The sequence below is a fragment of the Podarcis pityusensis genome (assembly GCF_964106645.2).
Source record: "Podarcis pityusensis genome assembly, chromosome: 10".
Lineage (NCBI taxonomy): Eukaryota > Metazoa > Chordata > Lepidosauria > Squamata > Lacertidae > Podarcis > Podarcis pityusensis.
In genome coordinates, this window is record NC_138035.1 from 36,215,658 (window position 1) to 36,349,004 (window position 133,347).

Consider the following 133,347-nt stretch of genomic DNA (forward strand, 5'->3'; position numbering starts at 1 on the left):
GATATCAGAATTTGAGAAATAATACACTGGCAAGGGCTTCAAGGTCATAACTGTTTAATTTGAAAGTGAACAACATTTAAATATAGATATTGTTTATTGACTTGACTTTTAAATTTCTCTCTGCAGGTGCTCTGCTGGAAAAGCTGTATTTCTGTAGAATTAATGACACATCATCATTATAACAACTTCTTTTCAAATCTCTTGAGTGCCTATAATTAACAAGTTAGGCTGTACTTCAAATGATATAAAGCATCATTATATGCATGATAAATCATTGAGAATTGCTGGATTATTTGTTACTAAAATTGCTCAGGTAATTTCCTCAGCTTTGTTAATAACAGATTTCATGTACTTCTCTTTATACTGGAGATGCCTAACCTCAGGGGCTTTGGTGTCTTAACAGTCCTGTGCTACAAACTCAAATTTGCAATGCTAATGCTATTACCTTTAAAAACAGAACTTACATGCAATATTGGACTAGCATCCCTACCATGCATATCAGCTTGCTTTATTTAAGGTTACCACATATTTGCAAACCTTGTTTAAGATGCCTCCAATTATGTGCTCCTTCTCCCCTCTTCTCCATCCATTGTCCCCTAATATGTATACTGGAAATCCCAGTACTTCAACTGACAGCTCTGACACCAGCCTTTACATTATCCACAGAAACACAGATGAACTTACGGCTCCAAAAAGAAAAACACCACACTGATCCAGAATTGTTTTATGTCTGCTTTGACTTTGAATTTTTATTCTCTGAGCATTATTTGGTTTCTTTTAGATTTCAGTTCTCATCTAGCTCCACTAGCTAATCCTTCTCTCTGCATTGGTTTACTCGCCTCCAGGCCAGATGAATTTTGGGTTTTCTTCATTTTCCATTTTCCTAATCTTAAAATCAGTACTTCTCAGTTCCACATCAGATTGCATTTAAAAGATAAGGGGGGGGTAGGTCTGCATGAAATCCATACATATTTCCATGTGTATTTCACGTATGTTCACCTAACACTTTTTAATGGCAAGGCATTTCCCCGACTATAACACACTTTTGTACATTTTTTTCACTACTATAAGCATTTTTGAGTGCACTTTTCTCTAACAACTTTCATTGTTGCTGTGGTGGTCCTATCACAAAAATAGGGTAAGTGTGAACATTGAAGGCCAGCTGCTTGTGCATTGGTCCAAGATGTGTGTTTTAATAGCTCACTATAGTCTGCTTCCCCCTCTGTACATTTTAGCATCTTGTGCCCTACCACCACTTGACCCGATTCTGTGATCATTCAATATCCCTTTGTTTCTACCTTGAGCAATTTAACTTCATTCTCCTTTCATGCTACCTTGAAACACTCCACCACCTCTCCAGGTTACTCCCATGGCTGGGCACTACCACCCAGATTTACTGCACCTGTGTGAATTTTAAATATTTACGTACTTCGCCTGGTTCAGAAGCTACAGCTAAGTGCAAAATGTAGCCTCTGGAATGCTTTATGGGTTGACCAGCATTACAGACATTGTGTTGGTATTGAAGTATTATCACTGGAAGCCTATTAGCTACTGTGTCAAATTCACGGTTTTGTTGTTGACGTTTCAATTCCTAAACACCTTGAATCCAGGATACACAGTAAACTTCATTCCCTGGTACAAACAGAGCCAATCAATCTTTAAGATATTCCAAGGAGACTTCTACCTCCTTCCATTTCTTATGACAAGGTGGGAAATTGTATGAGGTAAATGCCTAGCAAATGCTCTGATTTTCCCATAGCTCTTCACTCCACTCCTTCACTTGCCAGAAATATTTGCTTCAGCCAGCAGGAAAAGGGGGGAGGAGAAGTATGTTTGCATCTATTTAGGAGATGAAGTAAGTGAAACAGAGACAAAGAACGCAGACAGGGAGAATTAGGTAGGCCCCATTATATCTGCCAACCCTTTTCTTTCTCTGTGTTGTCCATCTCTGAAACGTCTGTGGCAAATGGAGAGGGAAAATGGGGAACCTGGCTTGGAAACTGTCAGGAACTTGCCTGCTCTGAATTTACTGCTTTGATTACCTCCTTCTGCTTTATTGGTACCACACACCTACACACAAAAAGGTTCAGCAGAGCCGTAAACAGCAAGAGGAGATGGCTGCTTGCCCTAACACCATTTCCTTTCCTTAATGCTTCTGAGGCGATCTGTTCCTGCACTACACAGCTGCAGTCTGTTTGTGTATCTCATAAGGACCACACAGTGGAACAGGTTGCACATTGAGGTCTCATCTACCTCTTGCAAGTTTTTAATAGGCCAGGCCTTTGCAGTCATATTTAGAGCCCACACTCTCTGCCGCAGCTGCTTCTCATTACCTGATGTTGAATATATTCTGGTGACGCATTGTTGTCAAGATGGTGAAAACCAATGACCTCCAAACCCAGCTGGCAGCATCTCGGCTGTGCCCATTAAGTTGTCTACATAAATACTTAGCATTAAGTCATCCACTTCTCTCACTGACAACAGTGGACAACATAAAATTGAAGCTAAAGATTGTCATTAGGCCCCTGGATATTGCAGGCACACACACGGACATCCACTCAGGCATTCATTTGCTTAGAAAATGCCAGCAGTCAAGTGTTAAGAACATTCCTAGTGACAAGTTTTCATACAGCTCAATTCTTCCACCAGCACTAAGTGATGCAAATATGAAAGGCTTGCCTTTCGAAGGTAATCTCCTCCGTACCTCTTGCTGTAACAACAGGAAATTGCATTTTAGCCAATGTGACAGTAAATGGGGGTGGGGCAGCATTTGCAGACAATGTAACATTGCAAATAAGTGTGTGAAGCAAATCCCACATTTGCTCATGGAATCCGAAAGCTCTGCTTGTAGAAGCAGCTCAACCAATCCTGGAGAGAGCAAAAAAACGGGGAGGAGGAAGCCTTTCAAAGTGATTTCAAAGATCTGCCAAACTGTCAAATCATCCATTTAATCAATCAGAAAATTAAAGAATGCGGTAGATCTCAGAGCAGCAAGAGGTTAAAACATTGCCAAAAAATTCAACTAAAGCAGGAAGCTTGTGTCACAATAGCAATTACTTAATGATTCATTTTCTGTCTAAGTGTTGATGTAAAAATGCAATTTAGTTTTCAAATTATTTGCAGCTGTGATTTCATCTAGAAACAAACTATGGAAACTTTTGCACAGTTGCTTCAACCACTGTTCCAAAATATATTCTCTATATGCACCCATGCTAATGCGGTGCAAAAACAAAAACAAAATCCTCTTCTATTCCATAGGCCCACTCACAGGTCACAAAAGAGGGGGGGGGGTATTTTTTTCTGCCATTTTCAGAAAAGTGGAGAGCTTCACCTGTAGTTTTCTTCTTTTATTTTTTGCCACTGTGGCAGCAGTAGAGCTCTTGCAAAGAGCCCCGTAGCTATGACTTCTCTACAATGCCTTCAGTGTATCATCATTCAAGGTGAAATGTAGGGAAACATAGAAGCCTCTCTTGCCCATCATTCCCACCCCCAACATTGCACCTGAAACTGCACTGCACCATTGTGTTATGTCATTGCATGCTGTGCCATTCAAGAAGACATTGTGGAAAAGCTACAGCCACCACAGTGGCAAAGAACTGGGGTGGGGGGGATACAAAGAAAAGTTCATTCTTCCATCCCCAAGTCCCTGAATATATATTACATCTCCCCCTCCTATGACCCTCAAAGTTGCACACAAAAAATTAACAGCCAAACTGCAGACCCAAATACACAACTTCCAGAAACAGAAAGTAACTCTTAAGATATCAAATGGTTCCTCTGTAAAAGTTATTTCAGTATTCATAGTATTCAGTAATACTATGCAGTATTGACCTAACACCTCAGCAACTGCAGAGTTTTCATTCCATATGGCAATCTTATTTTGCATCCATTTTTGCAGAGGGAGATCTGTGGAGATTTCCAGTAAAGAAGCCAAAAATGCAAGAGAATGAACCCAAATATATCACAACATATGATAGAGGCAGCAGCCCTTTGCAGGAAAAGCTGGTTTCTCAGTACGTTTACTTGCTTATTGAAACTGAAGACTGAAAACAAATATACCAAGACACAATTCTGTGAAAGAGTTTATAGCATCTGGCTATCACTTTGAGAATTTGTTAAAGTCACATTGATTTCAGTAGGGTATGCAAATTTAAAAAACGCAGAAGTCTGTCTCAATGACCTTAGTGAGACTTCAATAGTGCTTGACTTTGGTTGGAATGGAACAGCACCAATTCTATGTAGAACAAAAGACTTCAGACTTATGTCTCCTTGATGAGCCACACCAGAGGAAACTTGGCATCATGTACACCACCTTGAGCTTCATCATGAAGGAAAGGTGAGGTAAGATTGCAATGAGATAGAATTAATGATACATAATGTTCACAGGGCAAAAGATCTCCTCAGCTGATGCCCTTACAACATGCAGCATATGACTAATTCAGTCTTTTGTAGTTAACTATACCAAGCCATGGTATAAAGCCATGGTTTTCCCAGTAGTGATGTATGGAAGTGAGAGCTGGACCATCAAGAAGGCTGACCGCCGAAGAATTGATGCTTTTGAATTATGGTGCTGGAGGAGACTCTTGAGAGTCCCATGGACTGCAAGAAGATCAAACGCATCCATTCTTAAGGAAATTAGCCCTGAGTGCTCACTTGAAGGACAGATCGTGAAGCTGAGGCTCCAATACTTTGGCCACCTCATGAGAAGAGAAGACTCCCTGGAAAAGACCCTGATGTTGGGAAAGAGGGAGGGCACAAGGAGAAGGGGACGACAGAGGACGAGATGGTTGGACAGTGTTCTCGAAGCTACAAACATGAGTCTGACCAAACTGCGGGAGGCAGTAGAAGGCAGGAGTGCCTGGCGTGCTCTGGTCCATGGGGTCACGAAGAGTCGGACACGACTAAACGACTAAACAACAACATACCACAGTTTTCCAGAGAGCATCTGGCAAAGGTGGCAGTCACTACTACAGATGTATACACATTTATGCCAGGTGTACATAATATGCATGTGCCCATATGCGCTAGTGTGAACCTGCGCTAGGGTGGCAAATTCACAGCCACTGTATATGTGTATGGCTGTATGAACTGTTGATTTTAGAGTAACCCATAGGTATCTATGAAGTTGTCTTCCAAACCACAGGAAGGGTAGTGCAAGTTGTCTATCCAGACTTTATTGTTGAGAACTAGTGTTTCATAGCATTTTGTGTATGGCTGTTTCCTACCTCATCTCCAGAGGGCATATCATTCAGCAACTTGCTTTCAGCAGCAGGAATGATTTCCCTGAACAAATAAAATCAGAGTGTATTCTGTGAAAAATGAGATCAAGTCAATACGGATAAAGACAAACATGGACACAACACTTGTTATGCACATGTTTGATGTGATATGGGCAGCTGCCTACCTCTCCATACTTTAGAAAGGGCTCTTAAGTAGACCTGGGCAGAAATGATGCCTTGTTCTTGGGCTCCTTGCCATGAAAGTACACTGTAACCTCAGAATAATGCCTTCCTTTTACTTTATTGTATAACTTCTCCACTGACTGCCTCCTTCTCTCCAGCAGTACTTAAGCACTTTCACAACCATTTCATCCTCTCTCCCCTGTGTTCTTCTTGCTCTCTGTTTCTGTTGCTTTTAAATTAATTTGTTTTCTCCTTGTCTTAGTTTTGCTCTGTTACCCAGGTTGCCATCCTGCTTTCGTGCTGCTCGGAGCTGTAGGCACCATCCATTAGCTAAACTGAAAAAGACTAGAGGTAGAAGGCATATGCTGTGCATCACGCGAGTTTCATCTGCGGAGACGCTTTGCCTCAGAGCAGAGTCGGCTGTCACTGTGGTGGGGTTGATCAGAGAGCCATAATTAGGCTTCAGAAGCACATTTGTCAGGCAGGAGGTGGTGCTGACCCATTCCATTACTCTCTGTCTCTCCCCACACTAGGGCTCAAATGCTTATTCATTCCACAACCGAAGCAGACTAAACTGGGGCCCATGTAGTAAACTGGCTAGGCTTGTTGAAAGAATGTGACAGGAGGTAAGGGACCTGGGTTATCGCACAACTCAGAATGCCAAAGGCAGACCAAAAATATAGGATGCTTCATACATGTTATTTATTATGTATGCATTCGATATGTACTTACATATGCAGGTGTAGCATAGTGGTCAAGATATCTGATCTGTGAACCAGGAAGCCTCTGCCATGAACTTGTTAGACAAACCATCCTTCTATTAGCTTCCAAGGGTAGCAACTTAGGCATCACCAGGTGTGCCAACTTTAGGGAACTGAGGTGTCTTCAGCACCTTTGATATTTGTGGAAAGGGGGTCCGGGCCCCTTAATGTTGAGGGGACCTGGCACATGGTGCATGTGACGTGCATGGCATGTCGCAGGTCCAGCACCTGGCTCCTCCAAGGTGAGTGGCCTCCTCCAGACAAGACAACATCACACACTTGACATCTGTGTGATGTCACACACATGCAACGCATGCTGGTCCCCCTCAATCTTGGGGACAACCTGACACCTCTGGGTGCAAACTTAGTAATAATTAAGACCCTAAACCCAATACATCTCACCATGGTGGGAAAGACTTAAGAGTAGGTTACTGTGTTCCTGTCCAGTCTGCTATCCAGGTGAAATACCTCTTGATGTGAAATAGCTTGACCACTGTTGTCCAGGTATTCATGACCTGACAGCTGGATTACTGCAATGCGCACTATTTGTGGGGCTGCCATTGTGGGTTTGTTTGGAGGTTGAAGCTAGTGTACAATGCAGAAGATTCCTTGCCAGGGCAAGCTACCACCAGCACATAACCCCCCTGCTTGCAGGATGTGCACTGACTGTGAATCTGCTACCAGGTCAAGTTCAAAGTGTTGGTACTAGCATATAAGGCCCTACACAGCTCAGGAGCAGGTTATTTGAGAGACCATCCTATCCTGTATACAGCCAGTAGATTGCTTTGGTCTGTGTGGGGTGGGGGTGGGGGTGTCCCCTGCAAATTCCAAATATCTCAGTAGCCTAAGATCTGCTCTGCAGAATCTCAGAGCAGGGCTTCAGGGTGCCTGCTCTTGTTTTGTGGAACATCATTCCTGTCAAGGTATGACAGGTGCCCACTAAACTGCACTTTCTGGAAACAATTTTTGTTCTGACAGGTTTTCCCAGCTGAATAAATGGGTCTATTTGTTGAGGTTTTAGCCTTGTTTTAAATATATTTGTTGTTTTTGTGTTTTTAACTCCCTCATATGTCAATTGCCTTGAGATGATTGTTTAGAAAGTGATTAATAAAACAACAATAATCATTTGTGTTGTTTATTGTACAAGCTGAGTATTCATTATGAGAACTTTTCTTAATATCTGAACCTCTCCCAGGAACTGGAAAAAGGATGCAGTTGCACATACTCAGAATTTACATAATTAGGCCACTTCCTGGCTTTGATAGCAGTTGAATGTAGCCCATTTCCTCAACCAATTTTCTTCTGTCGTGCAGAATCTCCAGGAAAAGGAGTAGCAGTAATGAGAGGCAATATGTTACCTGTGGAGACAATCTCTGTGTAGTTTCTACTGACTTTATCTCTTTACCATCTGCTGAGCTCTGATCCCTTTACACCACTCCTTCAAGCCTTCCTACAGTTACAGAAGCAACCCTGAAACTGAAGTATTCATGGTGGAATAGAGGAAGCAAAGTGTGAGGTTATAAACATCCATCCAGGTCACTTCCCAAACCGAATGGGTGTGATTTATTTATACATTGGAAAGGTTTATGTCCACCATCTTTCAATCAAAAATCTCCAAAGCGGCTTTTGATTATAGGCGCTGTGGTTATGTCAATGCTTTATTGGGTGCCAGAGAAAAGTTCTTAAATCCAAACATAAACTGTGGGCATAGTGTAATTTCTCAGCACATTCCTTTTCCTCCTGGGGCTGTGAGCAGCTCAGACATATTTCGCTTTTCCTCAGTATTAAGCCCGAGATGAAATTACTCACAGGTTTTCACACACTTTCAGCAGTGTCTTAAAAAATACCTTCCCTTTTCTGGATCTTTCACACGCAGATTTATTTATTTTTTGGTACACAAACTGGATGAAATTTTGATGAGAAATGCCCTCTCAGGGATATTTCAGCCCCATGTCCCTGAATGCTCAGCTTTCATTTTGAAAAGTAAGCCTCTAGAAGGGACATTGTAAGCTATTCTGACAGGGGCGCTTACAAAAGTGAGAACACCTGTTAGAATGCTCGCAAGCAGGATCAAGATGAATAGAGCCCTTGATCCCATAGACTAAGGACCATGTACCATTTGCAGACCTTGATTTCCACTGAAACCACTGCCTCCCATCCTGGTGGGCTTTTAAAAGTATTCATTAGCAACATATTGATGAGTAGAAGCTGGCGTGGATTTGTCAAGAATAAATGCTCCCAGAGAAATTGTATCTCTCTTTCTCTCTCTCTTACTGGATTAACTGTTTTAGTGGATTGTGGGGATGCTGTGGACTTGATGGCATGCAAGCCCCCTTCCACTCTGCTTCTGTCATTTGGTTATTATAATGGTGTTGCTGCAGAAAGAAAAAAGTGGAACAAGACCTACAATTTAAGGGAGGTCTGAGCAAAGAACACTACAGAGAATAAAGTTGTGGTGGCCATCAGCTTGGATGGCTTCCAAAGAAGGTAAGAAAAATGGAAAGAGGAGAAGGTTATGAGTGAATCCTAGCCATGATGACGGTGTTCTACCTCCACTAATTGCTGGGAATCTTTCAAGGGACGCGAGTGGCGCTGTGGGTTAAACCACAGAGCCTAGGACTTTCCGATCAGAAGGTCGGCGGTTCGAATCCCCATGACGGGGTGAGCTCTCATTGCTCGGTCCCTGCTCCTGCCAACCTAGCAGTTCAAAAGCACGTCAAAGTACAAGTAGATAAATAGGTACCACTCCGGCGGGAAGGTAAACGGCGTTTCCATGCACTGCTCTGGTTCGCCAGAAGCGGCTAAGTCATGCTGGCCACATGACCTGGAAGCTGTACGCCGACTCCCTCAGCCAATAAAGCGAGATGAGCGCCACAACCCCAGAGTCGGCCACGACTGGACCTTTACCTTTTTACTGGGAATCTTAAGTGGGGAGAGTGATGTTGCACAACACTCAGGTCCTGCTTGAAAGCCTCCCATAAGCACCTCCTTGGCCACAGGATGCTGGACTAGATGGGCATTTAGTGCACTTGCATATTGCATACAAATCTCCATCCAGGAGGAAAAAAATGGGCACGCCGAAGCTCATTTTAAAACAGTGGGATATAGTTAATCATCATTAACTTCAGTCTGAATGATTTCCGTGAGATTTAAGGGCAATTAATTTTCTCCGGATTAAGGCCAGTGTGTTGAAAGGGCAAGGGAAGTGTTTCTGTTTGTGCTTCCTGGGAAATATTTAAATGGAGAAGGATGCAAGCTCCTCTTTCATTTGAAACTTCTGTACCTCCCTGCGGGGAAAATGAGTTGTCCTCACTTCAGACAGAGCATAGGATAGAGTAGAAAAGTGCATGCTGCTGTAATGGTACACCAGGAATTCAGACCAGGTGGAGGAATGTGTTATCCCTCAAATGACACTGTTAGGTAGTATCAATACCCTCCAACACTGAACTTGATGAGACTTGCATGTGTTTTGTTCTAAGTTATGCATTTCCTTTGCATGAATTTATTGCTCTAATTTTCAGCGAAGAGCCATGCAACAGGGGAAAAGCAGGAAAGGCATGGCAAATGTGGACCATAGTCACTGAACAAAAGATTCAAGATCCTGTAGCATTCAGAGTCAGTCACTATTTATATGTGCTGTTAAAAAAGCATAGCTGTACATGCTAGTGAAATTGGACCACCTGTAGAGAAGCATGTGGTATTCCTCACACCACCTCTGGACTGATCCTAATGTAATTGTAGTGTGCAGCATCACTTCCTAAGGTGTTCCCAGACCAAGGGTTCTCCAAGTGTCAAGAGCACTCGTTCATATAGCAGTCTCAGCTAGAGTATGATCAGTGTAATGAGCACCGTTCAAAAGAGTGATCTTTCTAGCAAAGTCCTAGGCTATTGCTCTTCTATTTGTTATAGTACTACCACTGTTAAACAGGCATGGAAGAAGCTGTGCTCTAGATACAACCTTATAGAACTTGATAGTAAAATTACAATGGAATGGATCTGTTATTTGACAAGTTTATGCTTTGACCATCTGAAATCACAAGTTCTGTCCCTGTCTCATACTAGAATGATTAAAGAGTCGTTTTCATACAAAAAGTGTACCTTATGGTTTTTGTTTTTGTTTTAAAAAAGTGCACATTTTATAAAACAATGGTGCACAAAATACAATTAAATGTGGACTTTTGTGCACACACACACACACACAAAAATCCATTAAAACAGGATGGAATGAAGCTATGATTGAACAGTACTGAAGCTGAAATGCATTTAATTAGGCTAAGACTATCCATACTTAGTGTTCAAGCTCAAAAGCCTTGCAGAAGGCCCTCAGAGTCAAGTTAACAGCTAAGTATTTCAGTACCTGGTGTAAAAGTCACAAATCTGAGGGTATGACTTTATAGTCCTGTGACTCCCCTCAACCTCAACCACCACCACCACCACCACAGATAAAGAGTTCTGTTTAAGGGGTCATGCCAGATGTTTTTCAACATTATCTGGTTTCAACATACAAAGAATACATTCATCTTGAGGAATTTTTTACAAATTAATAGGTAGACCTATTTAAGATACCGTGGATTTCTGTATATTTACTCATTCATTTAAATAATTAAGAACCATCTGATTTTTAGAAGGGTAAGAAATGTTTTACTAGAAAACTAAGCAATCATATTTAAAATAGAATCCGACTTTGCTAGGATTCCTGAACTTCACTTTCTGACTGGTGATGAGCAGATGTTTTATGGATGTAATCAGTTTAAACAACAAAAACAAAAACACACAACTCTATTATGTAGTGAACAGGCAAAATTTATTAGACGAGATAAGCAAGGTAATTTTCAGCAGCTTCTGTCATGGTGAGAATTTTTGTGTGCTTTGGGGGTATATGTAAAATTGTTTTTCTTGAAATTTACAGCACTTCACAAAGTTTTGCTACATCATCCTGCTTGTCAATATAAACCCAATGATTTATTATTATACAGGATTCATTTTCCAAAACTTTTTTTTTTAATGCAGCTATTCCATAACATTTGCAAAAAAGTTACTTTCAGGTATGAGTAAGACCAAGTCCAGTGGCATAAATGTTTGTCATTCTCCAAGATGTTGAGTTGATATTATGTGAAACAAACATTTTTTACGTCATGACATGGGAAACAGTGCTACTGATTCAACGAGTATGCATTGCCATGCTATTTCTGGTTTTGGTGTTTTTATACATATGCATATGTTGCGCTTGTAGCAGAGTGTTGAAAGTTGAGCCTCTTTCAATAATATTTCATCCAAAGATATGCTAAGTCCTAAGAACATAATATCAAACCAAAGACCTATCTAGTCCAGCATCTACTTTCCCACAGTGAACTAGATTACGGGAAACCCACAAGAAAGACATGAATACAGCAGCATTTGTGCTCCCCAGGACCTGGTATTCAGCAGCATACTGCCATATACAGGACATAGTCTATAGCCATCATGACTACTAGCCATAGATAGATAAGCTTATTGTCCATGAATTTACCCCCTTTAAGTTTGTGCCCATCACTCCATGATGTGGAAATGAATTCCACTGTAACGTTGTACTACTGTGAAGTTGTGCACTGCATCTCCCACCATTCAGCTTAATCTCCCCAATAAAGTATCAAAGCAGAAAAAACTGTTCCACAGCTAATAGAGTCAGAATTCAACCTTACCAGCTTGATAGATCCTTTTTAGTAATGAGATGGGATGTGAGGAGATGTGTGGAGTATTGTGTTGTTATGGTATGTATTTTTGTGGTTTTATGTTGTAAACCATGCTGTGAGCTTTGGATGAAAGGTGGCATAGAAATTTTTAATAATAATAATAATCGGAAGAATACATTAGTGTATGTGATTTCTCACATTTCCCCATCCTTACCTCCCCTTCCCCACCTGCACACTGGTCAGTCCACCTAGTGTATTCATGCCCATTATTTAACACAATAAAAATGCCATGTACTCGTTAAGGGACAGGTGTTGTTACATGGAGATTTTCTGCCACAAAGTCCAGGTGCAAATTAGTTGCTGTACTAGTTGCAAAGGACCATTATGTTTTAGTTGTTATGGACATAGGCTACTTCACAGAAGAGCAGCAAAATGTTTGAGTAGATGAGACTCTTGACCTCATCCTTGGGTACTGCGTTTGTGGTAGATCATCCATTCATCTGCAAATAAAACCCAATCCACTGAACAGGAGCAGTTCTTCTCAGCTTTAGACCCAGTAGCCCTAAATTAAGAAAGAAACAGCTTGAGAATCTCCACATTCAACTTTCACAAAGGTAAGTAGAAAGGGATGAAATCTTCTAATCCACTCTTATGGAAATATCTTCATTCCTCCAAAACTTTCCACAGCTCTGGGTCCCTCTGCAGTTGCAGACATGGAAAAGATAGTCATTGTTTAACATTCACCATTGTGGGATGGGAGTGGAAAAACTGACTGCAGGAGGAGCTTCTGTCTCTAAGTAGAAACAGACAGTGCCTCCTCAGGCATGGGGAATATGACACATGAAGAATCTCAAATGCCACTGCATTTTATAGGACTCAAATCAACCCTGCAACTCTAAAGGACTCATGATCATACTCCTAAGACAATTTTATGGCTATTGCAACCATGGCTCCCCCAGAGTACTTTGCTATCATCAAATCTCATCCAATAAATGTGTGAAACATGGTGTTGTTCATACAGTGATCAACCTCAAACTGTGGTTCAGTTTACTTTTAAACTTGTAAATTGTCTTATTCAAACAAGTGATACTTTAAAATTAATCTAAGGGACAAACCTTAGGCAACACGTGACTGAAGTTATAGGAAGCCCTTATCTGAGTTGAGACTGTGATGTTATTTCCTCCCATGTCATTGTCCTGATTCATAGCTTCCCCACCCCCCAAAAGAAGGGAGCTGTTATTTATGTCCTTGGCAGTTTCTCTCCCATGCCCCAGTTCTGATGCAGATTAGGACCTCTCCATGACATGCAATCGTAATCATGCATTCAGCATGTCATTTAACTTCGTCCTAAATTGTGTGTGCCATGCAGTGGAAAACCCTTATTTCTCTTGTTGGGGCTGCATCATCAGAACAGTCAACTAGGGAAAGAAATGTGGAGATAAAAGAGAAAGTCAGATTTGTTGTTTTTGAGAGGAACAGAAAACGGTAAAAGTGAGTTTTATTAAATTTAACTTTGTGGGGAGGAAAGACAGATAAATAATAGATGCAAAAATAAAATAAAATAAATGATAGCACTGTAACACCGTTGCTTAATAGTCCCCCAAATACATCGTGATCAGAATAACCAACAAAAAAAGAAAATGATATACACAAGGCTGATGATGCTGAGTAAATAGAGTGTATCCAGACAGACTCTTAGCAGTGTAGAAGCCCCAGTGGCATGGCTGAGGTACCATATCACTGCAATCATGTTTGTAAAGGAGGATCATGTATACCAGCACAGGAATGTGGTTGTCATCTGCTTCCCATGGCACTGCTCCCCTGTCCCACAACTATACTAGTCCACAGTGGTGACCCATGCACACTGGGTCTAACAGAGCAGAAGGCAGGGAGGTCAACAGTAGGTGGAATCTGAGCCTATTATGGACAGAGTTCTACAAGGGGAACACTGAGATTAAGGGGAAGGAATCTGACAGCCAGTGGCAACCTCTGGATTGCAGGTGAGGGATGGTTATGGGCAGACTGAGGTTGGTTGGGCAGTTCCCCATCTGCCCTAATGGATCAGCCTGCAAGCTTCCCAGAATTCATGTCAGGAAAGGGAAAGGAACAGCACACGCTTTGAGGAAAAAAGATGCCAGCGCACAATATTGAGACTAAAGCTTATCTTCTGGTTTAGAGGATCATTTCCTGAGTATGGGAGTAAAGAAACCTGGACCTCCTCATAAAACAATAGAATTTAATTTGTTTTGTTTATTTTATAGCTCACATAATTCAGTGTTTCATGCACAGTGTTGTATTTAATAACAAAAAATTAAAAAATGTATTAAAAGATAAGACTTGGATGCTGGCTCAAAAGATGAATTATCTTGTGAGAAACTAGCTCCCTTATCCTTCAAACTCTAAGGGTGAGGCAATGAAGAAACAGTGCAAGCGTGGAAGTCAACAACACAACATACTACATCATTTTCGAATAATCGTTAGCAGCTCTGCTACTACAATTCTATTCTGATGGCTCATCTTAGTTGATGATTTTTCACAATGTATTTCATGGCTTCCATCCCTACATGAGACTTTATTACTATCACATAGGAATAAAAAGCCATAAAACACTAAAGTGAATTTATCTTGATCAGAAGCAATACTGATTTTCTTCACATGATTTCACAACCATTTCCAAACTAACTGAGAATTTCATGCTACATTGCTCAACATTTTAGAACTGCATTTCAATGATTAAAAACACACACCACAATGGTTACATCACAAATTAACAGCAATTTAGACTTCAGAGAGGTTGCTAGCTAAACAGATTGGGGGGGACAGTCACAACACACAGCCATTGAATCCACTGAATAGACAGGACACCACAGAAAATAGCACTGGAACAGACATCTTTGAACACGTACAAAAGACAAGGGAACTATGAACATTGCCTTGGAAACTTTTAAGAATCCTTTCAGCCTTCCCCACTGTATTTTCCTGATGTTGCCATTTGCTTTCAGGGTTGGGGTGAGAACAGACAACATCACTATAGGCACAGTAAAGCATCTCAGATTAACAGGGAGCTGGTAATATGGTGATGTCAGTACCAGTGCTGCAAAACTCAAGGCCACAAACTGAAAGGCAAACCTTTCTCTGGATCTAAATATATCCCAAACCAGACTTAATCTACCACCTACCACAGTCACATTTCTATCAGCCAGTGAAGAAATGATCGTGTACTGTTATTTCCAAATCGAGCTAGGAATCCATAGGACCTGGGACTAATGCAGTACAGAATTACATAGATGATATTACTAGTCTTCATATTCTCACTAATTGGCCAAATTGAAACACAAGTCTCTAGGGTCATTGAATTGTCAATAAGAGAACCTATCACAAATTCAAAGCCTTTTGAAAATAAATTTGCTTCCACATTTGTTTATAAACTAAAGAATATCTGATATGCCACACAAGGCTAAAATCAATATGATAAAAGAAAATAGCTAATGTGAACCTTAGCAAAATAACCCCCAAAACCTGATGTTAGGATTAATTTTAATTTGCAGCTAATGATTACCACTGAAAGCCTCCTCTATTTTATTTACCTATTACTATTCTCTGGCTGCCTATCAAACCTATTCTTGTCTAGCACCCTATGCTTAGCATAAGTGAAACCTATAAATGAAAGGAGGTGCATAAATAAATTAAATTATCATGCATAAAACATGCAAATGATTTTAAAACTGTATATGAAACTCTAGTTTATATTCATTAATCTCAGGTTGCACTTTTGAGGGACAAAAAGACGCTAATTGGGTCCAGATTAATGCACTCCCAAACCTTCCAGTGTGTTTTAGGTGAGTTTTAAATAACATATATTAAAATGTAAATAGCTACTCATTTCCCTTTTTATCTCTCAGGTTCTGGGGGCAATGGCAACAAATACAGTATCATATTGGGATAAAAATATACTATAATACTAATATCAATACAAAACAAGCATGTTCAATTATGTTATATGCCGCTTCATGTATGTTGGCATACACAACTCAAGCAGCCTTAATCATCTCTCCCTTTCGTAGCTGACTCAATCCAACAGGAAATAAGCCTCCTTGTGCTCACTCTATGAGGATTGCAGTGCCCACCTGGCTATACATCTGCGCCTTTATTGTGATGTTCATCTGTAACCCAGTCAATTGGTTGGATGTGTCTTTTTTTATGATACGCAACTGCCTTATGCCCAGTAGTTGTTGCACATGGCTAGTTCTGTGAGACTACAGATGATAGGAGTTCCTGTGCTTTAAAAAAAAATTCTTGCCTATCTTCTTTTGACAACCAGTCTTTCGAAAATAAGAGGAAAAATGGGCCAAATCCAGTCCAAGTTAAGTACTTCTAAACCCTTTGATATAAACAGGAGAAACAGAAGCACATAATTAACTTTTTCATCGAAATCAGCAGGACATGGTTAAAGTTTGGCCTAATTATGCCCACTGTTCCTAATTCAGCTTTGAATTTCAGGGCGTTGCAAGTTAAGCTGCAGCCTTGTTTCTTTTGAAACAGTCATTTTGGGGAAGATTAATGCTAGGTTGGCATGGTGATATCACATGATTCCGATATGTGGGAAACAGAGTCATGAAACTTTTTCTTTTTTCTTTTTTGGCAAGGTAGGAAGGAGAGGAGTAGAGAGGGTTTTTCCTCCCCCCCCCCCATTATTGTGCTGTTGCTTAGCCAAACAAAATGCACATAACAAAATTGGCTTGGGGCCAGATCAACCCTTTCATTCTTGGGAGTCTTCTTAAGAAACACAGCCTTGGGTTGAAAGTTTTCTTTCAGTGCTTTTTGCATTGCATGGCAGCCTTTATTTGTGGAAGAAGGAAATTGTTTGTCTCAGCTGCACTCCCTTGTTGGCTGACAGCCTGAAATGAAAAGGAAGAAGCAAAGAGCTACAGGACGTTCAGCAGGGAGGAAGCCCAGACTCCAATTTTTCCATTTTTTAAAAGGGAAGGCTGCATGTCTGATAAAAAGAAAAAAAGAAAATGAATAGCACTGACAAAAAGGTTTGGGGTTAGATATTTCAGAAAACTCGTTTGGATTATGTGTTTATGGGGCAAAATAAAGCAAAAGTGGCTACGACCCAATGACAGATTGATTCTCAAGCTTAGTTTGCACTGAAAACTAATTATTCATTTGTTGGAGGGGCCAAGACAGTAATGCTTAACATATCACCATGTATGCCAGTTGTGTCGTCTTAAGCATACATGTATTGGAAATTAAAGTTTAGTTACAGAACCCAAGTTAAATATGTTCATATATTTAACTTGTTTTGGGAAGAATTGAAACCACAATGTGCATCTCTAAGCATCTCCCTTTGAAAAATGTAAGCTACGAAGGATGACAAAATTGCCACAAGGAAGCAAGGAGACAAACAAAGACACGGACACACATTCACATAGATGCTTCAGACACACACATTTATTACGTCTCCCACTCTGGGAGCCTTTTGACGGCTATTTGTGCCTATTTACATATATTAAACTAGTTGTCATAAATAACAGCAATAAGGATAGCTGGACTGTCAACGGACTCAACACAAATGACAAATGTTCAGAGGGCCATTTAGCGTGGAGATGCGCTTGTGCTGAAATCCGCTTTCATTCATGGCTCCTAAAAGAGAAAATGATTGCATGGTTACAAAACCGTAAGTAAGAACTAAGGATATTCACCTCATGAAGTCATTTTTCAACTAGTCTCTTGGCCCTTGCTGGAATTATTTGCAGCAGGCCTGCCACTGGTTCATTTTCTGCTGACTCCATGTGGGCAATTTTTTATCTCATTATTAAAAGTGAACCTGGCAATTCTTTCAAAGCTTTCCTTTAGGTGTGGCTGAGTCCGTAGTGCATCTTTTGTCTCAGAAATACATTGCTGAAAGCTCACTGTCACACGGAAAGAAAAAAACCTGAAAGCGATAAAAGTAAATTTTACAGATATCTATATAAACATATTTTAGACCAATATATACAGCCGACAGATGAAATGGACTGTTTACCTTGGAAAGAATAGCCTTTTCTTCTCTAAATCATCATTCAGACCTGAATGTCATCCAAAAGCGATTCTGCCTTCTTCAACTTAGCCATCATCTGGGACTGTGAGATAACCCCCATGGCACTGGCCTCCTTTACTGACTCCTTCATTATTAGTCTCCTGGTGGGTGAGATAGAATACAATGAATGTAATAACCATACTTCACACAACAGGCCCTCTCTCGCTTTTAAATTGAAAATCCCCTTATTACAAAACAAGGGGTGTTCTTTTTCTTCTACCTTTAAGTAGGACTGCCACATTCATTGGTTTTTACAAAAACGCAGCTGCTTTTTAAGCTACAGATAAATAGAATCTGCTAGGCGGTAATTCTCCTCAGCCTGAATTGCATTATTTTCTAAGAAGCTGGTGAGGGACACACACACACACACACACACACACACACACACTCCCCCCCAAACACACAAAGTATATGAAAAAGGAAAGTTATTTTCCTTTCTAATTATAATTCTTCTGTTTTTCCACTATTAATTTGCAATGCCAAGCAAATCTCCTAAGGTTTTGTTGTTGTCTGTTTGCCAATGCAAACATAATTTTCTTTTTGTTCGATAAAACAGTATTTTCAATAAAAAAATAAAGAAATATTTTCTTTTTGCTGTAGGAAAATAGATGACTGATTATGATGATTGGATGGACTAATCTTCAGAAACAGCACCAGACAATAGAGATGCAGCTATAAAAACAAATAAATATCCTGAATATGGATAGCTAGGTTTGGATTTACATTAACAGCTCAGACTATCATGAGTAGTTGGTTATGATGTCATCATAATCTTTTCATCCGAAAATATAGCTCTATTGTTATTATAAATTTTCTAGGATAATATATATATATTCTAGAATTTCTTAGTAGTAAGTTTTTTAGCATTATCTGTTGGTAATAATTGCCTCTGATTTCTCTCTAGATCCTTGTATGCAAGTAAATATATACTTAGAACAAATGGAATACTATAATACAGCAAAGAAGGAGAAAAAAATACCAGTTATTGGACCTATTATCATAATTATTTATTGAATTTATATACCGCCCTATGCCCACAAGTCTCACTTACTATTTCCTATAATACATTATTAAACACTGAAGCTGAGTTAATTGGTTAAACAATGCAATTAAAGTACTAATTCCTTAAACTGCTGAGCACTTCAATGTAGTTTTAATCCAGGATGCCTTGACGAAAGGATGTTACGATCATTTCATGAATGTAAACTTTCTATGCTCATGTTCATTTAAGGATTCTGCTGCGCAGAATTTTCAGACAAAGCCAACTTACATCATTTAGTCAAAACAGCTCTTCCATTAAGGGTCTCCAAAACTCTGAGGACTGAGATGCTGTGTTACAGAGGTGCCAACTTGAATAAAATATGGAAGGTAAGCCCTGCTCCACATAATTGATAACAAAATGCAGCTCTCACACACCATTTGAATGGCAATGCACATCAACTTTGGGGGGACAGCCCCCTCGAGTAATTTATTGATTACTGATTTATTGATTTTAACAATTGATTACAATACAGCTTAAAATTAGAATCAGGATAAAATTAAATGACTGTCCATGAAATTACAACCATAGGGGTCGGGAACCTCAAATATATATCAGGGCCAGTTATCCATGTTGGTCCCATATGAGCCGATAAAAGGCCCAAAGAGGTAACGTACAGAGTCCCATAGAAGGGGGTCAAACTGGGTCCAGACCGAAGGCCAGGCAGAACAGCTCCATCTTGCAGGCCCTGTGGAAGGATATCAACTCCCGCAGGGCCCTGGTCTCCTACAATAGAGCGTTCTACCAGGCTGGGGCCAAAGCCGAAAAGACCCTGGCCCTGGTTGAGGCCAGTTTAACCTCCTTGAGGCCTGGGACCTCCAATATATTATTATTTGGGGACCGTAAGGTCCTCCGCGGGGCATACCAGGAGAGGCGGTCCCGTAAGTACATTTTAAAATGTAAAAATCCGCCTGGGGGGGCACATTGGCTCCCCAAAAGAGGACATGTCCACGTTTCCCCAGACATATGGCAATCCTACTTAATGACACATATAAATGACTGCAAAATTAAATTCTAGTAGTGCAAAAGTGGTTTTGGATACTTCACTTTACTACACACAAAGGATATCACTGTAACAACAGTGGAATTATACATTTTGTTATAAAATACTAAGACTTTAATGCAAAATATTAGTATCAATGGATCATATATTTAGACTTCCCCACATGCATTGCAGTATGAAAGGCAATGTTCAAACTGAGATGTCAGAAATTGCAGGAATGAATGAAAGTGCAATCCCTCCTATAATTTCAAGTTGAGTTTTAATGCCTTCAGTGCTTTAAAAAAAGTAAGAGTGGAGGGAAAGTTGAAATTATTAAGGCAGTTCTTACCTGATGCATTATTATTTAAATGTAATTCTGAATATTAAAATGTGTAGTTAAAAAAACACACAGCTCTAGTAGTGTGGCACAGTCCAGAAATCTTGTCTGAATTCAAAATTATAACATTACTTTGGATTTATTGCTTGCAGAATTACAAATGAGCCATCTATTATAAGTGATGCTGTCTGCATTTTCTCCCAAAGCACATCCTTGTAAAAAGATACATAAATGCAGCTAACAGTGGTGACATTACAATGACATTCAAACGTGCTGCTGCAAAGAGGCCTTTTTATTCTTAGGTTATGGGTAGAAAACAGTGGGTGTCTGTAAGTTTTTATTAAATGGGCAAGCCAATCTCATGGGGCAGAGTCCTAAGATGAGTCCTAAATTGTTCCACATAAAGAGCAGTAGAAGATGTATATCTGGCAGCCCAAATATCTGCACAATGTGTATTTGCTGGCACCACAAGGGTGCTGTTGTGAGGTTTGTAGGTGTAATAGTAGTTTTTGGAAATTCCAAGTCATTATCTACTGGTGCAGGAAGACTATAGCAGACAGGGGCTGCGGCTGGGGAAATGCAGCCAGGTGGGTGGGGTATAATTATTATTATTATTATTATTATTATTATTATTATTATTATTATGTGACACAGAAAGATGATGCCCTTGCAGCAATCTCCCCAATCACAAGGCAGATGGTGGGAGGGATCAGCAAAGGTGGTGGATTTCACTTGGTTGATAACTGTTCAGGCAACAAGGCAAGCACTGATTACCTAAGGCTAAGTAAGACCATTGGTTCAAGGGTCCTCAAACCTCCCCAAAAGAGTCCTGCAGCCCCTTAACACAGGAGTGGGGAAGCTAAGACCCAGGGGTCAAATACAGCCTCCCACTTTTGCCTCTAGCCCCACCCACCAGTGACATGTGCCCCACGCCAAAGGTGGACCATAGGAAAATGCAATCTGTGGGCTGAAGGCAGTTCTCCATACCTGCCTTATTATGGCATCTGCTCTTTATTCACCACAGCATCTGAAGTAGTTTTAAAATCTATTTTTGATTTCACTGTGGATTATACCGTACTTTTAGCAAATTAATTGTTGTAAACCACCTTGGAATCAAATTTAATGAAGGGTTGTATAAAACTATTATACAGTAAGCCGGCAACGTACTCACATTTAACTTGTTGCCATTCAGCTTTACACGTGTGTAAATAAATATTAAAAAAATTAAAAGGGGACAGAAAGTGGGTGGAGTTCTGGGGGAAATTACTTTGGCAATCCCGGCTGTCAATGAACCCAATGGGTTCTCACTATACACGATTTTGGCTTTAGGTGTGATTCCCGGAACATAACCCCCATGTAAGTGGCGAGCTTACTATAAATAAACTCATGCAGAAATCATGCAGATGTCTTTCCTGGCCCTGAGATTCTTCAACTGAGCTCTGAATCTGGGAGCATATACATGCAAAGTATGTACCACTGAGCAGTGGTCCACTCCTCTAATACGGTCACACAAAGCTACCCTATACTAAGCCCAACCATTGGTGCTGGGTCCTGGGCCAGTTGTACCAGTACTGTTCCTATAATCATTTTATATGGAGGTGATGGGGACTGAACTTGCGGCCACTTGAATGCAAGCCATGCACCTCTGGGGAAGGGCTATAGCTGAGTGGCAGAGCAACTGCTTTGCATGCAGAAGGGCCTGGGTTTTTGAAATATACTCGGAGTCCTGTAGTGATTTCATGCTCTTTATTGCAGCTTGTAAAACAGTGATTGAATTACCCCCCAAGCCTCAGGCTTTTATATGCATTATTTACACAATGAGTCCCATTGTGATTGGCTGATTCTGCTTCTCTCCTGGAGCCTGATTGGTCTTTTCCTGCAGGCCAGTCAGTTGTTGCATTCTACGATCCTACCAGCTTAATAGGCTAATTAACTTCTTCCTGGACCCTGATTGGTCTTCTCCTGCAAGCCAATCAGTTGTTGCATTCTAGGATCCTACTTGCCTATTGTTCTAGGATCCAAGGTTAGTACATAACAGTTTTCAATCCCCAAATCCCCAGCATCTCCAGGTAGGGATGAGAGAGATCCCTGTCTGAAATCCTGGAGACTTGCTTCCATTTAGTTTACATAACCCTGAGTTGGACTGACCAGTGGCCTGACTCAGTATAAGGCAGCTTCCTATATAGACCCTTACATTCCACTACACTTATGGGACACCACATTTCTGGTAGCATGAAAGCATTGGGCAAGGAGTGAAGGAACCTCCCGTGCAGACATCATTTTAGAAATGGGATTTCATTATAGCTAAAGAAGTTTCAAATGTGTTGAATTAAAGCCAGCACACTTTAGCAGAGCAGTGACAGCTGTTAAACAAGGAAGGAGACTGCTTTAGCTGCTGTACTTGCAGGATGTGCCATACTTATACCATTTAGCTTTCACTTAAAGGTAAAGGTAAAGGGACCCCTGACCATTAGGTCCAGTCGTGGCTGACTCTGGGGTTGCGGCGCTCATCTCGCTTTATTGGCCGAGGGAGCCGGCGTACAGCTTCCGGGTCATGTGGCCAGCATGACTAAGCCGCTTCTGGCGAACCAGAGCAGCACACGGAAACACCATTTACCTTCCTGCCGGAGTGGTACCTATTTATCTACTTGCACTTTGACGTGCTTTCGAACTGCTAGGTTGGCAGGAGCAGGGACCGAGCAACGGGAGCTCACCCCATCGTGGAGATTCGAACTGCCGACCTTCTGATTGGCAAGTCCTAGGCTCTGTGGTTTAACCCACATTGCCACCCGCGTCCCACTTTCTCTTAGTTTTCCCTTAGTGCTGCTTTATTTCTAAACAGAGAGTTGCTGGGGCTGAATCTGCCTGGAAGTCACAGCTTCTGCCTTAGAAGCTCAAGTTATGTAGGGAGCTGGTTGTGGCTGCTAAGAGGTGAGCAAAGTTGCTCCCCACACATCCATTTCTTTTATTAATTTTATTAATGCTCTTCTTCTTCTAGGGCTCAACCTAGCATTGGAAATGGGTACTGTGTGGCAAGTGGAAGAAACACCTGTTTCTGTAGCTGGAGGTGTCCAAATACGATGTGTGATCATATTGAATATTATAACCTAGGAACGCTCAATGCTGTCTATGCTGATGGCATCAGCTCTGAAGGATTTCATACAAAGGTCTCTTCCAGCTAAATCTGGACATACGAAGAATTGAACCATGGACCTTCTGTCTGCAAAGCTCTGCCACTGAGCTAAGACCCCTCCTTGCTAAGATACCAGGTATCTTATTTCATTCCACCCAAATACGTGATTACAGCAATCTCAGTGGAGGAAAGACATATTCTTCAGACAAAAGGGGACAAAGACACAGAAATCTGCAGTCACGGTTCGCTAAGGAAGATAATTGGACACTTCATTTCCTCTGTGGCAATGCTCTTTTTTTTAAAACACTTTGGACTATAAAGAAATTATAATGAAAGAAGACAGCATGAGCAAACATGGACCATTTACCTTTTGAACACGGTTACTTGATGATATTCTTTGTGTTTTATGAAAGATCAGGCTCATTAAGAAAGACAATGATTTTAGAAATGAGCTTACATCGAAAGGAAAGTCTTAAAGCGTGGTCGCTAACAACTGTGCCAGGTAATGTTGTGTTTTGAAATGCTGACAGTGTACCTGGTCTTTAGTGTCAGTGGAACATCATAGACACCCCCAATCTCCGCACCTGTGTGCTGGTGCAAGAGGTCAAAGGAATAAGTAATAGCATGTGGGTGGTCTAATTTAAAAACGAGCTAAGAAGCGCTATTATGTACATGTGGACATGCCTAACTGAACAAGGCAATCAATACCAATTGACATAAAAGGTGATGAATTAAACCATTGAAGACACCTTTAAAAATTATAGTACAAAATAATTAAAAAAAATGACTTCACTCCAGATTTGGCAAAGTGCAACCCGTTTTGTGCAATGACTGTGGTTCTTTCTGAATAAGGATGCATATCAAAGGTTTAATGGGGTATGCATGCACATTGCAGTGTAGGCATGATGAAGATCAGAGAGCTAGGATTTCTGATAATATACCTCGAAAGGGTTATTTTCTGTTTCAGATCATTGGAGAGCTGCTGTCTTTCACAGTGAACAATACCAAGTTTCAGAGGTGTTAGTAGGTGCTTAAAAGACTTGGGACACAGGCCTATAACACAAGTTTGCATAAATATATACTATACTTCTGGGAAAATTAAGAGAGAAGGTGTATGGAATCTCACTGGAACTGGAATCCGCCAAAGTCCCCAACTACTCTGTAAGCAAAGTTATGAAAATCTTTTTTAAAAAAGCATGGGTGGAAGGGCAGAAGATCCAGGGCTTGGCACCAAAGACCCAGAGCTAACAACACTTCTTTCAAGCTACCAGGACCAATGGACTGCCTGTGGTAGCTTCGTTTGCTCACAAATCTGATTTGACACACCGATGTCCCTGGCAGGGTTGGAGTAGCAGACCCAGTCCAACCACGAAGCAGCATCTCCACTTGCCCCGCCACCTCTTCAGCCGACGGAGAACTGGTGGTGGAGGCAGCGCAGCAGGTGAGGTAGTAGTGGTGGCAGGAAGGGGCAGCACTTCCTATTTCACCTCAAGCAGTAAAACGGGATGCGCCACCCCTGTGGAATAGAATACATCTTCCAGAAATCATGATTTTGCTGCAATTAATGAAGAACACAAGAGCAGAAGAGCCTTCTGGATCAGGCCAGTTGACCATCTATTCCAACATCCTGCTCTCACTGCGGCTAACCAGATGTCTACGGGAATCCTAAAAGCAGGTCCTGAGCACAACAACACTTGTATAATATCACATTGGCTGAAGGCAATGTAGAGTTGCACCAGCTAGATTTTGCCTGTTATCATCACCATCATCATTTGCACTGTAATTGTTACACATAGGAAAGGCAATGTCTCACAAGCACGGAAGTCTCTTTATTACAATAAGCTATAGCTAGTCACATAGCACTCTCCACGTACTACAGAAGCTACTGGGTCAGGCTTCCTTTTTGACCAGAGCTAGGAAATCCTGCTCTTGCTGGCCACGGACTGATTTTACCTTGTTCTCTCTCCACTTTTGCCTTGCTTTGACCTGCCTCAGTCAGCCACAACCCGAGCTCAACGCAATCCAGATCTAATAAACAGCCCTTTTTTCTTAAGCCATTAATAAGTGACAAAGCAGTAGGAGTCACATATCCGGTTCAATTTTCTAAGTGCTCAACAAGTCAGTTTGTTCACATTTTCAGTGACTAGTATGTATTATGGGACTTCTAGATATTTTCTGAATCAACATCATTTCTCCACATTCATGCACCTCAAGAACAGAGAAGGAAACATAACATACACATGTGTATCATTTCCTGTCAAGAACCACAAGTGGATAGCAAGGGCTAACTGTGCAATGGCCTAATCCATGGAAATTTTGTCATGCAGATGCTGCTGTGATGAATGAAAGGGATGTCTGGCTGTGCTAATAGAAACAAACGGAACAAACGGAACACTTCTAAGCCTATTGATTTCAGTTTCACTGACTGAGATCAATCAGATTTTAAAAGGCTTATGTTTGGCTGGATTGCAGACATATTTGGGTCCAATATGGTGTTAGTAGTTTGCCTGGTATTAAATGCAAGTGCTATTGAACCTATTAGAAACAGTGACCACAGAACTGTCGAATTCAATATTTGTGGGATGTGAGTGTCCAATCCTGTCACATTTGATTTCAAAAGATTCAAAACTGAGGGGATTAATAACAAGGAACTGAAAAGGGAAAAGCAAGAAAGTAAAATCTCCCCCTCCAAAAAAAAAAAAAAAAAAAAAAGCTTGAGGATTATTCAAACCACAATAAATAGAAGCTAAGCTACAATGTATATCACAGATGGGCAAAGTTACAACTAAGGCCAAGAAGATGCCAGCATGGTCAACAAGGAGAGTCAAGGAAATAATTTGAGGCATGAAGGACTACTTCAGAAACTTGAAGTCTTTCCCAAACAAGTTTAAGGGAAATGCTGGTGACAAGAGATGAAGTACGTTGAGGCAGAACTTAGAACTAGCTACTACAACATGTAGTAATGGTCACCATCTTGGATGACTTTAAAAGCAGATTGGACAAGTTCATAGACAATAAGGTTATCAGTGGCTGCATGATGGCAATGGACTCTAGTAAGGTAAAAGGGTGCCGGGGCCTAAACCACTGAGCCTCTTGGGCTTGCTGATCGGAAGGTTGGTGGTTCAAAACCATGCAATGGGATGAGCTCCTGTTGCTCTGTCCCAGCTTCTGCAAACCTAGCAGTTTGAAAGCACATGAGTGCAAGTAGGTAAATAGGCCCTGCTGCGGCGGGAAGGTAAATGGCATTTCTGTGCACTTTGGCACTTGTCATGGTGTCCCATCGTGCCAGAAGCATTTTAGTCATGCTGGCCACGTGACCCGGAAAGCTGTCTGTGGACAAATGCCAGCTCCCTTGACCTGAAGCAAGATGAGTGCCACACCCCATAGTTGCCTTTGACTGGACTTAACTGTCCAGGGGTCCTTTGCCCTTTTTTACCTTTATTCTCTAGTATCAGAGGTGGTGTGTCTCTGAATACCAGTTGCTGGAGAACACAAGTGGGAAGAGTCCCATTGAGCTCATAACCTACTTGCAGGTTTCCTGCTGTGCAAACAGGATGCTGCACTGGATGGAGAACACAGCCATCATGGCCAGTGAGCCTCAAAGTGGGAATGGGTGTCTAATTTAGCATCAGCAATGTACATACTGTAGATAGATGATTACATGCACAGATCTCTGAACTGAAATGCAAGAATATTGGCTAGATAAAACACAAAGTAAGCTTTTATTATCTTAAGAACTTCCAGGGACTTCTGTACCTTTTTTGGTAAATGTGTTCTTAACTTCCAGTTTCTATTCTATTCTAAGCTGTTCTAGCCTTTTCTTTTCTTTTAAGCTTCAATGAATAGAATAGAATAGAATAGAATAGAATAGAATAGAATAGAATAGAATAGAATAGAATTTGTGTGTTTCACTCGGGTGACTCACCATTGTGTCTATCACGTTTGATAACTAAAGGAAAATCAATTTAACACAAATAACTTTTAAACTCATTCGCCCCACCAGCACCTCGCCCCAACTTCTTAATAATCCGCAGAGTGCAACAGCACAGCTAAGTTTAGAAAGTTTTATAGAATGAAAGCAACTGAAGCATAAATCACCCAGGATGGCAAAGAACTGAGATGCAGGTTGGAGATGAAATCTAAAAACTAATTAAATTCAACAAGCGCCTCTCAAAAGGCAACATACCAGCTTAGCCTCCCATGCTAATATCACATTTTTGGAGAATGCAATAAATGGAGGGCCTTTCATGGCTGTAGTTTTCACAGCTTGATTGTACACCAAAACCTGAGTGGGGAAGAAGGGGGTGTGGGAAGAGAAACACAACCAAGATTAGATGCATGGATTACAGTATTGAAAAGATGCCAAGGTCGAGATAAAAAGAATAGATAAATTAAGGCTTGTGAGGAGCTGAATTTGAAGCCAACTAGCAAAAAGGATTGGACCTTATTACCTCTAGTCACTGAGAAATTCCCCAGATGGTTGGACGTAATTTGAAAAGGTCAGGGGGGGAAATCCTTCACAGTATTATAGCTTCATGGTTTAAGGGCGTACATTTTGTGAGGTGCCAACTCTAATCATTTTTATTGACTTGCTATCGAAAGACAGACAAAGGAGAGGCACAGCAGACAGTCAACATACCGTATATCCTGTCTTCTCAAGAAAAAATCTGAGAATTTTCTGAATATTAAAAGCCTGCTTTATGATAGAACAGATCACAGGTAAATCTGATTTGCACATCTCATGTTCATTTGGCATATGATGTGAGAATACACTCAGTGCTCCTAAGAATTTAAAAATCAGATTAAATTTAGCAAGTAAATTGTATTTATCTAAACTCCAGACCATTTACATAGATTACGGGAGCAACCCTAACACCCCTGATGTGGATGGCTGGGGGAGGTTAGATTGAAGCACAGACACCTCTCTGTTGACTTTCATCAACAGAGATAAGAATCACTGAGGGGAGGAGCTTCTCTGCCGCCATGGCCTGATCTCTACCCAAGCAAACAGGAGGCTACAGAGGGTTTCACAGGTGGGCCAGAGCTAAGTAAGACAAGGATCTTCTGTATCTTATGCCATTCCATTTTCAGGTGAGGGGCATGTTTCAAGCTGCTCTATTGCACCAGCCTGGAAGGACAGAGCCTTCCCACCTACTGCCATGACTGGCTGGAGTCTCCAGAGCTTTGGATGTGGTGGTTGCTCTGCTTTTCCAATTGTCCCCTGGGCAGGGTTAGGTTCTGACTGAAATCCTATGCACACTTTACTTGGGAATAAGCCCCAATGTAGTAATGAATGTTTAATAGTATTAAACTTGTTTTGGAAGTAATTGGAATTTACCATACAGGAAGGGGTTCAACAATTTGGATCTGAAAGTGGTAGTTATTTAAAGTCGTAGTTCTTAAAACTATGCCCCCTGATTTAATGTACTCTTTGCTGTTAGCATGGCTGGATTTTTTAATTTTTAAAAAATCTATTAAATTTGTTTAATGTTAACCTATCCAAATGACTTGCAATCAACATAGCAGCATCAGAATTATAGCCAGGCTTTCTCCTCCTCATGCAATTTCAATCCAGTAAGATGTACAACACATAAATTCTATCATCCACTAAACCTTGATGAAGATTAATTAACATTAGATTTTCTTTCACTACAGAGTCATTTGTCTTGCAGCCGTACCACGCAAAATCAGTATTCACTGTGCAATTGCTGCAAGACATTTGTAATGGACTTTTCAAAGTATGGTTCTGTGACTTCATCTGACACATTATGTTTATGGAACCTGCCTCAAATCTCACTAAATAGTTTCCACTTGAATAGGAAAGAGATTTCCATATTTTTCCACATTTCCTCCGCCTAACACCAATACATTCAGAGCAACAGACAACCAAACTGTACTTTTTCAACCCTCCAGCATGATGCCATTTTAGAAGACAGAAAGGGTAAAGAGATCACACTTATTAAAAGGAATGTGAAGACTGAGCATTGTTTCAGTAACTGAAGTTGATGCTTTCAAATAAACTGGGACTGTCTGGTGCTGCGTGTGTGTATAGATATGTGTGTGTGCAGAATTTTTTAAAACAACAACAACACTTCCTTCAATTATTTAAAGGGTTGAAACAAGAAAACTATTTGCATATGTTAACCAGGGAAAATTAAACATGCATTTAAACAGTTGAACTGCAATGCTTTGAAACTGAAATTAGTCAGCGTTTAAAGTTGTCCCCCACTGTTGCTGTCATGGAGCATAAAGAGAAAATAAAGCCATGCCTGAATACTCTGGAAGTAGCAAGTAAAGCCTGGAGCTTAGTCAAACAGCAGACACTTTGATAAGATGCCTGAGAAGGTATCTACTACTATGGCAACCTGCCTTCACTTTAACTTCATTTGCTGATGCCCTTCTCTGAGTTAGCCCTCCTTCAGAGGGTGAGACAGATGTCAACTAAGTAGGGAACTTTTCCAGCTGCAGTAACCCAGTTCTGGAATTCTTTAGAAATCCTCATTTGCAACCGAGGTGATTGTCTCTTAGGTGCCAGCTAGAAACATCTTAAGCAGGATACAGATGTAAGCTTTTATTTCCTGCTTTTGAGGACTGACAAATGACTCTTATTTCCACTCCATGTCTCGGTCAAGTGTTCACCTATAAGTCTGCTCTAGCCCATTCCCACATAAATGTGCTATTTAATAAAACAAATCTACACAAAATGTCACATTTAAAGAGGTTTTTAACACGTGTGTTCTGTCAAATAACTATAATTATCACTATTAAAACAATAAATTATAAAAGACAGCTCTCTCACAACAGAGACAGCACAAAACAATCTTCTGGATTTAACACAAAAGCCTTGGTGAATAAAAAGGTCTTCACCTGGCATCAAAAAGAAGCCAACAGATGAACTTCTTCTTGGTGAGGTGATTCCAAAGACAGAGTGCCATATGGAAAAGGCCCTTTGCTTAATAGTCACTTCACGTTATATGTTGGAAGCAGGATCTCCAAAGGGACTATTAAGGTTCAGGAAGGCATCTGCAAGAGGAGGCAATCTTTCAGGTAACCTGGTCGTAAGCCATTCAAAGCTACATTGATTTAGACCAGCTCTGGGTTTGTAAATGGATATGGAACTAGTGCAGTTGTTAAGTCACTGGCATAATACAATCAAAATATCCAGTCCCATTTAATAAGCTTGTGGTTCTGTGGTTCTGTTCATGGTGACCTCATGTACAATGGTCTAAGAAGAGTTTCCTAAATGTGAATAACTATGGCAAAACTCATATCTTTATTCCTTCAGCAACTGGAATTTCCCATGACATCACAGCAGCTCAGCCAATTACTGCCAGCAGCTCCCCGCCACCCAGATAAACACAGCTCTTTATAGTACAGATAAAGATGTTTTAAGAACGCAGCTCAGTTTTGAGTGACTCCTCCTGATTTACAGGCCTAACTGTGTTAGCCGCTGGATATCTCATTTGGTTCTGTGACTTATGTATTGGGTTGTTAATAGCCTATAGATATGATAATAAATAGCTGGAACTTTCATTAAAATTACAACCAGACATTATTTGGGAAGAGCTGACATGCATTATATTACTGAGAATATATCCAGGCTTGATCATCTCTAAAAGTGCTCATTAAAATATTCACAAAACTGCTTAGAAGCATAGCTTTTTTATTTCAACCCTTTAAAAAGAAACTAGACAGTTAAGGGGGCTCTGGAAAATGTATGGTTCACTTGCTAACTGCAATGTTTATGCATTAGAGCCAGCTTACCCACTAAGAAAAAAATGAGAGATATTTGGAGGCAGATAATAAAAATAGAAAAGCCTTGTGACTCTATTGTATATACAAGTTTCATTTTACCAAATCTCTCATGTGAACATTGATTTAGCTCCAGGCAATAATATCATGAGAATAAGCTTTCAAAAATGAGGTTTGGGAACAATGCGATTAAATTTTGTATGTGCTGCAGCCGAATCTGATTAATATTTCATCACCTTTAAAAGAGAAAAAAGGTGTAAAGAATTCTTTGTCCTTCACAAATCATAGTAGCTTATTTTAGCATTTCGTTTGAGTGATTAGTGCTTGAAAATCTGAACCAGAATATAAACCTTAGATAAAACAATCAACGTTGTTTTAAAGGGGGGTGCTAATATTTTATCCCATCAAATACTTTTCAAGATTAGGCTTCTAAGCACCTCCACAATCCTGGTAGACAAATTTCAAGAATACAACCAAAAGAGCAAATACAGTACTAGAAGACTTACAGCACAATCTTATGCATGTCTACTCAGAAGTCCCATTGGCTTCAATGAAACATACTTCTAGCACAGGAGCATAGGCATGAAGCCTACATTTGCCAGTAAAAAGGAAATGCAAGAAAGATCAGCAAAGCTACACAACCTACACCATACTGAGTATTTTATAGAAAGGCAGGGTATAAATGTCAAAAATAAATAACAATAGTGGGGGAGGGGGATTCTAGCATTCCAATATGAGTCAACCTCTACCTAGTCAGAAGGTACCAGATTTTCAAAGGCATTTCAGCTCTGAGGATACAATCTTTGAATTTATGTGCCCCACATCAATATTTCATTTTGAAAATGACAAAATGCAGGTGCTCATTTCCCCAGGGCTCCTATCGCACATAGATACATGCCAAATCAGTGTGCTCAACATGCCACTTTGTCAATTCCCAAGAATATCACTTCTGATCTAAATCTGCTTGCAAGATCAACTGTCATGCGAAACAAGCGCCAGGAAATCCTAATCCCTATGACAATATGGACCTCTTTTTTCTTATTGCTTTTCCAGATTGACAGTAGCTACTACACTTCTACAGGCATTTCTAATGTGTGTTAATTTAACATACTAGGATAGCACACAATGCAGATGAATGCACTGGCTCTGCTGCTCTGTCATTTACCAACTCTGCTCTACTCAAGTGTTTTAGAGCCCTGATTTTTTGGGTGGCCTCCATGACTGCAGAGGTTCCTGGCTTTAGAAGGTTCCTCTTTAACTCATAGCTGATAAAAATGTTGAGCAGGCAGAGCTCTCATGCTCATGCTACACCTTCCCTTATGTATTTCTTTAACACCCATTACAAATACCCGAGAGGGAGCAATTGTTCTTAAGGACTCTCAACATCTGGGAGACTGGATGGCTGTTTACACAATTTAGTAATGCAAATCCAAATTGTGTATCTATACAACATGAAAATATCACAACAGGCGACTATGATAACAATGGTTGGCAGAAAAGGTTTAATAATGGTTGGCAGTAATTGTTTAATAATTTACTGGAGACGGATAGACACATACCATTTCCCATCTTTTGATGAATCTCAGGTGTTTATAGCATCTACCTTGCACACTACATAAAGGAATTTCAATAGAGACAAATGTAAAGTTCTACATTTAGGCAGGAAGAACCAGCTGCACAAATATAAGATGGGGGCACCTGGCTTGTTAGTAGTACATATGAAAAGAATCTCAGAGTCTTAGCAGACCACAAGCTTAACGTGAATCAACAATGTGATGCAGCAGCAGAAAAGAAAAGAAAAGAAAAGAAAAGAAAAGAAAAGAAAAGAAAAGAAAAGAAAAGAAAAGAAAAGAAAAGAAGCTAATGCTATTGTAGGCTGCGTCAACAGAAGGAACAGTCCCACTTTATTCTGACTACACCTGGAATATTGTGTCCAGTTAAGAAGGATATTAACAAGTTAGAATGTGTACAGAGGAGGGTGACTAAGATGATCAAGGATGTGAAAACCAAGCCTTATTAGGAATGGTTGAGGGAGTTGGGTATATTTAGCTTGGTAAAGAGGAGACTAAGAGGAGCTATGATAGCCATCTTCAAATATTTAAAGGGAAGATAGAGCAAGCTTGTTACCTCCTGGTCCAGAGGCTACAATCCTCGGGGTCTCTTCCAGCTCCACAATTCTATGATTCTATTACTTAGTTTTTCTTTTAATTATGGGCTTAAGTCTAAATTCATTTAAGAAGAAGCTTTCAACAAATGTCCTTAGGCATAATTAGTTTAAATACTATTAAATATTGTTATGAGTTTGGGGACAAGGGTAGGCTGTATGCTTGAGGCCCCTTCTAATTCCTGGATACAGCACAGATTCAATTCCTGGAAGAGCCAAGCTAGCTTCCTGGTGGGGTAATGGCTTTCTAAGGATGGGCTACTGAGGAAACAAAGGAAGTGTCTCTGTGCCAAAGAGAAAATGGATGGCCCCCCTGCCCTGAACTCACTGGTAGTTAGAAAGTCAAAGGACAGAGTTGGGAGTTGTGTGCGAGAGCTAGAAGCGAGAAGCAGCAAGTTGCAGGATGGGCAGCTGGGAGAGACAGAGCCGTGCCCAATTCCTGTTTGAATCAATCCTGAGGCTGTGGGAAAAGCAAGAACTTATTGGGGTGTCAATGCTGCAAGCCCCTCTATTGTAGGCTTAGGTTGTATTTTGTGTAAACAAACCATGTATCATAAAGATACCACACTCTCAACTGTTCCTCATTCCAAGGAAACCAAAGCCTTCAAAAGAGCCCTGGAACCCCTGGAATCTTGCATTGTCCAGAGATTGGGTGTCATGCAACAATATACTTCTGCTTGAGGTTCTGTGAAGAAGGAAATATTACAATCTGGACCTCCTCCAAATGTGATGATTACCAGCTTCTTTCATCATAAATGACAGGTATATGATACAAAACTGATATATTAACATAATTTTCTAGTGAGTTTAACTGATCAAGACATATTGAGGAAATCAGCCTTGTGTCTGCAGAGGAGAAATAAGAATTGCTGTTGATCTTGCTATGACACTGCGACCCTTGTAGGATCTAGAACTGACATAAGAGATATCTTGAGGATCAGACCTCTAAAATCCCTTATGCATTGGAAAGTTTGCTGACAATACTTTTGCTGCATGGTTTTCACAGAAACACACAGCATTACGGCTTCTTCTGCTGATACCACTAAAACAAGGTCCAATATTTTATCAACCTCTGTTCAGCTTTAGCTGCAGAGTTGCTTCCCTCTAGCTCTGCAGTTTCCTATCTTTATTAGTCTTGAATTATTTAATACTTATATTTCAGTAGCACCAAGAGACTGTGAGGGGGCTCACTGGAGCTGTTGTGCTTTGCATTGCACAAAGACAGGCATCATTCTTGCCCTAAAGGTCTTATAAGCAAGTTTAAAAAAAATGCTGCAAGATTGTTACTATTTGACCTTGATATTTTCATGTTATCCCATCATTTTCTCACCTATAAGACATTGATGCTGCATTTTGTTGTTAAACTGATATATATTCCTTAGGCTCAAATCTTAACAACACTTACCAAGTAATCCTATTAAACTGCATGGGATTTCCTTCTGAGTAAACGTGATTAGGATTCAACTCTTTCTTCAAGTGTCTTAAGAGTGCTGAAACCATGTATTGCACAAATAGGCAATTCCTGGTAATGTTTGTATAATTCTCAATCTATACAAACACCTTATCATGTACAAACGTTCCTAGTAGTTACACTTTAGGCTGTACAGGTGAAGGAATTACAGAACTGTATTTTTTTAAAGAAAAATTCTCTGCACAAAGAAAACCATAAAGAGTTATGGCTTTCTACGTATGAGAGGGCTTTCTTCGAGGAGGGTGAGCATTCAAAAGCACAATATCTCACCAACAGTCTAAAATGGTGCAGCCCACGAATGATTCCACCACATAATAAAGTGGTTTGTGTAGCTTAAGTCTGACAAAGCAGGGTCAACAAACAAAAGATGACATAATATCTCTGTCACCACAATGCAGTGGGTTCTTATTGATTACAATTTTAACTTGTCCTTCCCAGTGCTGGATTAAACCCTGTGGAGACCCCTAGGTAGTCGAAATCTTGGGCCCCTCTCGTGTGTGTGCTCTAGTGGGATAACACTGAACTAAGAAAGCTTGATTATAATTTTTTTTCCGAGATCAAATCAATATTATTTTGATCGTCGCAGGACCCCTAAAAGGTGTGGGGCCCATAGGCCAGTGCCTACTCTGCCTATTTGGTTATCTGACACTGGTTCTTAGTCCAAAGAGCTCAGAGCAATGTACAGAGTTCTCCCATTATGGCCTTAGAATGACCCTGTAGGTTGGACTGAGAGAAGGTTGTGGCAGAGCAAGAATTTCAGCCTGAATCCGTCTGGTTAAATCTGTTCTTGCCACTGAAACTCACTGTTAAGGAACACAAGAACAGTCCTGCTGGACGAAAGGCCTTTTTAGTTAAGCATCCTGTATCCTGCAGTGGCTAGCCAGACGCCTAAAGGAAGCTCACAAGCAAAAATGAGCACAAATGCCTTCTCCCACTGATGCTGTCCAGTCATATTCAGAGGCACACGGCAGCTCGTCCTGGAGATAGTCTACAGCCCATCATAGCAGCTTCCATGAATTTGTTTAACCCCATTTAAAGCATTCTGAGTTGTGGGCTATCACCATATCTTATGGGAGCATATTCCATAATTTAACAATGTGCAGAAGCACTTCCTCCTTTTTCGTCCTGAATCTTCTACTACTCAGAACCTCAAATTCCAATATTATGAGGGGTTGGGGAACATCTCTCTAGCCACTTTCTCAGCAACAGAACACATTACTCTTCACACCCTTACAGCCAACTCAGATGTTAAAAATATATATGCAACACAGTCATTCAAAGATATAAGCTTTTCATATAAAAGGTCGGGGCAGTTGTCCTACGCAGTTGATTTTGCAGGAAGAGCAGCAATTTCATATATTTTTTTATGAAAGAGGCAAAGCATTTTCTTCCACAGGTGTCAAGCCCTGAGGATAAACTGAGGTTTGTTTTAAAAGGAAGAAAATGCTTCCAATCTGCTTCTTGTAGTCACAGCAGAGAGGAGAGAGAACAGGGAAAGTATGAGAGTGACGTTCATTTACACGATGCTACACTAGACTATGGGACGCGGGTGGCACTGTGGGTTAAACCACAGACCCTAGGACTTGCCAATCAGAAGGTTGGCGGTTTGAATCCCCGTGACAGGGTGAGCTCCCGTTGCTCGGTCCCTGCTCCTGCCAATCCAGCAGTTCGAAAGCACGTCAAAGTGCAAGTAGATAAATAGGTACCACTCCGGCGGGAAGGTAAACGGCGTTTCCGTGCGCTGCTCTGGTTCACCAGAAGCGGCTTAGTCATGCTGGCCACATGACCTGGAAGCTGTATGCCGGCTCCCTCGGTCAAAAAAGCGAGATGAGCACCGCCACCCCAGAGTCGGCCACGACTGGACCTAATGGTCAGGGGTCCCTTTACCTTTACTTTACACTAGACTATGGTTTAATATTACAACCACACCAGCAGGTCTTTTATCCTTGGGGAACTGCCAAGGTCTCAGAAGCCTAGTAAGGCCCACTGCTACCTGTCCTGGACCTTCTTAGTGCACTATGAGTAAAGGACAGATGCTCGGAATGATGACAATTTAGCCAGGTAAGTCCACAAGGACTAACCAACAGAGGACACTTTGCCCAAAGCCACTTTAGTCCTGGAGTCAACCTTCTGTCCATCAGCAATCTCGGGTCATGGCTGGGAAACCTAAATAAAATGAGCTCAGAATGAACTCAAGACAGCACTTACACTATTGTGTCTAAGGCCAGGAAGATATGTAACCAGAGGGCAATGAGATTACTAGTCAGTTTCTGTTTTTCAGACTCATAGTCATGGTGCTAAGGATGGGGAAGAAATTCTGTTTGGTCACATTTTAATTTGAACCTACCTACCTTGCGTTTCCCCAAACAGTACATGAAATGAGTGATCCTGTAAAATTCACATCATGAATTTTGTGATCTTCTAAAAAGAAAAGAAAAAAGTGTGTACAGAATGAGTGTATAAAATGCATATATTTTTGGATTCAAACATACAAAAATGATTATATTAGGAAAAATTGCTTGCAAACATGTGGATCCTGGAAACTGCATAAAAGTCTGTATAATAGTAGAAATGTGCCCTAAAAGGATAGCCTTTTCAGAAGAAAAAAATCACAAACTGATTCAGAAATGTGGCAAAGTAAACTTAAGACTGGGAGAAAGAGAGAGAAACTGAAATTAACAGTTTTGTCCATCCCTTTCTTATGCTATTCCTTCATCAGATCTTCATGGCCCTGAAAGATATAGGAGCACTTTTCTTGGTCCCATGAACATCCTCCAGGTGACACACTAATGTACTTAGTGCAAAGTACTCCTAGTAATCAGAACTCTTGGAAGATCTGAGCACTGCCATGCTAGCTTCAAAATATAAATTCTGGCTTTGTTGTCATAGTATTCACTATGATTTTTAAAGCAGGGGGTTCCAAAACAATGTCTATGTTGTCAATAAAGCACAATATTCATATTTAACACTAGAAGTAAATCACAAGAAACCCAAACGACTTCCCATCTGCTCTCATGAATTAACTTTGGGAAATCGTATGTAATATAGAGATTTCTGTCTGCATATCATAAAGCCCTGACATATCCAGGCTTTCATTAAAAAGGCCCTGAGATGTGACTTGAATAACAATCTGTCTCAGCTAATTAGTATTTTCAGTTCAGCATATTCACTTTCAGACGTATTGCTGTTTGCACATGGTAATTTAGGTAAACAGATCCCATCCACAGCTGCATCAATTAACACTGCTAATCAAAACTGAATTCAGGTAATTAGGCACATTTATGCAAAAAGTGTGTAATTTAGGGGGGAAGCTGGATCCTGTAGTAATAGTTCAATAAGCAGAAGTCTTTTCTTTCCTTTTTTTGCAAATACGATGAAGAAACAAGGGTAATTTAGCCAAAATGAACATGAATTGCAGACTCAGTGAAAAATATCTAAATTAAATCTCAGCAATTAATTGACCTGTATTTTCAGAAACTGTATGCATATAAATATAATTAGACCCCCTCAATATTTTTGGATGGATTCCCACTAAAGAACATTCAAGGTTAATGTATCTACAAACAGATATCAACTTGGACTTTGCTGGTAAAATTTACTATGGCAATTTTGCAAAAATAAAATAAAAATACTATTCACCAAGCACTGATTATTTGCATGAATATAAACATGTTTCAGTATTTTAAAAGTTTCTGCTTAAGTTTTCTATCCTTAGTCCACTTAAAAGTACATGGGACGAAATGAAGGAAACCGTTTGGGGAAACGTAAAGAAGAACACTGAGATTTATATTGAGTGTAACTCTGCAGTGCAGGGAACAGCTGTAGCTCCAAAATAAGAACAAAGAACCATTCATATCATTAAGGATTAAAGACTATTGAAGAAAAAAGGGACATGTCTTAGAGTTGGAGTTGTCATGACCATGGAATCCAACAGTGGTCACAACATTTATTTGGATTGTCACTAGCTAAGGAGCCAGATGGGTTTTCCATCAGTGATCAAGGAACCATTGTGTGGCTTGCAAGAGCCCACTGAATCTGATGCCGTAGCACAAGGTCATGTAGATTGGGGACAGGACTTCATGGTGACTCCCTTTGAGCTTGAAAAACCAAGTCCCCCCCTCCCCACTCTTTCCCCAGTCCAAACTCACAAGGAGCAGAACAGGAAGGGAGCAATGGAACACAGGAGAAATGCCTCCTGTGTCGGTCCTTTACTAGACTATAGTTATCCAAAAGGTGACAGTCTTTAGGAGAGGTACACTGGAGGCAGCCACTATGATGTAGGAATACATTTTAAAACACAATTCACAGCTCCTAAATTTATATGTGGATCAGGACAGAACATCTCCCAATGTTTTGATGTAGTATTGGTTCAAAAACAAATAGAAAAATACTCATTTTGTGGGGGAAACGCACACAACATACATATTTTAGGGAATAATGCATAGAAAAGCAGAAAATGTATATTTTAGGAGAAAGAGCCTACTAAACTGGTATATCAGGGAGAGAACTGCATACACTTTAAATGCTATTTTTCATGAATTCTTTCTTTTAATCTGCATAAAACAGGAGAGAATGGAATAATGCTTAACCTCACGGAAAACTGACATGAAACTGGCCCGACAATAAATGTTGGAAATGTAATGAGACTGAAGGTACATTCTTTCGCCTTTGGTGGACATGCCCAAGGATTAAGACATTCTGGGAGATGATTTATAACGAAATGAAAAAGGTATTCATATATACCTTCCTGAAGAAACCAGAGGCCTTTCTCCTGGGCATGGTCGGCCAATTGGTGCCAAAGAAGGATAGAACTTTTTTTATGTATGCAACAACAGCAGCAAGAATACTCATCGCGAAGTATTGGAAGACACAAGATTTACCCACCCGGGAAGAATGGCAGATGAAGATGATGGACTATATGGAACTGGCGGAAATGACTGGCAGAATCCGAGACCAGGGAGAAGAGTCAGTAGAAGACTGGAAAAAGTTTAAAGACTATTTACAGAAATACTGTAAAATTAATGAATGTTAGAAAAATGTTGTAATGAAGTTATACGGCTTTAGTAGAAATGTTATAAGGAATTAAGTATAAATAGATTAATAGAGAATTAAAGGGAAAAATAAGGTTAGAATGTGTTAAGACAATTATAGGATAGAAAACAGAGGAAGATGGAAAGGAATTGCTGAAACAATTAACAGAAGTGGAATACAAAAAGGGAGGTGTGAGGAGGTTGTGGAAATAAGTGAATGAAAGATAAGATATTGAAATTGTTTGATGTGTTTAACTGTTTTTGTTTTGTTTTGTTAGTTTAATCTGTTAGTGTTATGTATTGTTTTTGTATTGTATTGTTTGTTTGTTTGTTTGTTTGTTTGTTTTGTAGTGTTGAAATTGTTGGAAAAGTAATAAATATTATTTTTTTAAAAAAAGAAAACTGACATGAAACTGAAATAGATTCATCTATCCCTATTTCACTATACAAATAGCAGAGCTGCCTGCGGCCCTGCCTCTCCTGAATCTCTTACCCATCCCCACAAACAATAGGCAATAGCCGTGCATGCTGTATCATTATGCCACTGTCCAGCCATCAGTGCTACATTATTTTTTATGTTTTTCCCCACCCCCTTCGTCCAGGGAGCTCAGAGTGGTATACGTGGCTACCCACTTCTCAGACAACTCTATGCAATAAGTTAGGTATGAAAACTGACACAAGGTCACTCAGGAAGCTTCATGTTGGAGCGGAGATTTGAACCTGGCTTTCTGCAGTCCTAATTTGACATTCCTACACTATACTACACTCTGCAGTTTCTGTCAGAGATAAAAGCAGCGCCTTTATCTTATGAGTGCATCGCATGGTTGATTAAGAGGCAACAAGATCAGGTCATTCATTTGTAAGCCCATCGAAGAAATTTATTATTGCTGCAATCTGCCCTATTCTATTTCAGCCAAGGAGACTATAGACCTATTTTATTTTTGAAGAAGAAAACAGTAAAGCAAGATCTATTAAAGAGCCACTTTTTATTAATAGGGTAGTACAGTAAAGCAAGGGATGCGGGTGGCACTGTGGGTTAAACCACAGAGCCTAGGACTTGCCAATCAGAAGGTTGGCGATTCGAATCCCCGCGATGGGGTGAGCTCCTGTTGCTCGGTCCCTGCTCCTGCCAACCTAGCAGTTCAAAAGCACGTCAAAGTGCAAGTAGATAAATAGGTACCGCTCTGGCGGGAAGGTAAACGGCGTTTCCGTGTGCTGCTCTGGTTGGCCAGAAGCGGCTTAGTCATGCTGGCCACATGACCCGGAAGCTGTATGCCGGCTCCCTTGGCCAATAAAGCGAGATGAGCGCCGCAACCCCAGAGTCGGCCATGACTGGACCTAATGGTCAGGGTTCCCTTTCCCTTTTTACAGTAGAGCAACTTCAAGAGTACAGTGGTACCTTGGGTTAAGTACTTAATTCGTTCCGGAGGTCCATTCTTAACCTGAAACTGTTCTTAACTTGAAACACCACTTTAGCTAATGGGGCCTCCTGCTGCTGCTGTGCCGCCGGAGCACGATTTCTGTTCTCATCCTGAAGCAAAGTTCTTAACCTGAAGCACTATTTCTTGTTTAGAGGAGTCTGTAACCTGAAGCGTATGTAACCCGAGGTACCACTGTAATGTGTTGAAAACAGGCAGGGGCAGCTACGTAACTTGTGACCACCAGGTGTCAGATTCCAACTCCCATTAGTCCTAGCCTGCATGCTCCATGGTCATGGATGATGGGAGTTCAAGTCCAATGGCATTCTGATGGTCACAAATTAACCACTCTGGTTTGAGGACTTAGGCAGAGTAGACCCACTGAAATAGATGGGACTTAAGTTAGTCATGACTATCTTAAATTCCACTGATTTCAGTCTGGATCCAATTCTATATTTCTATAGCATATTTTACACTACAAAGTGCTTTACAAATCGATTTACCTCCACAATTTTGTTTACCTCCACAACAATCCTGTGCGCTATCTGTCTTCCTCGCCACAGTCATACATCATTATAAAGTCAATAAAACAAAGTTAATATGCAACTCATTATCATGACAGCAAATCATATATCTAATGTGGCTAAGCAGCAAACACTTTGATATCAGTGCATCTCATTAAAATTCTCCTGTTTTATTTGCTAATGAAACTACATAGGCAACCACATGATGCCAAATATAATTTTCCATTAAACCATAGATGCTTATCCAGAGACAAAACTGCAGCATGGTGGGGTGTGGGAAGGAGAAAGGAGGGAAGCAAACAAGAGCTTGGCAGATGCAAAACGCACGCTCTGGATCGTGGCCTTTAACCATTCACTGAACTTCTAGCAATGACGTTTTTATCATTACATGTAGGTTTTTTAACAAATTGCACCGTGACTAAATTTGTGTCCTCCTTTCCCAAAAAAGGGCCACAGTGGGTGGGGGTGGAATGAAAAAAGCCATGCAATTCTCGTTAACAAATGCCTTTGTCATGTTGCAGCAGGAATTCCATGGGAAAACTTTACAAAGGGTATTATTTATGTGTTTTTTTACAGATGTCTAAAATAAATCTATCAGTCTACCTACCCATGGCAAATTCATGTTCTCAAAACAAACCAATATAACCCAACATTGATTTTTTTCTAAAATAATGTGTTATCTTTTCACAAGCAAACAACAAATCATTCATATATATATATATATGCATGCATGCTACTATTATTCATTTTCTGGAACAGTCAGTGTGAAACTAATTGAAACCAGTGAAACAGAATATTTATGGAATACAGTATCCTCCTTTACACATTTGTGTTATTGTGTGCATTCTAAAAGGTTTGACAGATGGTTGATTCAGGGTTGTTATCTGAACAGACAACCTTTCTCTACACACCAAAGAATTACAAGCTATTGCAGCCTCCTCCACTGTCTCAGGTCCTTTCTGCTATTTTCTTGTGCCTGCGTTGAATTTTGAACTTCTTTTACCTACATATATCCATGCAAATGAAGACACCTCAGCTGTGGAGACAGGTGCTTCCTTGGGGTGAATGTGAATACACTTGTGGATAGAGGAAGTTGTGGCTGTGAATAATCACATGGGTCTTTCCAATCCAATCACGAGGCTTCAGTACTGCACAAATAGGGAAAGCAGCTACTACACATGTGTATATAGCTAGCCCATTGATGTAGAAGGGTGAAGTGAGATGCTTCAGGCTGCACCATTAATGGGCAGGGAGTGACAGCCGAAAGCAGAAATTGGCATCCAAGTGATGCAGCAAGAATTTTGAAACCTTTGTTCCTAGTGGCACTGCATGCATACTTGTGAAGGGGCCTCATCTCTTGCACAAAAAGAGATGAGGAAAAAGTTCTTAAATTGCCAGAATTCACTTTGAACTCACTTGAGTTGATAAACCATTTAAATGTCAGAATAGCTGTTTAACTGCAGCAACAAAAACAACAACAGGATAACTGTTGCCCTGTCTACTGAGTAGACCAAAGATCATTCACATCACAGCACTGTATAAAATGGTCAGCAAACCATTAATTTACTACTATGCCATGTTTTAAGGAAAGCTAAGTACTGTATCTAAAGAAATCAAATTAAAGCTAGTTGGGTTTAAAAAAAGGTCTTCTGACTGAGATGCTTAAATATTCCAGCCACAATCATATCTGAAAGTTTATTTTATGAGGGGAGAGAAGGAAAGAGAAACCTCTATCTGCATGTTCAAAGTCTTATGTGTTGAACACTGATGTGTCTGGTTTTTTTGTGCCTGCCACCTGCTGGGCTCCTCCACATGAACATTATGTGACAATGTACATGTGAGGTACACACAATTTCTTATCTAGAAGTAGCAGTGCTGTGGAACATGTATTACCCTTATAAAATCAAATCCTACATATGAGCGTTTATTAGCATTTGCCATATTACTAGCATCTGCCATATGAAACCTATAAATTATAAAGTTACAGCACTTGCAATCAAAATCGTTTCTAGCCAAGTAGTTTAATTCATAATCAGTTGGCTGACAGATTATAACTAGAGAATTCATCTCTGAAAATTGAGAGGTTTCCTCATGTTCAGTCCTGCAGCACCACCAAACAATGCATGGTATTCAACAAAGTTTTACTCAGAGGAGACCCATTGAAATTAATGAACAGAATGCTGTTTAGATATTGCTTGGAAACTATTGTAGCAATATATAAATTGTGTAAACAAATAAAAGTAAGGGTAGGTAGTTTAATTTTGATGGGTCTATCTGAGTAAAACTTAGTTGCATACCAGATGATTATCCTGCTTACATTTCTTCTGCTGCATAACTATTTAAGGCACAGGGGCCTGGTCACCCTAGAATGCCAGTCAGAACTCCTTAATATGCACATGCACAATCTTTGCTGGTAGTTTGCTGGGATATTTCCATAAGCAAGGGGCTTCAAGCAAAAGACTCTGCTAATTTATTTTGTTCTCTGGGGTCTCTGTCAATACATTTTGCACCCCATGATGTGCCATAAGGATCCCTAAGGATCCAGCGTTTTTTAGGGCTAAGAAGCCATACAAGGTTTGCGTACAAGCAGATAGGCTACTGAATTCTTCCACAGTCTTGCTGAAATAGTTAGTGAACTGTGTTTTTAGTTCTGATGTTCTTTATATTGCCTATATAATTGTTGTAAATTGCTCTGATATCTTTTCTGTTGCTTTATACTTGTCCCTTAAATCAGGACTTGAGGCAATTGCACAGCAAACCAGTATTCCTCACACTGAAGAAGAAAAAAGGCAGACTTCAGGATATGGACTTGGGCAATTGATCCTCTTCCAAAACTTTATTTTTCCTATGTCTTTTCCAGGTTTGGTCTACCTCAGGCCACTTTCAGGCCACTATCTTAGGTAGTTTTTAAAGGGAGTGTAGGAAAGTACATTCATATCAATGGTTACCAGTCATGATAGCTACCTGCTACATCTATGATCAGCGAAGGTGTGTCTATGTATAGGGGCCAATTACAGGAGCAAGAGAAGGCTGTTGTCAACATATCATCCTTGTGGACGTCCCACAAAAAACCTGGCTGGCCACTTTAAGAAACAGGAGATTGGATTCGCTAATCTTTGGGACTGACCCAGCAAGGCTCTTTTTATATTTTTTTTGTTCAGAAGTACTGAAATAGACCCAGCTTGCCCTTTAAACCAGTTCATGGGCCTCAGGTTCCAAAGCAAGCCAATGTTCTTCATATTGATGAGGAAAGAAGCCAGCTATCAGGAGGTGGATTTTGACAGGTAACGATCTTGCAAAGCCTTTTTATTGCCATGCCCTTCCAGTATTTCCTTGCCTGGAACTCTAGAAGTGAAACACTTGTAGCAGCTTGTGAACCTCACAATTGCCAAATTGTACCCATCAAACTGAAGGGAAATAGACTTGATTGTGTGTGAAATCTTATGGTTGCAGCCCTTGGGCCTTTACAGGGGCACACTTTGACCCTCCAAGTCATTTGATTTGGGGGGTTTTATGCCCCTGTTGTAAGTCATGAATATGTATATATCCTAATTAGCAATAATTTATAATTATTTAAGAACTTCAGTATAGTTTTTAAATGAGGTGATAAACTGGCAGCTAGGCAGAAAATTTCATACACATGTAGAAAGCATGAGATATATCTATATATATATCTATTCAGTATTTACTGTTTCATCTCTTTCTTTAGTTTAAAATGTGGAAATAATGGCAACGTTCAAGAGAAGATGCATTAATACTAGATATATACACCATTAGCAAAGCCAAATGGCTCCTTCATAGTAAAATAAATTATAGTTGAATAATCAGCTTGGAATGCTATGTTATATGTGGTTAAATTCTGTGCATGCATTGTCAAGTTTTAAATGCATGTTTTTGCAAGCCTCTAATCTAAATGTGATTGTCTGAGGCATTTGACAGAACAGGTGTATTATTTTAGTTTATGCAAACATTTCAACATATATTAAGGGAGTTTACATGGTAAATTGAAAAGCAGAGAGGCAAAGCTGGCAGGTAGCAATTAGTAATTTATATAAAAATCCAAAAGGATAATAGAATGATTATAAATGTTGAGCAGAATATAATTAATAGACCATTAAAGGTCTCTTAAGCATGTGGATTGCTTAGTTCAAACACTGGGGTTAATCTAGGTCTCAAAGTGTGCATGTTTTGTGTCCTGAAAGGATTTACTTTTCCTTTCCTTTTTTTTCTTTTCAAGGTCATCCAACTGAACGAACTCCACACCAAGTTTAGTTTTCATCATTTTCACTTTTTTTCATGGAGTCCCATAAAAAGGTTTTTCCCCCTCCCTGGAGGGTGTTTTAAGTGTAAATGAAAGGGCTAGGTAGGATGTTGCTGCTGCCTCAGGCTCCTTAATTTCTCCACTACAATGCCTAGGACTTCACTATCTTCACAGAGTCAGTGGGAACTCATCTTTGATGAAAGAGAGAAATAAATTGAATAGGACAGGAGATTGCATATTTATTACAATTTTAATAACATACATAATTTTAAAAGATAGGAACTCTTAACTATGCAGTGAATGTAACACCAGAATTTAACTTGGCTCACCAGTGCTGTTTCTAACCTTTGTGAGCCAGCAGGATAGAAAAGGAAGCAGATTCTTAACTTTGCACTCTCATATATAAAGGACATAAGCTTCTTTCCATTTGCTATTCAACAAAAGGCTTATTAATTGTACAGGTATACTGGAGGATATAGGCCAGTGTTTCTCAACCCTGACTGAGGCCCCCGTCTCATATAGGAGATTGCATTCCACCAGTCCCAACTGTATCCTCCCCAAATTCCACCCCCACACCCTGGTCATAGCTACAAGTCCACTCTGACCTAACCTAAGGGTGTGAGAAAGCCCCTTACAAATTAAAAACAAAATTTGCATCTTCTGCTCTATGGCCACAGGGCCTTTTTACTGCAAGAGCAGCATTTAATTCCCTGCCTTCATTTGGAAGTTGTGGAAGCCCCTCACAAACTCGTGCATTGTTACACATTTTCTCCTGTTAAAAATAATAATAATCTGTAAATAGAGAAAATTAGATTTCAGGTACTGTAGTAGGTTTGTCACCTAGACCTATTCCATACTGGAGCCCTTAACACTGCTGACACTTTGCTTTTCTGCAATCATTTGTAGAAGCAGAACTAAAATGGTGGCTCCATCTAATTCCTAAAGGTAAAGGGACCCCTGACCGTTAGGTCCAGTTGCGACCGACTCTGGGGTTACGGCACTCATCTCACTTTATTGGCCGAGGGAGCCGGCGTACAGCTTCCGGGTCATGTGGCCAGCATGACTAAGCCGCTTCTGGCGAACCAGAGCAGCGCACGGAAACGCTATTTACCTTCCCGCCAGAGCGGTACCTATTTATCTACTTGCACTTTGACGTGCTTTCGAACTGCTTGGTTGGCAGGAGCAGGGACCGAGCAACGGGAGCTCACCCCGTGACGGGGATTCGAACCGCCAACCTTCTGATCAGCAAGCCCTAGGCTCTGTGGTTTAACACACAGCGCCACCCGCATCCCTTACCTAACTCCTACATTGGTGCTATAGTTTCTGGAAATAGGCATCACCATGGTCTGCATCCGTTTAATGTTTAATATTTTACTATGTTTTATATCTGCTGTAAGCCACCCAGAGTGGCTGGGGAAACCCAGCCAGACAGGTGGAGTATTATTATTATTATTATTATTATTAGAGTAAGCGCCACTCAACAAACTTCACCTGGCATTTTAATTAGAAGCTGCCTTTTGTGACTTTAGTGATGAATTGCCTCTTAATTTCCCCATAATTGTACAATTCCGCAAGCTTCCCCTTTTTTAAAAAAAAAAAAAGTAAAATGACACTATTCACAGTCAAAAAGAAATGAAAGAAAATTAAAGAAATGAAAAGAAACCTGCAATTTAAAACTCCCATTGTTGGTGAAGAACTAGTTAACCCGCTATGCTATGCCACAATGAACAGGAAGCAGTTTGTGTCAGACACTCCAATGAGGAAGTTTCTATTTAAAGGTGCAGTAGTGCCTCTGAAAAGCCTCAAGAAAATTTTTGCTAGCCCACACTGGAGAGAATAGTAGTGAGTTTTTGTCTGCTTGTTTTGCATGCAAATTAGTTGGGGAGCTTTGCATCCTGTCTTATGTATACACACTAACACCTGCAGACTAGATTCACCACACTAGCTGCAGGATGAAAAAAGAGTTAATTTGGGAGGAATCTACACACATATAAAAACCGTTCTGAAAATGCTTTTTTTTTTTTGAAAAGTTTTTTTAAAAAAATACAGCGAATTTTCCATAAGACTCACCATCGCCATCTAGTGTCATATTGTATATTGCACTTAAAGCACACTTAAAACGTTTTATTTGCAGCTGTATAGCCAAGTCCCAAGGAGAACCATGAAAAGGTGCCTCCTCTATACTATTCTGCTGGTCAGGTGCAATGTGGCAGATCCATATGTAAAATGATGCTAGCAAGATTCTTGAGGTGTCAGTATGGAATATAGGAGGATGTGAAGAAACATGCTTCAAGGAAGCACACACAAAAACCAGTTTGAGAATTACTAGCATACAGCACAATTGTATGCATGTCTAGAGCCGCTGTGTGGTAAGTAAATATAGGATAGCAGCCTCAATTCATCTTGTTTTTTCCTATGTAATAGCAGGTGAACTGAGAATAATAATAATAATAATAATAATAATAATAATAATACCAGAAGGGATTCAGCAGTCAAATTCTGCATTATAATGCTTAAAACATATGTACCCCAAATCTGTGTTTTATTACCATACTCTTAAACCACTGCTTTCTATTACAGAATGAGCCTATTTTTCACTCTGCTTCTAGTTTATTTTTTCAAAAAAATAAAGATTTTATAATGAATTTGAAATTATGGCATTTCATCAACATTTTGGACATTAGTGAAGTGAATATTCCATATTTCCTTTCCATGCCATTTTATGATTTTTTCTTTAATCCGTGGGAAGTGCTAAATCAAAATCCCAAAATGACTCATGAAAGTTTATGAGAAGAAACGAAAGCTGATGCCTGCAAATATAATAAACAAGCTAACAAATAAATAAATACATTGAACATAAATATTGCAAAGAAACTTCAATTTCATATGGAATGAAGCTAGGAATTCCAAAATATTGCACGAGTTCAATTAGAATGCAGTAATGCCATATTGTCAATGCCATTGTATAACCTATGCAGAATCTCACAGAAAGATAACACAAGTGATTACAAACATTAGTTCAAAGATACGTAAACCTATTGAATCCAATGGATCTATTCTGTTTAATCCAACTGAATATCACCAGTGGTGTATGACTGCTAGCAAGGACTATTCCAAAAGTTATTCCAAAAGATAGTTATTATAAAACTATCCTAAAATCCTTTTCCTTAACCTGGAAAAGTGTGTAGTTATTCTTAGGCCTCTGTAAATTAATGGACTCAACATGTTCCATAATAGTTTGTCAGCTTTAAAAGCAGACTTTCACACTTCGTACAAGTTAAACTCTTGAAACATTTTCTGTGCTAGGCTGCAACATTAACAAATTAATTACCAGTGTTAATCAACTTGCAAGAACACAGTCTAATTAAACTTGATATTAAGAGATATTAAACAGATAATGTTTACTGTCCTACCTGTCTCACCTCAGGCTCAAGCTTACTTCTGAAATTCCTTTGAAGAATATTCTTCTCTGGATTCTGGAAAGCGATTTTGCCATTTGAACAGCTTTGTCCAAACTAAATCATGTTCCTTTTTACTAGCCCATCTTCTCAATGACATAGAGGAGGAGGAAAAAAGAAAATTAAAAGGTTTTTAAAAACTTGAATGATAACCTTTTTTTCTCTCTCTGTTTGCATTTAAATTGGACTGAATACTTTAGCACTAGGTTTTAATTTCTGAAGGGTTAATCACCCGAGCAAAGGTCCATCAAGCTTTAATCTCCAATAAAAATTGCTGTAGCCTGAGTCACCTGGGAGACATTTATTATATTCTTACTGTATTTCAGTGCAAAAGAATGCATCGCTAATCTTCTAGCCCTTTATATTAGCACATTTGCTATTAACATATTTCTCAAAATTATTAGTTCCTCTGAAACTATTACAAGCAGTTCATTGCTACATATCCCAGGAATTAATCCTGTTAAAAGCCAGACACATCTGCTGTGACATTGCTTTAGCATTTCCTCCTGTAATCCATATAGACATTTGGTTCTCCAGCTGAGTTCTAACAATGCCCTAAGTCTCAATTACATGAATTATTATGGGAGTGCTGATTAAAACAACAATATACTTGTTCTAGTAGCATAATCTTTCCTTCTGTATGAAATTTGCATCACTAATCTGGTTTTTTTACTTCTATATTTACACCATTCTTTGTTTCTAAGAAAACTATTGAGTTTTTAAAAACCAATGGTGAACAATAAAAATGCCAGGCAAGGTTAACATTTTTACCTATAACTGATGATGTGGAAAGCACATTTCAGATCAAGAAATAGTATTTCAGTTCAGAACAATATCCTGAGTAAAGGAAGAATATCAGCCGCCACTGCTGTTTTTCTTCTTCTAGGAATTAAAAAATAAATCATCACTAAATTTGACCAGACAGTATAAATTACCAATATGAAATACTTACTGAATCATCCTTAAAAGTCTTAGTGAATATACAATGGGATCAATAATGTTTTAATATAGTTTACAATCTGCAAATGACAGACATACTGTAACGGGGGGTGGGGGTGGGGGGGAGCTCAGTGTGAAATAGAATATTTTCAGAGATATTTCTGTGATCAGAATGACAACCCACCACAATAGCTACTGCATATTCACTTAAGCTGCAGTAGAAACTATTTTCAAATTTTATTAAAATGTACAATTTCTTCTATAATTCTCAACAAGCCAAGAAAATATCCCCTTTTATGCCATGGGCTTTATTAAATGAAAATAGTGGTAAAGTATGCAGGCTTTATATACAATGTTTTCTTATTTCAAGTTTTCATGTCCTGTTTCATAAATCCAGTAGTGTTTCCTTTGTCTTTATTTTTCAATAATTTCCCATTATTTCTCTTTCTTTCTTTGTTTTTTGCTGTTGTTTTGTTTTGCAGGGCGCATACACAGAACCATCAATGTCAATATTCAGAGTCATATGTTAGCTTGGCAATAGCAACATGTACTCTGGGGACAACTATGTGAGCAAATACCGCTCACAAAGAGGGAAGAAAATACAACTGCAAAGAAGAAAGAGATCTGCAAGGCAATTTTTTACCCATAAAACACATAAATATTTCAAATAAAGAACTGTGATATGTGATTTTTTCTTAAACGGTTTGAGGTATTTGGAGTCAAGATTGTTAACCATGTATTGTTGTTACCTCTATATGCATAAGGAGATACAGAAACGTGTATATTTTAACAACATTCCTTAGCATAATACCAGGAGGTCTAGGCTATGCATCATACATTTAAAGATATATGCAGGGAAAAAGAGGAAAAACCTTAGAGAATCTATTAGCAGCTAGAAAAAGGGGGGGGACACTAAACCATAGCAGCAATTACCACATTCACAGCTGATTTAAATAATGTTTGGCACAATAATTAACAAAGGCAAGATATTTAAAACTTGTTATGCAGATAATAAACAAAGATAAAGAAACATCAAATATTAATGTAGGTACCCCATGACATCCTGAAATGAAAATCCATGCTTTCTTAGACTGCACAAAAGGAAAATGAAGAGCGGAAATGCAATTGTGAAAAAACAGACATACCATTAGCCATTCAGGTGCAGTGCTTCTCATTCCAGCCACATAGTTCTGCAGCTCCATTAGTCCAAAAGTCGACTCTGCCACGCTTGTGATCTTTGTGGGCGACAATGGCATCATACTGCTAGCAATTTTTTTCGATTAAACTTCTCAGACACGGTAGCAACTTTGTTAATTATGATATTAGGCAGCTGGCGGGCACGATCAATCATCCACTATAAGAAAGCCAGACAACGAGACATCTAATCATTGCAACCAGAGCAGATAAATTTTGTTCCTTTCTTATACGTGTCAGAGATTCTATCCCTCCTGACCCCTCTACACTGCCATCGACTGTCAAATTTAGATTCAGCAAGCTCCCGGCTTTTCTTTATCCCTGCCTTAGATCTGAAAGTCCTGGTTATCAGGAAGACAAGCGTCACCAGCTGTCTCAGAGCAGGAAGGCAATCAGGTGAATAGTACTTATTATCTTTCATTGCTTTCTGAGGAATGACAAGATTGATTTGGGACCAAGAGCACATCCATATCTCAAGAACTGTTACCGGGGCTTCAAGTTCAGGCAGTGGTGCATATGTAAACCTGCACTGAGGGACATCAGTGCTAACCTTATTAATAATACATACTTAAAATTTAGGGGATTAGGTAGAACCCTTGAACATTAAGACAATTCCCTTTTAACCATGACACTAGGTATTCCCTTTGCTCCCCCCCGCTCCCAAAATGGGCAATCCAACTCTACCCAGAGGGCTGTGTTTTACAGTTGGGTAGTCTTAATTGGGCCCACAGAAGCAGTTGGCTTTCATTAAAGTCTTCTCTGTAGGCACCTTCCATCTTAACTAGTCTGACAGCCTAGGAACTCCAACAAGTGGAACAGGCACCTAAATTCTACCGTAATCTTGTTACAGGAAGGCTCCCTTCTAAATAAATGTAAGTTAAGTGATAGTTAACATTTCACTGTCACTCTTGAAAAATACTAAATACATCAATTTAAAACAGCGGACCAAAAAAATTGGATAACTATTGGAAATGGTTGAATCCTTACTGCAAGACGTGTCATGAAAATAAACTAACTATTCAGCAGATTCTGGGTCATTTAAATTCAAGAACAAACAAAAAATAAGCATGTGCAACATAAAGAAACTTTTGTTATCACCCAATATCACAGTTTGATAGAAAACAGCATGCTGAGAGTTACATTTCAAAAATTTGATATAAGTGCTTTCCCTGACTAGGATGATTTTACAGAGCAATGCAAAATTTATCTCACTTTTTCAAGTACTATTAGCACTTGTAGAGGAGTTACAGTAAACACACACTGTGAAACTCCACTCTGACTAGGCATTGCTAGCAGCGATCATTCATATCTCGGAATCAAAATATTCTTTCTGTAAGCCTTTCATGCCTGGTCCTGCTAGCTATGTTGCTGCACTTTAAGGATTATGAGACAAGCAATTTACTTGGTTCTTTCTAAAGTTGTCATAAAAAGTATGCAACCCATCTCTATTCTTGAGGCGAAAATCAAAACACTTGTGGAAATTGGTTATGACCTGCATTTTGCCTTGCATTTAAAATGCCAGGAGAAAACTAGTTCAGCCATGCAAGTATAAAATTCTACTATTTTTAGAACATCCTTTTTATTTATTTAAAATGTTTCTAGACTTATTTTTCTAAAAATCCAAGGAAGCTTACATCTGGAGCATTTAGATATAAACACACACACAATCCCAAGTTGACCTACACCCTTCATTTCCCAAACTAAAGTAATAATGACCCAGCTGCAAAAGTTTTGAAACAGCTGTTGTGCAAAATTACCCCCCCCACCCGGTTTTGTCTTACAATTTGCAATATAAACAATATGTGTACATACAATGCAACATGAACTAATATGTTTGGTGACTGTTTCAGAATTAAAGTGGTTAAGGGGCCGAAACGGACCTAGAAAACCCTCAAAATGAATGAAAATTTAAGGAAATGCTTCCAAAACCTTAAAAAAGTTGAAATTCAAAACTATAACGTAGGAGATGGAGAAAGACAATAAAGGGAATGGAACAAGTACAGAGAGAGGGAGAAAGGAAGTCTTTAAAGAGGGAAGCTCCAAAATTACGCAGCAGACCAATCATGCTGCTGTAGAACTATACAAGCAGTTTTCCTGGAACGAAAAGTTTCACCCCTAGATTGCCAAAGAGAATGAGAGAGAGAGAGAGAGAGAGAGCTGTCCAAAGAAATGTAGCAATGATGGAGGGAAAGAATCTACAGATACCAGATGCCTATTTTTCCCCATTAGCACGGCATTGCACATGAAAGCATGGTGTATTTTTCCAGGGCTCATTATGAAATCACTGCATAGAGCGAGTGTCATATTTATGGAAACAAATATGTAACTCAAACCGAGTAAATTCTCAGGTATCTGAATGGCTTGGGGAACATCCAATAGATCCAGATAATCTATTGTTGGCATCTGTCTGTCTCGAGAGACAATGGAGTGCCCCTCCGAGGGTGAAGTCAAACCGCTGCATTAGCGGCACCAAAGTGACTACAGGCCAGATAAATAAAAGTGCTACTCACACAGATTCAACAGTGGAGTTATATTAGGATAGCTAACAATGTTAGCTACACAGGAGTAAGTGGGACTTACTTCCTGGTACAAATGTTTAGGACTGCAGCCTCTTATTGTGTGTGTACCTAGGGTAAGAGAGCAATCCTAACTGGGTCTGGGATGGCGTGTCATGCAGCACATGCAATCAAATCAGCTCCCTTGTGTTGGTTTTGAATCCAGCAGATCCATTGCCCGTCCTGCTGTGCTCTACCCAACCTCTGTAACGATCCTTTTTCCAACCTTACAAGAGCTATTGCTGGTGGGACCACCACTGAGGGGAGTGTGCACTGGCCTGTGCTTTCAGTGGCTGCACTGGAGTTCTCCACAACACTGGAGTCCCCCTCTCCATGGAGCCCAGAAGAGGAACACCACAACTTCCTAACACCTGCCAGCAGTGTATGGGTGAGAATCTTCATAGTCATTTCTTTGTACATAAAAAGCAGCATGGTTCCTTTTTAAGGTTCTGTCCCCTTTCCCACTGCATTTCAGGAAAGAAGTTCTCACATGTTTCTGATTGATGGAGACAGATATGTATTAATTTGCTCTGCTATTTGTCATTTATTGCTACAGTTCAGCACCAACATCCACCCTGGCTCATAAAGATAGTAACAGCCAAGGAACCAGCGAAGCCTGTGAAGTCTTCAGGATTAAGAAGAACTCACTAGGAATCATCTTTGTTGAAATAGTGTGATCCTTTCAAAAACAGCTGAAATTCCTATTAATTCCTACCTGCCTCAACCAGACATCTTATGAAAATAAATGATATGCTCGTGGCAGGGAAGAAGTCCTTGAGTAAGAAATAAGCTATATAGTTATATGTATGGCATTATCTCTCCAGACCTTTGTATATGTATGTTTCAAGAACCCTCTTACTCCATATCTTCCTCTATGACATAGAGATGAAAGGCTGGCACAGGTTTTGCAGTTAAGTGTGTTATGGACGATCTCATTTATTACCCAAAAACAGAAAGGAACTGCAATAGTCTATTGTATATGGGTTAAATTTAGCACATTACATCTGGCCTCTGGATTTTTCATATACTTTACCAGCAGCATCTGGGGAAGGGAAGGTGGCCCTGCCTTCTGACACCAGTATCAATGCAAGGTATCTGAATGGGGGTGAAACAGGGTGGTTGTGATGTCAAGGTTGTGCAGTTGCACCAGCAGAAGCATCAGATTGGCTCCACTGGTGCGCCTACACAATCCCAACCTGCCACCCCACCCCACCTTGGTAAAGGTAAAGGGGACCCTGACCATCAGGTCCAGTCGTGGCCGACTCTGGGGTTGCGGCGCTCATCTTGCTTTATTGGCCGAGGGAGCCGGCATACAGCTTCTGGATCATATGGTCAGCATGACTAAGTCGCTTCTGGAGAACCAGAGCAGCACACGGAAACGCCGTTTACCTTCCCGCCGGAGCGGTACCTATTTATCTACTTGCACTTTGACGTGCTTTCGAACTGCTAGGTTGGCAGGAGCAGGGACCGAGCAACAGGAGCTCACCCCATCGTGGTTATTCGAACCACCAACCTTCTGATCAGCAAGTCCTAGGCTCTGTGGTTTAACCCACAGCGCCACCCGCGTCCCACCAAACCTGCCACTAATGCACTCTCAATACACATTCATTTTTAAACAGTAAGTAAGCTATCAGGATTATTGTACCTGAAGCAAACAAATCCAAGTATTTTAGAATTTAGAATCTAAGTCCTAGACAACTATCTATATGGACATAGGACAAGTTTGCATATAGTCACATGCACAGTTATTGGCTCATCTGTTTCAGTATTGTCTCTGCTAATATGCAGCAATCCTTCAGGGTTTCAGGCAGGGATCTTCCCTAGTCCTACCTGGAAACTGAACCTGGGAAATTCTCCATGCAAAGTACATGAAGGAAGGTAGAAATATCTTTCCTAGAACTGAAGTTCTAAGGCAAGCCCGAAAAACAAGTCTGGAAAATTTGCTAGAGGGTTTGTAAAAGTCTTCCTGAAATTTATTGGATCATTGTAGACCTACTCTTCTAAAATACACTGAATCCTAATATTGCACCAAATGTAAAGACCAATATTGGCCAATCAATGAAATTAAAGTAGTTTGGAAGCCGATCCAATCTCCATCTTCTTGGAGGCAGATTGCTACCTCCGTCAACATGCTACTGTGCCAGAAGAATACAATTGCACTGCACTTCAGTTCCTAAATAAGAGGGCAATTTCCTAGGATATTTGATAAGTATCACAATAATACATAATAGCAAATAAAGTAACATAAACTGCAATCCTGTGTCCACTTGCCTGAGTGTAATCCCTGTTGAACTCAATGGGGTTTACTTCTGAACAGGCAGGTATAGGATGGCACTGCTAAATGTCTATTTAATTCTATTATATTCCTCCCTCCCTCTCAATAGGCAGAAGTTATCCCATGTTTATGGGAGACTATATAATGATATAGTCATTATCTTGATAATGACCACATGAAATGTCTACAAGAATTTGTCCGGGGTTTTTTTTGTTTTGTTTTTTAGATGGTTCCTCATCTCATTTAAAGATTTGACTTGTGTTAAATGTTCCTCCCAATTAAGCATACATTTCTTCGGCCATCTTGTGCATCCTTAAATTACATATACGAAACAGCTGTCATATTCAAATGATGCCACATCAAGTTCAATGCACGTAAAAAGGGAATGCAAAGAAATAGGAGAGCAAAGTAAAAAAATATATACATGATGAATTCATGTGGAAAAAATAAAGCTGGAGTTGGGAAGATCGTGCATTAGGATGAAAGATGAAACAGATGCAACACACAGCAAAGATCAAAGAGCTCCATCAATTCATTCTGAAAGTCAAAATCCAGCTGAGCATTGGAGCCCTGCACACATAATAAGGAAGGTTGACTAAAACATAAGGATTAAACAGATGAGCTGTCTCCCGTGGATGTACAGCACAGAGACCCTGCTGAGCCACTTGTAAAGACACTTTGGAATAGTACACCTGCTATTCCGCAGTCAAACCCACAGGAAGTCAGGCTCCAAGGGAAAATAGCCACTTATGTACTAAAGAGCCATTTTCATGGAAAGCGTTAGTGTCCTGAATAAGTACGTTCTTTTTAAATGAAATGGTAAAATTCAGAAAATTATTATTTAATGATGTGATCCCCACCCCCACCCCTGATCTGGTATAAGAAACTGTTCAGCAAAGAAAGGAAATAGCAAAAAACAAGAACAAATTGATCGTATTCAAATGCACTTGGCATTCATCTCATTTGCTCATTATTACAAAATATACCACACATGATATTTTCTAGGCAAATGATGATCTGATACAATCCAGCTATGCAGTAGTGCAGCATCAAGCATTCAAGGCATGTCCAATCGACAGAGCTTTTCAAACAATGATTAAAAATAGTAATAATCTAGTCCTCAACACAGCAACTAGCTTTTGAAGAGGGCATTAACAGTCAGTATACATATTCCTACATGCACACATATGGACAGCTAGCATGATAACTGCTTCACCTGCCAGTGCCTCCCTAAATCCCTCTTGCCTGTAGGTTGGCAAATAGAAAAGAAATGCAGGAAGGTACCAAAGGCAGGAGGCACAGCTGAAAGTCTCCAGGTACACAGATGTGTGTTGACTGAGACCCACATGTTTTACCAAATGCAGAGGCACCTTCAGGGACACTTAGGCACAACCAACTTGGCTTTCGGTGGTCTCTAACTCTGTTGTGGAAGAGAATCTGGCTCAGTAAACACACTTCTGTACAACCTGCAGGCTTCTTCTCCTTCTTCCGTAATGGATCTTAAAGTAACATACACAGAGTGCCAAGCAGTCCCTAATCCAGATACTGACCAACCCATGGCATGCTTAGCTCTAGTAAAATGGTTGCATCGCTTACTTTCAGATTGTTCATATACATCATATATTCGTCTTTTCCAATATGTGTCCTCCCACTTTTTTTTAAAAAAAAAAACATTTGGGAAATGCACATTGCAATTGGATCTCTCACACAAGCAAAATTGTCCATTTCCTTCAGTATAGGACCATTGATGTGTCCTCAGCACCAGGGACTGGGGAACCCCATGGGTTCAGGAGGACTACATTTGACTCAGAGATCTCATATCTATAAGCCACATTTTGTATGAAGCAACATGTGAAAAGCCTGATGAATTAGTCCAAAAGCCCATCAAGTTCAGCACCGTTCCCACTGTGGCCAACGAGATGTCCCTGGGGAGCCCATGAGCAGAACCTGAGCACATCACTTTCATCACCCATAATTCCTAGCAGCTAGCATTCACAGGTATACTACATCTGACAGTGGAAGGAGAATATAGCCACTGTGGCTTAAAGCCATCGATAGTCTTACCTCCCATGGATTTGTCTAATCCTCTTTTAAAGTCATTCAGGTTGGTGACCATCACTGTATCTTTTGAGAGCAAATTCCAGTTTTAACCATGCACTGTGTGAAGCAGTATTTTATTTTCTCAGTCCTGAATCTTGCAAAATCAGCTTCATCGGATAACTCCAAGGTCTAATATTATTTTCCCTTCCACCCACTTTTTCCACACCACGTACATCACACACCTCTATTGTGTTCCCTCTTACTTGCCTTTTCTTTAAACTAAAAAGCCCCAAATGTAGTAACCTTTACTCCATCACCTTGATCACATCAGATTTGTATACAGTCATACCTCGGGTTACAGACGCTTCAGGTTGTGCTTTTTTGGGTTGCACACCACGCCAAACCTGGAAGTACCGGAACAGGTTACTTCCGGGTTTCGGTGCATGCGCAGAAGTGCTAAATTGTGCTTTGCGCATGTGCAGAAGCACTGAATCGCAACCCGTGTGGCGCTGCAGGTTGTGAACGCTGTGGGTTGCAAACGTGTCTCCCACACGGATCACGTTTGCAACCCGAGCGTCCACTGTAATGGCATTATGATATTGACATTACATTCATGAAAATAAGACATCCAATGAGTCATTTGTTTGTATCTAATATTTGCAGACTAGTTATTATAAACATCCAGTGTGGATTTTATTTGAATTATTTGTTTTGCTGGTGCATTCTGAAACATGGTTTCATCTGAGGCCAAATTGGCAGTATATATTGTTTTCTCCATAGCTTTAATAAACAGGTTTAAAAGCTTGCACTCCAATCCAGCAAGGACTGGTGTATGAATCACCTTTTAGATTGTATTATGTGTTTCTGTGCTAAAGTTCTGTGCTCAGGTCTGCTTCACAGCCCCCCTCTTACTCAATGGAGGCTTAAGGTGTAGATGGATCACCTGTTTGGGGGGCAGGCCTGCATCCAGGTCTCCCTTCTGTTCTCCAGTCCAATTAGATAATTTGTGCTGTCAAATCTGACCACACTGACCAACTGTTCAGTGGCTGAATATGAGGATCTTTGGAGACAAGCCACTGTCTTTAAACTAATTAAAATCCTTACACATTACTGTGGATGTTTTACTTGCATATTTTTGGCATCTGCAATAAGGCATTCAATTAAAAATAGCTACATATACATTACACTAGCAGAAGGTTGGTAAAAGGCCATCAAAACTACACTTTTTCAGGAAGCCAGGATGTAAATGACATTGTTATTCTATTGCTTAAACTCATTCAAAGCTACCTCCTATGGTATCCATTCAAACTTAATCCTTGCAAATAAATAATTCAGCAGAAACTATTATTTCTGTAGTCGCAACAGAGACCATAGTTATTCCAGCTGGTAGCATAATCAAAACACTGCTCCAGTTTTCATTAGCAGGATTCTAAAGTATGGCAGTTTATAAGCAAGCAGTTTTTAAATGAGCATTGTATCAGGGAGGAAAAAAGACAGGCAACCCTGTTATATTCATTAGGTTAAGAGAAGCAGAAAAAGGGAAAGGAAATGAAATTTAACAGAAAATGAAATGAAGGCAACAAGTTATGACTTATCAAAGCAATGCAGCTGCTCTGTTGCATAGCATGTACCAGCCTTGTGGAACATTGGGCTCCCAGTGACATCCTTCATGAGATGAAAACTGGGGTGGGATCTCAGATGTGCCCAACATTATATAAATAGGTCCAGACCTTGGTAATATGCCGCCCTGTGTGAGGCCAACATTTGATGCCCTTCCCCCAACCCTCACGGCACTGGCTTAAGTCAGTCTTCAGGAAAGAGGCGCAAGGCTCTGGCCTGGCCCATGGCTTTGGGGAGGAGGTAGGAAGACTCTGGGATCCTGTCAGAGCCCTCACACCTCCTTCCTGAAGCTGGGCAAGTGCTTACTGGGCTTTGAGAAGCTGCCCTCCTAGACTCATGTTGCCCTAAATCCACCTCAGGCATCATCTGTGAGCTGGGCATCTGGCAAACATGTTTTCACCCAGTTTGATCCTTCCCCTCCCAAAAGGAGTGGAAGTATCCTACACATGGGCTGAATTGTGCACAAATTCTCTACTCATACATGATGCTGGGCCTTCATGTAAAGGTAAAGGGACCCCTGACCGTTAGGTCCAGTCGCAGACAACTCTGGAGTTGCTCTATAGGCCGAGGGAGCTGGCGTTTGTCTGCAGACAGCTTCCGGATCATGTGGCCAGCATGACTAAGCCGCTTCCGGTAAATTTTCCAGTCAGTCCCACTTTCTCATTTTTCCAAGCTTAAGTTCGTTTCCCCACGTGATTTTCTTTAAGTCTTCGTGAAAATTCATCAGCATTTTTGTGTGAATGTTTCCTAATACACATGTTGTAAGCAGTTTTGCCTAATGGAAACATTTTTTTCAAAGCAACATTCCGTAATATAATACATTTTTGTTTGCTACTTTCACTAACACTTGCATTTTTATGCACACTTTACCCTAGCCTATGTATTTTTGTAGACATTACTTAGCTGAAGAACTGCATGGCAAAATTCAAAGTGTGGATTTTGAATCACATATTTCAGAAGTGTGGCTTTTGTAAGTTTGCCCTTAAATGTAAACCAAATTGAATCTCCCCCCCAGTCCATATATACTTAAGACCCAGACCCAAGCCTAGAGCCCACCCTGAGTGTGACATTAGCCAATATCTCAGTATGTATTTGCTTTGAAATTTTGCTGATTACATTTGTGCATTATTGTTAATTCCTTTATATTGTCACATGCACACCACTTATTTCTTACGTGGCTGCTCCTTTTGCAAGGACTGACCAACAGATATGTAAACTGAGGCAAGATTTAACCCTGCATTCCCAGTGGTAAGTACCTCTCTTGCATTTTCTTTCACACCAAGATAGCCACAACTGCCTCTGTTAGGCTGTGTGAGAGATAGAGCGGATGTTATGTGCAATCACATCTTTTAGCTGTCAGGACAATCTCTTTATGGATCTGTATACAGCAGATATATTTGATTTCCAGGTTATCTACTGCTTGCAGATACAAGCACTTTGATTGTTTACCATGAGGGAGTAATTGGTACCAGCTAAATAACTCCAGAGAGACTGATTTGAGAGCCCTCCACCTATTACAGGAATCAGGTACTTGATCATTCAGTCACTACGCAGCCAAAATTCCAATGCATCAAACAAAGCATAAATAAATGAAGGAGCGAATGACTACAACAACATTTTAACATGCAATCACAAACATTAATTAGCTGTAATTATATTCACAGAAACTTGATTTATATTTACAAAACAAAAATGAAACTAAATACTCCGCAATTTGCAGAATGAGGAAGCTTTTTCAAATGTAGCTTTCAAACGCTGACACCAAACATATTAAGCAGTTTCACGTGGAAAATGTGGCATGAATAGGTTCAGTAAAAAGTTGTTTTAAAAAACAACACACACACCAAATTTCACATAAAATGCAAGAAAATAGAACTTAGGGTTGGTGAGAGATGTGAAAATTTGACAGCATGTGTCTCAGAAATCATTTAAACCCTCACTATTTCCCTCAGCTTTTAAAACAACGACAACAAAGGAATAAATTTCAACCATTTCCATAGACCTCTAAGGCCACTTCAAAGGCTGACATGCATCTTTCCGCAAATGGGTGTGTGTGTGTGAAGTAGCTTAACATTTAAAGAACTGTGTAGATGAACAGGTGAAGGAGGAATTCCTCTCCAGCCCACAATCCCACCCCTAGCCCTGCCCCCATATCTCATTTTTCTGCTGTCAGGGCCCATGGAGCTCTGCTAGGGTCACTGAAAAAGAATGATCACCCTCAATTGGTCCATGGGGAAGTCATGTTTCCCCACATATGGGTGGAATATCTGTTTTAGCTGTTTTAAAATACAGCAGCACCTCAGCTTACATTACCCTTGGGTAACGTAAACTTCAGGTTGTGAAAGCGGCAAACCCGGAAGTGTTTCGCCATGTGCAGAAATGCTCTACCGCGCCGCACACATGCGCAGAAGTGGTCCCTCTGGTTGCGAAAACCTCGGGATCTGACCAGAGCACCGGAACAGATCCCGTCCCCAACCAGAGATACCACTGTACTAATTTAAATATGCATTTTCAAATTGCCTCAATCCACAATGGGACTTTTCAATGAAGGCTGGGTAAGAAATCTAATAAATGGAGAGCTGGGCCATAAGTAACAAAATTTATTTCAATGGAGAAAAATGTAAATTTCTACACTTAGGTAGGAAGAACTAGATGCACAAATATAAGATGGGGAAACACCTGGATTGCCATTGGTAGATGTGAAAAGGACCTAGGGGCCTTAGTAGACCATAAGCTTAACATGAGCTAATGCTATTCTAGGCTGCATTGATAAAGTGCCCTGATTAAGAGAAGCAATAGTCCTGCTCTATTCTGCCTTGGTCAGACCACACCTGGGTTCTGGACACCACAATTTAAGGTGGATGTTGACAAGCTGGAATACGTGCAGAAGAGAGCAACCAAGATGACCAAAGGTCTGGAAACCAAACCTTCTAACTAATGGTTGATGGAGCTGGGTATGTTTAGCCTGAAAAAGAGGAGACTGGGAGGAGATACAACAGCCATCTTTAATTATCTCAAGGGCTGTCACATGGAAGATGGAGCAAGCGTGTTTTCGCCTGCTCTGGAAGGCAGGACCCAGACCAATGGATTCAAGTTACAAGAAGGGAGATTCCGACTAAACATCAGGAAGCACTGTTCAACAGTGGAACAGACTCTCACAAGAGGTGGTGGACTCTCCTTCCTTTGAGCAGAGTGTGGATGTTTTTTAGCAGAGTGTGGATGGCCATCTGTCATGGATGCTTTAGCTGATATTCCTACATTGCAGGGGGTTGTACTAGAAACCCCCAGTGTCCCTTCCAACTCTATGATTCTTTGATGATGACGATGATGTGTCATCGGGTTCTGGCACTCCCAGGGGGGACAGCAGCCTATTTTAACACATGCAAAAAGAGCAGTGCACACTACCCACTCCAGATAGCTGCTGTCTGTAATAAAAGAAAGAGAGAGTTAGCAGCCCTGGGCCACCTCATCACAAAATCAGGTAGCCATCTAGATTCAGAAGTGGACCAACCCTCAACCCACACATTAGCCTGAAAGCTGCAGATCAGGTGAGTCTGCTTTGGAAGTCACGTTTTCTGAATTCCTACCCATCCCTACATGGATGGGCCACCAACATATCTAGTTGGTCCTGAGTAAACATGCCCAGGACTGGGCTTCCAACTGAATTGATTAGTTTATTATTGCTGCTATTAGTAAATTGTTATATATTTGGGGTTCCAGCATCTCTAAGAAAAGACACCTTTCTCTGCTACTTATTACATTAGCAGTTGCTCTTTGTCTCCTCTTGAATATTTTTCCAGACTGTATATATGAGCTCTCAAGGTTTCTGCTCTGAATTTTTAAAATAAAAATATTCTAAACACAAACTAATAAAACATTTGATTTTTTTTTAATTCTTCCAAGTAAACGTTGCTGTCACAACAAATTGTACCAAGCCTAGTTGGACTATAAATTATGTTGCACAAGGCTCTTTAGAGAAAATGTACTTATATATTTAAGTTATTTCCTTCCAGAATTTGCACATTTTGGTTCCTGCAAAGGGCACTAGTTTTAACTTACTTTCAATGGAACTACCACAGAGTAAGTTCAGCTTAAGCCTAAAGGCTCCTATTTAAATTTTGTTTCCATTGAGTTTTGTTCCGATGGTTATAAAATTGCTGGATGGTTATCCTGTTGTTAAAACAAATCATAATTTATCCCAATGTTTTAGAACTCAGAGATGAACTGGTTCACTGTACCTAAAATGTCAACCCTACCATCTCTACTTTTTCTACTTTTCCATAAATCGTGTCCTCCATCATGGAGGGCATGTGTTGCAGTGAGATCACCTAAACTGCCTCCCTGTTGTGGGGCGGGAACATTTGGATAGCCACAACACCCCAGTGGTTGCCCTTCAGATGCAGGGGCAGAAATTTGGCCTGTTGGGTCGTCTATTGGCTACCAAGGGGCTATTTAAGCTGCTGCACATTGCTGGGAGCTTTTTCTTTCCTGTGACATGCATCGGATCACCCGCCCTCCCACCCTATATTTAGGGCTGTTCTTTGGCCTTCCTATGCCTGTCTAAGGGTCATTTGTTTTGGAGCAGGGGCCTGGTAGGAATTTTGCCATTTGGCTATTTGGCTGGTGCCACTTGGTTTTTGCCTACTGTGTAGCAAATCGTCACAACTTTGTAAGGTTGGCGGTTAGGCATTGGTTCAATGTTTTGTGGAGGGGAAGTGGTTGGCTGTGCCTGCCCCTCCATCACTGCTGCTAGGGAATTCCGTTAAAGGAATCCAGGGGCTCGCCTTGCTTTTGTCCAAACCCTGTCAAGGGGCTAGGGCCACACTAGAGCCCCTAGAAGCATCTGGGTGAACTGTGAGGTCGAAGCCAGCTTCTTGCTCCCCCAGGATGCTTTCCCTTACTGACATATGGTGGTGCCCAGTGTCAGTCCTGTTCCTGCCACAGTGCAGGTCAGGTAGTCTGGAACCAATGCCTAAGCAACCACTCACATGCTGTAATCAATAAAGTTGTGGCCAAAATTAATGCCAAAAACCTTAAACTAAATTCTGTGTCTATTGTGTCTTTATTTGGGGAGGGGGGCGTCTTCACACGCAACTGTCAAAGAGTAACATTTCAGTTATTCCTTTAGAGATTATTTCAGGGATCAGGAGTGTGTGGCCCTCCAGCTGTCATTGGGCTACAACTACCATCAACCTCTGTCAGGTTCGACATGCTATTGAATGTCTTGCAAGTCAGAGGATTGAGTCCTAGTTCCAAACTGGCTCAGAACAGGCCTCTTGAGATCTTATCCAAAGCACTTGCACCAACTGGTAGGTCCAACTTTTTATTCTTAGCCCATTTGCCTTGAAACAATCCATGACACAGAGCACTTTTCATTGTAGTTGGCAACTGCACTATGGATTAAATTGGGGGCTAGTCAACCAAATATACCACTCCCTGTGCACTGCAACAAGCTCTTCATCCAAGCTTAAGTACAACAAAACAAAAAAAAAACCACCTGCCTACAGACAAGGGTGCATTGCATGATCATTTTTTCACAGTAGTGTAAAAAAGGAGATTCTAATGAAAGATCTCCGTTAGCATAATATGCTGCAGGCTACTACCCTGGTATTTGGAATTAAGAGTTAGCAACTGCAAAGCTCACAATCTCTTTTAGTATGAAAAAATTCTTTTCTTTTCTTACAATAGTGGTTGGGCAGTTGTTAAATTAAAAAAAAACTTGCAGCTGCTTTCAACAACAAATCATGATAAAAAGATGCCTTTAACATTAAATGTTACTTTTGCATCAACCTACCCAACATTTAATTTATTATCAGACGCATGAGGTCATATTACCCGGGAGAGAAAGGGTTCTATTCTTGGTGTCCACATGTCATTGATAAATAGACTTGCACACAAGTTTTGTGCAGAGAGTTTGTTGTGTTGGTTAAAGAAGGCCTCTACAAAGCTACCCATGGAAACTGAGCCACGAAAATGTATCATTTTACTGTACTTTTCAAAAGAAAGATAATAAAGCATGTCAACTGGCTTTTGATAAATAATAACAATAAACCATAGGGTACAATAGTCTGACTGATTTCTCCAGGACTTAAAAACTTGAAAGAGTTGCAGTACACATTATGCCCTGTTCTGTACCCAGTAAACGTGGGATGCCTTTGCCCGGTGGCACTGTAGTCCATAGATTGCAGCAAAATACTGGGCAAGGTTTTGCCCAGTATCTTCTCTGTGTGATGGGCTAATAGGAAAAAGCTGCCCCATGAGCCCTTGCTGAAGAGGGGAGGGGAAAGCTTATATAAGGCTGGTTCCCCTGGAGCTCACAGCCATTTTGCTTTGAGAGCTTCCTGCTTTGAGATCTTCCTGCCATTTTGCTTTGAGAGCTTCCTGCCCACCAACCCTCAGGTTAGAGCCTTCACTGAGCAATTTTGAGTCGCATGTTGGCAGGATTTTTTTCCTCTCAACCTGATTGGCACTTGGTTGGGTTTTTTCCGCCTTTCCCTCAGTGAAATTAAGGCTTTCCTTTGTTAGGTGGAAGACCATTGTATGGGGGCAGAAATGGCATTGGACAGGATAAACATAGTATGGGGGGGCATAAGGGGCCTATGGGGAGGATTGACCATGGCAACCCCAAGCATGGCTTCGGTATCTGCCTGGTTGGAATTTGCACCCTGGTCCCTCAGTGAGATCTTGCTTGCTTGGCTTGTACCACGGCAAGGTTCAACATGGGCCGACTCCCGTCGTACAGGTTTGGAGAAATCCAAACCCAGTGGATCCATTCCATCAACATGGGGCTTGTGGAATGATGAACTGATCCTGGACTCAATGCCATGCCAACCCTTCCACTGCCTGCTGCTGTCAAAAAAGATTTGGCCTAATTTTATCCCTTCACCATTGTACAGTCTGGTTATTTTGCTGCTCTCATGGGTCACATAATGCGCCTGCCTGGGCAAATAGTGACAAACCTATATACACAACCACATATATACACAACACAGCACCACAGCCAATTCTGACTTCCTGGTGTGAGCACCTATACAATAAGTGCATTTGTTCTTAGATGTATCAGCTTGTAAACTTTACAGATATAAAATACCATATGTGAAGCAGCCCTTAGGTCAGCCTCACTTGGGTGCGACCTAGAATTTCTAAATGTAAATTGTAAATCAAGTGATTAGACAATATGTGCCTTCACACCTGTCTTGAGTAGGACAAAGAGTCATGTTCATGTTTCAAGTTACAAGAAAGGAGATTCTGTCTAAACATCAGGGGGAACTTTCTGACAGTAAGTTCCACAGTGGAACAGTCTCCCTCAGGAAGTTGTGGTCTCTTTCCTTGGAGGTTTTGTAAGCCAAGGTTGGATGGCCATCTGTCATGGGTGCTTTGGTTGAGATTCCTGCATTATAGGGGGTTGGACTATATGACCATTGGGGTCCCTAGTCCTATGAGTCTATGATTCCATGTTCTTTGGAGCTGTGCACAAAACTTCAGATGAACACCTTTGGGTTGCAACCCTCCGTGCTGATTTTAAGACTTGTTTTGGATTCTGGAAAGGGAGCATTTTTAAATGTTTTTGATGTGTTTTATTGTTCAGATTTATGTTTTATTGCACAAACACACACACACACACGACATAATGGTATATAAATATTTTTTTATAATAATGTTGTGCCCTGTTAAGCCAAATTGACTGGTTAACATCCAGCAACCTACAGTCTGGTTCTTGCACATCTTGCCTAGTGCATAAATATTGTATGTACAGAAGTCCATCTGCTACTCTCCAGCGAAGAAAAAGTAAATCTGTCTTTCCTTGAGAGTAGCAGAGGAATTCCAGGGGAACAGCTAGCCATACACAGAACTGGAGGATAGGATTCTCTAAGTGCAATTCATATGGTCCGTGTGTAAGTATGCATGAATATGGGATATGCAGAGAGATACATAATTTCACTTTATACATCTAAATACACCGTTACCTTGAAAAGTCCATTGTGCAAAAAGTACACCCAGCACTTTTAAAACATCAAATTGTTCAAAACTCAAGCTTAAGCCACACTACATTTAAATTTGAACAAAAAAAACCCAGTTATTTTCCACAAGTTTTTAATCACTAGTAATTTTAAGCACATTTAAATTTACTTCACAATTCAGTAACAACCATGCATCTACTGTAGCTTTCATTATCTCTAGAATGCTTCAACTTTATCATCAGCCCGTGAATTCATTAATTTCTTTATTAATCCAAATGATTTTCTTCAATTTTTATACGCCCTGAGGCTGTCTCACTAAGATCAACTCCCTCTGTGTTCCATAAAATTGTAATCAATCTCTATTATAGTCATGAAAATGGTATTTGTCACTTTGCTGAGAAAAAAATAATCAATATGTCTTCTAGGGCAGAACAGGCATTTAATACGTCGAATTGATGCCTGTTAGAGAAATTTAGCTTGCCAGCAGCTTGAGACAAGCTAATAGAAACCCAAGAAATTTGTTGATGGTTGGCAGATGAATATACAGACATGCTTGAAAAATTAATATTGGGGCATTGAGAATGGACTGTCATTTCATATGCTGAAGAGAAAATGGATTTAGACGAGCAAATCCCAATGGAAATCCTTTCCTTTTAAAAAGATAAATCCAGAAAAAGGCTACACACAAAAAGGCATACGTGCTCATATCATCCTTTTAGGATGGTCCGTGTTTTATAAAATGAAAGATTCTTCTCTATATCTATTCTAATGCTTTGTCCTGTATCTCTGGTATTGTTAAGTCTGCTGTAAAAGTTCTTTTTAAAAAATCACCCATATGATGGCAAAATGTAAAATATTACTTCATTTACCAAAGGTTTAATGCTATTTTGGGTTCCCCGAGGATGGCGGGTTTATGTGAACTAATGTTTTGTTCTGGCTGAATATTAATCTGACACATTTCTTCTCTCTGTCAGATAACAGCAATTATTTCTATTGTGTTCTATACTGGAAGTCATCCTTCATTCCATAATCAAGTTTCAAGTGTGTGTGTGTGTGTGTGTGTGTGTGTGTGTGTGTATAGGCATATCAAAGCTTCATTTGTTAAGTACATGTGGGCAGGCAATGCCTTTGAGCAGTGAGGACTGGAGGTGCACTTCAGAATCCTATTCCGCTTTCATGTGTAAGAGTTATTAAACACCGAGAAAATATCTTTGGCAGGGGCCTGGGTAGCCTTTTGAGGTGTTCCAACTCTGCGCTGGAAAGTAAGTGGAAATCATTGTGTAGAAGCTCATGGTGATGGTGCCACTGGAAGCTGCGGATAATATCCAATTCTGGATCCACAATAGCACTTACATTACTTCAGAACTGCGGTTGGTGGTGTAATGGAAGGGGAATGTGAAGGAACACACAGGCACAGCTTGCCTAGAAGAACAGAAAGGCAACAATAGCCTCGAAGCAACAGTGTCATTTCTGCTTACCAGGAAGACGGAGGGAAGAGATGGCAGGGAAATCACATCTGTGCAGATCTACTACTGAAACTGATGTGGTGCCCTCACCTGCATATCTGTGCAGTCCCAGCTTGCCCTTTCCTCATAAACCACAGAGCTGCTGCTGCTGGGAAGATGTTGCTGTGCCTCTGCCCCACTGAGCAAGCCACTCCTGGAAGCTCATTTCTGGGGCCTTTTTCAGAGCAGGAGCAGCAACATCATCTGCTGGACCACCAGGGTAACTTACAGCCAGTCCTTGTTCCAGCAGGCGATGACAACGCTTTGAGGTCCTTTTCTTTCATGGGTTTTCGACATCATGCTAGCAATTCAAACGGGACCTCTTCTTTGCAATGTTGTTGGCATGTCTAATTAAAAGCTAGATGTAATATTTCAGCTGACTGAATACCCTTTTTAAAGGCTTAATGTGCTTTTCTAGTTTAGCCCGTGCTGTTAGAAGTAAGCACCACTGAGTTCAGTGAAGCTTACCACTAGGCAATGATACATAGGACTGTAGTCATGCTACAGAAAAGTTTAGGTGGCAATGCTAACCTCATTTGCCAAGAAGTAAGTCCCTCATAATTTAACAGGACTTACTTCAGAGGAGTCATGGTTAGGATTGTGCATTTATGCTGCTAAACGTCTTCTTGAAAGACTAGTCATTCCTCCTTCATATGCTCTCCCAAAACTCATGATTTGCTCCTGCACTTCAAAACTTATCACTACAATGGAATCTTGGTTTTCAAACGTAATCCGTTCCAGAAGACCATCCGACTTCTGAAACGTTCAAAAACTGAAAGCGGAAACCTCAATACAATAGGGAAACTCAAAACAGAAGCCACATGGCACGTTTGGCTTCTGAAAATCGTTCAAAAACCGAAGCAGTTACTTCCATGTTTTTGGCGTTGAAAAGCCGAAATATGCGTTAATGGAGATATTCGTCAACCGAGGCTCCACTGTACACTACAACTGCACCTTCCTCCCTTCTCCTTACATAGTTTAAATAGATTTTGTTCTTTAGATTCTTTTAAAGCTCAATAGCTTCCAAGAAGAGATGTAAGCTTGAAGAGCTCTCCCAGCCAGTTTCCAGCCACACTTGTAAATGTTCCTTTTAAAATACAGCGGTACCTCGGGTTACAGATGCTTCAGGTTACAGACGCTTCAGGTCACAGACTCCGCTAACCCAGAAATAGTACCTTGGGTTAAGAACTTTGCTTCAGGATGAAAACAGAAATCGCACGGCAGCGGCACAGCGGCAGCCGGAGGCCCCATTAGCTAAAGTGGTACCTCAGGTTAAGAACAGTTTCAGGTTAAGAATGGACCTCCGGAATGAATTAAGTTCTTAACCCGAGGTACCACTATATATGTAAAATTATATACAGAATGGGATTCAGAACTATAGGCAATGGATAAACAAAAATGGTATTATTCTCTAGGAAGTTGCTTGAACAAAAACTATGAAAATGAATCAAAGAGATGTGGAAGACTATGGTTTTCATTCGTTTCCAGAAGTATAGCAAAGGAAAATATTCCTGGTACATTGTGCCTCTTCAGACTCTGATATTTTTACATTGTAAAAATTGAAAAGTCAAACTAAACAGAAATCTTGCAACAGTAGCATATTCCCTTCCCTCGCCAATGCAAAATGCATAGTTCTGTTGTGCAAATGAGTGTTTCACATTTTATTCTACCACGGCCTGCGCTGTTTGCAAGAATTACAGAATTTAGCAATGCATTACATTGTCAACATTCATTGCCATTCTCTGCATGAGAGGAAACATTTGTAATTCAAACAAGAACAGCCAAAGTATTATTACAGATAAAGTGTTACTGTAGGTAGCTGGAAATATCAGTTTTCTCATCAATGTTGTCATATGTTATGTGCAGGTATCTGGTTTGGAAAAGGGCACATCTGTGATACACTTCATGAGATTGAAACAGTTGTGTTCACTTATCATCTTTTTTTCTTCATTTTTTTTTTTACCCTAAACAGAAATCCTGCCCACAAAATTGACATTTGGAAGATTTGCATATATCACTGCTTCTATTTTAAACCATAAGCCATTCTCCCACTCCTGCCACCCTATTCTGTTGTGTACATAAGAGATGTAATAAAGGCATTAAGTATTAATATTTTTATAATCAGTATGCTCAGTCCTAAGGGAAATACTCCCATCGATTTTTCTTTAGCTTTCATGTGATAATTTGCAAACTTCCCCATAAGCACATTTTACCTGTTTTAAAGCACAAATTCAACAGAGGGGAGGAGAAGAGGTAGACAGAACTACCACGCAAGAGTCTACTGACATAAATTTGATATAAATGTGATCATTCCATGAAGATGAAAACAAGATATGGCTTAGTTGGCCGTCCCATCCTTTCGAAGATGTCATCTCTCTCATAAGCACACTTCAAATATCTGCTTCTTTATTGTTTTTAATGCAGTGAGGTTAGCTTCCCTATCACTTCTTAAAGTTGAAAGAAATATTGGACTGTTAATTGGAATACTGCAATGTGAAATCAAGTCACGGCTGCCGTTTCAAGACTTGTTGGAGAATGTGAACTAAAAGTCTACTCTTTCCATTTGCCAGTCAACTTGCTGATATGGCATCAGCTCCTGCCTACGGTAACTTGCTCCTTCAGTAATCTCAGCCATTTGCATCACAAGTTGTAGATGGCACAGACTTCTCGTTCTCTGTCTTCATATGCCCAGAAAGATAGCCTGGGCTTGCAACCTTCACTTCTCAAACTCAAAGTCAAGGACATTTAAACTGCATTTGCCCACATCTGTTCCTTAATATATAAAGCCTTGAACAAGCTCAGGAGCAGGTTATGCGATAGGCTACTTGCCCCTGTATAAACATGTAGGTTTACTTAGATCATCTGGGGAAATGTTACTTGCGACACCACACCCTACAGAATATCACAGGGCAGTGACGCAAAATCAGGCACTTTCAACCATTGCCCCTGCATTCTGAATTGCCCTAACCTCTGCCATACATGAAACATCAACCCTCGGTTGCTTCAGTTCTCTCAGAAAGAAATATATATTTGCCTAGGTTTTCCTTGATTCATCAGGTCAGACCCTGTTACTACTGAGTTCCTCTTTGCATATGTGTTTCAAACATTGTTTTACTGGTTTGTTATGTTGTGTCTCTATTTTTATGATTCTGTTTTCTTGTTTCTATCTTGTATTTTCGCACACTGCTTAGAAGGTTTTAAATGCACCCTCAGGCCCAGCACTACCATAAGAGGCCCAGTCTTGGAGCTGCCGCCATTTTACTTTTCCCTCTAGGCCACTGTGAAAAATAAAAATGGCGGGCTTCAGTGGATGTTAGTGGCATGATGGGAAATTTATTAGCAATGGCGCTCAACCCTACTGCTGGGGGGAGCTCACAGAAGCACTGCTGCCCCTGTGGTCATTCAGTACCCCCAGCCATACCCCACTATCACCAGGATAGCCAATGGAATAGGAGAGGGGCCCCCAGAGGAGACTTCAGGAAGGTCACCCTCCAACCTGAAGCTGACCAGACTATGCAAACAGTGCTGTATACCAAGAATAAAGAGAAGGTAGGTCATGCTCTATTGATACATCCATGGTTGAATTGCAGTGGATCAGCCAGCAATTTTTACTCTTAGCTGTCTAGTAATAACCACTTCTTAAAAGCCTTTTTCTTTTCCAAATTCAACTCCTGAAATTAACAAAGCTGGGAGGAGCGAATGAAATAAAGAGTGGATTTTCGTGTGAAAGGGTTGTCTTTGATTTTCAATAACTTTTTAAAATAAGAAAAAGTATCAATAGACAACAGATTCCAGTGCTTATATAAATCAGCTCTGCCTAATTATTTCCTGGGAACACAAGAAGGATCTTCATTTAATCCCCAGTGAGATTAACAGAGCCTGCCCATTGGCGATAGCAAGTTTTGATTGCCAGCAAAGGGCTTGGCTTTAAACATAGCCTATAAATTAATGAAACACTCCAATCCCTATAGCATTCCTTGGGCCATGAAGTTCCTGCTTCGTTTTATAATTGGTGAAATATTCCGCTGTCCATATACAGACAAAAGCTTAGCAAGCAGAAATAAAAAAAGTGACCACTGAAAATAGTATTTTCACTGAAAATATAAAATGAACACTGGAAACAAATTTTCCGTCAAAGTTTCTCCAGTACTGGTAGAAATTGTAAATCGGTTCATTACAAAACTTATCTTGCAAACATGTGTGAGCTGCTCACAGCCTGCTTCAGAATGGATCTAACTTTGGAGAATGGATGGATCCAACTAAGTTGGAGTGGACCCAATGAAACCAACAGACTTAAGCCCACGGATTGCAACGGGTGAGCATGGCTTAGCTGGATGCCATTCATAGCTTGTGGCCACATGAGATAAAGCTTTGTCAGTGGCTGCAGCGATGCTGAGAAATGCATTGCCACTTGAAGCATAAGTTGTGGCCCTCTCTCTGGCTGTCTTTTGCCAGCTGGTAAATACATTTTTAATCCACATGGTAAGTATCCTATTGTTTTATATAACGGTTGTGTTTTTATCTGGTGATCTTTGCCTTTGTTGCAGCTTACTGTATTTTAACTGTTTTTATATGACAGCGTGATTTTAAATTGTTGCAAGCTGCCCCAAGTACTGCACCCGTGGGACTGAAATGAGTGCATAAATAAATCTGGGCCCGATTCAAATGAAGCCTAAATAAATAAATAAATTTAAATGTGGACTCTACCCAAACTGGGCCTGTCACCTTTCCTGGGCCATTTTGGAACTAGACCCAAGCTTTTGAGAAGCCGAGACTTCATCTTAAAGGTTTCTAGGCAGTTTCTAGGTTTTTGACACACCACCCTCTCCCATTCTGAGATTGGGTACCATCACTATTATCTTGCAAGAGCAATGCTTAACTGTTGAATTATAGCCAATTTCTTTGGCACTATTTGCCACTTTCCCTATAATGCCCTGAATAAATACCCAAGTGCTCTTTGAAGATAGCTTTGCATCATGAAGATACACATAACTGATGTATGTCAGAACTTCAGTAACACATGGTCCATATTCAAGTCTTCATGTGGCAACACAGAGATTTTAATGGATGAGAGTTAAGCACGTGTGTGAGTCTGACTGAACTGAATGGGGCTGCAAGTGTTTGCCTCTGGCTGGGTAGTTCCACTTGTCTGTGTTGCTACTTGCAAACCTAACATAGCTTCAACTTGTGATGTGGTCAGAAATAATAATACAATGTTCCATCTTCTTTCAGGCGTTACAACCAAAATGCTAATTAAGAGAAGCAGGATAGTACTAGTAGACTGGCTACCTTGACAGAACTCTCAGTGAAAAATAACAGAAGTGCCAGCATAGTTCTAAATCAAAACAGATGCGAAAATTAGGATATCCTATCAATGCCAGTCAGGATGATTTTGGAGAGAATAGGGATTGCCACATAAATCTATTATTTCACATATCCTGTGCTTATCTGGATGAAAAATGGAATCTTAATGACTGAATATAAAGAATTGTACAGGGGATGGTACAATATGGAGAGCGGAACAGTCAAATATTTTTAAAGGTGTGAAATATAATAAGGAACAAATATAGCAGGAAGCCTACAAAATAAATATATCAAACAAATGTTTGTTGCTTATTCAAAATCTCGTTTACCTTTTCCTGTTCTTTGCAAACATGCTGCCAGCCCTCATTCTCCTAAATCTACCCTTCTATATAATCTCAATGTTTTCTGCTCTCTTGATCTACTTAATCCCTTCTCCTTTGCTGTCCTCTAGGCCCTGGAATATCCTCCCAGAATACTTCATTTTGACTTTGACTTGAAATCTTTTCTTAAAACCCACCTTTCCTGTGAAGGCTTTGGCTTAACTCCTTAGCCATCGTTGGGGATGGGTGAATGTGTAGGTTTTGGTTTCTCTCACTTCCTCATTTTTCCACCCTTAAGATTTTCATATCAGCTTGTGATTTTTATTTTTTTTAAAGTTCTCATGAAAATGCATGAGCATTTTAGTGCATGTCTCCTAAAATACAAATTTTTGCATGCAATTTTGCCCAGCACACACATTTTTAGAGCAATTTTGCCAATGTAATGCATTTTGGTACGTTATTCTCATACATGGCTAGAGAACTATGCCACAAAATTCAGAGAAGTGCAAATTTCGAAGAAAGGCTGCGATTTATGTTCACATATTATTTTAGAAAGCAAGTAGGTGGTAGGTTCACTTTTAAATGCAAACTGAATTAAATTTCTCCCCAATTCCTAGCCATCAGCCCCAGATGCAAATAAGCCTATAGCTGCATATGTTCATGTCTATCTTTTGCGGCTTTGGAAATATCAAAATGTGTTGCTTATGCTAGCGTTTAAAGAAAACATCACCATCCTGATGCCTTCAGATGTTTTAGACTGCAGCTCCATCTGATGAATGCTGCTATAGAATATATGCTGATGTTATAATCAGCCTACTGAATACTTTTTAAAATCTCAGCAGGCATTTTAATCGAAGTATGATTTTATAGTTTCAACCAGTTTCTACCTTTCCTGTATTGTATCTTTTGTTCACTGCTTAGAGACTATTGTAATCAAGTGGTGCCCGATATATTTAAACAAATAAAATATAATAAAGGTCCTTTCCCATAATTGCACAGCTTTTGAGAGATTAAAATCAAAGGCCCAAGTCCAGGGAAGGTTGTGCTTAAGTCACAACCAAATTGGAAAGTTGTTAGTTGCAGCTAATGGATATCTCATTGGTTTCAATGGGACTTCAGTTTGTGTGACAATTCAGTGCATGTTTAGTCAGATGGAAGTCTCACTTCATTTGATAGAGCTTACTCCTAGCTCAATGGACATAGGTGCAGAGCCAAATTTTATTTGTGTACGGTCCATTGTTTGTCTTGGATGAAAAGGGTGGGGAAGAGGCCAAGTACAGGAAGAAGAAACTGTTTGCAATGGTGCAAATTTGCCTCTGGAAGGAATTCCACAACCAGAACACCACCACTGAAAAGGCTACCCTGCAACATTTTGAAGGGCTTCTGTCACTAAACAGTAACAACTTTACTGCCATTATTACTCTGCTCGGCTAGAGGGAAGACAACACAGAGAGAAGCAGTCAGAATATAAATTGTCCCGTGTGCCTGCTGTGCTTCTCTTGAATAAAAAGACAGGATCTCAAGAGGAACAGACTATCTCAAGAAAGCTGGGGGGGGGGCTGTACTGCGCTTTGCATTAAATGCACATCAGCATAGAAAGATCTTGTTTGTAGGGCTGGGAGGTTGGTCTCAATAAAGGTGCTACGGCTTTGCTCTCTCTGCAGAAATATTGACAGCTACAGTGCAATCAATATTCCAATCAGTGTAGGAAAGTGGTTATATCATGGCAGAAGCCAACCCATCAGCTAAGCTTGCAAAGTCCGCAATACGGAAAATAGAACTGGAGTCTAATTGAAATTAGGGTCAAAGTGATGGCAGCAGATCCAAGTGATTAAACACAATTCTGCCCCCAAGCACACAGAAAGAGTAGGGGTGGACCTAGAGAATCCTTTTTGTTAAAAAACCAAAAGAGTTGAGGAGTTGAATTTTTGCTACAGTTGTTATGTTACGTCAGGTTGAGCAGTAAAACAATAAAACAATAAACTAAAAACAAGGAGAGGTGATGAGGCAGCCAGTAAAACGTTAAAAATATAAAATTAGAATTAGGAAGTGGCTAAAAGCTACTTGAAAGCTTAATGGAAGGCAGGAGCTCTGACTAGGCTGCTGTCTCAGTCGCCATCTTGTTTCCATTCCATGATGTGCTATGGATGTTTGTATGTGATGCCAATAAAAGGTTTGATAATGATTTTGCTGCTGGATTTTACACAGCTGCAGGACGCAGCAAGACATCCTTTCTGCACACATACCTTTTCTGTGTTTAAATGCAGAGATAAGGAAAGCAAAAGTAAACAAATAATCATTTATATATATATTCACGTTCTTTTCAAAAAGTGAAAATTAGGGGGGGAAGCAGCCTGTTAATCTTCTGTCTGGTGACAATTGGGATAACTCCAAGAGAAAATTTGTAAGGGTTTCAAAAGGTTTGTTTGAGGAGATGTTAAGAATGTTACATTCTAGAATACTCTCCCTGGAATAATCATGAAAGCCTGGAAACTCACTGGGATCCAGACTGAGTGGAATACATTTATAATTCCCGCTCACCTCCTCCCAACGGGTGGGCGGAGTTTGCGACCCCGTGCAGGACTTACCTGGCCTGGTGCCACCCATCTAGTAACAGGGTGTAAATGGCCCGCCCCTGCCTGGAAGGCCAATGGGCTGTGGGCAGGGGTGTGGCCAGGGACAGGTACTGGGGCTGATCCTTCGGCCAATGCTCATTCTTCTTCCTTCATTCCAGACTGAGTGGAATACATTTATAGAAGATCTTTTTACACAAAAGTCTGCCCAACCATAAAACAGTACTGTGTTGAGACTCTCATGTGCCCGTTACAAGCTGATTTTCATCCACGTGCCAAAACACATGTCAAACAAGAAATTGTTTCAATATCTTTCATTATTTTTAGTATTTTCACTGACTCAACTTATGACAGAAGCTTCAGGTGCCTTCTGACAGCAAGCTGAATTTTAGCAGGTTATCAGGAACCATGGGAATGACATATCTGGCACATATAGGTATGTGGCATAGGACGGGAAACTTGTACAATTCTCCACTAATTCAGATTGCAATTGTGTCAAAAAATAAAAGAAAAAAGGGAGACATGTCATGGCCAACTCAGAGCTGTTGAACGGTAGCAGTAAGAAATACTAACACATCTTTAAAATGGCATTTTCCGGTAATATTGGCACAAAGCAAGGTGTAGGTCTGTAAAATTGGAGTCTCAGCACTGAAATATACATTATAGCTTACTGAGACAACATGAATGTTTGGTTTCCAGAGATGAACTTGCAGTCAATTTGCTCCTCCTCCCGGTCTTTGTTACTCCCATGCCACACTGAGCTAATGCAAAGTTTGGTTTGGTGTGTTGTCCCAACCTAGACTCATGATTAAGCTTTCTCCTTACTCACCACAAACAAACCTTCCAGGTCTAAGTGTGAACCAGGTCAGTAACTGAAATTACATTTAGCAATTTTAATGTCAAATACTGTCAAATCACTCATCATAGATAGCTATCATCCCAAGGGGACACTACAAAAGCAGCAGAGAGGTGGTAAGAAATAATGATTCATGTTGATTTACAACATGAGATGCTAATAATCTCTGCAGCTACCCTCAAAATGAAGTGTATACCTCAGCTTAGGGGTCCTAGTACTGAGTACCGCCAGTGCTTTTTCTGTGGTAGTACTTACCTGTACAGAGTACCATCCCCTCTTTCTTTGCTGCCTCTGGCAGCCATTTTGTGATGACACTCACAGCACTTTTATCAAGACATGAGTTCTGGCACTGCTTTTTTCTTCTTCTTTTTCCTACTAAAAACACTCAGTACCACTTGTATGTCCTTGTAATTAACCTTGTTCAGATTAAATGAGCACATGGTAAAATGTTCAAGGTCATACCATGAACCAACCCTGGACTTCCATACCTTCAAAATCCCATTTCCATAGAGACCTATGTGCATAATTCTGAATCTGATCTGCATAAACACCCAGCACATGACCTGCACTACTATTTATTTTTGCAGAGAATTGGTCTCATGTAGCCCCCCCCCCCCATGATACCTTATACAGAGTGATCATTAAAATCAGCTGAATTATTAGTAACTGCAGCTCAAATGGCACTCCCTAAATCACTACAAAAAAACTGAATAAACCTTTTACTGACATATTTGCATTTAAAAAACCAGCATGTTCATCTCTTGAGAGCAATTTATCCTTAAGAGTGCACGCCTTTCCAATTCTTCATAATTTTTTCAGGGGGAAACATAGGGATGCACCCACTTATACTTCAAAATTATAGCTTTAAAAAGAACATTATATCTTTTCAGCTTTTTGTAACTTAATCAAAACAAATTCCTTACCTGGCAGTAAAGTTGAGTGACATTGTGCGCACACATGATAGGAGATCTATAAAATTCTTTAAGACGTCTCCTACTATTTACACATGCATGACGGATATTCTTCCATTCACAACATTGCTGGAAAGCTAAAGAAAATAACAAAACAAGGAAAATTACTAGGGAGGAAAATATAGAATATAGGACAGCCTAGCCAGAAAATATATTTTCCCTAGCAAATTAGAGGGTATTTTGTTATCAATAGGACTGTGTGTCTGTGTGTGAGAGAGAGAGAGATGGAGTGGGGGGGGGGGAGAGAGAGAAAGGCTGTAGTACTAAAATCTATTAGAAGACCAACAGACCAAGAGATGTGGAGGTCCTGCATACCTTAAAGCTTAGCATATCTATTGCGGTATAAATTTGGTGTTGTTCAGTCTACTTAATCAGATGTACAACACAGCATACAAAAACTCACACCCCAAGAAATGTGTTTTTAGGCTTTATGGTGCCACTTTTTCCTGTTTGGAATCCACTATGACTAGGTACCATTTAGGAATTAACATTTCACAGGATAAATCTGCATAGAATTTTGTTGAGAGTCATGTGGAGTTTCCCATATACCACACAGTCTCATTCTTCAGCCTGTCCTGGAGCCCTAACCACCCAACTAAAAAACAAATGGGTAAATGGGGAGAACAGAGGACCACAAGATGGGTGAGGTTTGCACATTGGCAAAAGCAATATAAATATAGGGTGTTCCCTTGTCCTATTTTACCTAGTTGCAGTTCCAATTTGTGCCTCATTTTTAAGTGAAGAGTGAGCAATAGGTCTGAAATGATAAAAGCAAGACCACCATGTCTGATTTGGACATAATAAGAAGCCACTTGCAGGAGCAATCAGGCAGCATGCACAATTCCTGATCAACCACAATAAGCTAGAACGTTTGGCTTCTAGTTGCATGGAGAACAATGCAAGAACATGCAGGCAGTATCACACTGCCATTCTGAACCCACAGGCTGCTTTTGTTTCTTTCAGTTCAGTTCCATGCAGTTATATCACTATATCTCTATGCTCAGCACCGCATACAAAACAGAACCAAGTTCCTAAAGTGCACAGAGACTAAATCAGGGTTGCCATAGGTCCAGAGTTTCCTGAACATAGCCTGAATACTACAGTTGGGGGGACTTCCGGGTTGGCGCCTCTGGCAATGGTGGATTTCCTCCGATTGGGAGGAATCCGCTCCGTGGAAAACAGGGTCTGAACCGTCACGGCGAGGCGGAGACCCATCAAAAACCACAGGCGGGAGAAGCCTGTGGACGTGGGATTCGGCTGGCACCTTTGCGCCCCCCCCCCACTCACAGGGAAACCCTGTTTTGGGGATCCGGAGTGACGTGGGGTGAGTGGCGCGGTGCTTTGAATCGACTGCTTCTTTCACGGAGTGAAGCTGCATTGCTGTTGCCGGAGAGCGCTGACTTTTTCCTGTGGACAATTGGATTTTAAACAACTGTCCATGAGTAGAACGGAAAATTGGACTATGAAATTTCTTAATTAGGCACCGAAAGCGGGAAGGTCTAAACAGGAAGTCCGCCTTCCGCTTTTGTAGATAGATTGAAGCAAAGACACGGCAAGCTAGAGTTTAGAAAGTCGTTTGTAAAGGATTAAATTTTCATCATTTAAAATTACCGAACCCCCCTTGGAAGCAGGAGAAGAGGGGGGAACATTTTTTAGACTGTTTAAACCTGCAGAAGAGAGAGTAAAGAAAGGTAATTTTCCACGGTCTCGAACCTGGGAGTGGGGTGTCAGGACAGACGTTTTGGGGAAGTTCATTGACTATGGACAAACGTTTTTGACAGATAGTTAAAAGAAGAGAAACATATTGATTCCATTGTTCCCTTTCGCATTTAAAAGGAACAAAATATCGACAAAATATTCGAAAAAGGAAAACTTTGTTGCTAGATCTGCTTTTTTTAAAAAAAAAAAAAAGATGGATACAAATAGAAATTGTTTCCCCTAGAGGGAGCTTGTGAAACTGTTATTAAAGTCGAACTGGGGAGCTTTGCAGCTATAGAGATTAAAGATCGTGGGACCAGACTTCGACCTTGAACAAGAATGTGCTCAGAGGCTTTGGTGCTTGCCTTTTGCAAGACAAGTGCTTTATTGGAACAGTTACATGAGAAGATAGATTTGATGACAGTTGCGATAGGAAATTTTGGACAGGCAGTGGGTACCTATATAGAACCCACTCAGGAATTAATCCAGGAATGTGCTTTGACAGATCAGATGAGGGAGGAGGTTGTTGCTGGACCTCAGGTGGCAGAGATGGAGGGAGCTGTGGCCCAGCAGGAACATGAGTTGTTGGATTTGACGAATGAACCTGGAAAAAGTCAGATTTGGAGAGATGGAGTTCTGTTTGGCTTGGAGATGGGGGGCTGGATGGATCCCCTTTGAAGGGATGTTTTGACCTTTCAAGTCTGGCTTTGGGCCGGGGGGAGTTCGGAGTTGTGGGGGCCCTTAACTTTGGAGGGACTTTGAAACATGCCTTTAAATATCACATGGATTTCAGTGTTGACTATGGAAAAGGAGTTGACTTGTCGAGAAGGGACAAAAATATTGTCAAGCTGGAGTCTTCCCGAGTGAAAGGAGCAGAAGACAAAGTAAAGTACAGGTATAAACATGAAGAAGACCTGCGGAAGGGACATGGAAAAGACTTAAGAGCCTCGGATATAAGGTCACCAGGTTGATGAACTAGATGGATGGGATAGAAAGGACTGACAAAACCTGAGACCAGGAAGAAGAGACGATGGATGAAGATTGGAAGAAAGTTTTAAAAATTTATTTAGAAAAGTATCGTAAAATTAATGAGTATTAGAAAAATGTTGGAATGAAATTATTTGGCTTTAGCAGAAATGTTAAAAAGAATTATGTAAGAATATGTTATGGCTATGAGAAATTGGTATAAATAAGATTTAAGTTTTAAGTTTTAGGGTTTTTTTATGGTAAGATAAGGTTAAAATAGATTAAGGTAATTTAATGACAGAATATTGTGAAAGATGGAAAGGATTTGCTGAAATAATTAACAACTAGAATACAAAAAAAGGGAGGTGTGAGGAGGTCGATGAAATAAGTTAATGAAAGTTAAGGATTTGGGAATATTGGATTTGTTTTTAATTTTTTTTTGTTTATTTTTGCTTTTTGATTTTGATGTATTGTGTGTTCTGTTTTTTCTTTTTGACTTTGGTTTTTATTGATTTGTATTGTTTAATTGTTACTTTTATCTACCTTTTTCTTTCTTTCTCTCTTTCTCTTGTTTTTTCCTTCTTTTCTCTTTGTAACTTTAAAATTCTCAATAAATATCATTTTTTAAAAAATGAATAGTACAGTTGGAAGCAGCGTCTGGGTGGAAATTGCTAAAAATGTCTGGGAAAATTCAGACATATGGCAACTCAACAATTTTGGGAAAAGAATTTTTTTTTCACTTTTTGAAATATGGCAACCCTGAGGGATCATTAAATATCCCGAGTTAAGTATCACCAAGAAGTTCTTGCTCTTCTTTTATGAAAGGTGCTCCAGTTCCCAGCTGATCTGGTTGGGAACTTGATCAGATAGATGTGTTCTTGGAGACGCTTGGGGGCCAGAAAGTATAAGTTTCTCACTGTGGGAATTTTTTAAAATACAGTGGTACCTCCAGTTGCGGACGGGATACATTCTGGAGGTCTGGAAGGATCCCAATGTTTTTGCAACCGGAATGACCGCATGCATGTGGCAAAAACCCAGAAATATACTTCCGGGTTTGCCACTTACGTATCCCAAAGTTTACGTAACTGGAGGGATACGTAAGTAGAGGTGCGACTATATGGGATTATTTATTGAAGGAAAATTTATTTCCTCAAAATTCTAATGCAACTATTCTGGCTAATCTCGACAATATTCCAGGCCATTACTATTTTGCAGGAGAGATTCAAGTGCACACCAGAACGTTAGGTTTGCAAAATAAAAGTAGATTAAAGTGCTTTGTCAGCCTAGCGCAAGAGCTGCACTTTAAAAACAAACCAACAGATCTTTGTATTAGAGAAGTTTTGGGGCAAATACACTAAAAAGTGTGGGAAGAATGAATGGTTAAGGAGAATGTGTATATATTCCTCACAAGCAAAGCAGGATGAAAGCTCATTGTCATATAACAAATCAGACGAAATGCTCAATAAAGACTGGGCATAGTCTGAACATCACACAGACTTTGTGCAAGCAAATCAGGGTGAAAGCTGTATAAATAGGTCAGTTGGAGGAGCCCTGATCGTCTTTCAAAAATGCAGTTGCAAACACACAATAAAAGCTACAAATCTAATAATGCTTGCAGTCTGCTAGACATGCTCCACAAATTAAACATTTTAGATAATTGATAGTTCAGTGCAAAGTTAATGGAATTTCATTCCTGGTCCTGCAAAATACCAAGTACTGGTTTGGGTTTCAGTGCTTATATGTACTAATGGTTTTCATCTTTCACATCACTGACAAAGAGTAAATTTTCCAGTAAAAGCATCAGAATGACTGGGTCAGAATCAAATAATGCTAATAAAACCAAATGGAAGAGGCAGCTATTTGGCAAATAAAAAACAAACGGCAAACAGCTGAAACAAGGCTTATGATGTTCAGTGTTTATCAAACATCTCTTCAAAATGTTACAAATTCCAACATTCCTTAAATTAGGTATAGGTATTTTATATCTCATAATGCAGTAGAGGAGACAGAGACAAAGTGTTAATAAGCCCATTTCTATGTGGGTCTATGTGTATGGCACATTTCACTAAAATGTTTTGGAAATCTAAACATGGAAACTCAGTGAATACTAGAAGACTTTATAGAACCTAGTCCAGCAAGCTGAGGAAACCCAACTCACCATTGCATGCCAGTTTTCCTTCTACCAACTTTCACACATTTTTTCCATGCAGAAACATTTCCCTGCTCTGTGACCTGAGATCTTTTAGGTGAAGATGCAAAATACCAAGCCCTGTTGCTTCTAAACAAAAAAAGGCTATAGAATCTATCCAACTAATTACAGCTGGAGAATTGGAACATTCACCCAGTTATTAAAGAAATGTTTAGAAAACAATAAACTGGAGGGCCACAGATTGCTGGCAGAATTCTTACACGTGTTCTCTTCAATGGGACGTAAAGGTAAAGGGACCCCTGACCAATAGGTCCAGTCGTGACCGACTCTGGGGTTGCGGCGCTCATCTCGCTTTATTGGCCGAGGGAGCCGGCATAAAGCTTCCAGGTCACGTGGCCAGCATGACTAAGCTGCTTTTGGCGAACCAGAGCAGCGCACGGAAACGCCGTTTACCTTCCCGCTGGAGCAGTACTTATTTATCTACTTGCACTTTGATGTGCTTTCGAACCGCTAGGTTGGCAGGAGCAGGGACTGAGAACGGGAGCTCACCCCATCTCAGGGATTCAAACTGCCGACCTTCTGATCGGCAAGTCCTAGTCTCTGTGGTTTAACCCACAGCACCACCCGCGTCTCTATTCAATGGGACTTACACCTTAGTAAACATGTGAAGGGCTGGGCTTGTGGGTTGGTATACTAAAGAGATTTTCACAGTGACATTTATTTCATATAATCTTTTGTATCAAGGGTAACGGTCATTGTATTTCTGCCTCCAACTTCACTTGTCAAACATTAATGAAAAATCAATAATGAGTTATGTTTCCAATGTTTTCTGACACACCTGTGTTCAATCGTGAAGAAAGCAGCCCTGTTCTGTGGGGCTGACTGGAATATACGAGCTGATTTCCTGCAGCCATTTTGCTCTAAGTGGATTCAACTCAGAAGGATCGATGAGCCGTTCAATAAACCTGTAGTTTCTGCAGAGCGAAAAGACAAGGTGTGTGTGAGAGAGATTATTTTGGATAACTTTCTTTCTTTGCAAATCTTGGGTGGGGGGGGGTGAAAGGACAAAGACCATTTTCCACTACAAATATGACATTTTAGTTTGAAAAGGAACTAGTGACATGTGAGGCCACCCCTGCCACAGCTTACTCCAGAAACCATTTTGATTTTTCAACATTCCTGTTGAATACTTGGGGGGGGGGAGGGGGCTTTCTGAGTAGTCAATAGGAATGTTTGGAAAGCTCAAATGGAGGAAGTGCAGTTTCCTGCAAGTCCCCCAGCCATGCACCTTTCCTAAGCCAACAACAAAACAGAACCTCTTTGAAGAAAAGAAACAGAAGAAGGCAACATGTGGCAGACAGGACTCACTACTATAGATAAGGGGCTCAACACAGCTTCTCATTAGCTGGGGAAAAACTATGAGTCCCAAGATCCCTGGCAAGAAATGAGTCACATCATTTTCAACTGAGCTTTACAAGTAAAGATGAGAGAAAAATTCTGTTTACGTTTTAAGGCAAACAAAATTCACACTTTCTGAAACAATACATCAGCTGACACACAACCCATACATTTGAAATTGCCCTTCTCCAGATTTTGCAATGCATTCTCCAGTCAAGCAACGTGTACAAAAAAACACTTAATTGGGTAAAGTGTGCATAAAAATGTATTATATTACAGGAAAGTGCTTTGCAAAAAATGTGTATATTAGGGGGAAATGAATTCAAAACTGTACTGCATACAAAAAAATAAAAATTGCAGACTGATGTGTAAATTTGTATAAGTGAATTTAAGATTGGAAAAATGAGAGCCCAAGAGAAACTAAAATTAACAGATTTCCCCATCCCTACTTGCAAGTCCTCTCTCCCTGCCACCAGGTTACCTCCTCCTCAGGCTATAGTTCCCTTCTTCTTTTGCATGAGGAAGTCTAGAGGGCTGATAGAGATCCTCAATAGTAGTGGGAGCAGAGTGTGAACCCCATGTCACGTCAGGCCCAGCTCAATGAAAGCAGGACCCAATTCAAAAGAAGGCCAGACTGTCTGAGCAGGTGTAGTACTCATTTGACAGAAAACACATGAAATGCACTTTGTTTGAACAGAACAGTTAATCTGTGGCAAAGCATGGGTTAAGGCATGAAAGCTAAATCCAGAAGAACACCCATTCTGCCAAACATAATTATGTTCATATTAAAGTGTTGACTTGATATTCCCTTGATTAATTTTCATCACACTGCGTATTTGTTTTCTTTCAAGCTTATTCTAAATTAAGCCATTCTCCATGTCATTGTCAGTTCAGGTCTTGAATGCTTCTGCTAATAAAAGCTGCAAAAAGCCTTTTGACTTAATCAAACATGTCACATTATAGAATGATAGAGAAGAATTTGCATCTGTATCTGTGGCTAACAGTATGACCCTGTACACAGTTACCCAGATGCAACTCTCATTTTATTCAATAGTGCTTGCTACCAAGTATTTGCTTTTAGGATTGGAGTTCTAGTTGCCAATATATCACAATTAAATGCCATAGACACACTACAGAAAGTGGGAGAAAGCCTTTTTAAACTGACTTTCTAATCAATGTAAGTATCAATGATTTATAAACCAGGCCATTGCAGCAAAATAAGAATTACCCCAGTCAACCAGGGTGTTGGGTAGGACTTGGGTACGTATTTAACAATATTTATATACTACTTGATTATAGTAAAAACTGTAAGCAGCTTACAAGAAACATTAAAATTGTCAATAAAAACAGTGAAAACATTATACGATAATTAAAACCAATATGTCTTGAATGCCTAAACAAAAATATTTTAAGTAGGTGCCAAAAAGAGTACCACAAATCGAAGCAGCTGAGTGGACACATAAAGGGTCAAGTGACCACCTTGTAAATAGCTACTAATCACTAACATAAGGTGGATTACTAAATTTTGTGGAATGGTTTTCAAGAGGATTTTATTCCACTCATTGTGATTTGGAAATGGGTAATTACTGCTGTAATTTGCCCTGAAGAAGTAGGCACCAGGGAGGAAGTTTTGACTGTTTTTGCCATGCTAGACAGGTCACGAAAACATGGGTGGCAAGGATAGTTACATAGCTGTCAACGTTTCCCTTTTTTTAAAGGGAAATTCCCTTATTCTGAATAGGATTCCTCACAAGAAAAGGGAAAAGTTGACAGCTATGGATAGTGAGCATTGCCTGTAATGAAAATTTTTGCTTTTGTTACCCGCTATCTGGGTCTGAAAGCTTCCCAGTCAAGTTCAGGGGTTGCACATTTCCCTCCCTGAGCACCACGCAATGCTTTGGAGCACCACTAGCCTTGTCAACCAGTCCATAAAGCCTTTTAATAAACCTCTAAGATGGTGGTGGTGGGGATTTCCTTAGGTTTGTGCAAGCCCTAACTGAGATCCAGGACTTGGGCTAAGAGCATATTTAAAGTTTTAAAAAGTACCCTTTGGGAGCATACAAAAGTGAGACTTTCATTCTGAGCTGTAGAAGAACTTTTGAGGGAAATAACACATCTGATTTCTACAGCATCCGATTATGAGCTTCAGTGATGTCACTGGTTTTAACAGTACATCCAGATGATCATTTTAAGGAGCCATTAGATGTATCTCATCCATCCCTTGCACTCACTGACACATCCATCCAGAGCTTGTCCCCCAATCTAGTCCTGCTTGTCAACATAGTGTGAAAAAGGGACAGCACAAGTCATGCAATTCATAGAGGCAAAGTAGAACCTGAATGGTGCAAAACATAGTGGGGGTTGGGGAGGGCACCCATGAAGCTCTCCTGTTGGGCTCAAGGACAGAACACGAAAGACTGTATCCAATATAGCATGAGGGCAAAACTGGACACACAAAGAGAATTTCCTTGTATCTTCCGGACCTCGCTCCAGGGTGAGTCATGGGACCCATAGGAGATCATGCAATGGCACGAGATCACAGCACCCAAAATGGCCACCACACTCTTGCATGAAAAAAATGGGATGTCCCAGTTTTCCCGGGACAGTTGAGGCATATGTGACAGAGCATTCCATCATTAGTTGAGATTGATAGTTGAGATTCCTGAATTGCAGGAGGTTGGTCTAGATAACTTGCGGGATCCCTTCCAACTCAATGATTTGGAACGGTCTCCTTTGGGAGGCTGTGGACTCTCCTTCATTGAAAATTTTTAATTTCTATTTTGTATTAGCAAATATATAAACCACCCAGGGGATGGGTGGTATAGAAAAGTAACAAAAAATAAAGCATTCAGGATCTGGATTCTGCTTAGGACTCCTTCTGAAATGTATAAACAGAGCCTATCTGAAGCTGTTGTTTGTTAACTATACCACAAGGGAAGCGTAAATGGTTCTGTAAGCAGAGCTGAGAAATCACAGCAATATTTTTAGATATCACATAAGTGCTTTATAAACACCTCGATGTGGAGCGAATCTTCTTAGCAAACATACTGACCAGACAGAAAGAACTAGACAATGATTAGGTGCTAGGTGGGTGGACATTTGCTTGTTGAATCAGGAGCATTTATGTGATTTTCGAAAACATTACAGTACACAAATTACCCAAATAAACTAGCAGTAATTTGTTGGATTCTCTACACTGCAAACTCAGAAGTGGTATAAATATTAGCGATTCCCAGTTGAAATCTAAAATGCTTAGCTCTTTAAGGACACTAAGAGGCATATATAGGAGTAAGGCCCACTGAACACAGTGGAGCTTCAAGAGCAAGGAGAATGATCTGTAGAACATTCCCAACACCTTCATACAACATTAGTTCCTATACTTTTCTTTAATAACCTGGAAGACTACATTTATAAGCCTGAAAACAGGCTTATATCCACAATGGAGATGTGGCTTTATTTTATAATAACAGCTGATTTTAAAAGCCAGTAAGCATTCTGGTTCTTCCAATATTAGTCATCTTAGACTAGGCTCATCTTTTAGTCAGGCTTACATTCAATGTGACAGATGTTATTTGTTATACTGTACTGATGTTTCCATGTGTGTCTTTAAGTTATTATAATGTACACCACCTTGGTGACTTCTGTTTTAAAAGTGATATACAAATAATTTGGATAAATAAGTGATAAGTTGTTATTCTGAAGGATCTCAAAAACTTGCAAATCCCCATCTCTTTAAGAGCTGCAAAAATGGGGAGGAAACAGACATATTAAAGCTACTGTTATGCACTTCAACTTTCCACTACAGTTACAATCCCCCAAGCCAAAGAAATCCCCCTTTGTCTTGACTAGCTATATGCCTGCAGAAGGAGGATTTACATAGCTCCTTCTATCACAACAGTCAGTGCTGGATTAAACCCTGTGGAAGCCCTGAGGCAGTTGAAATATTGAGGCTCGTATGCATGCTTGAGTGGGATAACATTGAACTAAGAAAGCTTGATTGTAATTTTCTTTCAAGATCAAGTCAATATTATTTTGATCTGTTGTTGCGGGGCCCCTAAAAAGCATGGGGCCCATAGGCTGGTGCCTACTCTGCCTATTTGGTAATCCAGCACTGAAAATAGTCTTGAAAATGGCAAACAAATTTGCATGTTCATATTCCCCGTCTCCCAGCAGCTATAAAAGGTGCAAAAGCATCTTTCAAGGCCAGGCTTTGGCAATGTTGCTTCTGATTGGGAACTCAATTTCAAAAGTCCAAAACAGCATACAACGACAATCATTAGGCATGTACAGCATTTCATGAAATGCATGGCTGCAGATGGGGAAGGCAAACTCTAGCCTACTGTGTTTGGCTGGGAGATGAGCACAATGCCACCTGCAGCCACTCGTACAACTATTATGCACTTGACACTATTCGATTCCAAGAAGAGGCATAGGCCACCTAGCTTCAATGAGTAGCTAAGCTACCTCCCATTGGTTAGCAAGCTTGGAGGGTCTAATGACAGGAGGGCCTCCTGATCCTGTCTGCAGCCAGACAGGTGTTCCCTCAATTGTTTGGCCAAAGCCTATTTTAATCATGGCAAAAGGATGTGATCACTCCCAGCATCCTATTGACACTAATTGAGGATCATCTGTTTAGTGGGAAGCTGATTATTCTAGGCTTCGCTTCTGTGGATAAATGAAGCTACAGGTTACTGTGGAACAGGGAGATATGAAGAGGGGGTAACCTTGTAAGAAATTTTTGAGTTGTTTTACACTTTGGTAATAGATGAAAGTTTCCCATAATGTTGATTTTTTAAAGTTTGACCCAAGAGGTGGGAAGTTGTGGGAAGAATATGCCAGTAAAATGTGATGGTAATGAAAATCTTCCAACCATTTTGTATACCTTCCATACAATGAAATTTATTTGGGGATCATTTTATAAATCTTGGAAGCAGAAAGGGATAGGATGTTCCTTTTTCGACTGTTTTCAAAATGAATATTATTATTATTATTATTATTATTATTATTATTATTATTTGTACCCTGCCCATCTGGCTGGGTTTCCCCAACCACTCTGGGTGGCTATTACTATTTCATTTTGCTTAGTTGTCAATTATTTTATTTTTAACATGTGGAATTTATATTTTGTAGTTAATTTTCATTTGTAATACTTAATCTGATTTTTACGGAAGATTTTATTTAGTTCTATATGTTCTAAAACGTGGAATTTTCATTCTATTCTAGTTGTTTTACTGTTGAGATTCACTGTTTAGTTGTTAGTTGTGATTTTTTTTCTAGTTTTTCTATATTTGATTTTTATTTGTAATGTTTTAAGGTAAGTTGTAAATTTGAATAATATTTTTATTAAAGATTTTCATGAAATACAAAAGAACGTGCAGATAAGTGCAATAAGATATTTTTTCTCTTAAATATAAGTGGCATATAAATTGTTGGGTAAATTAATAAGAAATACAGTGGTAGCTCGGGTTAAGAACTTAATTGGTTCTGGAGGTCCGTTCTTAACCTGAAACTGTTCTTAACCTGAGGTACCACTTTAGCTAATAGGGCCTCCTGCTGCCGCCGCACCGCTTCTGTGCAATTTCTGTTCTCATCCTGAAGCAAAGTTCTTAACCTGAGGTACTATTTCTGGGTTAGTGGAGTCTGTAACCTGAAGCGTCTGTAACCTGAAGCGTCTGTAACCTGAGGTACTATAAAATTTATATGACAAAGCTATTTCATTCAACCAGCTACTGAGAAGTAAACAATAATGTAGAAATCAAAACCCCATTTTCAACACAAATTAATTCACAGAATACCTTGGACAATATACTTTAAACAGAGCAGATGGGTAGAATATTAGATTCACTTAAAATGAATATACAATATACAGTGTTACATTTTTACAGATAATTAATCCTCCAAAGGTTGTTATAATAAGGTAATGTTATATTATTCACTGCATTTTAGAAGAGCTTACATGTTTCTCAAGGTCATAAAGCCCCAAGATTTATACTGGGAGGCTCTTACTCTTACCGCACGAGCAGTATGTTTCAAATGCTAAGTGGCATTGTTACTTACTCAGAGGACTATCAGACACAGGAGGGAAGACTGGGAAGAGGTTAGGGAGTCATATAAGATGGGGGGGATTGGCTAGGGAAGGATCAGATGACTGACTAGGCAGGGCAAAAGTGATTTGGGAATTTCAAAACAAGCAACTCTTGAGAAAGGACTTAATCCGGGGAAAAGAAAGCATTTAGACAAAACGTGTTCTCCTTCATGGAGATCATGTGTTGCGGTGGGGGCTAGCAAGACACCCCACCATTGCTGGGCGGGTAAAATTGAGTTGGCCACTGCTGTGATTGGGCTCTCCTTGTCGTGGGGGAGATTTTGATGCTGCCATTTCGTGACTGACAGCTTGAAATGTTAAAACCCCTGCGCGCAACGTTGAGCTTCCTCTTTTCGCAGCGCTCATCGAATTGCCCGCCCACCCTCCCTTCATTTAGGGTTTTTCTTGTTGACCTTGCTATGCCTGTCATGGGGTTGTTTGCTTTTGGGGCAGGGACCTGGAAGGAATTTTGTCCATTTGGCTGATTGGCTGGTGCCATACGCCTACCGCGTAGCAATTGTCACAACTTGTAAGGTTGCAGTTAGGCATTGGTTTTATGAATTGGTTGGTGGAGCTGTGGATTGGCTGTGCCTGCCCCTCTAATGCTGCTGCTGCAAGGGTATTCCGTTAAAGGAATACAGTGGCTCGCCATGCTTTTGTCCGAACCCCTGACAAGGGGCTAGGGTCACGCAAGAGCCCCTGGGAGCATTTGGGGTGAGGTGAGGGAAGGTCCCCTTCTCCATCGCTCTCCCCAAAATGTTTTCCCTTCCTGACTTTCGCAGTCGTGCGAATGTCAGTCTGTCCCCAGCAGGGTCAGATAGTCGCAACCAATGCCTCAGCAACCACTCACATTTTTTTGTATTTTAATAAAGTTGTGGCCAAAATTATGCCAAAAACCTTAAACAAAAATTAAGTGTGAATCGTGTTTTTATTTGAGGTGGCTTGGGGACCTCAATGTGCAAATACGAAAGCAATCTATCATAATTTTTAATCAGCAGATTCTGTGTGCTGTTAGTTTTGTGTTTATTGGCCCTAAAATAGTTGTGCTGACTGTATCATATCTCTCTCTCTCTCTCTCTCTCTCTCTCTCTCTGTGTGTGTGTGTGTGTGTGTGTGCCAGCCACAGTGATTGTGTTGTTTGAACGGAATAAAAGGCAGCATATGGCATGGTACTATCTTGCCAAACAGAAAGCATATGAATAGAATTTTCCTATTGTGGTGGTTTCAGTTGTGTACTGTCATATCCAAATTTTCTGGATGATTTTTGGTGGCACATTGTAAATTACTGGAAATGTGCATGCTAGGTGTGTTTGGCTGAGTGACAAATAGATTTGAGAAGCCTCTATTAAGTCCTGTGACAAGCAAATGTTAGACACTGAATGGATCCCAAAGTATATGGCAAATACATCATAATTCCCTCAACATTTTTGATATAATTGTGATACTATATATTCATCATATACAATGCAGTGTATAAGAGATGAACTTACACCAAGGTGACTCAAGTTCAAATCCTTGCTCGACCATTAAGTTCATTGGCTTGGTTTGCGCTAGTCTCAATTTTTCAACCTCACCTACTTGTGATGTTGGTGCTAAGATAAAATTAGGAAACCTTCATCTCCTCCAGTTCATTATTGGAGGAAGGGTGGGAAATGGAAACTGAATGAATTACTTTGTCATGCATGGTTCAAATTCCAATAGTGTTTCTGAGAAAACAAAACACACAGATGAGTTTCCACATATTTGCTTCTTGATTTTACCACAATGCTATTTGTTCAATCTCACTTTTTTTAAAAAAAGAAGAAGAACAGTTTTCAGTGCAGAAAACACGGCATGTCTAAAAGTGATTCTAGTTTATAAGTTCAGAGATTCCCCAGTTCCTCAAGGGACTATCACAGAGCCAAAGATTTTGCATTTTGATCTTAGATTCTGCTAGCAGATGTTTAAAAATGCATGTAACTAGACAGCTCCCTTTTGGCTACACATCTGAGAAATCTTGAAAACCTAATTTATTCTTTCAAAGGTCAGCTGTAACAGACACCCAAAATTGGTTTCAAATCCTCCTGGGAAAACTGTAGAATAAAAAGTCCTTCTGTGTTTGAGTAATTTTACCCATTTTGAGCATGCATTCATTTCTTCCACAGACAGATAATATATCTTGACAAGCTTATGTCCTATATGTGCTTCTGGACTCATATATATTAAAATAATATCAAACAAATAAATATACACAGTGTAGATAGTGTGACAGAATACAGTTTTGGCTTACCAGCAGCCATGCTAAACATTTTAAGGTCATGGATCCCAACCAGTCATCTTAAACTGGGTAAAGCTGTTCACAATATTAGTTGTGCAATTAATACATTTTTACTAGCCAATAATACTCAATAATACAAAAATCCAGACATGCTGTTTCCAACTTGCATGCCTACCTGGTATTATCTGGGGGGGAAGAATTACTTGCATAGCACTTAACTGAAAATTTCACATAAATTCATTACTCTGTACATTTTTAAAATGCAAAATACAGGTTCTGAGATTTCCACATGTAAATTCAAAACATTGAATTTCCCTGCATCTGCTGCAACACCAAAATTATATGCCTTGGAGGCGAATAAAAGATAACCCTGGGCAAAACTGCATTCTATTAAAAAAAAAAGAAAAAGAAATCTTGGTCCAAGTTTTGGATTGTGGCGAGCTCTGTATTTTTTAGGACTCATCTTATTTTTCTGATTTTAAGTTATTTAAAACTGTTTTTAATGTAATTTAAATTGTTATACCTTGCTCTGGGACCTTAGAGTGAAAGGCAAGTAATAAATTAAGTTAATCATAATTATTAATCACAATTATATAACACCCTCCCTGGAGAGGTATCTTCTTTGGCACCAGACAGATACCTTTTCATTTCCCCAGCTTTTTAGATCCACACACTTTTAATCCACTAGATTTTAGATCTACTGTGTATTTTATTATATTGTACAAATACTATGTGAAAATTTTGTACATATTACTTAGCTGAAGAAATGCACTGAAAAATTAAGAGAAGGGAGACTTCTGAAGGACGGCTGCATTTTGATGTGCGTATTATTTCAGGAAGAGCAAATTAGGTAGGTTTGCCTTTAAATGCAGATTGAATCAAATTCCTCATCTATCTCTACTCGATGCGCTGCTCATATGATGTGTGTAGATGCAACTTATCAAAGCAACTGAAAATGTCCCAGGCCAAATAAAAACTTAAGTCCCTAACATAATGAGCTTAAAATAAAATTTAAAAAGCTTGAGCACAAGTCCACTCTGCCCTCTTGCTGTTTCCAGCAACCGGTCCTCAGAAATGTTACTGCCTCCAACTGTGAATGAGAGAAAAGCCATCATGGTTAGTAGCCACATGCTCCATGAATAAGGTTCAGTGGCAATGAGTTCTGTTACAATAACAAGTGCAATGGTTATACAGTGGTACCTCGGGTTAAGAACTTAATTCGTTCTGGAAGTCCGTACTTAACCTGAAACTGTTCTTAACCTGAAGCACCACTTTAGCTAATGGGGCCTCCTGCTGCCGCCGCGCCACTGCTGTGCGATTTCTGTTCTCATCCTGAAGCAAAGTTCTTAACCTGAGGTAATATTTCTGGGTTAGTGGAGTCTGTAACCTGAAGCATATGTAACCCGAGGTACCACTGTATGCCTACTTTAATTAATTAACCTTTAGTAACTAGACTGGAGCCAGCTACAGAGATAACAGAAATTCCTTGTTGCAACAGCTCCACAGGCTATAGGTCCATCTCCGGGCAGAATTCAAAGTGATGGTTATGACCTCTAAAGCCAAATACAGCTTGGGTCCAGGCTATCTGAGGGGTTGTATTTTCTGATATGAGCCACTCCACCTTTTGATATATTTCAAGCAGGCTTTTCTCTTGGTCCTGCCATGTACATTGGGCCACAGTAGAGGGCCTTCTTGGAAGATGTGCCCAGATTCTGGAACATGCTTCCATGGGAGGCTAGACTGGTCCCCTCTCTGTTTTCCCTCCAGCAGCAGGCAAAGACTTTTTTCTTTAGATAGGCCTTTGGCCACTAACTAGCTGTAGCAGTGTGGACTTTTAATGGTAGATTTTGTATATTTTCTTCTCCACTTAAATGGTTTTTAGTTGTTTTGATTCAGTGATGCTTTTAATATGGTAACCTTTTAAATATTTACAACTGGTTTTTTTTTTAATTGTATCTTTTTAATTCATGAGCCACCTTGGGTCCTGCTCTGGGAGAACGGTGGGATATTAATGAATTGATATAGGCAAGGGGCACAATAGGTGAAAGGCAGGTGAGCACCCCATAAATTTAAAATTTAAAATAGGAGAAGGGAAGTGCCCAACTGATGATCACTTGAGCACATTAGATGTGTGCTTTATATGAAGATCCCATAGGAAAAGAAATACTGTTTCAGTATATGGTAAGGAAGGTTCACGTGTGGCACTGTGGGTTAAACCACAGAGCCTAGGACTTGCCGATCAGAAGGTCAGCAGTTCGAATCCCCACAACGGGGTGAGATCCCATTGCTCGGTCCCTGCTCCTGCCAACCTAGCAGTTCTAAAACACGTCAAGTGCAAGTAGATAAAGAGGCAGGAAGGTAAACGGTGCACTGCTCTGGTTCACCAGAAGCAGCTTACTCATGCTGGCCACATGAACCAGAAGCTGTACGCCAGCTCCCTCGGCCAATAAAGCAAGATGAGTGCCGCAACCCCAGAGTCGGTCACGACTGGACCTAACAGGGCAGGGGTCTATATGGTAAGGAAGTTGCAAGACAGAAGCACACACATAGGCTTTGTGGTGGGTGTTTTGGGTTTGTTTGTTTTTTGCATTACACCATTGTTTGCTCATTTAGATGAAATTGCAAACCATGGTGTGCAACAAATGAAGACCAGTGGGAGAGAATCAGCAGGTGTCAAGTGAGGAGAAAAGGGGAGAGGGGAAGAGGGAGAGCTCAGCCATCAATAGCTTCATCAGCTGGTTGTTCACAATTAAATGTTATGTAATTAATACCAATTTAACTTTCATGTCCCGTGAACAATATTTTTCAGGACACCTCCCTTTCCTGGACCTTTCACTTAATCTGTCAGAGGCAAACTGCATGATGGCCATTTAAAATGAGAAGTCAGTGGCTTTCGGAGCAATGCAAATAAATCATTTTTGTTGGTCGAATGTACCAAATTTAAAAACAACAACCAGAAGATAAACTCATATGAACTCTTATTTTGGAATAAGTCTCACTGAATACAGTCAGACTTCCTTTTGAGTAAACGTGCAGAGTTGGGGTTTACGCTATACAGTATAAACTTTTTTTAAAATGTGACCCTAACTATGTCTACTCTGAAGTTAATCCTTTGAGTTAATAAGACTTGCTCCCAGGTAACTGAAATTAAGAGGTCTGAAGGTGCAGCCCACATTTTGAAATATAAAAGACCAGTTGGTTCCTTTGCTTGAAAAATAATGGAGGCTAACTATAAAACTTCCTGAGCAGCCTCCTCAGTTTATTGTTCTAGTGAAATTATAAATCTTATGGGTTTATTCAAAAGTATTGATATCCTGATTGAATAAAAATGCATTCATAGAATAAATAAAATTAAAGAATGTATATGCCACTGTTAATCGCCACTGGTTAATGAAAAAGTGGGCACATTACCCAAAAATCACAAAACCCAACCTAATTTTCTGTGATGTTTGGCTATTTGTGTACCACCTTAATTTCCAAAGACAAAACTTTTGAAAGAGCTGTTCACCTGCGAAAACACTTAATGAGGCCTCTTCTTAGATGAAGAAACAAACCTGTACTGCAGATTAAAATCAAATAATTATACCACATTCTAAATCATTTGAAATTGTCATTAAAGTCCCATTTTCATATAGTAATGAAATACATTTTTAAACAATGATTGACTGAGCACTGCTTATTGTTAATTTGGTTATAACAACAATCTCACCGCTTCAAAGCAAACAATTATAATTACTGTTTTCTGCAGTTATGTTAGTTATTTAGAGTGAAATTCAATTGTGTCTAGCCATCAGTAAAATGAACTTCTGCTTGCACAACTTCACTTCCTCTTCTACTACCAGAAGTCTCCACCATACCCAAAATCTGCTCAAAACGGTTGGGGGGCGGGGTCCTGAGCATATTGGCGGAGGGTTGCCAGGGCTGTGGAGAGGAGGAGAGGAAGATGGTGTCCACTCACACAATGTTGGATCTCACCCACAAACTTTTTCTTAGGCCACTCTTCAGGGTAGATTATACAGGAGGAATATTTTATTTTATTTTATTTTATTTTGTAGACTGTCCTTCATGTGAAGAACAATGCAGCGGAAGAGAAAACAGTTTTGAAAACAATTCCAAAACCACTGGTACTTAAAATAGGTACATAAGCCACAATCACTTCATAAGACCAGTGAACAACTTAATCCATCACAATCATTTTCTAAACAGAAGTGCCAAAAAATATTATGAAGAACAAAACAAACAACCACATTTGTAAGGCTCGTTAGCAGGCCAGCTCTGTAGGGACCAAATGCAAATCTGTTGCAAGGGAGATCCACTAAACAAGGGGCCACCGGACAGGCAAAGAAGTAGGACTTCTGGTGATGACCTTAAATCGTGGGCAGGGTCATATGGGTCAAGGTGGTCCCAAATAGCAGTTTGAATTGGGCCAGGAAACAAACCAGTGACAACGGGTGGAATCTTGAGATCATATCGACTGACTTCCTGTTCCAAATCAATATCTGGGCAACTTCACTTTGTATCAGTTAAGGTTTCCAAACCACCTTCAAAGGCAGCCCCACAAAGAGTACAATACGGCAACCCAGTCTGGAGGTCACCAGTGAAAGCATAAACAAGACAAAGTTCATCCAAAACAAATGCTAGTAAGCTGCAGAGGGAAAGAAAGCAAGTTTTTAAGAGGTGTTAGAATTTCTTGGGCAGATTGAGTCTGCCTTGTGCAGGCTACACTATATCTCAAGAACCAAGGGTGTCTATAGGCCATTATAAGCCCCATACGTTCAAAGGCCTCTGCTGCATCAGAGGTGTGGAAGGCATGAAGATGCCACAGTCCACATTAGGCCTACAAATGTATGGGATTGTTGGAGCTCCAACCTCCACCCACCCACTCTGACAAGCACAGACATGAACCTTCACAGCTCGGAACCAAAATTGTATGGCCTTCTCCATTGGTGCCAGGCTGACAGGCCTCTAAAATCCAACACACCTCCACCATCCCCGCCAGCTTGGAGCCAGAGAGGGGAGCCAGAAGCTGGTTAGTTGGCTTTACCTCTTTGCTTGTACCCATCAAGCACAGAAGTAAACCAAATAGCAACTTTCCTCCCCTCTTTGAGGAGGGAGCATGGACCACCATCTCCCAATCTGCAGCTCCAGCATTGGGAAGAAGTCCTGCTCACCACAGCCTGGCTGACCTTTCACCATATTGAGATGGTAAATCAGATGGCAAGCATGATTGTTAGACTCTGTTCAGGGTTAGAAGAAATATATTTCCAGGCACCCTTGAGCTTCAGTACTTGTGACTGAGAAATTAAATACAGATCCAAACCCTTTGTTTTATAAGAGGGGCTCCTTACAACGTTTAGGGAGAGGATATTTGTATATTATTTTCAGGGATAAGGTTTACCTGTTGCTTACAGGCATGTTTAACTCCTTTTCTTTTGAAATGTATCAGGAGCATATGAATGTGACAGAGCTCATGAGTAAGGTGTGCATCTTCTGTTGTCACTTATTTGGAACGTGTACTTCAGTCCTGAGGTTATGTTCCTTATCATCTTCTAATAAGCACATGCTTGTCCCTCCTAAGAAGCAGAAATGCTCATGCAAGGTGGAATTAAGGATTCATTTGCAAAAGAAAACTTAAAAGTGCCAAAGCGCTAAACTGGTAGCTAGAGGGAAGTATGGAGAGGATTTAATGACGTAAAAGTAAATGAACAATATTTTGAGACTGTAATTCTCCAGTACAATTTTTCATCCACAGTTAATTTAGCTATTAATTTAGTTCATTTAGCTATGAATTGGATGGATGGAGAAATAAAGTAAATTTATTGATGAAAAAGGAAGGTTGAGGGTGATCCTGAAAGATAGTGGAGACTCAAGTGTGCCAATTGGCCACATGGGAATAGATGTGATTGGAGAGAAGAGGACGAAGATGGGAGTGGGGGAATAGGCATTTGAAGTGCTGACAGCCGGAGAAGAAAAGTGACAGATGTCTCACCTCTTGTCCCCACTTCATTACCTCAAGATGTAACACTCACCCTAGAATCACAAAGCCAGAAGGATCAGTTTCTGCAATCCAGGCATCCAAGGCCCTAAAAATGATTGACACTGTATAAATGCAATCTTATGCACACTTGCTTGGTGGTAAGTCACACTGAATACAGTGAGATTTATTTCTCAGTAAACCTATGTAGGACTGCAGTATATTAGTATTCTACGGTTCCATGGGACTTTTTGATACTGTTTCCACTCACCCATGCAGTTTACTCCAGAGTAACAAGGATTTGGGAGTACATTTGTTTCAGCTTCACATGCCATGAAACTACCTATAGATGAAGTCCATTGAACCCAAGTTCCTATAAGAGTAGCAGACACTTTGGACATTCCAAGGAAGTGGTGAAACGGAAATATGGATCATTTTGACTTCCTCTTCTCACAGCTCTGATCTTATCAGGGGCAGAAGGGGATGAAAATCTGCCCCACAGACTTTTTTTTATTAATTTAAAAAACATTGTCCCCTTTCAAACAAGACTCATAAGCATGAGAAGCATAGGATCATCATGAATGTTGCTTGGAACAGGCAACACAACTCTTATATCATGAGAATGACTGATTTACTGGTCACTGGAGGACACTTTAGCCCTGAAGGTACATGACGTCTCACATCTATTCAGATTTATAGTCTATGCGAGGCTTCAAGACCTGGCTTCATGTTAGTGTGCACCAGTTTTCTGTAGCCTTATGGTCATAATTTAGAATGTTACTACATACTCTCCAACATTTCTCCGATGAAAATTGGGACGTCCTATTCAATAATAGCAGCTATTATTATTATTATTACTACTATCACTACTACTACTCTGGCCATCTGACTGGGTTGCCCCAGCCAACCTGGGCAGCTTCCAGCATGTACAAAAACACAATAAAACATTAAACATTTTAAAACTTCCTTATATAGGGCTGCCTTCAGATGTCTTCTAAAGGTTGCATAGTTACTAATCTCCTTGGCTTGGGGGAGGGGATCACATAACTCCATACTCTCCACAATTTCTCCCATGAAAACAGGGATGTCCTAAGGAAAAGTGAGACATTCTAGGATCAAATCAAAGCCAAGACGACTTCTGTAAATCTAGGACGGTGCCTGGAAAAATAGGGATACTTAGAGAGTCTGTTGGTATTGATCTGTATATCCCAAATGTCCTCAGGCAATTCATACCCAAGAGACTTCCTATAATATGTCATAAAATTTACAGAGCACCTATTTTTGTTTCCACCCATTCAGGCATTTAGAGCAAAAGCATGGAGAAAATAATTCTCTTTTACAGCCGAGGAAATCATATCTAATGAGGGTTTGCTAAAGCAGAAACATTTTCTAGAACCAGTAGAACTCATCCTTGACAGATACATCTAAAACTTCATTGGAATGCCTAGTTATTATGCTTTTGTTTTCAGGGGATTTGACATATTTGCAGGTTTAATTATTTCAAACTGTTGTTAAATTATCTTGAGGTTATAAAGTAAATGAAATGAAATGCGGCGGCAAGCTGAGTTCTGCACATCAAAGTTGCACCAGGACTTAAATACACACAATTCAACGTATGAACTGGTCAGCCTGATTCTGATCTCATGAAACCTCTTTAGCACGTAGAATTTGTATTACAGGTACTTAGGTGCACTTCAAGGTGAGACAGGTCCTCTAGCGCTGTTCCTCTTACTCTTAAAAACCACACACCTTATAAACCTGTTCCAAGTTTTGAAAACTGAAACACTTAAGGGCTTTGCCTGATAGCTAGATTATCAAAGCGTCAAGCGATTGTTTTCACATATTGCTGCTGAGAAGCGCAACCCAATGCTTTTTATTATTATTCCTTTCCATGGAAAGGGGATTGAATGGGGATAAATAAAGCAAGACTTTTTTGTTTTGTTTTTGTTTTTTAAAAAGGCAATATTTTCAAATTAGTATCCAGCAGTTGAGTAGGAGCTTTTGTTAGCTACTCCTCCTGACTGTCATCCATGGTTTCTGTTGCCATAGAAACCACAGCATCTAGTATTCAGGACAGTACTCAAGCCTTGTAAATTCATTCCCATTCCCAAGTCTGCTCCAACCAGGTACTCTGGGAAAATTATGCTGGCTAGGATGATCAGGATCTCCACAGCAGGCTTTCCAAAGGTAAAACTATAGAGAGGTAGCAATTTATTACTTCTTTTATTAAGCTTTTACCCTTTGATTGTGGTGTTATTTCTAGTCTGAGTGCAGCAGCTGCCCCCTCTCAGTTAGCCCTCCATAGCTTGCATACACAGACTGATTAGAATGACCGTCAGAAATAGAATAGAAATGGCTAGCCACTGTTATCCTAATGCGACCAGGAAGGGAGCTCAGTTGTGGTCAATGATGTCATGATCTGTTCTGCAAAGTGACAAGCTAAATAACAACTACTGAAGCCAACTGCAAGCCTTGGCAATACAAAGCTGATATTTACAGCTGCCATTCTCAACTAAAGTTGTTCTGGTGACTTGAATGCAATGTCAGATATTATCACTTTCTTTGGGCAGCAAAACAATGGTTAATTCAAAGCAGAATGCTTTTCACCCCAGTAGTCTGGGTTTCCATATTTCTATTGGATGGGGGAGCTTAGACGTCTGAAGGGGATGGAGAGTTGAGGTTTCTGAATCTCTGTACTAAACCTCATTTTTCCACATAAGATGACACGAATGAAAACAGATCTGTATCATTTTGAGTGATGGATGAACCACCACCATCTTGATTTGTAAAGAGTTTTTTGCGGGGGTGAAATAGAAGACTGCTGCTGTTTCTGAGCCCATTCCAATGTTCAGCTCCCATGTCCAAATGACATCATTGGGAATGAAGCAGGACTCAACCACCACCCCAACTCTCCTGTACTTTCTAACCTTGCCCCACTGCCCTCCTCTTTTCCTATAACACTCACCTCTTGATGTCAGTGACCAGTGTCAATTACATCCTGCCATCTAGATCACTGAACTGATCATAGAAAGCTAGCACATTGGGGGAGAAGGGCTCCAGGTTACAGTCGTTCTGGAGGTCCGTACTTAACCTGAAACTGTTCTTAACCTGAAGCACCACTTTAGCTAATGGGGCCTCCTGCTGCCGCTGCGCCGCCAAAGCATGATTTTGGTTCTCATTCTGAAGCAAAGTTCTTAACCTGAGGTAATATTTCTGGGTTAGTGGAGTCTGTAACCTGAAGCGTATGTAACCCGAGGTACCACTGTACTAGCTTTCTATGTAAAGGGAATTGTTTTGTATGAACGAACAGTGCCTTACGAGAACCGACACAGAGAATCTGAAGGTACAGGCCAAATTCAGGACTACTTCCCAAATGAGAATCAGGCCCTGGGGATTCATGGTTTTTTCCACCTGGGCCATCAAAGTACTTAGTATGAAATTCAGATACCCCCAAAAATTATGCCCTGAGGCTCCTTCTGCCTCAGACACTATCATTCCAGCAGTCCATATGCCAGGAAGTAATGGAGGGTTCACAGAAAGTCCTCATGTGTGGCCTCCACATAATTGCAAACGCAGCCAGGTAGGAAAGGTATCTATAATGGCAGAAGCTGGTGGCTATGGCAGAAGAGTAAGATCTATATGAACTGAGGCAAATGTTTCCCTTCTCCATGCCATTTGGTGATACATTTTGTAGTACAGGCAATATCTCATTAGTAAGCAAAAGTAAACTAGAAATAATTAGCTGTCTCTTGCCCATAAGATTTTTGGATAAGGAGATAACTGAGAGGGGGTATAACTTAAGAAATGTTGTTGGCATAGCTGTCTAAGAAATTATTTGTATGACCATATGCTCTGAAGGAGGAGTAAGTTCTAAGCCTTCTTCAGTGTTTCTTCCCCACCCCATGGTTATAATTGTTCTAAATCGCAAGAAGAGCCTACATGTGTGAAGACTTCCTGCTATAGATCTTAAGCCCAAAGTGTGGGTAGCAGGAAGGGGATACAACAGCAGTGGCAGGGCTAGCAAGCAGGGTGGTGAGCGCTCACTCTCTCTACCCCCAAATTTGATCCATGAAGAGAAGTGACTAAGGGGGAAGGGGGTCCTGGGCCAGTTTCACAGAAGTATCTCAGCCCTTCCTGTGGCCATCCTGTCAAGAATAATTCACCAGAGGAACAGACACAGGGTCTCTCCATAACCAAGAGTAATCTACTGTAAAAAAATAACCTCAAGGATTAATAAACACATGATCAACTTTAAAACTAGAAAATATATGGCCCAGAGTAACTACAAGTGAAACTGCATAGACATATTGAACTGAATAATTGAGAAGGCAGTGAATGAATAATATAGAGTAGTTTCCAATCACCAGGTGGTTTTACTACAGACATGTACTGAATGGGACTGGGAAAATAGAAAAGGCAGCGGAATTTACCATATGCTATCACTTACTCCCAGTAGTGGTAGCAGTAGTAATATTAATTTGTGTATATTCCACCCATTTGACTGGGTTGCCCAACTTCCAACAGATTATAAAACAACAATAAAACACAAAACATTAAAAACTTCTCTATACATCCTTTCAGATGTCTTCTGAAAGTCAGATAGTTGTTTATTTCCTTGACATCTGACAGCAGCACATTCCACAGGGCAGCAACAACTACCAAGAAGGCCCTCAGAAGTCACACCCGCCCTGTGGAATGCCCTCCTGTCAGATGTCAAGGAAATAAACAACTGCCATGGTGATATTATTGAGTAGATTGTAACATCCATAGCCCCAAATAATGGATATTTTTATAGCTCAATAGTAGTTCACTTCAGCCCTATCACACATTACTCACCTGTATGGCATATGTGTATAGATTAAGGAGCAACACCTGAGGAGGAGCTCTACATGATTAAGGCTCCCAAATAATCAGATGTATTAACTGCACAGGAGTTTGGATGTTGGGCTTTTTGCTTGCACAGCTGTACACAATATATGGTCACTAAAGGGGGGAAACGTGATGTTGGATTGCAGCTTTGCCCCATACGCTACACACTTATGCCCTAGACATGAGCAAGATAGAGTGTAACAGAGTGACACATAACACACAAATTCAAGGTGCCAATATATGGGAATCCCATTGGTGGGGGGAGGGAAGGGGGGAGTATCCCACTAAGAAGTGGAGTTAAATGCACCTACCCTACAGAAATCAGAAACGGACTGGAATTTGATCCATTTTCAGCACAATTCTGGGCTTCCTCCCAGGTGACTGGAGATAGGATAGCATTCTTTATGTTCTAAAATAAATGAACATTGGCAAAGCTCAACAGAAGCCCAGTCACAACAAAATGATCCTCTTGCCAAGCTGTGTAGATGTAAAAGCCCTTCATGTTTCTGACTAAGATGTGAGGCAAGAAATAATTGCAGCAAATATTCCTTCCCGTACTTTAGTCTCTCTGCCAAGGCCTCTTGTTAACTTAACATTTTTATTTTATTTTGCACTGTATTGGAAGTTGTGCTGCTAGGCTTCTCCCACTGCAACAGAGCCCACAGATGGTGAAAGGAAAGGGGGCAAGACTGAACTAGCCATACGTTAAAATGAGGAGAGATTTTCAAAGTGCAGGGCTGTTTCACACATCACACAGCTACAATGGTGCTGCTCCCAGCTGTGGCTCTCTTCTGTGTCGTTTAAGTGTTTTGAAATACCTGTCTGTGACATTCACACCTCATATTTTAAAAAATCATAGGAAGCTGCCTTATGCTGAGTCAGACCATCTCATTCAGTGTTGTCAACATGGCTTGCCAGTGGTTTCAAAGAGGGGCAGAGGTGTACCTAGGCTCCCTCGCATCCTGTATCTGGCTCTCCCTCCCATGTCTTGTGCCCTTGGCAAGGAGGTGAATTGGTGCCTCCCCATGTCTAGAAAAAAATTGCATAATTTAATAATCACAAATGACTCTTAAACTCTTAAACAGCACAAGCCTCTAAGTGTCTATTCAAAAGGAAAAACCCACTAAGTTCAATGGGGCTTATTCCCAGGAAAGTGGGTACACAGGACTACAGACTAAATCCAGAATATACACGTTTGTATACAATTTCCCCAAATATAACACATTTTTGCAAAGCAATTGCCACTAGTATAATGCATCTGTAGTTGTATTTTCACTAATATATGCATTTCTGTGCACACTTTACCCAAATATATGTATTTTTGTACACTTTACTTGCCGGGAGAACTGCATTGCAAAATTCGGAGAAATTCATATTTCAAGGGATGGCTCTTTTTAGTTAACATATTGTTTGCAAAACTGCAAATTGGGTAGGTCACCTTTAAATGTTAACTGAACCAAAAATTTCCACTACCCCTGTAAGTTATGATACTGGAAGATAAATGCTTATCTACCTAGAATGCAAGGAAAATACAAATTCAGAAGGACTAAAGCTATCTACAAACTTAGGTTCAATTCACTCCTATAAGGCAGGAAGCACCATCTAAAGCCCTACAATAATATTCTGTGTTCCAGCCTAATGTGTTTCAAAGGCTTTGTGCAAATCTTTAGCACTTTCATCCTTCTAGTAGCTTCTAGCAGTTTGGTGGCGATTTTCCCAAGGCTATCCCTTCCAGATCCTCTCTTGATGAAACATGTTGGGTATCTCTCATAGAGAGTATCTCTTTTCTTAGCATGGCAAATGGAGATATAGGAAATGAAAGCAAATCTAATGGGGGCAATCCCTACCTTCCCCTCAAAAAGACCAGTGAACATGCTCAGTGGCTCCAGAATGCCGTGGTACTTGGAACAGAAAAGCAGATCACAAGAAGGCTGCTTGAATCAGTTCAGCATTCCATTCTCACAGGGGTTAACCACATGCCCATGGGAAGTCCAAAAGCACATGAGTGCAATAGCACTCTCCTGCTTGTGGTCCTTAACAAGTGGTATTCAGAGGCATACAATAAGTGTGGTGAGGGGGTGGGGGCGGGGGACTCAAATGCCCTACTTGAAGTGAATGGCTGGAATTCTGAACAGAAACACTCTTATAAGGGTGGAGATTACAATGAAACATATTATTGCATCTCTTCTGTAGGTTTCAAGTATCGCTTTCTTCTGCCTTGATCAGACCACACCAGGATTACTGTGCTCAGTTCTGGGAACCACAGTGTAAGAAGGATATTGACAAGCTAGAACGTATACAGAGAAGGGTGACCAAGATGATCAAGGGTGTGGAAACCAAGCCTTATGAGGAACAGTGGAAGAAGCTGTGTATGTTTAGCCTGGAAAAGAGGAGACTGAGACGAGAAATGATAGCCATCTTCAAATATCTAAAGGGCTGCCACATGGAAGATGGAACAAGCTTGTTTTCTCCTGCTCCGGAGGGTAGGATCCAAACCAATGGATTCAAGTTACAAGAAATGAGATTATGACTAAACATCAGGAAGAACTTTTGGGTGGTAATAGCTGTTTGACAGTGGAATGGACTCCCTTGGGAGGTTATGGACTCTCCTTCATTGGAGGTTTTTAAGCAGAGGTTGGGTGTGCCTTACTTGAGATTCCTGTGTGGCAGGGGGTTGGACTTGATGACCCTCAGGGTCCCTTCCAACTCTACAGTTCTTGATTCTATGATATCTCACATGTGAATATTTGTGTGCATGTATAATTTTGAACATCATTCAGCCACAAAAATGTTTTCATATAAATCTGAATGGCGGTATTAGATGTATGTATTTAAAAAAAAAAAAAAACATTTCTAAAAAATGTAGGTTCAAGCAATGTTGCATTAAGCAAGCTAAGAAAAATAAGAAACAATGATTAACATAGCATTACTTCTATGTGAACAACACATTTCTGTCCCTTTGGCTCTCTGTATGTTTTATAAACACATGCCACAACAAGATTATATTTCAGAAGCAGAAAACAGTATGGCACCACAGATTTTAAAAGCAAACAACAAGCAAATAAGACTTGGTTCATAAGCATAAGGCAACATAAGGAAGCCAAAGTGTAGGAATAAAGTATTTCCCTTTTGTCATAGATTAGTGGAGAATTAGTCAGTGGTGAAAATGATGCACTCAGTCTCCAATAGAAGGGTGACAGCTGAAACACTTAAACAGCATCTCCTGCTGGTTAATCAATACCTCTGTATTTGGCAGCAGTTAACTAAGACAATGTAATTCTATCACTTTATCTTTTTAAGTAGACACATGGAACATTGGCCATTATGCTCAAGTCACTGAAATTTGCATACACCATAAAGAGAAGTGACAATGAAAACATGAAGGCACTGTTGGTTTGAATTTTGCCATCACTCATCCCATATAATTATGGAGGATTCCCATTTGGGTACTCTCACTTCTAGACATTAACTGGTACATTGTACATTTGTGATAAGTAAATTTTAGTGGGTTGCTGTTACACGCGCAGACACAACTGTGTGAGAGAGTGAGAGAGTGAGAGAGAGTGCACTCCAGTAATCTGGATCTCCACATGTTGACTGTTATTAAACCAGAAACTAAGAGTGCAATCCTATTATTCATTTATAGGTGTAATCCCCACTGAACTCAATGGGACTCACTTCAGAGTAGACATGTATAGAATTACACTGTATGTGATCAAAGTGCCAATACAGTGGTACCTCTGGTTGCGAACTTAATTCGTTCCGGAGGTCCATTCTTAGCCTGAAACCATTCTTAACCTGAGGTACCACTTTAGCTAATAGGGTCTCCCGCTGCCACTGATTTCTGTTCTCATCCTGAGGTAATGTTCTTAACCTGAGGTACTACTTCTGGGTTAGTGGAGTCTGTAACCCAAAGTGTTTGTAACCCGAGGTACCGAAGGACCCTTCTGTACCACTGTACATTCCTAAGCTGTCATTATTTTAAGGTAAATATGTTTACATAGTAAATATTGAAAGGTATTGTAATTCAGATCCCATTAAAGTCAGTAGCAAAACTTTTCCTGATTTTCAAGAAGTTATGCTGTACTTATTATCATTTTGACCATTATTAAAATCCAATAGAGAAGCCATTGGTACTATCCTGTCAAATACTGCTATCGATCCAGCACCCCCAAAAAAAAAAAAGTTCTCAAAAGAGCCACCTTCTACAGTCCATTTAACAAACCAGCTAATTAAGTTTCCCACCTTCTCTACACCAGCAACTTTCACTGAACTTCTTGAAAATTAAACCGTATGAAAATACTTCAAATTTATAGAATCGTAGAATTGTACAGTTGGAAGGTACCCCGAGTAATCTAGTCCAACCCTCTGCAATGCAGGGATCCAGCTCACAGCCATCCCTGGGTGGGCTCGAACCACTAACCTTCTTAAATGATAAAAATGTGGAACAGATTTAAGTGGCATATCAAGGTTAGCAAGTGCTTTAAATAAACCCTTATATAACATTAGACCTACTATACCGGTAATTATGACATTCATAGCTGAACTTATTTTGGTCTCCAAAGTAGTGCCTAGGTATGAACCAGTGATCAATTCTAACAGCAGCCAATTACCGGTAGCTGTTAACTTTCACTTCTGCCGCCTTTATGTGTTATGGGTTCTTTTAAAGAGAATAAAAGATTTCCCCTAAAGGGCTGCTTTTGTACAATTACCAACAAATTCAAGCTTTTCTTTGTTTATAATGCCAACCATCCCATCAGGCACAACACAGCAACTGGCTGTCCTTACAGTAGTGGCAATCTTAACTAGCCAACTCATTATTAAGCAAAAGACTGTGAAGTATTGCTGTGCTTTTTAGCTATGCTAAAAACACCAGATCATTTTCTCTCTTAGCTTGAGATCACTGTTACATTATCCTGGCATACAGAACCCAAACAAGAAGTCAAACCAGTAATTTCCATCCAGCAGAAAAGAAATATTACTGTTCCTTTCCCTAAAATAAACCAACACTTTGTACAAAAAAAAATCCTTTTAATCACAGTAGTTCCTTGTGAAAGAGATTCTCTAATACATGAAAATGCAAGGGCCATTAAGTATCATACAGGCAGAACATTTCTAATAGTAACAAAATCTGATAGTATTTGAGTTCAGGGAACTTGCATAAGACTAAAACAGTGAGCTTCTTTCAGAAGAGCAAAAGTACTTCTAACTGCAAATCTTTGTACAGCCACTGATAATGGAGTAGCACACAAACAGTATCAGATAAAGCAGCAGGGACCCCTTTTTTGGCCTCGTGGAACAAATACACTCAGAACTAATCTATTATATATTCAGGTAGAGAGATGGAATGGTAGTCATTCATTGTCAATCTACATGCCGTCTCATCACCAGATAGCAGAAATGAAATACTAATGCAAGGCAAAGTGAATGCCAATTTCCTTCTTTTTGATCCAAGTTTCAATGGTTCTCTAAAATAATAGATAGCTGTTTGCCGAGACTGGCTTGTTCCATACCATTAACTCAGAACAAAACATATTTCGAGTGGGACAGCAGTGTTTACTTCTACAAAATGATTAATTGCATGCCACCATTTATCATATGGATACAAAGACATTTAGTCACAATTTTGGACATAAATCAAGGTACATGCTCTTAAATGTAAAAAAGAGAGAAAGTGCCTTGGCTCTTAAAGCGGCATAGATTGAGGTCAGATTAGCCATAGCAACCAAGATCAGTCCTTGGGCACCCATGAAGACTTAGCAATCACTAAATGAGCTGAGATCTCTCTTTATCTTCTGTGGTGTGAAAGCCAAAATTAAAAAGATTATATCACCCTGTTCGCATCACAATAGGTTTCACAATGAAAAAGTCACTTCTTTCCTTTGAGTCACATCAAACAAATAACATTCATCCCAAGCTAAAATGAACAACTTTCAAAGTAAATTGAATCTCCTTAGCACCGCTTTCCCCTGCTGAACCATATTTACATAACAATATATCACAGGAAGCTCAGAATGAATCTTGCAAATGGGCAACTGAATAAAATGCATCCCTCACATTGATTACTGTACACTCAAGCTTCAAATTGCCTTCCTTTTTCTTTCATTAAAAATCTCCAGTAGTTTACAATAAATAGAAAGTACTATAAAGCTCACAGTGTCAAAGTTAGTCTTTGTTCCTGTATGGGAGTCACACGGTAAATTTATATTTATAAAGGGATGGCATGTTGTAGCAAATCCTAGGCTTTTGAGATAAGGAAATGATGGCATCTGGTTTACAGTCAATTAAAAAAAAAAGCACCAATGCAGATTCACCTCCCCTCGTGTTCTTTTAGCAATCTAACTTTATGCCTCAAATTGTTTCTCCAGCATTTTCACTCTAGCATTCCCAAAAAGAAACTCTGTTTACTATACTTTCCCTGTAACAATTATGGGTTATCCGGGAATACACATTCAGTAAGTTGTTTGTAGCATTCCCACAGCGCATCAAGAGAAAATACCATAAATGCATTTATTTACACAGATATATATACATAAGCTTTGCTTCATTTTGTTAATGGTCAACTTGATTATTATTTTCTTTAAGCCACTGACTCTTTTAAAGTACAGACTGCACATGCCTCTGTTTTCCTTGAAATTGTTGAGAAAGCAATGCATTAAAGTTTAAAGGTTACACCTGCATTAAAAAGATATTCCCAGAATAATGTCTTCTTCCTGCTGCAGTGGTTCATGTAGATTATACTATTTGAACTCCGCAGGGAAGCTCGTTAATTTTTAAAACTCTCTGAACTCGGTACAGTTAAGAGTGTGAAAATAATTAAAAATTGGGTTTGATGGAACACAGTTTTAATATTGTATATGTATGGCAGGTGCAAAGTGGCATTTTACCCCATTGAACCGTAATGAATAAATACTGCTCTACGTGACACAATCCCCCTGTAAAAGAAGGCATCACAATGCATTTTTAAAAAGTGAGTGCTAGAAACATTTCTAATTAGATTAGTCACCATCTCGAGAGTGGGGGTGGGATGGAGTTGTGTTTTTATACTAGCAATGCAGAAACTGAATGGGGGAAAACCTATAGTCTGGCATCTTCATCCTTAAGCAGTTTCATTTCAAGCTAACGGATTCTAATGTGTCTGAAACCTTGAGAAAACAAATCATTCTTTCTTACCTAAACTTGCAAGTGGACTGAGGCTTCTCCATTGTTGTCACCTGCCGTGCCCCCTCTTCCCACCACGGAGACTGGTGCTGCTGTGTTCAGTGCACTGTGCCTTGGTTATAGCTGTGACACTAAGCTGCCTGCTTAGACCAGCAAAGGAGGGTGCGTGTGTGTATGTGCGTAAGGGAGAGAGAGAGAGAGAGAGAGAGAGAGAGAGAGAGAGCATATGTTTGCGTGCGTGTGTGTGTGCCTCTGTGAAGAAAGTGAAAAGACAGCCTGCTGACTTCTAGACTGGGAACCTCAATCTCAGGCCAAGTCAGTGCTGAATAGAAATGATCAAAGCTCTGCCCCTCATCTCAAGGCAGTTGAGATTGCATCCCTCTGCTTCCCCGCCAAAAAAAGTGGGACTGTCTTTAGGGCTTCTCATGAAGAAACATCTTAACCAAAGCAGACCTTTTCCATATTGCTGCTGACTGCCCAGCAGAATACAGGTACCTATTGTTCCTGAGACAGATATGCAGCCAGCCACTCAGACTCTGACAGATCTCAACAAACCAGTGAGCCTGCCTTTATTTTAACTCTTTATTTACTCACGCATCCCTTTCATAAATTAACCACCCACAGCTCTCTTTATAACCCACAGAAGAGTAGGGGGAATAAAATCAATGGTCAATTGCTAGGCTTCCGTGACAAAACCAGAGAATGAAAAACACATCTACTTGATTTATAAAACACACACATTGAAAAAAATGGGGGGGGGGAGAGAGATTAAATGTAGGCAAAATGAATAACTGATATTACTCTTTGGGCATATTTAGAATTCAACATGAACTAGATCTGCTTTACTCTTCCAAGAATAATCTTTTTGTTGTTACAAGAGTTTAACACATATACTGTTCGTTTAGAAAAAACTAAATTATTTGTTCTATATATGGCCTGATATATATCTTAGCATACAAAATATTTTCTAATTCCAATTTACTACCTGGTTCTATCCCAAATGATATTATCATTGAATGGGATATGTGATTCAGTAACAAATACCTAGATTTCCACCTTTCAGTGAGCTGTATCTGTCTGCACAATAAATTTACATCTTTGCTAATATTTATATTTTGTGAGATCTGGACAGTGGAGTTTTTTTCTGTACCTGATTCCAAAGGCAGCTATGTGCCCTTGCAAGTTCGCTTCCAAAATAAGCCTCCTTCCAAATAAATTTTAAGAATTCATTTACATGGACAAAATAAGAAAAGCTCAAAATTAAGCACTGGATTCAAACCACCCAAAGAGACAACATTGCACGTTTTTATTCTACAGAGATAATTTCAGGTCAGATCTGATGATCCTTCCTTTTAAAGCAAGTTAGAATGCTATTTGAAAACAGATTCTGATGAATGAGGCCATCTTCAGATTTTGTATTTATCTTGGCCTAACTCAGAATGATGCAAGGGTTCTTCTTTTTGCTGGAGGATTACTTTCCTTTGGATCATGAATTTTCAGAACTATACAAAAAAAGCAACTTTGGATACTATGTGAATTCTTGACACCTCTCTCTCTCTCTCTCTCTCTCTCTCTGTCTCTGTAAATGTGCATACATGTGAACATACTGAAATCTACATTCTCTGTGCTTGACAGGAGAAACCAGATTTCCGATTATCTATTTTTTTCACTGAAACAACGGTAAGAAGAAAATAGTTTTATTATTAGATGAAATGTATCGCAGTGGAAATATTTTTCATTATACAAAAGAGAGTGGTGAGTAAATATAATTGTTTCCTGGGTCAGCGACCTTATGCATTGAGATATGCTATGAAATGTCTTCATGGTTAAAATTTTAGACGAAATGTTTCAGCAAAAGTGTGATTTTATTTTGTAATATAATATGATGAAACAAGAAAACTTTTGAAAAAAGAATTGTCCTCTTAAGAAGTATGGCATTTTAAAGAACTACCTTTATTATAGAGACCTAATAAAGAAAATGAGCCAAATTAAATTTGTAAGGGAAATACTACTAAATTTTACTCAGAGTAGACCCATTGAAATTACAAAGCCAAACTTTGTCATGCTATTTAATTTCAGTAGGTCTACTCTGAGTAAAAAGTAGTTGAATACCACCCCAGATTATAACTTTCTCATAAACATGATGCAATTCTACCGTCTCACTTTTCAATGTAGTAAAGGCTAAACCATTTATGGTGGAATGATTGATCTGCTGTAAACATTCAAAACCATATATAGTGGCAAATGTTAATTACATTTGTGTCCTGCTCTTCCTCCAAGGAGATGTGAGCAGCAAGCTTTGGCATCTCAACAAGCTTGTGGGGCTGAGACAATGATTTCTCAGATCCAAGCCGAGCTCTAACATCACTGGATTTCAGTAGTGATGTCTGCTTTGAAAATAATTTCTAGGAGCTTCAGACTATCTCCTTATGTAGAGGTGGCACTGTTCAATTAAACAATTATCAAGGACAAGTAGCACTGAGATAGAATCTCAAATGGAAACACAACTTTAGAGCTGCCTGATGGCTCAAGTTTTATCTAGTCCAACCACTATGCAATGACAAAATTTCTTAGGGCGCCCTGAGAGTTGCCCATCCCAGCTACTATTATAATATGCAGAGAATGATAATTGTCAGCTTTCTTGGCTAGATGGGCATTGACTTTTACTTGCTATCCAGACACTTCTTGTTCCACAGCTAGAACCCATTAATCTTCTACTGTTTAATGCCCAGTAGTTCTTTACAACTAAAAGTAAACCCCTAAGGAGCACATTCAAAACACATTCTGTGCTATATCTATGTAACCATATATATTCTATATATATTCTATCAAAAGAACAGGAGATTCACAAGAAAAGCAAATGCTAACATCAGACAAGTCTGCTAACCCTGTTATCAATCATCCTGTACCTATCTAGACAAGGCTCTACTAATATTTATGCTATGAAACCATCATGCCCCAAATATCTCCTTAACATGAGATTTCTGCAGATATTCTACCAGAATGATTTATATTTCCTATGAATAGATCAGACTATGTGTATCCTAACATTATTTGTGCATGCACACAAAGAGAGGAATTTTCGTTCCCAAGCTATTCTAGAGTATGTTCGCTTAGAAATACATGGACAGGGCTAATTGCGTGGGTCTTCCTCGACTAATCAGCAGGCTTGTTCTGAACAAAACAGAAAAAGACCCCGGGGAAGTGTGTATGTGAAGATTACCTTCGTTTTTAACAGATCTGCAAAGAGAATGGCCTGAAGGCACATAATACCATGATACTGTTGAAGACTACCTAGGAACTGTACTACAGTGGTACCTCGGCTTAAGTACTTAATTCGTTCTGGAGGTCCGTACTTAACCCAAAACTGTTCTTAACCTGAAGCACCTGAAGCTAATGGGGCCTCCTGCTGCCGCTGCGCAACCGGAGCACTGTTCTCATCCTGAAGCAAAGTTCTTAACCTGAAGCACTATTTCTGGGTTAGCGGAGTATGTAACCTGAAGTGTATGTAACTTGAAGCATATGCAACCCGAGGTACCACTGTACTTTGAGGTCTTTGCAGGTGACAGGGTGTAAAGTGTAGCACAGGGCCACCCCTACCATTTGGCAAGATGAGGCAGCTGCCTTAGATGACAGTTATGGAGAGGCATAGGCAACAGCACCCTGAGTGCCCTTCTTAAGCTGCCTGGCTATTCCCTTCTGTTGAAGAACAGACCTGTGCTGTCCTAGCGCCTCAATAAGATATTATCCCATCACCAGTCTTGAAGTATGATTCAGCTGCCACTCCAGTCAACTTCTAGAGCAGGGTATCTTGTCTGCCTCAGGCAGCAAAATGCATTGTGGTGGCCTAACATGGCATGCAAACAAACTCGATTTGCTTTCCAAACAATCTAGTCACTTTCCCACAATGCAAGTCCCCAATGAACACTTATAACCAATATCCTTTCCCCAGGAAATGTAGAGTAGGAAGGTTGACAACAGTGCTTAGTGTATTATTAGTATATTCAGGAAATATTATTATTATATATTAAATTTATATATCAGCCCAGGTTTTCTTATCTTTCAATAAAAATGAATCTGCTGCTCCTTCTGGCACCTGGTGGCAACCCAGTCTTAAGAGATGGTACACTAGACAAATATGTGTGTATGCTGATCTATGCGCACCACTGCACCATTACCACATCACACAACATTACTCAGGAACAGCAGGGACATTTGTCCAGTGCGGTGAAGGTGCCAGAACTGAGTTCTAGTGAGTTCTGGCTGGAAAAAAGCCATTATTTTAAGTTACACGTTTTAAAAGTGGTGGTGCGGGGCAGGTAAGAGAAACTGAGTCTGATCCAGACTTCACTTTCCACAGACAGAAAGACCTCTTCTGCCAATGGAAGACTTTTGATCCAGAAGGCAGATCGCATTGGTAGGAGGAGAGAGGTGCCTTTTGGCATTGTCCTTTCACCTGCACACTGCAGTGCCATCTCCCACAGTATTCCAAAGTGTCCCCCCAAAATCCAGCGGGAGGTGGTACTGGGAACTAAAGCGGGAATGAGCAGACGTCACCCTCCCTACACCAGCAAGTAAATCCCCTGAGTAGAACTCTGCTTAGGGGATGCTGCTGCAGATGAGAGTGAATTCTGGATCCAACCTACTGAATTGCTGAACTTTCATTGTGAATTTGGAATGATATGTTGCAGAGTAAGGCTGCAGTCTTATACAGTTATCAAAGAGTTTGCCCTATTAAATTCAACAACGACCAGCTGCATGGATCTTCATTCCAACAAATACTTATCATAATTAACAATGAAGTTCACATGATGTGATGACAACTCAACCAAAATAGAGGTCCCATGCTACTCGTGAACCAAGGAACAAGCACAAGTAGTATTTCTCTTAGATATTCTTCAGGGTTTATTTTGATTGTTTTCTGCAAATTTCAGCCAGGAGCATAACCTGCTTGAAAAGGTTTGGATATTTCCCAGAAGAAATATAAAAATAGGGAAAAAATACCTTCTTTTATTGCATAATATACTCGTACACAAAAATGTTACCTGAGGATACAGTTACAGTATTCCCTTAGCTAACTCATAATGCTATGTGCTTTCCTACAAAGGCGCTTACTTATATCTAGGGTCCATTTGCCCTCAAGAAAAGTTTTAATGAATTAGCTGCAGCCTAGATCTAGAAAAATATTACATATCAAACACAGAGAGAAAATGCATAGAATTACATCAGATTCATTCAAGTTTTTGCTAAAGGAAGTCTCAGAACATGTTTTCCAATATTAACCTTAATTTACCTTTTATCTAACTGTGTAAATCTGTATTATTTAAAATGGTGAACTCCCCTCTATAGGTTTAAGATCACTAATGTGGCATCTCCTAGTGCATATAACTTACAGAATGAATGGTATCTATTAACAAAATAATAAGATTAATAACAAAATTAAAAGTGCAAGGAGGGAACAAATGTATGGTGTTTGGATAGGCATAAATTCTTAAAGATTAAAACTTTTAAAGGCTAAAATAAATATTTTAGTCTTTGATTGCAATCCTGAAAACATTTAATGCAACTTTAATCCCATTGGATTGTAGACCCATTAAAATCAATGTACCTTAATTAGTCATGACCAACCAAAGTCCATTGATTTCTGTAGGTCTACTCTGAGTATGACTTAGTTGGATACTGCCCATTGACTCCAGTGGGGTCCAAACAGCATGGCTTTACATTCAATTGCAGTCTTTATTGTCTAGGTATTAGCAAAATTAGTGGCAGATTCCACATGAAGAAATTAAAAAAAAAAAATCATTAATCAGGGTTAAACTTTAATAACAACAATAGCATGTAAACACTGGACTGAAAAAAATAAAATAAAAGTTGAAACCCAACCACTTTCTCTGTTGAAGTCTATTGATGGCAATGATTCAAACCCAGTATAAGTTAATTCCCCTAAACTCCCTTCTGATGATCTATAACAAAATAGATGCATTCCCCCAAACAAGTGCAACAACTGGCCTTTTAAATATCATTGCTATAGAAATATGGTTTAGGATCCTGCATTATTTCCTAGGTACTACTAAAAAGGTTGGAAAGAATAGAACAGCAAGATGATGGGCAGCTGCTATATTCTAATTCAGAGAACCACTATCAAAAGTGTTTGTCATATTGAAACTCCTAGAGCATTATCTTTTTGGTAGATAGTATCTTCAGAAAGTCTCATTGCAGTAGGAATCATCACTATGTTGGTGGTAACATTTCCCTTGCTCTTAAAAATCACAACTTCTTCCAGTATTCTCAGTTGTGTGTATTTTACACTTGTTTCTCAGCTCTTTTCAGGTATTTGCTTTGTTCTAAACACAAATGTACAATTCAGAAGCTGTTAGGTATCTATCCTGAATGTTGTGACCCAAGGGGGGGGGTGTTGGCATGGGATATGTGCAACAGCTTCCTGGTTTTCAGTTCTGTTATCCTACCAACACTAGCCAGGACCGAATATTCAGAATAAAAACAGTACAACAAATGAGCATTCGCGTAAATCAATCAACCTCTCATTTCATACTGCATACAATATAGTTGGGCAGAAGAGATTATTCATTAACATTGTGTTGCATGCAATTTAGATTCTCCCCTCCCCCTCCCCCCCCCAGCTATCAAGTTGTATGAGTATTTATTCTGACCTACCTTATAAGCTTTGTTCTGATGAAGTTACTGGTCTGGAAAGGCCATGTGTAGAATACCTTGAAGAAAATAAATACAAACATTCAAAAACTGCCCCTTTAGTGTCATCCAGCCCTATATAGTTAGTCTTATCATCTGATAAATGTCTGAATACATTATCTGTCAATGTAGCAAGGTAATTCAAACTGTTTTTCCAAGGTAGTGCTATACAGAAAATTTTTAAAAAGCAGTTTCATTTCACTCCACAAATTTATCCACACATCATTGATTTTTATGATATGCCTAAAAAGCAACACTGAAATTGGTTTCAAATCATTTCATTTATTTATCACTGAAATATTTATTTCTGCATTTTCAAAAGTTTGCACTGCCAGGATTTTGGCTGGAGTTTTTGTTCCAGTTAAAACTCATAAGTCTACTACAATATCTAAATGCTTTCACAAGAAAAACTACCATCTGAACCTTGCATGTCACTGCAATTATAATTTAAAACCCTTATCATTCCAGATATCCAACCTTAGCATTAAAATTTATTCATCTGAGTCACATGCTAAAAGTTAAGCTATAGGAACATGGTGCTTTGAAAATGGAAGTAGTTTTACTTGGGGTTGACACAACCCATTTACAGTTGCACCACAACAATCTCTGAATGGCCCCTGTATGTCTCGTGCCACAAATGAATAAACTGGACCAAATCAACAAATTATAACTCAGAAAACCAATCAAAATTCACACCTGTCTTTTAAAAGACCAGGATATCTAGGGAGAAGCAATAATTCCTATTAGATGCAATACACAAAATAAAAATCATGTTTAAATGCAGTAAACAATATTCATAATTGTTGGCTTACCATCGTTTTCTTTCTCTGAAAGCTTTGAGATGAATTATGAAGAACTGGGACTTCAGGAGAACTGCGACTGTCTTGTTGCTTCTGTGAGAGCTTCGGCAGCAAGTACAGAGAAAGCCTAAAAGCTTTCCTTGTCCTTTGCAGGACCGGAGATGCTGCCTGCAACCCTTGTTTAGCTCGTCCAGTGAATCCAGTAGCAGTTGCCTGTTGTCCAAGCAGGTCCATGGGAGCTATTACAACTACAGTCTCTCTCCTTCCTTCCTTCCTTCCTTCCTTCCTTCCTTCTTTATTAATTTTTTTTTGTCCTTGCCAGCCTGTGTTCTGAAGGTTTCTTTCCTTTTGCATTTATTTGCTTTTGGATTGGAGGGAGAGGGTCACAGATTTTCAATCTGAGATCAAAGGCAGACACGTAAGGGGGTGAAACATTGCTTTTGCAGTTGTATTCAGCTCCCCGAGTGACTGCCTTTCTGGAAACCTCATGGTGTTGCTCACTGCATAAGCTCTGAGCTTTCTCTGTGATTACAAGAAAAAAAAAAGGTATGATGAAAAATTTAAGCAAATGAGATTTCCCCTACAGCACTGCCATCTCTCTCTCTCTCTCTCTCTCTCTCTCTCTCTCTCTCTCTCTCTCCTCTGCTGTCGAATAGTAGCTATCTTAGCAAACGAAAGCGCTTAATAAAGCCATGGTCAGACTGCTTACACTTGGCATTTGCTGTGATAACAAATCAGAAATGATAGCATCATACAGATTTATGATTTTTTTTGCCCCCGCAGTCACAAACATCAGACGTTTACTTTATAAAGAAACCTTTTAGATTCTCCCTGCCGTTTCCATAGTGATCTCATTTCCCCCCTTTATCACAGATTGGCTGAAGTACTGCTACCCTTTGTACATTAAAAGGTTTGTGCTCCCAACTGTCGATGGGATAGGACTGGTGCTACTTCCAAAGATGGAACAATATACTTTATTTAAGCCACACACAAAAAGCTTTCCATAATATTTGCATCCCCTCCAGAGAATGATAAGGCGGAATGTGATTTTGTCAAAATGTACACAGTTAAGTTACAACCGTTACATTCAAAGATTATCTATGAGACAGTTATTTAAGTGGCCAAAATACATAAAACCATCTCTTTTTCAAAAGCTTTAACATTGCATTCATTGGTCACTTTTATTATTTTAAGCTCATCCACAGACAATGTTTATATTGGTGTTATTATCATATATTTATTTTCTTTGCTGTTTGTTTTTTAAAATGATAATCTGTTTAAAAAAGAGAGTTGTGGCATTATTCGGGGACTTGTCTGCATTGTCCTGGAATGCAATACTTTCTAAAAAAAACTCCTTGGACAAGGAGTTATTATAAAACTCCTAATATGTAGCATATATTATACACTCATTCCCCCTAAGTTTCCATCCCCAAATAAGATACAGTAATCTTATTTGGCTCTACCCAGTGTATTGGAATGTATTTAACCTTCCTTCACAAATTTTCTTCCATAGTGTGAATTCCAAGAGCAGTTTACAGCTGTCCTGGGGGACTTCCTGTTGTAGACTAAGTTAGCTTATTAGAAAGTGATAATACTCCTAGTACTGACATGCTATAAAAACAATAAAATTCCCAATTTATTGTGAGACTGTGCAAAGCGCACAGACAATTTAGGGGGGGGCAGAATCTATGGGGGGCGATCTACAATTGTTTTCCAAACAATTGCGTTCTGTATAATTTTCAGTAAAAGACAGGAAGGCAATGTGTATTTGAAATGAACAGGTAGGCAATTCAAGACAATTAAATTAAATGCCAGTTTGGACATAAAGGCCTCAGCCACACAAAAATTAGTCATACAACTGAAACCAATGGGACAAGTTGTTACTAACCAAGGCCCATTTATATTCATTGAAGTGGTGAAATTAACTTTTGCTGTATCAGGACCTTTATGTTCAAAGCTATCCCATATTTATTCTACTTGCCAAAGTATTCCACTAGCTTCTGTCAGATAAGATTGCTGAAAAAGAGACAGTTGGATCCAGAGGAACTCCCTTCATCAGCTCTGTATCCAATCCACTTTTGATACAAGTAGACACCTCTCATCTGAAACTTATTTATCTCCCCCTTACCTTAAAAAAACTACTAAAACCATAATAAAAACAAATCCAATTAGAAAAGGATACTAAACTATGGAAGAAGAAAGCCCACTATCAGCCAGAACCAGCATCAGCTCCAAGGCTTTTATTTAAAATGGTGGATGAAGCACTACCTTCAGAAGCTAAACATTCCTTGGTGAATTCATTTTGAGGTATATATATAAGACAGACAGAGAGACAGCTAGATAGCTAGATACATACACACCCACACACCCACACAGGCACAGCTGATCAGTTGTGTGAACTTTTGGACTGTGGGTACACTATGCAAGTTTGTCCATGCATTCACAAGCTGACTTACTCTTTCAGCCCCACTCCTCTTCATTTTCAGGTTGACCCTGAAATATGTAAGACTGTGGTGCAAAAGATCAGGCAGGAGCCTTAACTTACCCCTTCCATGCTTTGAGGAGTGTACAAATAAATTTGTAAGAACCTTAACTCTCCTATTAAATGAAAGAAATTTGTAGCCTGGAATTATTCCTCTAGCTGACACCAGTCACAAATGGTCACTATGAATTATAGGACTATCCCTATATAATCAGTTGGGCTATATCTCCCATGACAACAATAAGCTTGGCTTATAAAAAGTTGATGCAGGTCTCTTCAAAATGTCTAGCTCATCTCTGCAAACGTATCATGTGTAAACAAACAACTCCTGTTTAAAAGAGCCCTAAAAAATAGAGCATTTATAATGAATATCCTGAAACTATGGGCTTCAATAATATCAAAGTCGACATTAACTCTTATTTTAAGGCTTTCAAAATTCCAATTAGTTTTCTATGATTTAATTACAATTTAATCCATTTTCACACACTTACCTTACATTCCTGATTCTAACTAGAAACAAACTGAAGTCCTGAAATACAGCATTTTCTAATACCTCATAATAATTTCTAACCCCCGATTTGCCTAAAACATATTTTGGTTCATTTAAAAAGGTTTTTGAAAAGTATCCAACTTGAGTTCAATGGGCATTATGACTACAGAAAAATGCAGTACAGTCCTATGCATGAACATCTCAGAAGTAAGACTCATTTATTTCAATGGGGCTTTCTTCCAGGTAAGTGAGTCTAGGATCGCGCCCTAAAAATTTGATGAATTGGGAGACAAAAAGAGGTAAATACTCAGTTCCAGTGTATTCCACTATATTATCTACATAATTTACTAACTTTAATGCCTACCTGGGACATTAAAAAAACCCTTTCATATCAACTGACACACAGAACAATTAATACATGTACAATGACGTTTTATCCCAAATCAGGTTACTCTGTCTATGGTCTGGTCTGACTAGCAGTACAACTCCTGGTCTCAAGTAGTGTTTTTCCTCAGCTCAGCAGCTATTTGGAGCTTCCAGGGATTTAAATTTGAAGCTTCTGCATGCGGGACGTGTTGTCTATCCCAGACATTAATTAAAACCTAGCATTTGTGTAATTTTTTTCCTGCCAGAATACAAAGCTATGGAATAGGTAAAGTTCACACACCTCTCATCCACCCTGATTTTAACCAAATGTCCTTGTTTCCCATAGATACACAACCTGCAAGCTAAGCCCACATTATTTTACTGCTGCTTCTGGAATCAGTCTTCGTAATAAAGTGTTCTGAAAATAGTTAGGCTCCTCAATAGTTAACTAGCTCCCTGAATTTAAGGAGGACTTCCATTTCATTCAACCTTTGTTTGTTTGTAAGATGACTTACCTGCCCTTCACCAAAAGGTCCCAGAGCTAGTTAAAACAATAACATGTAGAATTATAAAAACAGATACAATCATAAAACAAGAAAAACAGTTCCAAATGGAATGGCACAGAATAGTATACATTCAACAAAGGAGAAGTTATGGGGTAGTTATGGGGCCCTGGGGAGTGGTGCTACCGGAAAGGCCCTTGCTCACCCTTTTAGGTGTCTTAGGGAAAGGGGATAGGCAGTACCACATTTTCCATTGTCGGGGGTTGTATGCTATTGCCTGCAGGCTGCTCATTTCCCCACTTATACCTCTGCAGGTGGTTTGTGTTTAAATAAAGTGGCCCATAGATCAACCAACACTGTGAGTCTGACTCTTTCTTCCCAACTTCAGGTTGCAAGTTTGTCCATGAACTAAGAATTAAAAAGGCTGAAAATGTTTTAGTCATAGGCAGTCTTCTGTTTAGCTCTCTCAAGTTTAATGCCTTTAGGCAACCCACATTCGGCAGGCCTACCCAATATAAGCAGGTAGGCCACCAGGCAGCTCCATTACCTAGCAAATTTCTTTCTAGAAGGTACATTCACCTTTTCAGCAATGAAGGCTAAATGAAGTTGACTGCAGGGCTCAGATTTCCCAGAAGTTGAGCATGGATACTTTGGAACTGGTGATAATACATTTATAGCATTTATATCAACACACACACACACACACACACACACACACACACAAACACATATCCATATATAATTTATATCAAATTTACATAAGGGTTTGCTTCCAAATTTAACTCACGTAAGCCTAGAAAAAATATGTATGCACACACTACCAGATTATCACTAAAACAGATCATTCTCCTTCCAAACAGATTGTCATTCCATGCTCCCAAAATACCAAACTGTAACAAAATACAATGTTTTATTTGTCAGACATGTTCATTAATAACTGATACCAAGTGCTGAACTAGAGTTCAGTGTTTCCAGTGCCATCTGTATGTTTGGCTTCTAAACAGTATACATAATTATTTGGGAAAATTAGGGAACTGTAGAAGCTAAAGCCAGAATATCGTTGCAGAAGTATGCCAAGTCTGTATTTGTGGAATACATTCCAATTCCTGACGCTTCAGAAATCACACAAATGAAATGACAAGCACTGCTGATGCTCAAATTAAGTGTCAAAGGTCAATGAAAAGGGCAAAACATGAACTCCTTCCTTCAATAGGAAAGTACCCAAGTAACTTTGTAAGGACAAACTCATAAAATGAACTGAGGAATCTACTAATTTAAAGCTGTATACCTAACAAGCATGACAAACATGAAACTATGGATTGTTGCCAACTAAATCTACTCAGAGCAGACTTATTAATGGGTCCATTAATTGAACCTTTTTCAATTTCAATGGGTTTACTGTGAGTAAGAATAGCAGAGGATGTAACCTTATGAAAAAAGATACCTGTATTTAATTAACCTAGGCTGTTTGCAATTAATTTTCAGTGGTGGAAACTTGTTCCTCCAAACAAAGGTCACAGTCCAGGCACAATACACAGTACCGCAAGACTCATTCTGAATGACCAGAAGGTTGCTTTTTTATATAAAAAAAATTAAAAACAACAACACTTTTTCTTTTCAACAGCAGCTCTTCATCCACATTCCAAATGGCTTTTGAAATCCCCCTGAGTTTCAAATGTAGCTTGCCGCGCTGCATGGATGACTGCTGTTTGACAAAAGAAGTTAGGCTCAAAAGCTCTGCTGGGCATGCTGAGTTAGCTATGTGGGGGCCATGAACTGTGGACCATGGTTTTATTTACCTGTTTATGAATGCTAGCTTCCAGTGCTACACACATACCCCATACATTTAAAGCATGTTATCCCATCCAAAGGATCATGGGAACTGTAGTTTACCCCTCATAGAGGTACAATTCCTAGCACCCTTAACAAACAACAATTGCCAGAATTCAGGGGGGGGGGCAGGGGAAAGAGAAATGTATGATGTGAATGTAGCCATTATTTATGTGACTTGGAGACCTCTGCGCTACTTTTCACTTCATGACATAATGCAAAATTATGGTTTCTGAGGGACAAACAATATGCACATCCATTTATTTGGCTATAAAGTGAAGGTGGGAATTCATTTACTAGACCAAGCGGGGAGCAGGGGAAAATCTACCCTTCACCCATTCTGGACTCCACTGCTTCACAGCTTTTTTCCTCAGTCAAGTCACTTCTGATATTGGAGCCATGTTGAGATATAGCCAAATATGCACACGTCCTGTTCTTGATTCTGAGCTGGCCATTGCCTGCAGGTCATGTGTAAAATGTTAATTCTGCTTTAGACCAGCATCAGAACTGCCTTTTGCCCTGCATCTTCCAGTTTAAGAACCAAAGTCCATAGAAATATTTATGGAATATTGCATTTCACTCTGGGTTAAGCTTCAGTGACTTCTCAGACAGAAATAGGTGGTTGCTTATTGTTGCTGCTGGAAAGAATTGAGTATATTTTTATTAGGAGAAGTTAATGTAGTGAACCTCAGATTTACTTGCTTCTCTAAACCTCACATGGCTATAAGATTCGTGATCATGTGACATTAATAAAAGAAATTCAGAAGATAGACAACATTAGTACAGCTTTAGTGCCACCGGAACCTTTACCAAATAGGTGATGTCATTGAATGCTTTAGAATTACGCACAGAGTGGAACCACTGCATTTCCGGTCATGTTTACCACATCCAAACTTAAGTCCGTAACTATTTTAAGTGTGTATATGTGAATGGGCTAACATCTCACTGAGTGATGCCATGTGAGACAGGTCCTATTCTGGAAGAACTGAAAATGCTACTAACTGAAAATACCTCATTTTGGACAAGTGCTCTTCAGCTTTTTCTCAAGGATGACTATAACTGGGTGAGGACAATGTTTTTATTATATTTTATTGTTCAAACCAAAACAGGATTATGGGCACTACCACAATGTGAAAGATAAACATCAATAACAACTGTCAGTCTTTCAGGGAATAAGAGACTAGTGCCAGGAGAATTTGGGAACTTGCTCATTTCTGCTATGGACACTATTTGTTGCCTATTTGATGAAAAGCTATGGAAGCAGTTTATAGCTGACATTGCCTGAAGATTTCAGATCTTTTCCATTAAAGTTTCTGTCAGTAGAAGACAGAATTAACCTCTCTATTTCTCACAAAAATCAAGTCATCCTTGGACAACAAAGGCTGTATTATTTTTACAAAAGAATAAAGGCTGAAAAGTAATAACAGCATATTTGATACAGACAGAAACTTTCCCCTTTCAGCACAACAATATAATATTTAAAATCTTTTTATCATGATTTTCTTGTGATGGGACCTGAATTCTGTTCATATCTTCAGTCTGAAAAGGTTATTATTTCATTTTAAATATTACAAGGTTCATATAGCAAAGAATGTCGTCCTGAAAGTACAAAAACTATAAGGTTTTTTAAAGTTTTTCTCTCACTTCTCCATTTGGTCAGCTGGTTTTTGAGACACGAAACCATATTTTCTCATAGAAAATGAATATATGCCAGCCAAATAATCCTCTAGAAATTATATTTAGTCTACAAATAATTTTTATATATTAAAAAAAATCATACGGAAATGCCTTACCATGATGAGCCATCATATCAAAACTTGGTCCAGTTAAGAACTGGGGTTTGAGTAGTCTTAGAGTGTAAGCTTCTTCCTGGAACTCACCACTGTGTTTTTAGATTTCAAATCTTAATTCCTTGCTTGAATAAACAGTGAATCTCTTCTATATGACCAAGCAATCGAAACAAATGACAATGAAGCTAAGAGCAAAGGCACTAAATTCTTCAGTTGTGTAACCCCAATAAAAAAACTTCCAGAGGAGTATAACTCTATTGCAGCATAAATGACAAAAATCCCTTGAAGACTAATAAATGTTTTAAGAATGATTTTATTTATTTAAGCATTTCTGTCCTGTCCTTCTAGTTTCTATGCACCACTTAGGGTGGCTTGCAACAGTTTTAAATCCATACACAATAAGAATATATTAAAATGCAAAACACAATTAAAAAATATACAACAATAAAATACACAACAGTACTTATTGTGACATAGGCTTTCAAGGATTAGTGCCTACTTCTTTGGCTGCATGGTGAATTAAAGTATATGTGCAAGAATATCTCTGTGGCTGCAATAACTGATCACACAACCATCTTAGTATTTAGTATTATTATTTTTCCTATTTATTTCTATAACCAACTGTGCACGTTGAACTTCACAAAAATCTGGTATAGCAGGCCCTACTCTAAGGCTTTCCTGTCTAAAATACAACAGAGGAATGCAGTCCATAGAGGTTGAGTAACAGTGCAGAGAATATGTGCTGAGCCTTAGCTGCAATAAGGTACAAGGCAGATGTTGTGCACTCCAGATGTTGTTGACTACAATTTTCACCATCCCTGACAATTAGCCATGCTGGCAGGGGCTGATGGGAGTTGTAGTGTGCAGCATTTGGAGGCTACCTCTGGTACAGTGGGATGAAAATATGAGTTTGGAAGAGAGATTTAAATGGTAATAAAGCAGGTGGTCACAACAGAGGCAGTTGGGGAGCCAATTGCAGGGGGAAAAGTGACAGCAAGAAAAAATGAGAAGGGTCTCAATTTCAGTGAGATAATATTTATTCAAAACCAAACAAAGAGACTTAAACTGTATTCTCATTTACTTTGGGATCCCAAACCCACCTTTTGAACTCAATGGGATATATTTCTGAGTACTGCTTCTTTATGATAGATCTTATTATGATTTATGTGGAAATTGTTCAATTTGGTTCTGCAGTTTTTGACATTTTATTTATGATTTATGACTGCTTTTATTATGTTGTAATTATGTATTTTTTCATGTTGCAAGCCACCTTGAGCGTGATTCAAACTATGGAAAGGTGGCATACAAACAAAATTATGTACGTGTGTATGAAACCTCTAGGCAGAGTTGTGTGGGCTGCTTCCACTTTTTCTGCCTCTGCATTTACCTGTCATGAGAGGCCAGGTTTGACCAGAGGGGATTGGTTGCCCTTTTGACACTGCACTTTTTTGGGATGTATTGGGTGAAAAGGTGAATGAACCTTGATGTTGTTCATTCACCTTTGTTCATTCACCTGATGTTCTTAGGTCCTGTGACAATGTTGCCAGGTTGGATATGGATTCTAAATTGCCACCTGGATTTGTTGCAGAGCCCAGAAGCAGCTCACCAGCAGGTGCATTGCTGTTGCTTATTGGGAGGGACAGAATAAAGTGGCAAGGTCAGCATGGTGCGAACACACAGGCAGAACTAATCTGGCACTGCTTCCAGTAGGTTTGCACTGCACTAACCTTGCTGCTGCTTTACCCTTGTCCCTTCTGGTAAGCTAAACTGACCACCTGCTGGAAAGCACACACATCTGCACAGCAAACCACTTCTGGCAGAGTCTGGCATCTGTGTTTGTTTCCCTGTAATTCTAGGTGGTGAGTAGCTGTTTCGTGTGAGGGGCCGTCTGTATTAGAGAGATAATAACTGTGGGTGAAAGTGCGGTTCTGTCAACGTTGGTCCTGTGTCTTTTGTATAGTAGATTCTTTCCAGCAGGGGTGTACATTGACAAAAGGATTTTGTTCAGACCCTGATTCAGCACTTCAGAAAACAGCCCACCTCAGTCTAAGACATTTTATGGACAGTCTGATTCATCTGAACTGAATGAAATTTGCAGGAGTATTAGACCCTCCAATCTAGATAAGGCCCGCCAAATTACAGGCAAATAAATCTGTGCTTGATACCTTTAAACACAAAGCACTTCAGGAGACCTTTTTGATTTCTGCTTCCTTGTAGAGGTCCTGATGAAGTAGACTTTCATTCAGAAAAGCCTATGTCACATTATATCAGACTTCAAAAAATATGACCCAAAACCATTTGAAGCTGTTACACTGCAGTTGACCACAACCACAGAATGCCATTGAGGGTATGTCTCACATTGCACACTGAATTTAAGCCATTTTGTGCAGGGGGGAAACCAAATTCTGCCAATGTTTATAAAATTATGTGTATTCTGAGGTGTAATGTGATATCTCTTACCTTCATATGGCTCACAAACAATAGCAGGAATGATCAAATATACTTATTTCAATTTCCTAGACGTTATCTATCAGCCAGAATTTCCTTCTATTCTACCTGTCGTCTACAGCAAAGTACCCTGGCAAAGTCATTCAGTGCCCATTTCTCTAGTTATATTATGAAGTGCCAAAGACATGATCCATTGATAAATGTGAGGCTTGCTCTTGGCACAGGACGTCAGACAGTGCCACCTTAATGATTGATATAACACACTGCAATTCTGTTGTCTATCAATAGCTGTCCTGGTTTCTGTTATATGCAATTGAAGGAAAGCTTTCAGAGCTAACTTAATAGCTTTCAGTTCTCTAATCTCTACTACTGTCCGCAAACTTTAAAAAATGAGAAGTTCAAGATGAGTACATTGCCTTGAAGTCATCCAGAACTTGGAGAAAAACCCTAACAACAGAACATGCATTCAGCTCAATTCATTACTTCAAATCTACTTCTGTCGTTCTAAGTTAACAATGTATAAATGTGCTTATTGCAGTTCTGTTTTTATTATAAATCAGATTACCACTTTAGCAGTAAATTATATTTGCATTATGCATGCTTCTTCCATTCAAATAATAGACTAAACAGTTAGCATATAATTTGGGTGCAAATCAGTAAAATGTTTATCATATTGCAAACACTGCCTTCCCCACATTAACACTGTTGTAAGACTTTGAAAATATTAACTACACAAGGAAAATATACTCATTAGCCTTAATATGATCACAAACAAACAAATGCCCTAGCTTTAAATTGCTTTTCAAAGCTGATTTTCTATATTTATAATCAATTTTCTAAGTAAAGTGCATCCATCATTATGAAAAGGCATAATGAAAGTCATGCGCATATTTCTGTCTTCAAATGACAGTGATTGAGAAAGGAGCAACTGCTTTCAGCAGACAGTAAGCAGCTGGTATCCTTAGATAAGGAAATCATTGCACATGGACAAGCTTCCAGTATTATGTAAAAATAAAGCAGGCAGAGAAGATGTCTCAGCAGTTGGTCCTTTTGTTCAGGCAGCATAATTTATAGTCAATATCCATAACATAACTTAATTATCAAATTACGCTTACAATCATTGGCATTAGTACATTCCATGCTGTCAACATATATCTCTACCAGAAAGGACCACTTTTAACTTTCTGGAGGAGGTTGAGATATAACAGTTTAACTGTAAACACTTGAAAAAGCTTGATTTACATTTTCATTTTTAAAACATTTTATTTTGCTTTTCCTTAAAACCATAAAGCTATGTACAGTGGTACCTCGGGTTAAGAACTTAATTCGTTTTGGAGGTCCGTTCTTAACCTGAAAGTGTTCTTAACCTGAGGTACCACTTTAGCTAATGGGGCCTCCCACTGCTGCTGCCGCACGATTTCTATTCTCATCCTGAGATAAAGTTCTTAACCCGAGGTACTACTTCCGGGTTAGCAGAGTCAGGTTACCTGAAGTGTCTGTAACCTGAAGCATCTGTAACCTGGGGTACCACTGTGCAATCTAAAAACAAAATTACAGAAAAACCAACCATAACACACACACAAAAGAAACCACAAAAGAAACAATGAAACTTGTTCTAACTGTCATCAAAGTCAGTTTGCCATTCAGAGATGTTTAATAAAATGGCAAGGTTATCCTGAAATGAAAACCATGAATGTCGTATGATCCTTTGTGTCATCCCAGTCACAAGGTGGGATGAAAATTCCACTTCAAGCTACAAACTTAGAACATAATTTATTGGCAGCCTATTTTAAGCCCTAACCTCACAGGCTCTAGCCTCATGCGGTCAGAAAGACCTCCAAGATGGAGCTAGGCAAAGACAACTTCCCAAGGCAGTACCATCTTGGATTCACTTTGTTCCCCTGCCCACACTGTAGAGAAAGATGATAAAACAATGTGAGAAGGAGAATGGTATCAGCCAGAGTGATGATGAAATCTGACCAATCAGCTGACTAGTACAAAGACAGAGAAAGGAGAAGGCTACCCAGTCTATGAAGAGCAGCCTACAGCTCTGCATGTATGGGATTCCTAAGAGGAGTCTGCTGAATCAGGCCAATAGCCCATCTAGTCCATCAGCCTGGTCTCATAGTGGCCAACCAGATGCCACTAACAGCCTTATCCTCAATGAATTTGAATAATCCTCTTTTAAAGCCATCCAAGTTGGTGGCCATCACTACCTCCTGTGGGAGCCAGTTCCATAGTTTAACTACGTACAACTGAAGAACTACTTTTTTTTTTATTGGTCCAGCATCTAAGCTTATTCCCTGGTGTCTCAGGCTGAAGAATCTCAGAGTATTGCAAAGATCCATGCCTGAGACTTTTGAGAGCTCTTGTCAGCCAAAGAAGACAAATGCTGGGATAGATGTATCAGTGACATGAATCAGCATAAGCAACTTCATATATGTACTCTGAGCATTGAAAACTTTGAGGCTGGGAGGGCGACTTGTTTTTGAAAAAGCAGTTGGCATATCCTTTTCTCTACCAAACAGGGTAACTGAGAGTTGATGCACAAGGTCAACATGTTAACAAATGGTAAAGTGTGGTGATAAATCCATTTCTACACACACACACACACACACACACACACACACACACACTTTTTATCAGCCTATGGCATGATATCTCCAGCTTTTGGCTGTTGAACCATCCCAGATAATATGATCATCATCTGAGGCCCTTCTTTGGGTACCTCCCCCACAATAGATCCAGAGGGGGAAAACACTGGAACTGGCCTTTTCTGTGGTGGCTCCCCATTTATGGAATGATCTCCACAAGGAGGCTCACTTGGCCCCTTCAATACATATATTTAGGGGCTGTGAAAATGTTTCTCTTCAACCAGGCATTCAACTGCTTAACATTCTGTGGTCTTTCAAATGTGTCTGTGGAGGGGGGGTTATGGGTTTGTTTTGCTTTTGCTTTATTATGCATTTTGTGTTTTCAATTTATGTTTTTTATGTGAACTGCTCTGTGATCTTCAGATAAAGGGCAGTATACAAATTTAATAAAATAAATAGATAGATATTGACCTTTTTGTCTTAAGGAGACGCTGCCATTTTCACATGTCACTGAAAATCCATGTGTTTAAGAGCTGTGTCAACCCAATGGACCATTTTAAAATCTTACAGTCAAGAATTTGCAGTCTGTTCTAAGCCTTCTGAGCAGATGAGAGGGAACACACTGGTGGAAAGACTTCTTAATCCCCACTGTCATTCATCTGGTATCTACTGAACTTGGCTGGAGCAATACCTGATGACACCAGGTTCTGCTGCTGGTTCTGTTACTTGGGGGGTGTTCTGATGTGCAAATACTTATTAGAAACTAACCCTAGCTCTGACCATACAGTGTCCTGTGGCGCTTGGATTAACTTCAGTTCACTTACAGGTTTTCTCCAATTGCCTATGCTCTAGTTAAGAATTACTCCAGTGGTGTCTTGGACAAACCATGGCTGTGTAGCAATGTCCTGACCTTAGCTGGTTAAGCCTTTCAGTCACTTAAATTCAAGGTTCTGACCTTTGTGCAATGTTAGGATTTTTCTTCCTTCCTCACTGCACAGCCACATGTTCAAAGAGTGATCTATATGCTTAGTTTTAGAAACATTTTCACCATTTCTAAATAAGGCATCATTTTTTCTTAAAGCAGAAAAATACAGAACGATAATCTGTCTCTGTGTTTATGTATTGTAATTAAGGATTGTGTTAACACTGCTCAGGGAGATGCTGAAGGTACATGGGC

At 39.8% G+C, this 133,347-nt stretch overlaps 1 protein-coding gene and 1 long non-coding RNA gene across 4 annotated transcripts; one reads left to right on the forward strand and one right to left on the reverse strand.

Annotated features, from left to right (window-relative positions):
• The first annotated feature begins 10,951 nt into the window (after positions 1 to 10,951).
• LOC308486171 lies at positions 10,952 to 13,443 on the forward strand. The gene is made up of 2 exons (XR_013990987.1): positions 10,952 to 13,079; positions 13,110 to 13,443. It is a non-coding gene; the product is annotated as an uncharacterized lncRNA (long non-coding RNA).
• A 3,818-nt stretch (positions 13,444 to 17,261) lies between these two features.
• Positions 17,262 to 121,089, reverse strand: LOC308486152 (uncharacterized protein). 3 transcript variants are annotated; one of them, XM_081022553.1, is made up of 11 exons: positions 119,680 to 121,089; positions 118,832 to 118,887; positions 85,251 to 85,386; positions 79,552 to 79,676; positions 51,571 to 51,779; positions 50,258 to 50,368; positions 49,442 to 49,572; positions 37,147 to 37,216; positions 27,595 to 27,693; positions 17,864 to 18,018; positions 17,262 to 17,481 (listed from the first exon to the last, which is right to left on the reverse strand). In XM_081022553.1, the coding sequence occupies exons 1-3, from the start codon at positions 120,019 to 120,021 to the stop codon at positions 85,257 to 85,259; spliced, it is 528 nt and encodes a 175-aa protein (XP_080878679.1). In that variant the 5' UTR covers positions 120,022 to 121,089; the 3' UTR covers positions 17,262 to 17,481; positions 17,864 to 18,018; positions 27,595 to 27,693; positions 37,147 to 37,216; positions 49,442 to 49,572; positions 50,258 to 50,368; positions 51,571 to 51,779; positions 79,552 to 79,676; positions 85,251 to 85,256. The 3 variants fall into 3 exon arrangements, with proteins under 3 accessions (XP_080878679.1, XP_080878680.1, XP_080878681.1); XM_081022554.1 differs by having other exon boundaries at positions 49,442 to 49,563; positions 50,250 to 50,368; XM_081022555.1 differs by lacking the exons at positions 27,595 to 27,693; positions 37,147 to 37,216.
• Positions 121,090 to 133,347: the final 12,258 nt, after the last annotated feature.

What these genes read in the sequence shown, in the direction of transcription:
- LOC308486152 (XM_081022555.1), bottom strand. Translation starts at nt 120,021, where the DNA reads ATGCAAAAGGAAAGAAACCTTCAGAACACAGGCTGGCAAGGACAAAAA. An exon ending in TTCAGAGAAAGAAAACGATG is followed by an intron (nt 118,888 to 119,679) that starts GTAAGCCAACAA and finishes ATTTTCTTCAAG; the next exon opens with GTATTCTACACATGGCCTTT. An exon ending in ATCAGAACAAAGCTTATAAG is followed by an intron (nt 85,387 to 118,831) that starts GTAGGTCAGAAT and finishes TTCGCTCTGCAG; the next exon opens with AAACTACAGGTTTATTGAAC.